At 42.1% G+C, this 104,882-nt stretch overlaps 4 protein-coding genes across 4 annotated transcripts in view; 1 reads left to right on the forward strand and 3 right to left on the reverse strand.

The window, feature by feature from the left end:
* The window catches only part of MAP2K5 (mitogen-activated protein kinase kinase 5), a 120,302-nt gene extending 118,003 nt beyond the window's left edge, over positions 1-2,299 (reverse strand). The window contains exon 1 of the mRNA XM_088533961.1: positions 2,034-2,299. Within this exon, the coding sequence (XP_088390087.1) occupies positions 2,034-2,168 (135 nt within the window). The 5' untranslated portion in view covers positions 2,169-2,299. The remainder of the gene's footprint in view (positions 1-2,033) is intronic.
* Positions 2,300-11,863: 9,564 nt separating this feature from the next.
* CUNH15orf61 (chromosome unknown C15orf61 homolog) lies at positions 11,864-14,288 on the reverse strand. Its single transcript, XM_010217845.2, has 2 exons — positions 13,964-14,288; positions 11,864-12,396 (listed from the first exon to the last, which is right to left on the reverse strand). The coding sequence occupies exons 1-2, from the start codon at positions 14,286-14,288 to the stop codon at positions 12,269-12,271; spliced, it is 453 nt and encodes a 150-aa protein (XP_010216147.2). The 3' UTR covers positions 11,864-12,268.
* Positions 14,289-18,170: 3,882 nt separating this feature from the next.
* On the reverse strand, positions 18,171-79,833 carry IQCH (IQ motif containing H). Its single transcript, XM_088520802.1, has 21 exons — positions 79,768-79,833; positions 78,962-79,084; positions 78,530-78,624; positions 78,079-78,193; positions 74,165-74,284; positions 67,431-67,542; positions 66,629-66,757; positions 65,476-65,666; positions 63,607-64,158; positions 62,907-62,973; positions 57,766-57,849; positions 55,278-55,453; positions 51,234-51,506; positions 49,275-49,466; positions 38,587-38,707; positions 36,757-37,043; positions 26,895-27,062; positions 23,750-23,875; positions 22,833-22,894; positions 19,657-19,765; positions 18,171-18,381 (listed from the first exon to the last, which is right to left on the reverse strand). Exons 1-21 carry the CDS (start codon positions 79,831-79,833, stop codon positions 18,280-18,282), a joined length of 3,270 nt encoding a protein of 1,089 aa, XP_088376928.1. The 3' UTR covers positions 18,171-18,279.
* Positions 79,834-80,103: 270 nt separating this feature from the next.
* AAGAB (alpha and gamma adaptin binding protein) lies at positions 80,104-98,358 on the forward strand. The gene is made up of 10 exons (XM_088534063.1): positions 80,104-80,204; positions 86,466-86,656; positions 87,574-87,670; positions 88,390-88,479; positions 90,885-90,968; positions 95,490-95,572; positions 96,250-96,343; positions 97,108-97,212; positions 97,679-97,728; positions 98,258-98,358. Exons 1-10 carry the CDS (start codon positions 80,132-80,134, stop codon positions 98,333-98,335), a joined length of 945 nt encoding a protein of 314 aa, XP_088390189.1. The 5' UTR covers positions 80,104-80,131; the 3' UTR covers positions 98,336-98,358.
* The last annotated feature ends 6,524 nt before the right edge of the window (positions 98,359-104,882 follow it).

The following is a 104,882-nucleotide window of genomic DNA, read 5'->3' on the forward strand; positions in this document are numbered from 1 at the left end:
TTCCAGCAATGAAGCACAGGTGGAAATATTTCAGGCCAGACACAAAGCTCTATCTGGAGAGGAGCTGGGTGAAGAGAATGACCAGGGATCTCCAGCACCTGTATCTTCTCAGGACACTGATAGCCCAGCAAGCTCAAAGTGTATCACATAGAACAGCAAACAGCTTATGGGGCCACCAACCTGATAAAACTCCCAGGAGCTGTTTGAGGTGCTGTGCTAAAGAAACACGTAAAAAAAAAACAATTCTGGTAAGGGTGCTGCTCCCCAGCTCATCAGGTGCGTGGGGCCATTGCCTGGAATTGGCTATGGGAAGGCAGTGGACATCAGCGCGTGTTTCATGGCTGCCCAAGGTACAGAGCCATAGTAGTTTGGGAAGAACACTAGTGAACACAGAATGGTACAGATAGCTACAGTAACTGTGACCGTGCAAGGAAACCTGTGTCACATGTGCTCTTGTCACATTTGGTCACCATCTGCTGACTGCCAGGAAGTTATCACAGGGAACATCAGTAAAGAAGAGTCTTCAGCAACCTGAGAGGTACCAGGCTGAAGACTCTCCTCACCTGTCCTCCCTTCCCCATTCACTTCTCTCACATTAGAGGAGCTACAGCTCCCAAAAAACGTCACTTCATGTGCCTAGAGGTCACTGCACCTGCTCACGGCTTCACGTGCTCCTCAGGGTCCTGTGTTGCTCATTGATCACAAGCTTCCTTAGAAGCACACTTCAAATGTCAAGGACTCCGTCATGATCTTCTCCATGCGATGGAGGCAAGAAGTCAAACTCCTCACGGAAGGAAGACGGTGGTGTCACACTAGACCCTAGTTCAGTACTTTGCAGAGCACTGCAGACTCATGGCACAGAGTCTCACATGCTCAGACCAGTCTGAGCACCCAGGCACAGCTGGGCTGCGTGAGCATCCCTAGCTCAGACACGGACCTGCAGACCTTGGGCCCAGTTCAGGTTTAAAGGCCCACATTACCTCCAGCTGCTTCTCCACTGTAGCAACAAGAATGATGACCAAGAACATGATTTTGCAAAATGCTGACCCCAGAATGTTCCTCCATTTGCTTGTAAATGCTACAACCAAGCCTGCTTTTCAGTAATTTTAAAACACCAAGGCATAATCAAAGCAGCAGCAAGTATCCTCCGCTTCATTTGGGGAAAGAGGAAAACACGCAGAACGTGGAGGAGATGCCTTGCATTCGTGCTACCTGTCTTGATACATGTTACTGGCTTGCTTTGAAGCCAGTGGGAACCCTCAATCTCCAGAGGGTAATTGAGCCCTGGAAAAAAACCCACACTTACCCTTGAAAGCTCTGTTCCCTCTCCTCCACCTGTAGAAAGCTTGGGATAACGCTAAAACCAAGGCGGGGAACACTCAGCAGTTCTGCTGCCTGTCTCAGCTACCCCGGCAATCTCCTGCGGGCCCAACATGGAAAGTTTTAATGATGCTGACACTTGGCATGTCCTCCCTGTCCAGTACAGCATGCTGACAGGGATGTCCTGTCTCCACGATGAATAATAACAGAGGAAACTAAACAAGGTCACAATATCTGGCAGGGCTTTCTTAGGGGAAAGGCGGGCACGCAGCACCTCTAGCAAAGAGGGACAACGACTGGGACACCTCAACTTTGTAAGTGCCCCCAAAGCGATGGCTGACAATCTGCTGGCCGGAGCTGAGGCAGCTCCATTTCCGCCACTTTTTCACCACTTCTGCACACACAGAGAAACCAACCCACGGCGGGGAGAATGGGGCCTTTTCTTGGTTCCTGCTGTGCGATGCGCCTTTTCCCAATTGTGGCCAGCAGCTTCTCCCTATGGGAAAGCCACACGTCCTGACACTGTCACACGGTGCCACCTGCTCCACGGGGTGGACACGAACACAGCAAAGCGAAGGGGCTTTAAAAAGGCCGCCTCTTCCAGGCGTTTAAGAGCATCGAGCGAGACGTGCCCCAGCCCCGGGGGCCCGCAGGCAGCCACGGCGGAGGGAAACGCCGCGTTTTCAGGAGCCGCCCCCGGTCTCGACACTCACCAGCACGTCCCTGAAGAGCAGCTGCGGCGCGGAGTGCACAGTCCAGTCCACGGCGCCGCCGTCGGGGATCTTGATGCGGATCACGAGAACCTGGCTCTCCATGGCGCGGGAGGGGCCGCAGAGCAGCCAGAGCATCCCCGCCCCGCCGGCCTCACATGCTGCCGCGGCGGCCCCGAGGGCGGCGGGAGGGCTCCCGAGCAGGGCCGAGGCTGCGCCGCGCCGAGCCGCTCCCGCCCGCCGGCCCCTCCCCGCCCGCGGCAGCAGGAAGGACTCGCGGCGGCCCCGGAATCAAAACGAAGGAGCCCCGGGGAGGAGGGAGCGGAGGCGGCTCCATGTTGGGGGCGGCCGCGGGGAGGAGGCGCCATTTTGTGGGGCGGGAAGGGAGGCGGAGCCATTTTGTGGGCGGGGAGGGGGCGGCGCCATTTTGTGGGCGGCCACCGCCCTCGCCTGGCGGGAAGGCGCCGGGGTGGGGGCTGCCGCCTCCGCCGTCTGTGAGGAGCCGCCGCCCGCGGGAGCGACGCCCGTTTCTTCCCTGTCCCGACGATCGTCCGACAGTTTCTAGAGGAAAAACAGCTGTTCGGAGAGCAGATCGGAAAGAGACAGGTCATGGCCCGACACCCTTCATGTCATTAATTAAGAATATGGAGAAAACATAATCTCCAGTGCTGCTGGTTGTCAAAGACGGCGAATGGGAGCCCCTCGGATTTTTTTTTTTTACAAGGACCCGTGATTTTCTTCATTCTTATTTTTTTAGGGTAAATTTCCTCTCCCTAATATCCATACAGCTGGAGCTATACACATGGTTATGTGTAAGACAATTGTAAAGTTGCCAAGTTGCCAATGTATAAGTCATTTAAGCATTTTTTTTTTAAATAGGTCTTGTCCTTACTTTACCAATATGTCCCTATCTTAAAAAATTACGGTCATACTGCAAAGCATACTAGGAAAATTGGGGAGCCAGGAACAGAACTATTCTGCAATTTTTGCACAAATACCATATTCAAACATCTCTTAGCATACTTTAAGCAGACTTACCACAAGCTGTCGCATATTTATTTTTCCCTTTCTCTAAAGCACAGAATACTCTGCTAAGTCACACGCTGCTGAGGTAAAGTTCTTTCTCAAACGTTGTTTGAGCTTTAGGAAAAAAAAATCTTCGATTGCCGTTAGCAGAGAGAAATTCTCTCTCTGTTCAATAACTTTATAATTTAGTTCTTGCACTAGAAATTAATAGAGCCCCAACTCTGAAGTATCTAAGGAATTAGCGCTGCCTGTATGGACTTATCTCTGTTCAAATGAACCTTTTACCTGTGGTCCCTGTATACCTTTCAATGATGATTCATTTTCTATTACATTTTAAAGAATAGGATACAAAATCACAGAATATCTATAGAACCAAGATTTATCTAAAATGCCTTTTCCATCTACAAGACTACGGGGAAAACGAACTCAATTTGCCAGATTTGCATAAATATTGTGGAGCATACCCAGGGCTAATAATAACCTTAATGCCCCATTCTGATTTGTGATGATGCAGCTGTAATCAAACTTAAGGGTTCTTTATATCTTAAGAAGTAAAGCACATCAAGCATCGCTTTCTTGATAAAAGTTTAGTTTTGCCACATATTTTTTTAAAACCCACTTTTCATGAGCAATTTTCATGCTAACTACAACAACATTTGCCACAAGTAGTTAAAATTTATCAACTCTGCAGAATTCCTGCTATGAGAATGGAACTTTATACTGCCATCTAAACTTAAATGTTTCCCCAGCGGGGTGGGGGGGGAATTTTTTGTAACAAAAATACATATATTTGTTAATATGTATTATAAGGCATTCTTAAAGTTCAGGATTTGACTGTCACAGAAATTTTCTCTTAAAAAGTTTCTGACAGAGGGTTAGAAAATTCAGAAAGTCACAGGAAAAATAATCAAGCAGTCAGATTTTCTCCACTCAGTCTAGATGACATTGTCAGCAAGAAATATGCATGATATACTATTTATAATTACGTAACTAAAGTTGTCCACAGTGAAATAGCACTTCAGAATTTGTAAAATTCCTTAATTACAGAAGAATCCTGAAAGCCCATGACTTTTGTAAGTGTAAAAATGTTTTTTTATCTGTGTGGGGAAAACATCCTTCAACAGTGCCTTAGACTCCCAGCCTGGTTTTACGCTATAAAGCATGAGAACAGTTAGTTGTCTCAGTGCAGTCTGCTGCTGCTCTCTGCTGCTTTCCACCGCTGCTGGAAAGGACAAAGGAGATCTTGAGATGGCCACAGAAAGAAAATAACTGTTTGTTTCCAAGCAAAATGCTGACACAGCTGAATGCTGAAATTGTTAGATTCGCCATCCTGTGGAATCTCACAGGAATATCAGTGAGTGGTATGGAAGAATGTTGTGCCCCCCCGTCCCGATTCCCTGGAATAAATGATAACATGCAGGGTCCTCAAAAAGTAAGGAAGTTATTACTTGATTCCTTCTCTAATTCCCACTGCAAAGGAAGGTGTCTAACACAGTCATTTGCCATCTTCCCGCTACCATAGTCATCGTATAACAAAGTTCCAAGTCCAGCTGCTGAACCTCCATAAAAAGAAGGGGGAACCTGGACCTAGCAGGTTTCTCCACCTGTTTTGCATGTTAGTGGTGGAGGGATGCGTGAGGTGAATCTCAGGAGCGAGTCAGGCCCCTGCAAATGAAAAATGCCAAGCCTAGGACTCACCCTCCTCTTTAAAAAGCATTTCTTCACATATGTGCACATGTGTTTTGATTTTTGCTTTGTTTGGTTTTCCCAGTCCTTGCAATACTGCAACTGTAAGTATTCAATGACAGTGAAAGCCAGTAACTTGTGCTAGTTGTACTAGCCCACATGGGGAGGTGAAGTGCATTAGAACCAGGATTTGGATCCCAAACTAAGTTTGTCTTGTTCTATGCTCAGACCATTGGGTAGAAGGAAATGGGGCGTAGGAAGGAAAGTCAGGATAAAGCTGAGTCAGAAAGCCCTGCAGTTTTCATTATAGCTCCTACTGAGCATCTTTGGAAAATTCGCCTCCCTACTCCTCTGCTCTCTCCCGCTCTGACATAGTATGCTTTTACTAGAGAACAGGCTCAGTAGTTAACAGTTGTGAACTACATGTGCCAAAATATATTTAACACTTCTCAATTCTAAAATATATTAAACTACTGAAACTGTTTTCTGTACTATACAATATGCAAATTTTATATATTATATAAAACAGACCCAGAGGAAGCAAAATCTAGTCGTCAGTCTTTGGTTTACTAAAGCCAATTTATCATCTCTGTTTCCTCACAGAACCAGCTTCTAGATAGATATTACATATGAAAAAGAATAAACTTGTCATTTTGTAGGAAAAAACAGCACTTGGCTCGTTACTTTAGTAGCAGATACTTTCTTGTCTCTCTTTGTTGTTATTGCCGTTGAGAGATTAATACATACATTTCTAAATGAATAAAATTACATACTATGATGAAATTCACCTTTGTTTCCTTCCCACATCTTCAGATTACCGTTGAGTGCAGCAAGCTGAATTCCCTCAGGCTTATGATAAAAATTAGGTCAGCAGTGTCTGGTCTTTCTAAACATGCTCCAAAAAGGCATCTCCCAGGAGAGAATCACCCAAATGTACTACATTGGGCAATACGAGTGTAGAAAAAGATCCCTTAAAAACGCATTTAAGACTTGCAGGGAACCAGGTACCTTCCTTCCACACCTTCTCAATCTCATGACCTTAGAGGCAATGGACTGTTCATCAAGCGAAATCATGAAATAAATTGGTATTATTTCCTCTTCAAAGGGAGCAGAATATGGTCACCTGGATCTCTCAAAGCTCTTTCTCATTTATCTCACTGTTAAAAAAAAAGAAAAAAAAAAAGGCTTGATTTCAGCTGAATTATGTTTATCTCCTGCATTAAGATATGAATGTATTTTAAAATACAGGAAAACGCAAGCATGTTTTATGCTTAACATAAATAATATTGTTTAAAGGCTGGACATGATGCACAATTACAATGCAAACTCTAGCAGTTGGATTGAGCAAAATGACTGTGTCTCGTTCGTGATCTTGCTGTGCCCCACCAGATCAGCTTCAGGGGCTGCGTAATTGTTTCTGCCAACTTATACATTCCTGAGTAACAACAAAATTATTGTGATTTTTCTTACTAAATAATTCATACATCACAAGCATGTACATAACCAGGCCCATGAATCACTAAGCATGTAGCAATCATATCTAATGACATTTCTTCTTTGAGAACTCAAACAGATATTGACCTTACAATATTTAGAATTTTGTCCAAAATTTTCAAGAGTCCTTTAGAAATGTTATATTTTGAAATCTGTTTTAAAATTGAAAGTTTCCTTGATCAGACCTTTTGTCTGAAGGACTGCTTTGACTCATGTTTTACAGTTTTACTCTATTAGGGTTATTAATATTGCCGAAAGTAATAAATTGGCTTTATAGTGAACTAATACAGGGCTCATAAACTGTGCTTAAAGTGATGCAGTTGCTATTAAGATCACACTTTTGCTCTACCAAGCAAATAGCAACTATTAATGCATCCAAACTGACTACAGTATTTACAATGTAATGTATCACATCATTTTGAATGCAGCTTCATTTTTAATGACGAATAGATACTTTATATATATATATAAGATATACTTTTTGCAATTAACCTCCTCTTCGAAAATATTAAGAATTGTGATGGTTTATAACTTGAACTCACACAAAATCATGATCTCTTATAGCCTACTGCAGAAAAGTCTCACACTACTAAAGACTTCCTTACTTTCTAAAAACATATCACAGTGTATCTACTAGGACATAATTAGCATAAATAATTAGGGTTAAATTACGCTTGTCTTTGAGTAACATATATTTTGTGATATGTTAACCTTCTTTATTTCAGCTGCATTTATTCACTTACATACTCGCAAAGGGCAATAATATCCATTGACTACCCTAATGCAAATTTTGATATTCTACTGCATATGCTGTATTTGCTTAATTGCTAACATAACAACCGTAACATCTTACTCTTTTCTAGAAATGAAAAATATCTTTTAAATAAGCTTGGAATACAGTAGTATCTTTCCAAATTCCCTTGCTCGTTCTCCAAAGCTATCCCTCTTCCTTGACACATTTGAACTGAATGACACAGCCTAGGAATGCACAAATTGACATACACTTCCATGTGTATTTTTGGGGAATAAAATCAAGGCACTTCCCAGAACTATTACTTACTTTTTCTGTAGCGAATATGAAGGGACATTAAGGAAGGTTACAGCAATAGCCAATTTAATTTAAAGGCCAAAGTAAATAATATATGAAGGCATATCTCCTTTGTTTGAGACAAAGTTGGTCCTAATCAGAGGCCTAAGGGCATTCAACTATTATGAAATACTTAAATTTCCTTCAATAAAACATGAATCAGGGAAATCTACCATTAGGACTCACCAAGAGATCTAGACATTGAGGAGTTTTTCTTTTATTAACTATTCAGCTAGTCGATGTTTTTCCTCATTTTTTTCTGTTTACCTACAGAATGACTCCCATCAATGATATTTCACTAAGAATCATATTAATTACCCATCACAACGTGCAGTAACACTTTTCTGAATGGAGGAAAGCTGAACTCTAGATTCCCGTTCTCTTCTTCCAGACTGCGTTAGCAACGTGAGGAGTATCGATGGGTTTCAGAATACTTTGAGCTCAAGACATCAAGCTCAGGCAACTAATTTCCTTCAATTCCTTTTGTTAGTTTTCAGTCACAGTGTAGTCATCCTCACCACCAAATCCAGCCTTTCCCATCCTTTTCCTTTATTCTACTGAAACTGTTTATGTTAAACCCTCTCATTTGCTCAGTGCAAAAGAGAACAAGTATTTCCTCCAGTTCATGTTCCTATAGGGGTTTCCCATCTTCAGTCTCCTTCCTTCCTCCATCTTCTTTAAACGCAGCAGTTAAAAAAAAAAAAAAAAAAAAAAAAAAAAAAAAATGGTATCCTTTCTGGCTGTTGATGGCTAATTAACCTGCCTTCCTGTTCCACAGCTGTGGAGTTGCAACTGCTTTAAGTGAGTAAATTAGCTGACTAGGATGCCCTTCCCTGGAAGGGCTCAGGATTGACAATTTCTCTCAAAATATAGTTACACAAACCACAGTTATGCCCTACTCACTGTGCACAAGTGAGCTCAGCAAGGCCACATGCTCGGGGGCTCCAACTCAGATACAAACTCAGGTTCACTACTTTGTCAGAGACTTCTCTGCTCTTAAAAGAGGGTGCTGCTTTACTTCACAGGAATACTGAGAAACTACAATCCGTTAGTGACTGGCAACATGTGCATAGGTGATAAAAAACAAACAAAGCAAAACAGATTTTACCAAATGCTGCTACATAATCACAGTTACGGTATTTCCAACAACACAAAGTAAGTTAAGGATAGATCTAATGTGCTGAAGGGCCACTTGGCTCCAGGTTCATCTAGAGACTGGAGAGAAGCACTGGGTATGGCTTGGGTGACAGGGGATTAAGAGGAAGGGACACAGCAACGTTTCTGTGAGAAAATGTCAAAGTATTAAATTGTAAACAATGGAGAATATGAATCCTTACTCCAGTGCAGAGGTGGTGTCACAGTGCAGTGTTAACTTACGCTGACAAGTCAGGTGCAGTGGTGCCCTGCTGAAGGTCAGCCAGCAGTACCTCTGCTCTGCTAGTCCCTAGAGGAGGGCTTCCACACGGAAAACTGATCTTTACGTGAAATAAACTGCCCAGGTCAGATTTCTGCATCAGTAGTCATTAAAACAAGCACAGAAACATCTGAGTGTTATCAGAATTTGGGCAAGTATAGAGGAACAGAAAATGGTAGTTCTTGGGGCAATATCATTAGTTCTACAAAGTCTCCAGCGAAAAAATTTGTCAAACATACAAAAAGGTATAAAAGTGAAATATAGTAATTAAGACCTGGGCTTTATCGATTGTGTGGCTTAAGTAATTTTTCACTACAAACATAAGATTTAATAAGTATAAGTACTTAAAGATCTTGACTTGGCTGTAGTCATTAGCATGTAATTGAACTGGTAAAAAAAGATCAGTTAAACCTATGTTGATTACCACCTTATCTTTGAAAGGCAATTAAGGACCTCAATCATTGCAACAAGACTTGATTGTGCAGCCTTTATTGGACATTGATCTTTCAGCAAAGCGCAGTTACATTTTCCATTAATTTACAGTAACACAGTTTAACTCAGATACCTGAGACCATTGACCTGGGTACGATGTAACGCCAAGCTCTCGTTTAGGTTAAGATCCCCCCCGTAGTCATTACTGTTTAAAAAGGGACTGCTACAAGAAGTAGCTACCTGATCCTCTGGGTTTAGAATAAGGTTTCATCTACTACTTTATCAGAAGTAGTTGTTAAGTGAGGGGAAACAAAGCTCTTTGCCTTTCCATGTCATCCCTCACTCACGTAAACATCATCCTTGAGTACAGTAGAGAGATAATTAGGACAAGAGTTACAAGAGAAACTACATTTTGTTTCAAATGAAAATGGAGCAAATCCGCAAAAAGTTAGAGAGGTCACTTTATAGTTCAATTATCTTTCACAAAATGTAAACATAATTGTGTGCATAGCATATATGGCATAATACATACAAAAAGGAACTTGCCAATTAAAACAATTACAGGTAAATGATTGTGGAATAATCAAGTTCGCCTTTTGAAGCACCAGGGTTACAAGACAACCCAAAAAGATCCTTACAGGCAAGACACAACTGCTTGGTGTTATGTATGCAAATACATAATGCACCTTTAAACAATAATAAGTTAGAAGTTCTTATTAAAAGTCATCTTTTATTTCCTTTGGTTCAAATGCTTGGATCTCTCTACAAGGGAAGACCCTGTTCTCCTCATCCAGGATTGTGTTTAGGACTCAACAGCTACCAGGAGGGAGAGTTGAGGGTGCTGGGAAGCGCCGGCTCCCGGAGCAGCGTTCCCCGCGTGCCGGGGTAGCGCGGCGCCGCACGCCCCGTCCTGCTCGCCGCTCCCGCATCCCCCAGAGCCGTACAGACATTCTGCTTTAGACCAGGTGGGATGAATCTTCCTGGCCCTTTTGTCCCTCAGCATTCCGTCCGTCATGCATTCAGACTGATGCTCAAGAGCAAGTGAGCAAAACAAGAGAGAGAGATACAAAGAAGCAACATTTTGTAGCAAAAAGCAAATTAAAGCCAGATGAAGTATTCTACCTTTGGCTGAAGACAACCAAGTAGGTTTATATTCATACTTGAAAGCGATTTTGTAATGATTTATTAACTCAAGCAGCAGCCATTATAAATATCTTATTTTCCTTTTGAGTACTCTAACAGGCTTTCTACAAGTGTTAATGATACCAGTGAATGATACTATATTTGCACTCTGCCCTCAGACATCTTCTGGTTCATCCTTTAGCGTGATCAACTTCATAAGAGCAAGAGGTCTATTGATTTTCATGTAATACAAGAAAATATTACATTTGCTTAATTGTTACACAGTGAGATCATTGAACAAGAAATCAAGGCTCTATTTAATGCTGCAAGCAGCACAGAATTGCAGCAATCAATAGGGTAGTTTGTCAAAGATGTTCTCCAAGGAGACTTGCCCATCACCGTATGGACAAGGAGTCACGCTGCCTGCATTTATCGAAAAACAGGTAAGCAAAGTCAGCAGTACACATTATCAGAAATCAAACAACTGCAGTGAGTGGAGGTGCAACTCCAATGAAGAGCTGTATTTATAGTCTGGTAATTAAAAAACATTTTATCAACCTAGCGTTGAGACTAAACCTTTACAGCAAGGTATTGACAAGATCCGTGACAATGAATGAGCAGTATTTGACTTTAAACTTATGAGCTGCAGTTATTTAACTTCAGCCAATACAGTGAAAATCAGTTCTAGAAAAATGCCAACAGTCAGTTTTATTATTAATGATGCTTCTTGTAATACTATCTCTTCATCTCTGAGACCATTTAACTTGTGTCAAGAGTACTATCCAAAATTAAATACAGTAGTGTAACTGCTTCTTTGATTAAAGTGTCATTTACTGTTGCTTTTTTTAAAAAAAAAAAAAAAAAACACATGTATTGCTTCATTAAGTGGGAAACAGTTCCATTATCTGGAATTAAGTAAAAAGTATTTAAATTACATTACACTGTAGTCATGGCTTGAGAGTCATTTATTTGGGAACAGTGATTCCCTACCCCCAAAATAATCCCTACTCATTTTTCATTTATATTCCATCTTATGGAGATTGGAATACATAACTTATGTCACCAGAACTGGAATTCAGAATGAACAGGATTTATTTGCTGGCATTAAACTCAGCACCAACAATATCATGTACAGGTGTTTGCTGTGTTTGAACTCATTATCCAGCTATTGTTACTTTCTACTACCCAAATAACTCCCTAAAAGCCTTCTATTTTTCTAGGTTCCTGGATGAATTTAAGTCTTTTCTCCATCATGTCTGCTGTTTTGTAACACAACTGAGCGCAGTATTCTTCTCATTCTCCTGCATTATTTAAAAACAACTTGTAAATTTGTGCACGAAATTCAATCGTCTAGATTAGCTGGGTTTCATTAGTTACCTGTAAAGCAATGAAAAAAAATACAGATACCTGGAGTATAAGAATGGCAAAAAATATAACTGTAAAACATATCTTAGATATTTTATTTAAATATTTTTTGAAGACATAATGTTCTGAGGGCCCAAAAGTGTTCTGGGCAGTTGCAAGGAAACATGGACTCATTTAAACAATCTGGCAACTATGACAGTTAATGTATTACAAAACATCTAGTCACAGTGTGTATTTTAGCAGCTTATAATTACATTCCATACTTTGAGAAAGTTTTCTTTGCTATAGTTCACTTCCGTAGCTTGATAGATAAATCTTTTTTACATATTCAAGTTTTTGTTCAACAGTTCTTATCTCTGACTTTAGCAAATTCAAACACCCTTAAAAATATTAACTCTTCTCCCTAGGCTTCAACCTTTTCAGCTTTACTAACCTTGGCAAAAATAAACTTCTTTTCATCAAAAAAGGTCTCTTGAAGACTCCTCCATAAATTAAGATAGACACCGAAAAAAATGAAAATTGTCTTCACTTTTTTGTATTCGGAGGCAGTAGATATTTGCAGTAGCTATAGCATGGAAATCCACCAAATGACAGGTACTCGAGGGTGTGATTTCAGTACATTGCACCTTCATCTTCTTTATTTAGGAAATAAATAGTAACTGGGCCACAACTTGTATGAACAGTCTCTGTGACACTGGCAAAGAACCAGGAGCCAATTCCATATAGTAAAGTTGGGATGCCTAAGAGAAAATAAAAACATGTTACATACAGAGATAGCAAGCCAGGAAAATGAAACCTGACTGTTAACTGTAATGAGGGCTTCGAAGTGAGAGGAAAGGCATTCCTGCAAACGCAGCCTTACTAAGACGTGGCCCGCGCTGAAACACTCACGGGCAGAGCGGCTGGTGCACCTTTCCTGCACACAGGAAGCATTAAAAATCAGCAGATAGTTTAACAAGAGCAGGATTAGGCTGGAATTAACAGAAGAAGAAAATGGGAGGATATCAGTGCAGAAGTAAAGCACGGTCATACATACAGCTTAATGCTTATTGATAAAACCCCCCCGAAACTGAACTGTGAAGTCTCTAGCCACCCACTCAGTTACCTGTTCAGTTTCACTATCTATCAGAGCAGAAAAGGGACGGAAAACAGGCAGAGCCTCATAAAGCACCACAAAGTTGTTTGTGGGAAAATTAGCTAGTAGTGAAGTAGGTAGCAGCGAAGTAGACAGTAGTGAAGAGCACCAACCCCAGCACAACTAGCCTGGGTGTAAAGGTGTGCGTACAAAGTGCTAACGTTTGCAGTTATTCGCAATCACCAGGAACACTGCACCTGACGTGGGAGGAAAAATGGAGCTAGATTTACGCCCTGAATTCAGTGAGCTACTAAAAAACTGAATTTACTGTGATAATAGTTACTTAGGTGCTTAAGCTAGAGCTTAGGTGTCAAAGGAAGGAGATGAGTTGACATTTTAACGGCGTTTGCAGATCACTGAAATGTAAAACACACAAAACATGCAAGAAAGGTGGGTTAGGTCAGACTGTGCAGTGAAAAATAACGTAGGATTTAAAATGATTACAGAAAAATTAATCTCGGTGATTACATTTTTGTTCCACTATGTCAGTCCAGAAAGATCACAAAATGAGGAATGGCTGGCACATTATGGAAGAAAAAAACCACAAAAGCTTGCAAGTCAGCATCTTTGAGGTTTTTTTTTTTTCCCCAAAGACATAGGGAAACGACCTGATAAAATCTGAAAGCCCACTGCAACTGACGGAACTTAAATACGCCACACTTGAACACTGAAAATTACTTTTGGTTAACGTATTTCCAAACATACCTATCCTTATTTTTTCTTAATGGAAAGAAAGCACTGCATTTTTGCTTTTAACTATTTACACCGGAGCAATACCTCATTACTATTCATACTGTAGCAACACTTTATTTATACCGCAGTGGCACCTAGGAGCAAAACGGGCCCCAGCCCGCCACTACCTTCGCCACTGCCTGCTGCAAAGACGCGAAAATTCCCCTAAACGCTAAGAAGCGAATTAGTGTCCTGTAACTCCTGCCAGCGCCCGGGTTGCTCGCTTGGAGGGCCGAGGGCTGCGGGACGCGAGGTTCCCAGGTGGAAAAAGACACCCCCGCGCGGGCGGCGATCCCGCGAGCTAGCAGCGCTTCCGCGCGCGCCCTGAGGCAGTTCTACGCAATTTTAACTTTCTTTAACAGCCGAAGAGACCCGGCGAGGCGCCCACCCCCAGCCGCCCCCTCCTCGGGCGGCGGCGGCCCCGCTCCGCCCGCCCTCACCGGCGTTGAGGAGCTTGAGGGCGCTGAAGGCCGCGTTCTGCAGCGCCAGGTCGCGCGGCGCGGCTCGCGAGCAGTGGTACTTGACGAAGGGGAAGCAGCCGGTGCGCAGGACGTGGTAGTTGGCGCCGTCCACGCGCCAGTTGAAGTGCGACAGCCCGAACTGGTCGTTGCGCACCGCGCTGTACTTGACGCAGTACGAGGTCCAGTGGGGCAGGCCGCGCTGGCGCAGGTGCTGGCTCAGCACCTCCGAGGCGGCCGGGCGGCCCCGCCGCGGCCGCAGCAGCAGCAGCAGCGCCGCCTCGTGCAGCCGCCGCAGCGCCAGCATCCCGCGCCGGGGCCGCCGCGGGGACAGCGGGGGACGCCGCCGCCGCCGCCACCACAGCGCGCCCGCGCTGCGCGTGCGCGCACCCCCCCCCCCGCAACGCGCATGCGCGCGCCGCAACGGTCACGCGAAGGGCGGGAAAGGGCGGGCGCGCGAGGGCCGTTAACGGTCGCGCTGAGGCGACGCTGAAGAAGAGGACGGGAGCGAAGCGGTCGGAGGCTTAAAAATAGTCCTGGTCGGAGCAGGCACCCCGCACTGGCGCATCCCGCAGCTACAGCTTGAGGCAGAGTAACACGAGGGAGGGGAAAACTGTATTAGCCCACGTTGCTGTACTTTTCTGGAGTTGAATTTGACAGTGATTGAGGTTTAAGTAGTTCCCTGTATTCCACCACTCTGAAGAGGCATATTTAAAAATCATAACTAAGGCTCTGTGATTTATCTAAATAAAAGCTAAGGTTTTTGACCATTAAACATTCTAAGAAAAAAAAAAACACTGTACAGACCAGAAGCTGAGAAATGGAAACTGTCTTTCTTCTAATAATTACAGGCAATATCTCAAACTTGGCAATCTTCAACCATTCAGCTATGTAGTATGAATGTCCTAATTAATCAATTACTACCCAATAAGGAACCCTGTTCAATGTACTATGTGCGTGTAGAACCAGTAATTATTAATCATTGCCAGTGACAAATCTGACTCGAGTTCATCGTCCTATAATTAATAGAGCACATAGTTAGCTTTAATATCTTTATTAGTGATGACAACGACAGAGGATAAGAAAGAAAGTGGAATCTGATATTGAGGTTCACTCAGGTGAAGCCCTGACCTGGTCTGTTATACTCTTAAGGGTGATGTTGTGCTATTATGTCTCATGGGCAAAATTACTTCCAAAAAATACATGTTGCCTATAAGGCCATGGAACATAAATAAACACAATTACTTTGGTTTTAAAAAGCATTAATTTCAGAATATTTACCGTTAAATTTATGTTGTTCTTTCTATCTAAAGTGCATGAAAAAGGAAAAATAATAAATGCTACAGCCTCTGGCAGTGAAGTTTTCCCTAGCCAAGCGCATATAGATGTGTGTCTTCTTGCAGAACATGGACCACAACTGCAGTGTGGTGGCATCTGTACTTCCCAACGAGGAGCAAAACACGGCAGACTGCAGGGCTTCTCCACAACCACGGTCAAGCGAGATGACACTGAAAGCTTTTCGGAGATCATTCCACATATACTCCATTTAATGGTGTTTGCCTGCACAGCTAAGGTCTCAGATGCATTCTAGTATAAGCTTACATTATTTTTTATATGAAAACAGTCTCCTGAAATGCCCATCTTTGTGATGAAGGTGCAGTACAGCCTAACCAGCATGTATGCTACAGATAACATGTACATTATTGCAAAAACGTGTTTTATGCTGCTGTATTTTGAAATAATCTTTTATGATTCTTGAAGTGTTGGCAATTGAATGCACATCTTCATTTGCAGCCCTTACCCATGAAAAGCATGAAACTTTATTTTAATTGCCTTCTGCCATCACTGCCAAAGCCCATTTCCCTCCATCCCATCCCACAAACATTCCTGCACACCTTGCAGCTGTGCAACCAGCCTGGGTATTTGCTCTGTCATTAGCTGCAGATTTTCTTTGGCAATTTCTGATGAGCAACCATGCCTGCGCCGCCTTTTATCTTCTCAGTCCTACATTTCCTAGCTACTCCTTTTTCTTTACAGCCTGGATCGTGTTCTGAATAGTGCTAAAATTCAAGCTACAATTCACAAAGTCTATCATTCCTTCAGTGAGTAGGAATAAATAATCTAGTAGTCTGAGTTCAAGAACCATGACTGTGTTTGTGACATATATCTTTTTCTTGCGAGATGAGATTTTCACTTCATAGCTGCTGTTTTGCTGAAAAAACCCCACAATTTTGGCACCTGCAGCATGGGAGTTGAATGTGAGAAACTGCAGAGCAGTTTCAATCCTTCCATCGGCGCACGGCTCAGAAGTGTTAATAGTAATTAAAAACTTATTTTCCTCAAAATACATTTCACACTTTGCACATTCTGAGAAATCTCTCTCACCATGGGAACTTTCAGATCACTTGTTCTGTGCACAAACAGGTACAGTTTTCTTTTGTCGGAGCAGAACAAAGCCATAAGGAAGTGCAGGTTTCATTTACTCCTAGGACACTGCAGTCTATTAAGTGCCAGTGAACTAATGAGCCTCTCAGACCTTATGTTGTTCTGGCTTGGACTGAGGCTTAATTTTTCTTAACCCTTAAGGCACTAGTCAACTCCAAGGTCTCTCATGCCTGCTGCCCCTTCCACGATCCTGCTTTTATTGATCAAATTGGGGCATTATACAGTGTGGATGTGAAGCTACCTGAGAAATCTAGAGAGTTTTCTTGGCAATAAAATAGCAAAGTAAATTACAAACGTGTTGGTGAAAAAGTCAGAAAAACATCCTGGTCTGCAGGCCCTCAAAGCAGAATGAAAAACCTCATGTCCTGTCTGACCTGAACTGTGTCTGAAGAATTACTAAGAGTTGGGCTATGCTTTTTGGCATATTATTTCTTGCAAGTGTGATGCATGTTGTACCTACCGCAGCCATAAAAACATTGTTCCTTTCAGTTCTAATCATAGAGGAAAAAGATTTCTAGAAAGCAAGGTTATTGGCTAAATCTCACATTACAAAGTCTACATGGTCTCCAGTGTGTACAAAACCAAGACAATACTGAGATTACATGACAGAAAGGAACAAAAATTATAAACAAATCCTTAGATTTGTTTTTAAAGAATAGATTGACATTTATGTAAACATTCTCAGCTGTAATGAGCTATCTCTGCAACCAAAGTAAAAATATGTCTAACACAAAAGAGTATTTATGAAACTAATAGATGAAAGACTCGGCGAGGCATCAGAAAGGCAGGGCAGAGATCTGCAACATTCATGACTTGTTTTGAAAACTAATTTTGCTTGAGCTTTTGGGAAGGAAGCTTAAAGATACTGGCCATGCTCTGCACCGTTATGTACAGCCGATGGAGAAAGAAAAGCTCTTCTACGGTGCCGTTTAGATTGTGTTGTATTTTTGGAAGAGACAACAGATTTGATGGGTTAAGATAACAAATACGAGGTGTAGAAATATAACATATGTCAGTAAGACTTTACTGTAGCACCACAGAGTGTTATTCCTATAAAAGAAAGCTATATCTGAAATAGAGACTATATTTGATGGATGCATAGATCCCCTGAAGTGGTGGTATATTGGAACACAACATACAACAAATACGATTTTAATGCCCTTCTCAGCATCTCTTGGTGGAGCAAAGCTACGGGTGTTATTTTCAATAATGTGGACGTGAACATAAATAACTGCTGCCGCAGTCTATCGGCACCGAGAAACAACAAGCTAAGGTCAGCGCTTGTAGGGGCGCGTTAACGAACCCAGGGTGACGCAGGAGCCCAGGCACCGGGAGCAGGACGGTTCAGCCACGCGGAGCGGGGTCATTTCAAACAGTCCTCCCGGCTCCCAGACGGGGCCACGCCAAGAACCTGCTGCTGGAAGCTGAAGGCAAACAAATGTGGACTGTCTTTAAGGCACTGCTTTAACAGCAGGGATAATTAACCAGCAGGAAAATTAACTGGGATGGGGTGGTTTGTTCCTCACCCATCTTTAGGTAGCTCTGACGAGCTCAGTTTCATGTTATGGGTTTGTGGAGGAACCGCAGGTAAAATTAGGTGGTCTCTGCTTTGCAGGTCAAAGCAGATGGTCTCTTCTGTCTTAGAGGCCATATTTATTATGACCCTCTGCTTTTCACTAGATTCTTCTTGGGAACAAGGGTTGTTCTACTAAAAATTAAACTCAAATATCATTGATGTATCCTCTCTCGGTTCATATTAATTCACAGCACAAAGGAAAACCAAGCCTGTTCTTACAGATGAGAGTTTGTTTCCAGCAGCATAAAGAATATGGCACTTAAATGTTTTCTGTTAACTATTCTTTCAGAGCATCTGCTTCAGAAGGTTGCTCTTCTTCCAATTTCAGTTTGTTTTCTGCTGTAATCCCTAGAATTGCTTCAATATCTCGAATTGCCATCTGCAACAGATTCAAGGAATGCAGGTTATTTAATGGGCATTATAACGAAATCGAGCAGCCAGAACGCACAGCTGCCCGCTCCCTTCTCCCAGGGTAAACCAGGATTCAGCAGCCAGGATGCACCAGCTAAACCCACTAGTACTGCAGGACGGACGGGGCAATTACTGAGTACACACAAACCTCAGGTACCTAAAATATACAACCTGGTGCAGTTTGTATTGCTAATTAACTAGCAGGTGCTGTATTTCACGTATGTAATTGTTAACTCACTATGAAGAAGATATCTCGTACAGAGTTTTCTTCAGTGGTTGCTTTTCACTCTCTCAAATCAAATAATACAAAAAAATTGCATATCTATCCTATAATATCTTGAATTTTTGTTTTCTAAAACTGCCATTTCACACTCTGCTTAGCAGAGGAAATTACAGTCGTAGCTAACACTGAAAAGAACCAGATTTAAATTGTGTTATGTCACTGAAGATACAAATCTGCAGCAGTGTTTCCCTTCACTTGCAACAAAATACTGAGGGTCAAGATGGCAGAAACTTTTTCTAAGGGGCTAACAATATTGCAACCCCCTCCCTGGGGAAGTTGAGCCGTTCTCTGCGATCAAACAGAACCGTTACAGCGCGGGCCTGTTCCAGGGCCCGCGTTGGGCTCATCACTGCTTTACGAGCTCTTCTTTTTGCCAGTGTCGCAAAAGGGCTCGAGTAAAGGGACGTGTTCCGGGGGGACAGTCCCAGAGCGGCACCGCGGACGGGAGTGCGGGCAGATTCGAGAGCAAAAGGGAACAAAATCGACTCGTGAAACGGACAGCGGCTTGAGGAGGTGACACCAGCACCCCGAGTACTCAGCGGCTGCCTGCCTGAAAGAAATCAGGGGTGCTCACCTGCGGAGTTATTACAAAACAAGATGTGTGTTTCTAATTTAACATTTCCGTCTTGATCATGTCCCTTTACAAACAAAACAGGATAGAATTTTCTAAGGCAGCGCCAAGAGCTCCTTTGCTACTTGCAAGGGAAAATCAGAAGCTTTGGAGACTTCGTTTACAAGTAATTTCAAGCTGAAGTATATCTATTTTCAAAGAAAAAGTTTCAAACTATTAAATTTAACTAACGGGTTCACGGGAGACTTACTATATTGACCTAGACACTGTAAAATACATACTGCTAACAACAAAAAGGGATGGTTTAGCACTTGTTTATGATACAGCATGAGGTATTTTCAGCCCTTGTACAGAAATTAACCAGGATCGTTAGTTAATTAACACCTCACCTTAAAATTGGTCTCGCCTTGCATATTAGGTGCTGATATTTCTTGATGAATGATGAAGAGATTGCGAGCAAAGGTCATGAGGACCCCCTGGAGATCCTCTCCGATTGTTCTGTTAATGATATCCAAACAAATGAGTTTACCAACGATTCCCTTCACATGCTTAAAAACAATCGCCCTCTCATTTGTGCCTGTCTGCTGATGGAATTTAATGAGGATTTTCAATCTCACAAGGTGGCAATCTTCCGGGAGATATGAAAGATGAGGCTCCATTTTAAGTTGTCAACAGAAAGGATTTGTGTAATAAATAATTTTTATTAATCAACTTAGCCGAAGCAAGCAGTAGGCTCCAGGTTACCACTGAATCAGGACAGCGACATTAGAACACTTCAAACGTCTAAATTAGTTTAGAAAAACTGTTGCCTCTGCCTGCATGCCCTGAAAAAACAGATCCAATGCAGAGCAATTGCAGCAGCATCCGCGTTTCTTAGGTTGTTGTGGCTTCCTGAAAAGGATCAACTTGGCCTGTTGAGGCTTTAGTTCTCACTGGTGCAGACGGACAACACAGATTGTCTCAGGGAATCGAATACTGCACTGAGGAAGCACGGACCTCATTCACCGACTAGAACTGGCAACGAGTCCATCTGCAATGTAGTAAAACGCATGCTAATCCATAGAGATGTTTTAGCTGTTTCCGTGACTTTAGATGTTTTAGCTATTTCCGTGATTTTATAACCTCGATCAAATTGTTATATCCTTGAAAACGTTTTCAAATTGAAATAATGAAATTGCATAGAATGTGAGAGAGGACAAACCTGGGATCAGAATGTGTGAACGACAGATAATAATTTCTCTCTGGCAGGTATATTACAATGCTGCAGGACTGTATTATTATGCACCCGCCCGCTCCACAACCAGAGCTGGTGAGAGCAGGCGCAGCCCGGAGCCAGGGTGCTAGTTACGAGGGAGCAGCTCCTCACGTGCCCTTCCAAAAAGAAACGGGCAAGGTGGGATATCTCGGAAGACTCCCCGTCTCCAGGATCCTTGGCTGGCAGCTGGAGTGCACCCCAAGGCAGGGCTGGGGCGGTGCCGCAGATCCCCGGCGCTGGGCACGGATCCTCCTCTCCCCAGGCTCCCCGTCCATCCGCCCCTTCCCCGGGCACTTCTCGTGCTCCCTCCGCACCCTCTGCGAGCTGACTCTGCTCTGACCTTGCAGAAAACTAACCCGATAAAGGGAAACCTCCCTGCGGAGCTGTGGCGTGAGCAGGGTGTGAGCGGAGCGGAGCCTGCAGGAGGGACGGGCTGAGGAGGGAAGGGGCTCTGCTTCCAGCTCCGGTGCAAATGAAGGGGCTCTGCTTCCAGCCCCGGTGCAAATGCCAACGTTTAACTCTCCGTTAGGAAGCTCGGCTGCTCGTGGAACACTTCCAGAAACTTAAATCATTTCTAAAATGGCCACTCTAGGTATTTCCCTTCTTTTCAGTGATTTTATCCATGTGAGCTGCCTCCACTGTGACTGCAGGCGGGCGTATAGGGACAGCACAGGGACACGGGAGCTGCACAGCAACCCGGGGCACTGGGATAGCGCCCGGCACGGACGGGGCCCGGAGCTGCAGACGGCCTGCAGGGTCATTCAGCTCCTTCCCCGCGCTGGGGCAGGATCAATGCTACTTGCATCCGTCTTGACTGATGTTTAATCTGTTACTAAACACTGTCAATGACAACCTCACCAAACAATCTATTTAACGTGTCACTTTCTGTCAGAAAATTTTCCTATGTTAAGCCTGATTCTTTTCTTGGTGCAAGTGAAGTCCATTTCTTCTACCACCAAAACACGGAGAACATATTTTTCCTCTCCTTCCTGAAGGATCTTTTAACGTGTTTAAGACTCTTAGCAGATCTCCCCCTCTGTCTCCTTTTTCTCATTAAGTCTTTCTATGTAAGCCCCGTTTTCTAGATCTGTAAATATTCTTATTTCCTCCCTTGGACCTTCTCAATTGGTTTGTAGCTTTTCTGTGCCCCAAACAACAGTTCTTCAACCAAGGCCCCAGAGCAGAACGTAGGGATCCCTTCCAGAGCCTGGCGTGCTGCGTGTTTTCACCCACAGGACAGTCCTTACACTTTCCACAGGACCATGACCCTGCTGACGCCTGCTCAGCTCATGAAGCGCTGTGACTCACGGACACTTTTTCTGCAGTCTTGACCATTGTTTTTCATCTTCGCTCCTACTACCCAAGTGTCATTCCTCGCATCTTGTGGCAGTTGAGCATGACTGTGTTTTCCAGATTATTCCTCCTATTTGACAGGATCAATTTTCAATTCTATTCCTGCTCTCCAAAATACCTGCAGTCACACCCAGCAAACTAGCCAGCTGTTTCCTTGTGAAACAGCATCTCCAAGGGAACAGCTGCAGCCTGCGAGCGGACAATTTCAGACCCTCTCTCAATACACCCTCTTTTGGCAGCAAACTCTGTGAATTTTCTGAGGGGAGGTTTTCAGCCAGTGTTTAGTAGGTTTGTGCAGATTAGGCTTTCTCAGTCTTCTTAGGAGAGATTAATTTGTCTAAACTACCACTGAAGTATCAAATCTGCTGCTCCTTCTGACCTTGGTCACCTTGTGGAGAATAATATAAAGGGGTATTAAATGCTCCCTTTCGAGCACCATCTCTGCTTCTGATTTTCATACAATTGAGTAGCAGACAAACAATTCCCTTTCCTTAGTTTCCCTCTTACTAACAGGACAGCTGGAAATATTTGCAGCTGTTCCTCTGTATCGATCATTTTCTGTCTTGGCTCTTCTGATTTGGTGCTCTACTTAGCCCTTAATTTATCCCCCCAAGAAGCAGAGAAAAGCAGCCCACGCTAATCTTTGTGCTCGCTCAGCTAGATTGCTATTGACACTGAATCTCGCTCCTCTGCAGCTAATTGCAGGATGTCGTTAGTCCTCAGTGCAGACAGACTTTAATCTAAGTGGATTCCTGTACCTTTTTTGTTGTTTTTTTAACCAAAGTGCTCAAAAGCCTCCTGAAAGTTTTTCAAAAGACTAAATCTCAGGAGAGGTCCCCAGGGTCTTTGGGTCGCGGGTGGCTGGACCTGACCCCCTGTTTGCTCTCTGCAAGGCCCTGGTGGGACCCCGGTGCCGTCCCTGCCCGCCCAACCCCGCACCCCGCGGTGCAAACTCACATCATGCCCAGCTTGTGGCGCTTCTCATCTTCATACAGGATCAAAACTGTTCCCTGTTTCTCCTGTTAAATTGAAAAACAGAGTTATTTTATTTTTTTACTGATAATTGTAATAGTGAATACTAATACATTTTACAGGGACAGTAAGTACAGAATCATATATAAGTAAGGCTAGTTTTGAATTGTATGCAATAGATTATTGCTCACTGTAAGTAGATTATTGCTCTAATTAATTTATTGTAGAGAATACAATACATTGATTTTATGTAAATACATGCATGTCAGAGTCTATTCAGTACCAAATACCATGTTCCAGCATAGTAAGAGGTGGTCTCATATATATATATATATATATATATATATATATATTTAACAGTTCTGTTCATAAGCCTCAAACACTCCCTGTTTGAGCAAGAACTGCTTTCTCATTTCTTTGTTCCTCTTTCCGTTCCCCGACTCCAGGATCTCTCCAGGTGTATCCACACTGTGCCTAGAGAGACGGCTGCGCTGGCCACGTTATGGTCACGGACACCCCGTGCTGGCCTGGCTCTGAGCTCAAGCTCAGCCCCGGCTGGCACCCACAATCCTTTTTAATAATCCATAATAATCCATAATCCTATATTTATGGAATTAATTGAAGACCTCTATGCAATTTAGAGTTCGTGAATTAGCAAAATAAAATAAAACTATTTCTGATTTGCAGCACTTATTTTCCTTCCAAGTCCTCTTCAATACAGCTCCAGAGCAAACACCTTGCCGTGTTCTTCAGCCAATACAGCAGAACACTAAAACATTATACTATGCTAAACAGAACACTTAAACTTTACTCTGTGCTAAATGGTTTCACCACGTTAGAATTTACATACAGAAATTATGCGGAGTGAGTATCACATTTTCTAATCTTCCCCTTTTTTTTACCTGGAGGTCAAATCCAACACCATGAGCTTTGCACATCTGCAGGAGGACGTTGTAGTAGATCATGGAGAGGTTGGAGTGCCTCAGCTGGCTGCTCGCCACCGCGCAGCGCCTGCGTCCCGCAGAAAGCTGCACAGAACAGCACAGGAGGCTGCGTTTCCACACCACCTTACACCCATCATTTGCTATTTACACAAACAGCTTTTGTTTTTTTTTACTCTGTTTTCTATTTCGCCAAGCCTCCGGATGCATCTCCTGCATTAGTGTGCATAGTTTTCCAGGAGGACTTCAAGGACCCCCAGCCCAGCGATTCCAGGGAGTTTCTAATCCACGATTCTCGCAGTTTTGCTCCACCTGAAGCCTGATTGTGGTCCGAATCCCCAGGGGATCCCTGCTGCTCACCCTGGGAGAGCAGCCCCAAGGGTACAACCGCTCCCAGACCAGTCACACGTGACAAGGGCTGCACAATTAACGCCAAGGAAATATTAATTCTAACTTCTTCATTATTACAATGTCAGAATTGTCGAAAAGTAATTAACACTAACTGTCAAAAACCTTAAATATTGCTCTTAATTAACTTAAAGTGACTACGGGTTGTGTTTATAGGAGAGCAGGCAGCGGGGACGCGAGCGGCAGCGACACCGGCCACAGGAGCAAACGGGTCACATGGAGCAGCCCCGGGAAACCTGCCCTTGGGAGAGGGGCCTGGTGACACCTGGGACGAAGCCACCGCCACATCCGAGATTAAACTCTACCTGCCTGGGACAAAAACCAAACTGTTGAGCTGGGTAGGGCTGAAAAGAGCCGCTCTCCTCCAGCAAGGCTTTCCTGGGATACTGCGTGAGCCCGGGCTGTTTGTTCAGGAATGGGGATAGTGCACGTTGAAGCATGTAATTTACAGTATTTTTTTTTTCTAAAATAATATTTGTTTTGACATTGACTCATTTAAGTTGACATAGCTGAAATCCTTATATAATACATCTCTGCCTGAAAATTAATCATGTTTATAATATTCTGAGAATTAATAACACCCATTGCTCAAGTCATTAACTTAAAAAAGGAGCTTCCAAAATCTGTTCTCTGCAGTAGGGGACCACAAATAAATGAATGCTTGATAAAATAATCCAAGTAGCAGTTTAACAAGCGTAAACTTGAATGTGGCTGCAATAACACAGAACTATTGTTTAAGGGTTGGCATCAGGTTGATGAGGTGCTTATTTCAGCTACAAAGCATGCATACACATGCATAATGAACTGCACGATGAATTATTAATGTGCTGCTTATTTAGCCTCATCTGTCTAGAAGATAATGTATCCTAACTATAATGAGTGATTGGTTTTGTACATAATTACAGTAGCAGCACTATCTAGGAAATTTGTTCTTTCAAAGAAGGATTTCTAAAAATAAAATCATCTTACAAACTCAGTTGCTGCTGCATTTTATCAAAATCAAGCCTACTAGGACTGAGAATATATAATAAATTAAAAGGGACAGAATCATTATTAACATCATAATTTTACACAAAGTGTTTTACTTAATCATTCATTACAGATCATGTGCTGTAAAAACATTTGTCTCTCATTTTGTTTGTTTTTTTTCAGGGATATTTTCAGCAAGAATACTTTTTGTAGTTAACTCTTAAGGAGATATGAGCCTCAGAAATACCCAAAGAAGAAAAATAGAGTGACAATTTGTGTTAATTCTGACAGAATTTTAATTAAAAAAAGTTGCTACTTGATTACTTTTCATTTCTAAAACTTGTACTACTGGGACCAATCATATCTAATTTACTTCTCTCCAACCAAAAGTGGTTGCTTGACAAGAACAATAGATCAGGAGCTCATTAACCTCTAAATTACAGCGCTCTGACATTTTTGGAATGGTCTAACATTCCTCCTCTGCTTAGGAACAAAAGGGGGTTGTGAATCTGCTGTCAAAATGTGTAAAATAGCATCTGTATTTTATATATATATTTGTATATGCACATTATATATGTATTTTTTTTCATGTTCTCTGACTTTTCTAGAGGACTGCAGACTTTCCTCCTTTTTAGAGGAAAATCTCAAGATGGATAAGCCCTACTAAGTCATGCATTAAGATTGATCTAGTATAATAAATCAGCATAATAAGCAATAATCACTACAAGCTCACCATGCTTCTGGGATGGGGCTTTTACAGAGAGATTCCAAAACAATATACAAATAGCATCTTACTTAAATCACAGCAGCCCGTGCGGCACTATCACAAACCCCACTTTAGAGTTCCCAGGGGGAGAACAAATGGGTGTCCTACAACAGCCACAGAGCTCCCAAATTCACCAGGAGGCACCACAAGGCAGATAAATCCAAGGTGGCAACAGAAAATAATGAGATGGGGAAGGGTCGGGGCTGGTTTGAGCTCGTCTCCTCTCCAGGGCTTTGCTACCCGGCTCTGCACTGCATTCCTGCTGGAATCCCAACTCTGGAGCCGAGACAGCAAGAGGGAGCCTGACTTTATGTCCCCGTTAGCAAACTCACTGGCTGGGGAGCCTGGAGCCCTCCTTGCTCAGATGCCTGTGTCCATGGCCAGTACCGAGGAACTGGGCACCTCCGGGCTGCACAGAGCTGACTCTTCTGAGGAGGAAGATTTGGGTTTAACTCAATGAGACCTGTCACATACAGAGGTGTGCAGATCCTTTGGTGGAAATATCCCTGACTTTCTCCCTCTCAGTTTCGTGCATGAAATTATAGAGCTGGGTAGAACTTCAGTGTCCTGATTTCCAAGCCCAGAGCAGGGCTCGGGAGCTGGAGGCTCCGGTTTTGCTCGACGCCTTTTGGGTGCTCCTGTTGTCAGGGCAGTGCTCTGGCCTCCTGCCGTGGTCTTGCAGCACAGAAATCACCACGTCTCTTACAACAGGAAAGCTACTCAGAATGCTTATACATTATTTGCTACCATAAATCAATATTATTGAATAGAGAGGCTAAATAATCAGGTATCCACAAACACCTAAAATATTTAATTTCTAAGGTGATGGTGTCTCATTTAGTTTAACACGCTCCTAAAATCTAATAGTAGCAGCTCTGGTATGCAGGCCAAGACCAGTGATTAGATTTTAACTTTTGGATAATCTGCATTAATAATTTCATTTGTAAACAAATCGTTGCTTACAGTCTGCGTCTCTCCATGCTTAATACGACGGCTTTTTGTTTTCTGTGAACCAAGTGACACTTGAAAGAGGCCAGAGCGACAATCCAGGTTTCCATCTGTCACATACAACATGAGCTGCGTCAAGGCCAGCTGGTCACTATAGCAAAGGTCAAGGTCTGTTGCCCACACCTATTCAAAACACAAACAGGAACATTAAAAAAAAAAGAAAAAAAGAGAATGGTGAAATTAAAAGATCATTAAAGGACCATTTCATATATGTTGGTATATATGATTATGATTTTCTTGTACTGGAAGACCACCGGCAATGATAAACAATTTCTAGATTGTGACAATCAAAACTTAGGTAACGTTCCAAGATAATCTACCAAAGAAAACAAAGGCTAAGGAAAAAACAGTTACCTTTACTACACAGATTTTAGTAAGAATTAAAGAAAGTGGATAGATGAGATTGAAAAGCATAAAGCCCGGGTCACACTAGCTATATAAATACTAAATACCACCCCTGGATTTTCCAGCTGGAGAATAGTTAAATAAAGTCAACTTGAGTTACAAATCCATGGAAAAAGGAAGGTCCAGAAGGCAAATCTAAACCATGAGCGCTCAGTTGTGGAATCTCCATTTTGAAATGGTCGTGCCGGTGCTCCATGGTCGGCGCCGCGCTCCGCTCCCGCCACGCTGCGGCCCTGGGCGGCTCCTTCAGCTTTGGATGCGGGCAGTTCCCGGAGGGGCCGGGATTGCGGGATTGCGGCTGCTGGCAGAACGTGCCCCGTTCCTGCGCACGGAGCCGTCGCGCACGGAGCTGCTCGCGAGCACCAGGGCGCTGCAGGGGCCCGCGGGCCGTTCAGCCACATGGGGAAACCGCTTTTTATGCAGGGGCACGGGGTTATTTTACAGCTGGGCAACTCAGGCATGGGGTAGGGTCCTCCCACGTGCAAATGCTGTGTAGAGGCTGCATTTGAGCTAGATACTGTTGCCCGTCTACGTTACTTGCCCCTGGGAGCATCCTGCAGGCCGGCACGGAGCGACACAGCGAACCCTGGCTGGGGAAGAAGCAGCATTTGCTAATGCAAACCCAACAGCTCAGCCCCAGCACCGGGCTGCCCACTTCTCCCATCCCATCCGCACACATCCAGGGTGCAGCGGGAGGAGGTTCCATGGGTTGTCGCTGCCCCCTGAGCGCTATTTTACCCGTGAGTTTTTCCAATTTAAAAAATGCTTGTGTCGCTGGGAAACGTTAGCGCACAAACTATCTGCCCTACAGTGGACCCCTTTAAAACAAATCCAGCAGTGAATGACTTGAATAAGCCTTTGAATAGTAAATGGAGTCATTATAAGGATATTAAGAGGTCAGGCAGTCAAGGCCTCTCGGTAAACTGGAGTTAATTTCTGCATCATATTCACGTAGTAATGCCCTTTTTATAATGGGGAATAAATCACATCAGTAACAGTTGTTAATAACTAACTGCCAAGTATCTGTTGCTGTATTAAATATCCTATTTGTCAACTTAAACATTTCCTGCCGCACGGTATAAAATGCAAATCTGATGCTAATGGCTGCCTTTCCTTAGGAATAGGGGAACTTTCTCCAATTACAGTGCTTAATTTTCTTCAATAATTTATCCAACAGCATCACTTCTGCAAGACAGGAAGGAACTTCCACATGCACTTGTGCTTTTTCAGTCTGCACTAACCTTTCCAATGAGCTTCCCAGTAATGATAAACAATATATGCTGTAAAAGCATTACATTTGTTTCTGTAAATATTACTAAAACAGCAACACCCAGCGTGCCTGGAATCTTGAGCTGGACCCTGGAATCTCAGTTAGGGCTTTGCCCCCCACATAGACGAGCAGGTTACGTGACTGCTGAAAACTGAAGTTCACTGGGAAGATCCGACGCGTTGGATACCCAGGGACTGCTCGGGAGCTCAGACAACACGAAGGGGCAGCTCTCAGCCCGGACTCTGATGCTGCATCTGCTTTGCACTAACCCAAGTCCATCCTGGCCTTTCTGCGGGTTTTGCTGATGGGTGAACACAGGTAGAACCGTAAAGGGCCAGGTGGAAAAGGGCAGAGGGGCTCAGCAAAGGCATCGCTGTGACCCCAGAGCATCTAGGCTGCGCGTGAGCACGAGGCCCCTGTCCTGGCAGTGTGTGAGGAAGGAGCTGGACATTTAGCAGCAAAGCATGAAAAATGCAGCCTGGCAAAGCCAAAGAGCCATGAGCACAAGTCAAATTTCTTACACTGTGGCAGAGACTGAGAGGAGAGGTACAGAACATGGGACAAGTTATTCAACAAACCCTACTTTGTTGGGGACTACAACTGAACTACACACAAGGGCCCTTGTATTTACATTTCAGATGTGGGGACGAGAGCCACCAGGTACCCAGCACATTTTTAGGTATTTATTTTGATTCAGGGCTGGCTCCGCAGCAGGGAGCGCAGGGGAGGAAGGCGAGTGTGGCTGCAGGCCACCTCTCCACCTCCGTTAATGCGCGGCCTGAGGCTGAGCCACCCTGACCGCGAGGGGAGCAGCCAAATGGTCATTACCGCGTGCCAGCTGGGATCACCCCGAGGACTGTTCTGCTGGCGCGGCATCGGGACGGGATGTGACTCCGGAGCCACGTCCCTTTCCGCCCTCCTTCCAACCCAGAACATCCCCAACGTGGGGGAAAGGAGGAGGAGGTGGCCTCAAAGGGCAGCTCTGCATGGGCAGGGGATTCCCTTTTGCCCTGGGAATCCAGCACTGCTCTTGTAGAGAGCCAGGGGAGATGCAAGGCAGCCCGCGGGGCCAGCTTCATTTTCACGGGATTGAGAATACATTTGCCCCCTTTTTTACCAGTTCAAATTCAGGCCAGACCATTAGTAACTATCAGACTTCTTCAACAGACTTGGAAGTGCCACAGCAGTTCCTAAAGGCTCCAGGTGCCCTTTCAAAACCACAGCAGTTATGAAGAGGTGGCGTTTCTGGACGTCTCAAAGCAGGGCTGACAGCTGAGCGTGCCCAGGCCCCGCTGCCGGAGCGCTGGGAAGACCACGGCTGCTCCCGGGGTTCTGGAAGCAGGCAGGGGACATCTGTTTGCTACCTCTATCAGTCTGGCACCTTTCACCAATAATATATCAATATATATTCCCAAATGGAAAGGGGGAGCTCATTAAATTAGACTAAGCACATGTTGACCATATTGAAGTTAGCAGGTGTCCCTTGAGTGTAATGACCTAAAATTAATTGTAATAAACAACGAAAAAGCACCAGAATCCTTCGTATATGTGTCTGAAGAATTCTAATGAGGTGAACTCCAGCGCTGATAACTCCTCATTTTCTGTGAGGAAGCCACCAAGTTCATGCCAAGAACACAGGGTTTTCTACTGGTTTGAGAGTGCTCCTGTGCACGCAGAGCTAAACGAGTATGCAGAGCTAAACGAGTATGGCTAGGTATGGGAGAGGAACACGCACTGAGACACACATCTAAGAACAGAGCAAGAGTGTGGAGCAGGGCGCATCTGCACCCTGTGTTTTCAGGGTGGATCTACCCATCTCATGTCTCTAACCAACGCTGGGATGTGGTTTAGATCCACCTATTGCTGTCTCTTCCACTCCCTGCTGTGTGTGACGTGTCACTGAGCTCTGCTGCTCCTTCCAGTTCTGCAGGCAAATGCACCCCAAGGGCAGGGGCCACTTGGTGACTGCGTGGGCAGTGGGACAGTGTCAGTGAAACCAGCAGTGGCCTGATGAAAACTCTGCAAGCTGGTGGGCTTGTGAGGGTGAAGGAGACCTGCACGGAGCTGGTTCTCCCCTGGGTTCATTGGTTACCTCCACATTTTGAAGCATTAGATTGAATGTAGAATCACAGAATCATTGGAAAAGACCTTCCAGGTCATTGAGTCTAGGCATAATATGGCAAATAAAAGGGCACTCATCCTTCTTGCCATCATCGCATGCAACTAGGAGAAAGAGGCAGCGCAGGTTCCCCCTGTTAGTGCCTGGAAAGCAGGGAAATGCAGAAACAGTTGAAAGGAATACAAGAAAGGTCAAGGAGGGGGAAGTAAGACCAGAACTGCATGAGCTCTAAGGAAAAATACACAGCATCAGCCTGAAAAAATAGTGAAGAATAAATCTGGAGAAGTTTTCAGCAGTGCCTAGCGCAGAAGGCCAATCTACTGCAGTGGGTTAGAGGCTGTTGAGGTCGCCGCAGCACGCAGAGCTGTAGCTGTTCCTCCACTACAACACACGGAAACATTCCTCAGGTCCAGTGCAATCATGTTGAGTTACCTGACCAGGCCCAGGCCTGGGAGCTGAGACGTCCTCCTGCAGCATGCGAGGCCCATGGACCCGCCTGCGCTCCCTGCGCTGCTAAAGCGGCACCAGAACCTGCTCGTTAGCTTTGAAGTAACAGCAAAGGGGCGTCAAAGCTGCTAAATGCCTTGAAAACCTCAGCCGTGCGTGTGGGGGTGGTTTCTTGCATGAATATATTTCCATAGTTTACAAAGCAAAGTGTGCGGAGGTCGGGCGGTTGGTTAATAACCAGCTGAGTTGGTGTCTCCTGCAGTAGAGCAGGGGCTCGTGGAAGAAGGTCTGTGCAAAGGTCACCTTTAAATAAAGACAAAAGACCGAGACAGTCACACGAATTAACCAACACGGGCAAGTCCAGCCTCAGTTTCTTAGGATATACAATAAGGGCCCCTATGCGCTTAACGTCACGTCCCAACTGAATTGCATGGCAAATTAATGGGACACGAGCACATTTAACTTGGGATTTCAGGACTCTCACAATCTAAATATCACCAGAAATATTCTCCCCCATAAATCGAATTTCCACACATAGAAGCGGAGCATTTGTGTTCAGCAATGAAACGGGAGCAGAGCTCATTTGAAGTCTAGAACCAACACCGGATTTTCCAGACAAGGGAAAGTTCAAAGATAATCGGATATGGATTTTTAGACCACCTTATGGTTACAAACGAAGAGCCAGTTTTGAGTATTGGGCTGTCGTGACGAGTTCAGGCATTCGCAACTTCACGCACTTTAGATTAAGCTAAGAAAAGCACAGATTGGGATTTTCAGAATCCCTGCACTGGACAACAGCAGTCAGAAATACATCCCAGCAGACTTCCTGCCTCTTTGCCCAAGGAAATACAAAGGAGCCTGGAATTCTGACCCAGGCTGCCAAAGGCTGCCGGGAGAGTCTCCTCGGGCACCGCAGCTTAAGGGCCTGCGCCTCATGATAAGGACATCCCAAGTGAATAAAGCCACAATTATAGTGTAATTCTTTACAGCTACCATAAACATGCTTCGGCTTTAAAGCATAAACTTGAGAAGAGAAGGAAACATAAATTCTTAAACAGTTACTAAATTATAGCTTTTCTTGCTGCCGTTTAATTGTTTTATCTGCATCTAGTATTGATGTCTACATTATTGTAAAGAGCACACCTGCTATTTTTAAAGAAGCAGTTGAATGGCACTGTAAAAACGTCAATTAGTAAAATATTAATGCAACCCGGGTTTGGGAAGGGAGCTTCTTTTATTACTTTTCAAATTCGCAGAGGAATTGATCATTCCAGCATGGAGAGGCTCTTGCCCGGCTGCCACCTAGTGGCTCTGCACGAAAAAACCTCCTGATTTTCCTGAATTTCCTGATTCCTGCCCTGCAAAGGTGGAGTTTTTTCATACAATTTTGATAGGGCCACTTCTGCTTTGTCCTCCCTGTAATTCTTTTTTATTCTGCAAGGTATGTAAAGAGGTATTCAACTTTATCTAGGCTTTTCTCCCTGTTGCTGTGAAAGGTGAGGGGACGTGTAATCTATCAGGCCAATGAAAAAGGTGACTTAGGGCCCCGCTTCTCCAAATTATCTATCCACAAATCTATGGAAGTAAATAAGTTTATACATTCAAAGAGTCCTACTCAATTAAATGGCCTTATTTAAGTGCAACTACTTGACAAGCTGGGATCTGAGAAGCATCCAGTCAATAGGGTGCAAGGCTCTAGTCAGAAGGGTCAAGGCCTTGCTCGTAAAGACCAGGCTTGGAAAACCGAGTGGAAATCAGGAGTGATCTAAGTTGTGCACTTAATTTTTCCACTCCTCTTTTTTTTATTATTATTATTTTTAATAATATTGGAAATGGCAGGGCTCCATCTGCCTTTTCTGAGGCAGGAAATCGCAGAGCTTGGGCACTATTACACTGAGAGGAGCAGCAGAGCACGAGAGCTGGGAGAAAATACTTCATAGCAGTAACAACCTTATACATATAAGCAGTACATCCTTGTTAATATCAATTTTAATTTGATGTTTAAAGATTTTTAAAGATTTTCTGGGTAAAAAGCCCCATGCATATCTGCCCTCTGCTCCTCTTTGAATGAATACTCAGGGTAAGCACCTGTGATGACACATATTGCAGCACAGAACTGTTCAGTCTGCAAAAGCGGATTATTTCACTTATTTGACCCCTCACATTTTTTAAAAAGGTTGTATTTATGTAGCATGTAACTGCATGAAGGTTTCATGGTTTCTGAAGTATTTAAATACTCTTTCGCTGCACTGGTAACAGATGTTCAATGATATATTTAATTTTAGCTTTACTGAAAATATGGTATTTTTAGTTGATATTTTCTGCAAAATACAGCTTTGAAAGGATGCCTAAGTATACTCTACTTCCAGGAAACTTATCTCAGCCTTTCAGCTACTGCATTAAAATGGGCACTTCTGAAATCAGTGAGTGAATGTTTGGAGAACCTAATAGCATTTCTTGTTTGCCAAAAAATAGGCTTTCAGAAGCACAATCTTTTGTATAATCTCTCTCGCAAGACAGATGGCATCATTAATTGGCTCAATATCTAGTTAAATTCAAAAGAAAAAAAAAACACAGGGTTTAAATACTGTTAAAATTGTGGTACGCTAAAAAATGCAGGAAATATTAAGGTAGAATCAACTGAAAACAAGGAAATAAAACCAAGAGAGAATGGACAGAAGCAGTAAGAAACCACATGGCACCTTGACTGATTTACTATGTCCTTGTTTATGCCAGGAAATGTCCCAACCTTAATAACCAAGGAAGCATTTCTGTGTTTGAGTGAACTCCCAGCTCCACTGAACAACGGGCAAAATTCCCACTGACTTCTGGAGCTGAGGAGAATGTCAAATCTTAATCTTTTAAAGCAACTTTACATGGAAGTTATCCAGTACGGCTTATCCTCAGTTCTAACTGCAACTCCTGTGTAAACACATCGAGGGAGGGAGATGCAATTGCAATCCACGTTTTGGTGTTAATGAGTTCTCATTCTCCGGTTCGCCACGGTCACCGTAGCCTATCAGTCACCAAAAGCTTGGTTTAAGCTTTCCCTGTGCTTAAAATGGAATATAATTATCATAGCACTGCCAAAGAGCCTGGCTTTGCCAATAGATACCATATGCCAACTCCAAACACAAGCCCTGTACTCAAAGCCTTTTCTCACACCGTTCAAGCTGTGACTTTCAGAGATGCCTACGAGAAAGAGCCCTGGAAATGGCTTTGCGTGCGTAGATCCATACCAGCCCGGAAAACTCCAGCCATGCTGCTGAGCTTAGCTGAGCAAACAGATCTATTTCCATTTACAGCTGCACTTCTTAAACCCTGAGGGTTCTAACTGAAGAGTGTGGAAGACAACAGACTCACTCAGACACCCAAGTGACTGCAGAGTCAATGTCCGAAGAGCCAGAAGACAGAGGCACGCTGGAAAGTCAAGAACAACTGAAACTTGGTGCTGAGATTTTGAATTATCTGCATGCAAATGCTAATTCTGAATGCACGTGGTTGCACTCAGTAAGCTCACAAACAGCAGCCATCACCAACAGTAAGGATTTTACTTTGTTCAAAAATTATTTTATTTTCTTTAGTCTACAAACACAACGTCACTGTCCGAACACTGGAAGCTGAAATGAGATTTCCTTTCTCAGTCTGGCCTTACGCTTTAGGTTTGCATAACTATCATAATATTCAACCCCATTGGCCAATACCAACAAAATTTGGCAAGAAGGTAAAATGACAAACATATTAAATGCACACAAGATTCCTAAAATAAGGCAGTTGGAAAGAGGAAAGGGAGTCACCAGTGACTCTATGATGGAAGAGGCTGCAGGATGAGTTCAGCTGCAGAACACAGAGTAACTTAACTTCAAGACAAATCTATAGGAAACCTGGTTTAACCGATCGTACAGCTCATGAAAATGTTTTTTACACATAATATAGTATTCAGGGATACTCTGCATTTGCTTTCTGCTGCGTCTGACTCATGGAAAAATTTAGCAGATCACATTGTAACAAGGATATCTGATGTTATAAAACAAGTGCCATATTACTCAAGAAGAGAGGAATGCAAGATGAATATTTTGTTATAAGCTGCGATCCAGACTGATCATTAACATTCATGCCAGGAAGTAAAGGACAAAAACGTGGAGTAAGATTTAGCTGGAAAGCATGTTGCAGATTGCTAATGGAATGAGACCCATCTATTGTGACGCCTACGAGAGACACTAATGAACGGAATGAAATGAATGCTAGGATTTATTTTGGGCACATACACAGCAACTTTACCGCCTATTAATACAACTTCACCTCCAAGATAGACTTTAATGAGGGAATGAGGGTAACCCACCTGCAACTACAGCTCTCATTACACTGCTTCTTTCGATCCATCCTCTTCCCTGCTCGTTCTTTGGCACTGACAGGAGCGTGCATTACAGATCTGAAAACTCAGCTACTGGTGAGAAGGAGCAGTGGCCACAGCCCCTCTGCTTTCTTGCCATCGCTCACAGGCAGCAGCAGATCCTCAGTTGATGCCCTGCTGCTGTCCTGATTTATCACACCACCTCCGTTGTCAGAAGTCCTGATACAGCTGACTATGAGGTTTTGTTGATAGACTTGTAGGCAGGGAGGTCCAGGGTCACTTGAGTGGTTCTGATTTTACCTTTCAAAAAGGTCCCATTACTCATCTCTGCAAAAGCCTCTCCTGGGCAGGATGCCTGGGAAAGTGTTTATTTGGCTCCTGCTGTCCTGCTTAGTTATTCCTGCCTGATGGAGGTCACAGGGTGCTCCAGCACCCCAGACACTACATGGGCTTCCTAGTGGCATGTGCCCTTGCAGGTAATGCAAAGCCTTAACCTTGGAGAATCATAAATTAAAATGCTGTATCGTGCATTTTTGGATGCAGAGAGCTGCGGAGCTTCCCGAGATCCAACGGATGCCCAGGCAGCCCGGCTGGAGGGCTCACAGGAACAAGCTGCCACGGAGGGAATCCCACAGGAACACTTGTGTGAGAGGCAGTTTAAGCTGCACATGTTGGAGGAGCACATTTTAACTATCCATATCCTCTGTTCCTGGGCTTCAATCTCACACAATACCTGCATTCTTAGTGAGAAACTAGTTTCTAAAAATAGTACTATAATCCATACAATTATTTCTTGCAGAGCAAAATACAAGAGAGTCATAACTGTCAACATTTTGAAACTAAAATCCTCTCTGTGGTCTTAGCCATGAAACTATCCTCTGTAATTACCACATTATTGCAGAGTGCACTTATTTTAGGCAAAGGAAAGTCATTTGAAAATGAAAATATTTTTTTTCTTTTACTCAGCTTTGAAAGAAACCCTACAGGCACTGCTGAGTTCCTACTCTTCAGGCCAATGAGAAAGATTCCTCAGGTCTAAGTTTTATGATGCTGTTATAATAACAGTATGCCTACCACATGGACATCCCCACATGCTGCACTGCTTAGAAGTTTGTTCAGAAGGGCAAAATTTTTTCCCCATTATCTGTTGGTGTCACAGAAGAGCACAGAGGGTTCTTGATCTTAGGGGGACAATATGAAGTGACATACCTACCCCACTCACCTGCTGCTCCAGTGTTTGTGGATGGATGAAAGTCACAAAGTCAACCGAAAAGTAACCGAGCACCCCTTTGGATTTACAAGTCTCTCCAATTTTCAAGCACAGCGAACTAAGAACTGCTGGATCCACAGAACATTGTGGAATGGTAGTGCCAGATGAGCGCAGAGGACCATCAGCATGGAGCTGGTCTCCAGATGACACTATTTTTATGTTGCCTGTTGGCTCTATCAGCATATCCACTGTAAGGTTGGTGACATTTTCAGAGAGCGGGAAGGCTTCTATCACACCACCTAGTAAGAAATGAAGGAGTGGTTAAGTTAGCAATAAAATGCACCTGTGAAGCTCTTCAAAGTGAACCTCTCAGCTCCTCCTGTGCTCAGCCACTGCAGACACTGCTATGGAGATGCAGCAAGCAAATAAATGTAATGTGAGCAGCAAAGCTAGACCCTGTGAATCTCTTGGAAGAGGAAGGTGGTATCTCCACCACTGCAGCACTGCACAGTTCAGCTGGCGGCTTCTGAAAGCTGTTCTAAACTGGAGCTATTTCACATCCCTGTGAGGAAAATGGTATGCACATGGGAAGGTCAGAAAAGCTGACAACTGTTAGCATAGTTGCCCATAGGAAATCACAGAGAGGAGACTATTTGGCATTCTGGGACTGTCTTTCCACTGCATATAATGTTGTAATGCATTTAGTTAGGATGAGCTAGAAGATAATGAAAATTGGTATGATATATGTTAACTGGCATTGTTTTTTCCAAAAACACTTTCAATTTTTTGAATTGCCTTTGTCAGTTCAACAGATAGAAATCTATGAAATGCCTATATCTATTTTACATAATATGAAAGAATACAACTGCCAGGCAGATTACCAGAGAAATGTACTACCCAAGCACAAATACCGCATCTTTTTGGCCTAAAACTTGGCATCCTAATATAGGATTCTAACATTTCTATGCAAAGCCACTCACAGATACACTGATATGTAGCAATTAGACAACACTTATCTGTGCTGCCTTGTACGGCCAAACACGGACACGCTTCCGAGCAGAGCCGGTTGGACAGGGGCCAGCCCTGATCCAAAGGTGCCCTGAGTTACTGCTGGAAGCCCCGGTGAGGGCTCAGCACCGCGCGAGCAAAACCACCGAACTTGCAGGTTGCAACTTGCTCATATTCCTTTAGCTTGGAGGGCAAGAAACAGCCCCGCAATGGCCTAACTACAAGTTATATATATATATATATAATACCGTGCCCGGATTCTGTGCAGTACAATAAGGCATGGCTTTGCTGACCCAGGCTTGCCACACCACCTACCTGGGAGGCAAAACCCAAGCAGAAAGCTCAGCTTTCACCCAAGCTCGTTTGCTCAAGGGTTATGAGCACAGCTGACTCTATACAATGCACATATATAGCATGAAAAGTGCAGGGCTCACTACCACAGGAGGCAAACCAAGGTCTCATGGATGTTTCCTCACCAATCCTTAACAAAAATGGAAATATGTGCAAGCTCTATTAGCACCTTCCCTAATGAAGTCCTTCCTCAAATGTGACAACCTCCCACATAGCACCCTGCCACTAAGGAGTTAATGTTTATTGACTGACAATCATGTGGGAAAGGTAATCCAGGATTAATATGGGTTAAATGCTTGGGTAGGACACATGAATGATAGAAGAGTTGCCTATAATTCATTCTTAAATGAACATTTGAAGCATAAGGGGAGAAATAAAAGGAGATAAATATTTAAATGGGCCCAAGATTAACAAGAATATGGTATACAATATGGTATAATTACTCCTTTTAACATTTAACAGCGACTTTGCAGTCTTATTTACCTTGACTAAGAAATGTTTGGAGGAATTTTTCCCATGTAGGGAATCGTTTCTCATTGACTGGCTGTACGTGCTGTGCTAAAAGGCCCGGCAGCTCCTGGGAGATCTTCACCAAAGCTGGCTCCTGCAGAAACAAATTAAATAGAACCACAAGCAATTTTACTACAGAAATGAAAACTGCTTGTGGGGTGATTAAAAACCAGGCCTCCAACAGGCAAAAAAAAAAAAAAAAAAAAAAAAAAAAAGGAAAAAGGGAAAAAAAAAAGAGAGAATGTGGTTACTGTTTACCCACAGTCAGGAAGCCTTTTTTAAATTTTTCTACTTACTACTCTTCCTTCCTATTGAAAACTGTCTTTCTCTGAAAGATGATTTCCCACCTTTCAATACAGCATCTACTTTATCATAATTGATAACAGTAATTTGATGTGACAACTGAAAATGCTAAGCACTTGGCAGCTGCTCAGTGATCAATATCAGCAGTCAATAACTTGTTTTTATTTTGAAACTGAGCTTATTGGAGTAGGCATATATGCCAGAAACAGTTTTACTGACTCTCTTTATGTATAAGCTATTATATAAACCCAATCAAAATTCACCCTGTAGTTACAACAAATTTCAGGCCAGAAACTACCAAGGGGGCTTATCACATAGGGAATACCCTTATTACACTCCCCTGTCTTTATAATAAATTCCTACATGAATTTGCGTTGCTAATCTTTGGTAGAATTTGATTTATTGTATTACAGGATACGAACTAGCTTATCCCCGGTTTTAAATTCTTTACTATATTATCACACACACAAAACCACCCCATTAAATACAGCAACTAACTGCATTGCTTTTACTGTTGAAAACAGTCCCAGAAGCACAGGAGCATATAAAGTGCAAGGACCCTGACTCGATTGCTTCAGGCTCCTTTTCTTGCTGCTTCATAAGCATTCCCTGCCTTCCCCTGGGTCTCTTTGCTGCTGCTGTAGATCCTCCCTCTCCAGCTTCCCGTGCTTCGGAAGATGACCGGCCATCCTGGGATCCTGGCAATATCCTAAGCCACAATGGCATTATCTTTAGCTCTGGAGGAACAGGATAAAACCTTTTGGCTAACATCTATGAATAGAAAAGCAAACAGTTTTTTCCAGGGCGGTGAATTTGGAGAGGTTTTCTCATGATGTGATATACCCAAAAATATGAATTCAAAATCAACTTATTCTGTGATTTACCTACCAAAACGAGGAGAAGGAGGCAGAAGAATGATTAGGGAATCCAAGTGGCATATAGATGTATCTTATTCCTGGATGCTGCTTCCCAGGAAATTTTGGGAAGATGACTAGGTTCATGCCTCAAGCTATGAAGCCATGGAAGGGAGACAAGCACAGTGCACTACTACACATGGAATTGAGAGTAAACAGCATTAAAATATTGAGGCATTTAGATATGATGGTGATCCAAGTCATGTGGGTCCCAACATACCCTAAGAGTGTATTAACTTTAAATATTTATTTTTTATATATATATTTTTAATATTCTGAAAATCTATTTGTAGTCAGTATATCAATATACTAAGCAGCAGAGCCTTTTAGCAAAAAGAAAGGACCACATCAAAAGTGAGATCCAAGTTCAGAACCTCTCCAGATTCAAGTCTTACACTGCTAGTCTGCCTTTAGCAGAGACGGTAGCGGGGAATTTGGGAGAGTTCAGCTCGCTGAAACGACACAAGAGTGAGCAAATATCCCTTGGCCTTGTCTGCGTTTGCTTTGAAATATTAAGGCAAGAAGTCCCAGGATGAGGCAGGTGGCCGTGCAGTGAGGACAGGGGCAGCTTTGGGGAGAGGGGCTGCTCCTGAGCAGTGCTGGGGAGGCGCTGACCTGCAGCAGCAGGTTGCACCTCTCGGGCACACGGAGCCGGGGCCGGAGCGGCGCTCTGCGATTTGAAACAAAATAGGAAAACAGAGCAGAATGGGCACGGCTCCCTGAAAGCGCTTGATAAATTACTGGGGGAAAACACAATAATCCCAGATGGATGTGTGCAGGCATTTGAGAGGGCTTTGACCAAGCCTGTATAGTTAAAAATTAAGTTACAGGCATATGATCTGGGCCACTATTTTCCATTGCAATAATTCTGAGACACATGAGGGCAGCCAGGACAATTCCTTTTTTGTTTGCTTTCTTTGGAATACATGTTATCTCCCTGCAAATAAAGGAGGTGATTGGACCCTGTCTACAAGGTCCTGGTCAAACCCTGGGTGCCTGTTCGGGTCCTCCGCGCTCGCAGTGCCATCATTTGTCACCGGTGTCTGTCCCGATGAAGGGCATGAGACAGGCAAGACTTGGGGTAGTTCCTCAAGTGCCCAGTTCTGCTTCCTCAAATAAGGTCAAAAAGCAGCTGAAGGGGACTCGAATTCAGGAAAAACTCAGGTCACCTCTGAAGGCAACGTGGGTGCATGGAGCACAGGAGCATCTTGTGCTTTGAAGCCCTCCCAGTGCTCGCTGGCTGCGAAGGGGGCATGCACAAGACCCAGGACCTGCAGGAACATGACAGTGGCTTAAAAAAATAAGTTCAAGAAACTTGGGAAAATCTCCTTGTGAGATCAAACATGCTTTTACCAGCTAACACCTAGATAATCAAGTTGTTCATGGAAGGGAGTCAGGTAACCACTTTTTAAGGATCAGCACCTGGAATTCAAGTTGAAGGCTTTTTTTTTTTTTTTAATTGTAAGCTCTAAAAAGGCAATAATCCTGATTGTAAGGGAGTTTTAGTAGGCAAATTCAAGCCCAGATCTAACATTCACTGATGAAATCAAGCCTTTTAAAAAGGATGACTGCTCTGGAGGACTAATTCCATTTAAATTGGACAGTATCTCCAGCAGAGCTCATCCATGTTTCATCTCTTGATGTGGCCCAAAACAATTCAGAATCAGGCTCAACATGAGCAGAACTTTCAGGCCAAATATTATTGCTAAAGGATGCAGAGATGTGTAAATCTATCCAAACCTGTTTTTCACTTTTTTTTTTTTTAATAACATATGATGAACAAGCATGAGGAATATATTCCTTTCCATCCTTCGATATAAAATAATTTCGCACCCTGCTGCGAGCTGAATTTATGAAGGCTGTCTTAAAACAACAGCAGAAAAGGACTGACCGTGGAATATGTTGAAGGAATGGGGAGATGCACTTGAGAAAGACCAGTGCACAGAAAAGCCCGTTCAGAAGACAGGTATATGAAGAGAAAAAAGAATTACAAATCCACAGAAAGACCTGGGGACAGCAAGAGGCTGTAGAGCAGAATGCATGAGAGAGACCTGAAGCTTTTTAGCTAAAAAAAAAAAAAAAAAAAAAAAAAAAAAAAAAAAAAAAAAAAATAAGATTGAAAGGAAATTTAGACCTTGCAAGCAAATAGTGAAGAAAGTAACTCTAAATAAATAAAACTGAGTGGGTCAAAGAAAAAAAAATCAGCAGATGGATCCTCAGCAGTATAAACTGCTGCATTGCCTCTGAAGTCAGCGAAGCTACAGCAATTTATACCAGTTATGCAGTATATTACCCCTTACACGTACCAGTTATGCAGTATATTACCCCTTACACTGCCAGCAGTGCAGCTTTGATAACTCAGTCCAGCTGCCTGGACATGTCCTGGTCCAGCCCTCCTTGCTCTTCTGTCCTAGCACCACGAGCGAATGTGGCACCGCCAGGAAAGCCCAAGAACAGCATCATTTTCATTATCTCCTACTTGGCAAATTGAACTGTTGATATTTTTCCCAATTCAGACAGGTACACGCTAGTCAGAACCACAGTCTGCCCCACTGAAGGGCAGTCTGAAAGGTTTAAAACATGGAAATGCTTTTGAAAATGGGGCATTGAAAATGGGGCACTGACTGCCCTACCTACTTAAAGTTTGAAAACTCATTTAAAGACCAAGCATTTAATTGTGAGCTGCAGATTTTAAAATTAAAAAGTGCCAATTTTGTCCTCCCTGAAGCTGGAAAAGCATATCCTGATCGAAGGTAACATCATGTAAAACAGCCATCGTTACCAAGTAGCACAAATGCTTTTTGTATGTAAAATTGCTTCGTAAAATATTTGCTCCATCTGCTGAAAGTAGCAGAGACAATTTTCCCCGGTAGCTAATGGCCCATTTCAGCTGTACGGCAGGCGCTTCGCCGGGGCCGCGACGCGCGTGGAGTCGAACGGCGAGGACGGCGCGCAGAATTCCCCACTTAGGTGGTTATTATCCGCTCGCCGCTTCCCGAGAGCCGGCCCTCGCTCCCGATGCGCCCGGCTCCCGCTCGAGAGGCTTTTTGTCCAAGGGAGGCACATATGCTCTGCTTCGGCACCGCGGCACAAAGCGGCCCCTTTCCTTGCCGACCAGAACAAGGAGGTTAGTTCTCTTTCAACTTTCCAAGCACTTAAACTGCTGTTCCTTTTTTTCACACCACATGGGGCCACGGCTTTCTCTTCGGGCTCATGCTGTCACTGCGCACGCTGAGGATTGCAATATATAAAGATCAAGCACTCCTTCTAATTCTAAATCCAACTACATGCACACACACAAAAAAGTGGAGAACAGGGGCCTCCCCCGAAGCCCCCTCCCCAGTGCTCGAGCCTCATTGTGCGCCGCGCCGCTTACCAGAGCTCCATTGAAAAGCACATGTTTGCTTTGTGCCCCGAACTACTTCAACATCTGCTAACAGACCAATAAAAAATAAATAAACCAGGATTGTTTAGAAAGAAAGATCCTTTCATTCCCTCCGCGCACGCCTACGCCGGCAGCAGCAATATGGTGCTGAGATCCTGTTCTGTAGTTGGCATCCCGGGAAACGACCTAGGCAGGGAAAGCAGTGGAAAATCGCGATACCCTGTGTGAGCAAAAATCAGGCAGAAATAACATCTTAAAAGCAGTATGAGCCTGTCAGGTATTTCTACGTATTTACACGTAGCATGTTCACTTGAGATCTTCACGATTTTATTCACTCGTTTGCTTTCCTACTACCAATATAATCCATGTGGATTGATATTTTGTACATAAAAGCGTATTTTTTGAGAGATGGTGCCCTTCATTTCAAAGGGTCCCTCTTTAAATGTTAAGGAAGACATTACACAATTGTGCTATTCTTCTAAAAGCTCTTTTAAAATGTTGCGTTGTTTCAATGCAATATTTGTAAGATCATGACTTTGGAATTACGATACTCATCTCAGAAAATGCAATCACTAATATTTGAGTGCATCTTTTATAGGCTTTAATTAGATCTCTGCAAATGCACAGTGAATTCAGATTGGTGAGATTTTCCCGAGTAGTTTATTATTCTGTATTTCAAGCTCTCTAAATTTTGCTCACTTCCTTCTGCCCTCCTTTCTGTCTCGTCTCCCTAGGGAAAGGATTTTAATGAACTCCAAAAGTATGATTTAAACCAGAAAAAAAGACACCGTGTCGCTAATGCACAGTCCTACCCAGGGACCGTGTGTGAATCACAGGGCTGTAGCGCTAGGGAGTCGTCAGCCAAAACCCCCGGCGCGTTTTGCAAACAACACACAGTTAAACTTCTTTTATTCCTCCCCTTGCCTATGTGATACTTTTTGGATTTTAGCAAAACAAACATTTTTAAAATAATCCAAGCAGGCATTTTATTGCACGCGATAACATTAACAGATTTGAGATTTCTTTACTGCTCTTGCTTTATCCTCTTCTTCCACACTGTTATTGCTAAAAACTGGCAGTTAAATTCAATTGATTCAAAATATTCTGGATCCATATGGCCTAAAACCCTGGAGCTGAAGTTCTGATATTGCCTCACTGCTGTTTTCTAGCATTTGCCTCTACTCCAGTCCCCAGATGGTGGAAGTAACATTTAAACCTCCTTTCCTCTGCCTTGTACAATAGACCTTGGCACCATTTCAACTGTTTACTCCGGTAATTAACAGCACTGATACCACAACAATTACAACTCCTACAATCTTAACACAATAATGCTATGAATTAGTGAGAGCTAATGGCTGGAAGGTATAGTGGTTCCAGACTGCGAGATCTGTGCATTTTTAGAATAAAATAAAAGGTACAAACAGCACGCTTGCGGTAGACAATGATTACCTAGTAATTAGTTTACACAAAGCTTCCTATTTAATGGCAAAACGCTGTAATTAACGCGTGACAGAAAATCAAAGGGTACTTTGTAAGCATATGAAAAATTAACACTGCAGGCCTATAGTTTTATGTACTGATTAGAAGCATATTAAATCAATAGGACATACAAACCAACAGCTTGCATATCTGATTATTGTAAGCCTTCGGAATGGATATCATGGTTTTAATTTAACCGAGGGATACAATTATCATGCTTTATTTTCCTTAGGATTTGGAAATTACCTGAAACATCACCGTGGCAGCTCCATAAATGTAATAATAGACTGAATGAGAACGCCACAGATTGCTCACAGATACGGTGAATACGGGAATATTTAGGATATTTTGATGACAGAGCATTGCCCGTTCTTGTATAACTTCCAGCTTTTTTTTTGTTCTGTGGGCCATTAGGTTCTTCCTTAAGCCTTTGAGTTCTTTCTCTTTTCCTATGAAACACTACATCAAATAGGAAGAAAATTTAAAAGCCTATCAAAACGCTGTAAACGGATTTTTTTCCGTTGAATTTTCAGAGTTTCTGGCCCTCTTCAGGCAGAAAATATTATCACACCTGCAATTGTGTGTGCACAAAAGCAGCAGCAAAGGCCACTTGCAGAAGGACCCTCGCCGAGACCCCGTGGGGTTTCGCCGGCCTGCACTTTTTCCTGCGGTTTCTGCAGTATTTGCTGCATTGCTTTAGAGCAAAGCTGTTGATGTTGCAAAAGGGGATTAAAAAGGGGTTAAAATGATATCAGAAAGAGGGAAAAGCAAACAACTTTAGGAGCCTGTACTGTGTTCAAAGACAGTCTGAAATGGTAGTGTTCTGGCAAAACCATATTTTCAAATTAGTGGAATTCCAATTACTTTGAGAGTATGATGACTGGCTTTGTTTATTTGTTTATAAACATGAGCTCTTTTCTCTGAATTCCTTACTTCAGCAAAGAAACATAGTTAGGAAATGAAGCTCATTCAACTAGTTAAAAACCTCCTCCCCACTATGCCCAGATAATCATTGCTCATCTAATTACTTCTTATAGAACTTCCAAAAGTTTACCAATAACCCTTCAGTTTTAAGATACCGCCAGCATTTTACCTTGCCCTTTCAAATTGCAATTTTCCAATAGCAATCAATTGTTAATCCTACAACAGAGTTTAAGTATTGCTTTTTTGACACTGAAAAACATGGGGTTTCTGTTTGTTACCACCTTCTGAAAAAAGATTTTGGGCTTCTGTTACTCATTTTAATGAGCTAACCAGGATATGGTTTATGTGAAAACAACTGACCCAATATTGTGACACAGCCGGAGATGGTGAGATTCAAACACTGCAACATTTAAAACAGGAGGTTACCCATGCACATTAAATAACTATGAACATTAAACAGTTTTTCTTCAACAACAGATATCTAATGGAAAGGCTTTTTATTTATTGATTTTTTTTTTATTTTTTAACAGCTGTGTCACTATGGCCAGTTGTAACAGCTTAATCAGAGGAACACTTATGCCTGTTTGCTCATCTCCTTTTCCATTTTATTTTTTTCAGGTCTTTATTCCCACACCTACCCCGTCTCTGGCTCTTGGCTGAGTATCTTTACCTTTAGGATTGCTGCTTGCATCGTATAGGTGGTCCTTGTGGTAGATGAACAGCTAAGGTAATTCTTAGATTAACCTGACTATGGATATTGCCTAGTGATTTAGGTACTGTTTAGATGTGTATAGTTATACAAGCTGGTGGGATGCCTGTGATATATCTATTTATTTGATCTAAATCAAGCAACATAATTTGTAGACTACAGGAGTGAGATGCCCAGCTTTTTAGTGCATTTTGGAATAGCACATATTAAGAAATGCTAGTTTTCTCTAGATATTCTAAACAGACCCTCATGCACTTGTCCTAAATACAACCTATATTGTTTGCTCACTTAAGAATTACCTTTTCTGATATACATAGACTAACTGAAGCTTGAATAGATACAGTAAATAGATTGGAAAATCATGATATAACGGCACAAGAGCATTTCACACAGCACACGCTTTACATGCACGAGTTGAACAGGTAAAATCTGTGAAATAATGTGCTTCCTTCAACACAATCACACTGCAAAGTACAGTTAAACTGCTGAGGTGTTTCAGGCTTACTGATCTTGCCCTGCACATAACAGGGGACAGATTCTTAAATATTTTGCCCTGGAGAATGGTGCTCCCCACAAACAGCCCCCCTGCAGCATGAGCACTTGTGGAGGACGTGGTTCTCCTTCCTACTGATCACAACTAGGACTGGGCCTCAGGGTGAGGCTTTCTGCACATTGGCAGCCCCAGCAGTGCACAGCAGGATGAAGGCCTCAGAGCCATTCTGCAGTTTGTGAATTCGGCCCTTTATTTAGCCACAAAATAATTGTGCAGGTACCCCTGATGCTACGTTAAAGTAACATGCAAAATACATTGATAATCTTGTCCTGCATTTTTGTTTTCCCAAGGTTATGCTTGATATGAGGAATCTAAAATCTCATTTTTAGATAGAATAGATTCTCACACGATTCAAACTCACAAACTACCTTATTTTTAATCTGTTTCCTACAACATACCAATGAGAAAAATCTGGGTATCGTGTCTTAAACTGCTATGCAAATGATGCTATTTGTAAGTATTAACATAATTTAGTGCTCACAGTCATATTCTCATTTCTAATAATTCTACCAGAATGGAGAGTCTTTTCACTCTACTCTTAGCCTGCAGGATAGTCTTTCATCAAGAAGCTGAATTTTTTAATAACCTGCCAGCATACGTTTTGTATGTGGGAGCCTGTGCCAATGACACAATGTCTTCATTATCGAAAGAAACAGGTCTACACACTGTAATAGGACATTAAAGCATGCCTGTGCTCATAAACTAATGCTTTGATGTTTAAATGTGTGTCATTACAATGGTATTCTATAACAAAGGATGATTTTAATCCTCTGCTCTCAATGGTAACGCTCAGTGGAGACTGCAGTTCATTATATATAAAAAAGGTCTCCCCCTCTACAAAAGAGGGCTCAACTCAGAAGGCAGAGAAGTGTGAGCACTCATGTTCAAACAAGATGCTCAAAATGGCAGCAAGTTTTGCTCTTCTGGCTAAGCTAACTGTAATTCTGGTCTGGATTTATGGAAGCTCTGCTGCTGACTGTCAGAAATTAGCTTAAATATGTCATTCCATTTATATTTCCCAACATCCAACAAATGTTTAAGGGCTTCTGGAGGGTCGATTCCTGGCTGTGACAGAGCTCCACTTCAGCGCAGTGCAAAAACAAAACCAAGGAAAGCCAGTTGTCACCAGGCCCCTCATCCAGAGCCACTTAGCCATTGCAGAATTCAAACGGCAGAGAAATAGGAACACTAAAACTAACTTCAGGTAATACCACTTAAATATAGGGAATTTATACCAAAGTTCTGGACTTGATACAAACTCTATTTTATCCTGTCTTCTGCTCCTACCCTGCGCCTTCTACCATGGTAGGATCTGGGCATATCCTGCCAGCTCTGTGTACCCAGATCTACTCAGTATTGATTGGGCTTGCAAAATTATCTTGCATTATCTTTTAGCTGTCAAAAACCAAATAATCAGCACAATTTGAAATGTTAATATGCAATATAATTCAATCAAAACTGTAAACATTTTTGATCGAATTAAAAAATCAAAACCGCTATAATGACTTGTTTATGTAAATTTAACAATTCTTTCCAGATACATTCCTTCTGGCTTTAAAACAGTTACACTACAAATGAATTTGGCACAATACACAGAAATATCAAATGCTTATTGAAATTAACACATTTAAGCACCAATGAATATTTGAAATGCAAATAGTTTGCTCAATACCAGAACTAATGAAGTTAGCTGGATTTGTGACCTGCTTATTCAGAGCTCCAGGTGAAGCTTTTCCTGTATTTGAGATGTACCATGTTACAACCTCCTCCTGTGCTATGGATTCAAAGTTACATACTAGGGCATGAGTTCATATTTTTTTCCCCTCAGTTAGGTATTTATAGGATCTCACTCTTTACCTAAACATCCACTGTAGTGTAATTTATAGGACGATAATTCTCTCTGAGACCCCGGGGGTTTTGTCTTATAAGGCTGAAAATGGCCAACAGGTTTAAAAGTTATTAGTAAGGACAAATGCACAGAAACAAAAATCCTTAAGAAGCCAGATTAAAAAGTGATCAGTTTGTACCTGGCCTCAAACTGATCAGTATTGTTCAACTATATTAATCCAACACTTATACCAGTAAAGCCAAGTTTCTGTAAGGCTCTACCACCTATATAGTTTTAAATACACGCCCTCCCTTTGGGCAAAAAACACTAAGACTTTTGTGTTATTGCACATGAATTAAATGGCATGATATCCAGCTTATTCCATTGCCAGACATTCGCTTGTATTTTGGAGTATTTAGGCTGCCCTTGAAATTCTGATGACAAATTAGTGGGGTTGGACTAGATGATCTCTAGAGGTCCCTTCCAACCCTAAGCATTCTATGATTCTAAGAAGCCAGCCTGGGTTCTGGCATCCAGCCGGGACCCGCGGCTGCTCGGTCACTTACGTGGGCCCACTTGGTGCTCCAGGCGGCCGGGCCGTGCCGCTGGCGCTCCCGCTGAAGCCAGCGGTGGCATTCCAGGTGCGAGGTCACGTCGCAGAAGGCAGTGCCGTCCCCTCCGCGCTCGTCGTTGGCTTTGAACAGCCAGCGCCGCACCTCCACGTTGTCCACGATCAGCTGGCTGAGGCTGTGAATCATCTGTGGACCAAGGGGTTCAGACACACTGTTTTATGCTTTTATGCTTGTGTTATCTTGGAGTCCGAAGGAAAACAATTTTGACACCTCAGCAGAGGTGAATTGTGCAAAGAGGAACCTGCCTCTTCAGGCTTCTCTGCTAGATCAGGATCTTAGGATTTGGATAATCAGCACAGCTCAATGAACATTTTTGACAGGGAATAATATTGGGTGCACTAGAATTTGAATTTGCAAAATCTGAGAAACAGCTGTGCCAGATTCTAGCATCCGCAAAGCATCTGTGAAATCCTCCTACTGTAGGGTGCATTATACGGTTATAAATACACCAAGGCATTGTGAGGCTTTTTAAAAATGGTCCTGATTATTTATCTGTACATGTACACAGATTTACATGACTTTAAACTGCCTTTTGCCCAGCTGGTGTAGCATGCAATTAGCTCTTAGAAACTGTGAATGCCTTTGAACCCACTGAAAATATTATCAGATGTCGTTGCATTGCATGTCTTTTGAAATAGTGATCTTTGGGACTCCTTGTTTATTTTTTGGACTTTGACCCTAAACAGAATTTGTGAGTGTTCCTGATGTTATTATTTGTGGCTTTTGAGAACCCTTAAATGTGTTTCTCTTTATGACTCCCCTACAGTAATGGGAAGGATCAATAATATTGTAAGGACTGTACCAAACCAAGGAGTTATATCCTGTCTTTAAGTGAAAATTGAATTGTGCTTTAATATAGTGTCGCCTTTCTTTGATTATTTAACCAACAAAGTCAATATTTCATACAAGCAAACAACAGAAGTAGAACTTTTCTAACACTGATGTATGAATCAAAAGTATTAGATTCATATAAATTATTTAACAACAAATGGAAAGTTTGTTGTTTTTCAGATCATTGATCATGTATTTGTTTATTCCTACTACAGAGGTTGCAATACATTGGTATATTTGAGATTATTTTCAGTGCTAAAAGTGATTAATAAAAAGCAAAGCAATATAAAAAAAACCTCTCTCTAGGCACTAGGAATGCTTAGAAATAATTGCCCTGAGTATTTTCCTGTATTAGTTGCAGCACTGCTATAAAAAATACTTTAAAAAAATCCACCCTATAGATCATCCTAAGACATATCATTGCAAATTACAGTATTAGCTTACAGAATGACACATTAAGTCTCTGAACATAAAACAATCATATGTGTGAAATGAATACACTATAGAAGACTCTTGTGCCTTCTTACTGCTATTAAAAAACAGAATTCAGTAATATTTTTGTTCTTTTCCCTATGGCTCATGCTAACAATATAGGTGAATTTAGTAATGAAAAGGTAAACACAAGGTAGAATTTCAGTTGGAGATATGCTCAGTGAGCCTGCATTTGAACAAGCTGCTTTCCTGAACGTGTGAAATTTTCCTTTCATCAAACACTTTGCTTCCCAGAAATCCCTGTTGTATTTTCAGTGGTGAAACTCCATTTCATTGAGGCCGTGACTTCCTCTGTGGCTCTGCAACACAAGCTGCGTGAAGTAACTAGACCAAAAGGCCCTGTGTATCCTCAGGAAAGAATCTGAGGAACGCCAGAGCAACTGAATAACTTCTTGATTAGGATACGAATTACTTTTAATGGGTGAGATAAAACAGAATAAAAAAAGAGAGAAGCCTCATACATGATTTAAACAGCCTAATCAATCTAGTTTTACCATTCTACAGGTAACAGAGTGCAGTCTGCACCCTGGCTGGTGAAAACAAGCCCGCTTGCTGCCACGTCCTGCTCACCTGCTCCTTGCTGTAGATGTCGGATTCTCCCGGAGGGGTCGGCACGTGCGCGCTGGCAAAGATGCGTTTGCTTCCCGACTTGCTGCTATAGACGTGAGCAACTTCTGGCACTGGGCCTAGTATAGGCACGTTTAACATGTCAGCCACTGCCAGGTCATCTCTGTGGGGCACCCCTCCGATGATGTAGGCATCCCTGCTCCGGATGAGAATTTTTATTTTTTTGATCGTCTTGGGACTGTACATCAGCTGCGTGGAGAGACACATGTGATGGCTCTGTATAAAGACAACATTATTCTTATTAAAAGGTGTTCTTTTCTATTCCATAAACCTAATTTATAATGTTGCACACAATAAATACATTATTAATAGCAGGCTGGGTTATGACCTATCCTGTAGCTTAGCAGTTTAAATTGATAAAAGCTGTTGGGGTGAGGCTCCATAATCGTGCACATCTTTAGTGTGTTGGAAATGGGCTCACTGGGAATAGAACTAATTACTACACATCTGTATTTATTTGATCCATGCGGAATTATCCTTCTGTCAGTCGGCAAAGAAGCTGGTGGCCTTTGGATAACAGTGATTCATCTCAGCAACACTGCTGGCACGGTTTAACTCTAAAGCGTCTAAAAATCAATACGAAAAATGAAGAAAAACCCCTATAGCAGGGAACGTATTTCACCATATAGCTCAGCAGTATTTTAAGTGATTCCCTGAGAATAAAACACTTTGATTTACAAAACCTTTCACTGATCACGTTAAATTACTGGGGATATACATTTCCATTATACAGTAGGTCTGAATGCTACTGTAAACTCAGCTGCAGAACACTGAGGGAAAGAAGAGAAGCATTTTGTGGTCTAAAGTACAGGTGTTTCAACTTTTTAGAAGCTTTATTATTTTTTTTTCTTTAAAAAAATCTATTTCTGGACAAGTTGTTCAGAGAGACCATAACCTGTATATTAAAACTAAGGAGATGAGTCACAGTAGGTCAAATCTCAGCAATATTTGCTATAACACATGCTATGCATCATTTGCAGATGACCCAGATATGTTTTTGTGAGGGTATACAGGTGCACTGGATCCAACAGGGATGGATATTATGGATATTACAAGAGACGCCCTTTGGAAAAGATTGCCATAAACAAATCATAACAAAGTCTTCTTTACATTGAGATCGCATCTAAATCTAGACCCAAAAAACCCACATTAGTTCTCAGCATAGCTTAATGAATTTGTTAGGGATTTGCAGGATTGGGAAACAGAATAGTTTCCTTTAGAGTCCTGAGTGTTCTTCCACAACAACTGAAGTCCTGATCCCATTTCATGGATGGGGATGACTGTGAACCAGAGATGTAGGCGCCCCTTGAAGCAGATGAAAGGAATCTCTTTTGTCCCTTCCTCAGGGCCTTTTGCGCCAAAATGAGTGCCCAGGTCCCTCTGTGAAGGAGTCGAACACACTGCAGGGCCATCAGAGCTACACATCAGAGGAATGAGAACTTCAAACGTGAAAAGGGCGGCCCTGAAGTTGAGGAGAAAAGGCAGCAAAAGTGGCCTTGAGCCCTTTTTCCCGGGCTGGGTTATGCAGACACTGTCCGTGTTACGATCTGGTTGTTTCTTTCCTCTCGAGCGCTGAGGTAAAGGCGGGAGCTGGGCCGCGCCGCTGGCCTCGCCACAGAGCTCGGCCCAAGGAGAACGGGATCAATCCCAGCCCCGGTCACTTGCTCCCTGAGGGCATGAGCAGTGATGTAGGGAGATTTGCTTTGTGTCTCCCAATGAAGGATTTTACAGTTAATTAAGGAGTGTGGGAAGCAAGCTGTAAAATTCAGTTCATTCCTGCTTTGTGCGTGGTATGGCTGCCACGATAGATGTTTGGTCATGAAAGCATCATCAGTAGAAGCAGGTAGGAGCAGAAGATCCAAGGAAGGACAATTCGTAGCCAAAAAGGCAAGTTCTTGGCTCTCAAGCCTGTTGCTTTTTCAAAAAGCCCTTGAGATCAGAAAAGCTGAACACCAGTTTCACCAGGCAAAGCTGCTGTGACACATTTTGACTCGCTGCTGGCTCCAAATGAGCATCACTTAACCGTGTGTCTGCTCAACCTGGCTGCACAGAGCCACAGAGATCCCTGCAACAGGCATCGAGCACCTAAGGACAAAGTTTGAAGACACCAATATTCTCCCAGACCCTCTCCGCCTCCCCCTGCACACACAAGGACTGGCACAGGGCTGCCTAGGTCTGCATTCCTTTGCCAACCATTTTCCCCACCAAATTTCCCCAAAATAGTGGGGAAGTTGGTTAAGGCTGATTTGTACTTCTGGAATAGCTCACGGGAGCTTTCTAGAGATGGCCTTCATATTTTCACACTTTAGGAGTAACTTCAGACACATTTAGGTACAACAAAAGGTTTTACAAAATAATCCAGATAAAAGATACAAGGAGAAAAAAAAAAAAAAAAAACCACCACCTCTAATCATTACACAGACAAAAGGACAGCTAAATTCATGGTCACTGAAGCCAATGGGTGACTTGTATAGTTAAGAGAACAGATTCTTCCTCACACAAAAGATATCCTATATATATATTCACATGTCCGATAAGTTTCAACAGAAATTGGAATGTCTAAAAATGGTCTGCTTTTACATGAAAAATAATGCATCTAAACCACTGTGACCAAAAAACAGTCGCTAAGCGCATCTTCTATTCCTGGTTAGCATGTTTACATTGATCAGTCCATAAAACGAAGGTTTCACGATTTTTTGGGTGGGAGGGGGGAGGTATATTTTACTTAGAAGTCTCTTTATAACTTCTGACAAGTGATAGCTAGTACTGGAGAAATGAGCTAGTATCCAGAGGAAAAAAAGCAAAAATTATTGAGGTTCAATGGAGAAAAACAAAAACAAACAAAAAAAACGTATTCTTGGTGTTTAGCAAGATTTATCCACCAAGTAACATATTTTGTGATATAAAGAACCAAGTTTTGGCTCAGCACAGGTGCTTGCAATGTCAGCAAGTTTCTGATGTCCAGATAAAAGGCTTAAACTAAAGAAAAGCCAGCCCTTAAAATACACATAGTATCATTCTGATGATTTATCTCTAGCTTCGGAGTAAAAAACCTACATATGCAGAAAGTCACACAGTCTTAACTATGGCAAAACTAGCAGACAGCTCTGACTCAGTAGTTACATACACCTAAGTGCTTTGCTGAACAGCATGCTAATACAGAGCTACACTTCGGAAGCAACATATTTACTAAATAGCAAAAACTTCTTTTTTAACTTTCTGAAGCCATTAATTTCAATCAAAATACAGTACAAATCATGATACAAACACTTGTTTATCAAAATGCCTAGGAGAAGGATATATTTTGAAAACAGGAGTAGGGCCCTGCATATAGACACTAGAGATAAAATGTATCACAGAATTTCGTAAAGGTCAAATCTCAGCTAAGGTATTGTGGATTTAATAGTTACAATATCTAAGTCTTCACTGTATAGTACCTTCACTGCATTGCAGTATTTTCAGAAATACTGTAATATATACTGTATATAGTAGTTTAGGTCTTTTTTTAAGACTGTGTTCCAGCATGTGGATTAAAAAATGGCTTGATAGGTTGAGAACTAATATTTCAGAATTTTTGTAGTTTCAAATTCTGTTCTTTAAGAAGCTCTGAGTAGGATTTCCTTGCAACAAATACTCCAAACACATGAATGACTGGATGCTGGGCTGCCCAGAGATAAAGTTTGAGTATTAAGAATGGTTTATTGCTGTGATTTGCTTAGAGATATAAATCTATCAGGTTCACAGTCCCCAACATATACTACGAATGGACAGTGGTCTATAGGTAGCTAATATAGGACTCTCTCAACTAAGTCTATAAAGCTAAAGTGGGATATTTATTTCCAGTGCTCTAACTAGTAGTCTAATCAGTAAAGCTCTTAAACTTGCAATAATATTTCACTGATGTGTACCAGAGCGTTACAAGTTATAAAATTTCCAATTTAATTTTACTGCATCCCTCAAGCTGTAGTAATTAGAAGACAAACTCACAGGGAAGCTGTTTATAGCTTCAGGGGTGAGAATTCTGAACCTGTCCTGCAGGTCACCCATGTCCTCAGGGTTCCCAGATCTAACAGCTGCCTGCAGACCCAGGAGTTTATTGTAATACTGCAGTAACTCCTCACTCAGATGAAGGGGGCAGATGTAGATGACGTCCACGTTGGCATCTAAAACAAAGGGGCACAATGTTCATTACTGGGAGAAAGGTAGGCTCCATTCAGAACAGCGATCTGATCGTCCCTCAGCATGTGCTCACAAACAGCTTCCTTAGAAGAACACAGAAAACAAAAATGGGATCGGTAATTCCCAAATCTTCACGGTTTAACTGCTTTTTCTGTGCTTCAGCATTTCTCTGAAGACAGGTCAGCAACCCAAAGAAACAGCTAGTTTTCAGAATTCAATCTGCAGAACATACTGGGGGCAGATTTTTCAAAGTGTTGCAGGGGGATTTATCCACGCGACTCACATTAACATCAATGGGAATTGTGCACTGCTTTAAAAATATATCCCATTAACTTCAGTAAATTATAGAACTGAGCTATTAAGTTTAGAAAGCTGATGAAATTGCAATTTCATACTCTTGCCTTGATTTTGCATGGCCTGATCCTATTCTTGTCCTGTCCACATAAAAGCTCACGGTAGGATACCATTAATAATCATTGCTGAGCATGTGAGTGTGCAGATTAGCTAGTTAAATACCACAGTGTGAGAATCTGCTTTTTTGCATGTGAAACAACTTGGGCTGAAAGACAGCATATACACAAACCCTGAGAGGTGGGAATGTGAAAAGCATTAATATACGTCATTTTGGAAAGTTTAAACCACTAGGTTCTTCTAAAATAAGAAAGTTAATAGATGAGCTAATGAATTAATTGGCCTTGCAACATCAACAGAACTTGCTGCCAAAAAGCCCTCCTAGATTTTGATCCAGCTCCTGCCAAAATCAGTAGGAAATCTTTCATTGTCTTTATTGGGCATAGGAATAAGAGCTCTGAAAGTGCCAGGGACAAATGTTTTTAAATGGGAATGAATCAGAAGCAAAGCAAACACTGGGAAAAGGAAAATCTGATCCTGACAGTAAAAGGATTGGGATACCCTCCTGGCTCGCTTTGTTTTGCAGGAAAATAACCCAGACTTGAAATATCAGGCCAGAATTTTGACTAAAGCATTGCAGCCTTTGACAATCAACCCCATGCCCCAGCCTTGGTGCAGCCTTTATGTTACACAGATCAGTATGGAACAACTTTTAAAAACACTTGAAAAACACCCCACTAGATCTTTAGTCAATATTAAAGATCGCATTTCACTCAGACTTGCAGAATCAGCCTGGAAATTTACTAGTGAGGGGACTAAAAGCTTACTCAGTCCTGTTAGTTGCAATGCTGAAAGCACTGTCAAAAACTGGCAAACTCAAGTGAATTTGGTGAGTTAAATGCTGCAAAACAGTTTACTGCAGCAGCACTACCCTTTGAACAGACACAAAAGTCTCCTTTGGACACAGTGGGGCTCTAGAGACAGATTAAATAGTAGCAGGTTGCATCAAGCAAGGATATCCTTGCAAAGAAAAAGAAAACCTGTATGGTAAATGCTAATGTCCCTCGGCCAGGCACAGGTAAAACATTATATAGTTAATTCAGTTAATAATTGACTAGTTCGTACCTTACTTGTGATCAGGTTTATATTTTACAGTGGAACCAGTTTTCATGTTCAGAAATTTAAAGGTGAGAAAGAATGCCTGAATAATGTGTTTACTTTGCCCCTTTAAGCATCTAAATATCATTTTAGAGATTACAAAAAAACACTATGTTAAAAAATTGAAAAAATAAAACTGTGCAATGGAAAAACAACATTAGCACCCAGATAATATATAAAAGCAATTACATTATTATTTTAGGCAACCGTAAATTTCTACATCTAATACATTCTTGTTACAAACTTACCAAATGGCATTTATAAAATAATAATGATACTGAAATATATATGAATCACGCAAAGTATGTCATTCCAGGGAGCCAATGAAACTGGTCATTGACAAACAATATTCTTTGGTGCTTTGGTTAGAAGAGGACTGTCATTCTAGTAAAAAGTTTTTAATATATACTGCTTGCCTCATCTGCTAATTAAAAAAATGGTTTAAATAAGAGTTCACTGTTTTCTAGCACATCTTTCTCCCCATATGAGGCTGAATGTTCGTAGCAGAATTAGCTACCTAATTTTGTAGGACTCCAAGCACTTTGGCTCGCTCGTGGTGCTCAGCATGCCACGGGATCAGGCACAGAGTCAGAAAGAAGCAATAGGTTCTTCTTATGAACAATTTGGGCAGGGGCAAATGGTAGAATAGATAAATTACCTCTGAGCATGCATCTTCTCGATATTCAGTACTAGTACAGCAAGAAAGTCCCCATCAGACATTTGTTTTTACTCACAAATATGGGTAAATAACAATCAAAACACAGGCAGGCACCAGCTCATAACATACCCAGTATGTCGCACAGCCTTCCCATCTGCAAATTCTGCTGAAGAGCAAGATCAGGAATATGCTCACGGATGCACTGGGAATACCCTGGAAAACAAGCAAAGCTCACCTCAAATCTATTCAAAAACCTCGGCATATATTTGAAATATATATATATTTAAGGTAAAAAAGGTAACAAAAGTATTTTAAATGCCAAAGGTGCTATTGCATAAAGCACATATTTTTTATGAATTTTATTAATGAATTGATGTAACATCATTTTTGTGTGACAAAATTCTAAATAAAGACCAAAACATTACAGACTTAGAATAATTCAAAACTACAATCATTTGAGTATTTTAAGCTGTTTTTTAAAAAAAAAAAAAAAAAAAAAAAAAAAACAGAAGAAAAACATGTTATCATCATTAAGTGAGAAGCCTGGTAGAATGGTGGTATTTTTTGTCCTTCACACAGACAAGAGACAACAAAAAGATTTCATTAAAGAGAAGTCTCGGTGATAGCAGCTCACTGCTACAGAGGCAGAGTGAGTGGCAGCCTGCGTGAGCCAGGATTTTCTGCTTGCAGGTTACACTGATTGCAAACTTGCATTTTAACAGACTGCTGCAAATGATGTGACCATTGTAATCAGAATCTCTAATTCTGTAGATATTCAAGTGAGTTAATTCCAAGTTAATCAGTGGGTATATACAAGCACACAAACATCGTGCAAGCTGTGACTGAATCAATAGTAAGTTCAGCTGAACATTCAGTATCTGACAATTTTTTGACTGATCTGTTAAAAAAATCCATGTAACATTTCCATATATCTGCACATGACTAATCATCTGAAACTCAGGAAAACTTAGTCTGACTGAAAGTTGCTCAATATTTCAGTGCTTTCATTCTGGAAGATAACAACAGTAGCTCTGCCAGGCAAAACCACTCTTTTGCTGTAAGGACAATCCCTGCAAACCATCACAAAGATGATGAGGGGCCTGGAACATCTGCCCTATGAGGAGAGGCTGAGGGAGCTGGGCCTGTTCAGCCTGAAGAAGAGAAGGCTGAGAGGGGACCTGAGCAGTGTCTAGAAGTACCTCAAGGGAGGCAGTGAGGAGGATGGTGCTGGTCTCTTTTCACTGGTGGCCACCGACACAACTAGAGGAAACGGCCACAAACTTAAGTTCCACAGGAACTTAAGGAAAAATCTCATAACAGTGAGGGTGCCAGAGCACTGGAACAGGCTGCCCAGAGAGGTTGTGGAGTCTCCTTCTCTGGAGATCTTCAAACCCGCTTGGACGCAGCCCTGTGCCACGTGCTCTAGGTGACCCTGTGTGTGCAGGGGTTGGACTGAATGATCCCTAGAGGTCCCTTCCAACCTTCAGCATTCTGTGATTCTATCATCAGTTTGCACACTATGATGATGCGGCAGTGCCACTTCACACACAGGGAACAAAACATAATAAAAATGACTGGTAATTATGATAATTCATCTTAAAACTTGCTCACTGCATCTAGTGCAGCACAGCATGTACCTGCAGAATACACCTGGACAGAAGATACCGAGCTTTGTGTCACACAATGTTGGACTCCAGTATTTTGGAAAACCTTGTTCTGACTATTTCAAGACTCAGGGCTTCATCTTGTACTTTTTATCTACTGTAGAAACCAATTTTAAACCCCAACAATGCTGCTCAACACCACCAAAGGTTTCCAATTTCAAACATGGGAAGCAGCTGATTTCCCCGCACTCAACTGCTCAAGAAAACAGATTTGTTCTTCAGGAATTCACCTGAGCAGGAAAATGACATGCAAATAGCACTTGGAAAATGAGTAATTACTTGAAAAATATAGTATGAGTTATGGAATAAAAATTAAAACACTTGCACGTGGCTCTGCAGCTACACCACAGCATTATACCAACCACCATATGTCCTTTTCTAATATAAGTTAATAAAACACTAGTGACCAGTATATTCACTCCCACTGACAAGAGTGCATTTGATTTAGTGAGAGGAATATTCCCTCCCTGTGAATCGTTCACCTGGCAGGTGACATGAGGAGCCACATTAATCCCCAACCTGATGCATTTCCTGCCCTCGGTTCTTACCTGGCAGGTCACCACCGCTGCTCATTAAAGGCAGACGCTTCATACTCCATTTTTGAGCACTTTAAACAAAACCAACCAGAATAAGCGCCACCAACGGTGGTGATCCCATTCTAAACAACCACAAGCACAACCTGGGCCTTCGTTTCTGCTCTGCTGTGGACGCTGGTTTACAAATCACGAACATTTTGTGCTTCCGCGTTGGTCTAAAACGTGGACTAATGCCAAAGGGCCTGCTCTCACATCCTCTTTCAACCTCAGCGTGACCTAATGCCCCTTCACTGCCATTTTCTTCAGAAGTTTTGCCCGTCTCAAAGCATCTTCCCTCAGCAAAGAGTCCAGAACAACTTCCCAACTTGCCTTTGGAAACAGGTAGCAGGATGAAGCCAAGGTTTGAAGGAGGAAGACAACACACTGGCCAGGACACAGCCACCTTGGCCTCCTCAGTGCTCAGGATAGGTCTAATAAATAACACTTAACTTTTCCCACTATACTTGGTGTGCCTACAGTATAACTGAAACTGCTTTTATAAAAAAAAATGTAGTTTCTGATTTGGTGAAATAAATGGAAATGTTTGTTCCTCGCAGCAGTATAATTTGATCCTTCACTTTCCCTTCCACTAGATTATTTTCAGAAACTTGACATGAGGCTGAACTTGTTCTCAGAATGAAAAAATGCTGAAAAACCCAGTTACGAGCGTGGCTCAGTTTATTGGAATTCCTCTGTATGAGAGGAAAACCAGACTCGGACTTGCCCTTAGTGCAGAAGCCAAGGAAATGTGAGCAGAGTTTCAGGCTCTGCTTTGGGATAAGAACATATTGCCAAACTGCTGTCTCTTGATGCTCATCTATTCTGTCCCGGTTTGCTAAATTATACACATTTTCTATGATGACCCATAACTCAGGCTTAAAAAAAAAAAAAAAATCAAATCCCACTGAAATCGGCTGCCATTTTTGCATATTTAGACCTCTTGGACTGTGAAACACACAGTATTTGCTCAGGTTGTCTGGCCTACTACAAGTCTATTCAACTACACTTGGTTATTCTGGTGTTCCTTAAGGCTAAAGAAGGCAACATGTTTCAGTATCATAGCGAAGGATATCTAGCAGTTTTCTCCAAAAGAAATATCACAAGATACAACAAATCAAAAGCATAAATAGAAAACACCTGAAAACAAACTACTCAAGGCTGATAACTGGAAGTATAATTAACCCCAAATTTTACAAATGTTTTTTTTTTTTTAAAAAAAGATCAATGTGCAGGGGCAGAATAAAGAAAATATTTCTATTCTTATATTTAAAAGTTTTAGTTCCCAGACTTGTTTTCATATTTTCAATTTTTAAATATAAATTATTCTAAAAATTGTAAGAAAACAAATCTGGTTAACTTCTGATCATTTTATTTTATGCTGATGTTTCTCAGAACCATTTCCATTTTAATACTGCAAAAGAAAAATGCAATATATCCACATTTTTTTTTAAAAGAATAATTTTAGTTGATATTTATTATAAACAAGCATGAATATCTCAAATAGCACCATCAAATCCCTGTCATGGATGACATAATATATTTTCTCTATGCCTTACTAAATTGGGAAGTCTGTTTCCTGAGAGAACATCTGCATTCAAGTTATCTTCTGCCTTTTTTTCTCTCCATTAAGGGTAAAAGTTGCATTTAAGCAGTGCAGCCTCCAACACAGAGGTGCCGGCGTTTGCCGCAGAGCTGGCGCCAGGGGAAGGGCTGCACGAGGTGGGATTTTCCTGCCGCTTTAGAATTCACTTGAGAGGTCGAAAAGATTTCAAAACATTTATAAATTCTGCTGCATCTTACAAAGCCATCAGTGTACCAGGGACATCCTGATGTAAATTGCTTATGTTAGATCATTTTGATTGTGCTTTGAAAGCATCTGTTGTGCAACAGCACTGCTGAGTTTTGAATTCACAAACCTGCTTAATAACTGTGTTTTCTTCTATAAATGCTTTCCTTTAGGTTTTAATCTACTTCAGAGCATTGGAATGTACATATTTTTAAATAATTCTGCTTTAAAATTTATGTCATTCCTATGATTTAACGTAGCATATTCACATGAGACTTAGACAGAGGTGTAATTAAAAATAGGTGTTCATCAATGTATCTTCTGTTAAACAGTCAGTAGAATCACAAAATTAAAGGCTATTTGGGCTCCAAAAATGAGAGTTTAAAACTTAGTTTTCATTAATTTCAGTCTTAACTGGTTCATTGTACAAAATCCTAAATCTCTCGGATCAATTAAGTCGCTGTATAAGTGCACAGCATAAATCAACCTATGAGCTTTCTGACAGGATTTCATGTTTTAAGAGATTATCGGTGTATTTTAGAAATTCCCAAGAAATCATATTCTGTAATTTCTAAACACCTACATTTTGCCATTGCTTTGCAAAAAACAGCTTTTGAGCTCCCCAATTCATAAATGTAATTAAATAATTACATTAGTGCTAATTAACATGAAACTGCAGATTATTTAAGCGCAAAAAACACTATTCAACTTCTTAATTATTCTTGTTCACACAGCATTTCCTTTTGCTCAGGCGCCCTAGGTGCAAATAAAGCATCCCATCTGCTCGTAATTAGAACTAAATAATTTCAGAGAATGTAGCTTATCATTTTGACTGCACATTTGATTAAAAACAGTGTACAAGCAATATCCTGCCTTATTGCTGCAACAGCAACAACACACACAGGCCCATGTTTTCCTATCATTAAAGAAGACTGAAAACATTATCTGTTATTTCAGGGGGAAAAATACAACTTTTTAGTTCATTTCATACAGATGAAAGCAAATTACAGCAAATCACCTCTCCACTGAATAGCGGCCCCCACATAATGACTTTATTTGCTTAATCCCCAAATTAAACGCCGTTTCGAGCGAGGGCCCTGTGTTATTACTCTCATCATGTCGAGAACATTTTCCTGCCGAGACCAATTTGAATAAAACAAGGGGCCTTCCTTGAACTCAATCAAGGAGTCATAATGTGGTGGGTAATAGAGGTTGCTGATAGATTTGCAGGCAAAAGTGTTATACCTAATGATGGGATATGGATAATAGTCCTCCTGGAGGTCCTGATGCGATTCCAGTTGGCTGCCAGATGCTAAAAATCAAGAAGAGCATTGATCAGTGACAGGAAGCTGTAGTGGATTCATCTAGTCAAACTTCAGCTGTTTTTCCACTGTACAGTTAAGCCAGGCATAAATTATATTAATTGATTTAATTACATACTTAAAACATCTTCCCCAATTAATTTAATTAGGTGGCTACATGAAGCTACTGGCAGGGGAAGATTAGAGGCTGCTCACTTAATTAACAGAATATGAATGAAAAAAAGAAAGCAAACATAAATGAAATTGTGAGCACTAATTAAGAGGCTGTCTGCAAACTTAAATACTTTCTGACAAAGTGGTGACAGCAGTGTAGACGAGAGAGGGATTTTTTTTTTTCAGCAAATTAAGTGCCACAAGGTATATATAGGGACCTAAGGTAATGCAGTTAAAACATTGATTTTCTGACAGAACTACTGAAGTCAAAGTGAAGGGACATTTTCGGTAGAAACTCAGCAACAGATTTTGCAGCCACAAAGGCTGAATCGCTGATGAAGGATGAAATACGATCCTCGGACAAGTGTATGGTTAAAGGGGGAAAAAAATGGAAACAGCTTATTGCAATCACTGAAGCAAGAGATGTTTAGAGAAGAAGTGCTGCCGTAACAGCTGGTAGCACCGCACACCTTGGCCCTGATGTAAAAATTCTCCAGGTGTCTCTGACGTGATTCCTGCAGGGTCTTTTTCACACGTGCCATGTGACTGTGCAAGAGCCAAGAAATGGCAATCACACCTGATGCCCACTGCTGCCGCCTGAAACGCACATAGGCTTTTCGGGCCCGATAGCGGCGCCACGTTGCTTGGATCTTTGCAGCAGCCATTTCAGTACCACCTTGGCCTTTGTATCTTTGGCCAGGTTGATTTAAGATCTCTCTCACAACCGACTGATTCTTCATCACTGAGAGAATGTCGTTTTTGGTGGGATTCTCATTGAGCTCAAAGTCGGATGCAACTTCCGCCAACTTCTTGCAGTTGATTGTAGCCTTTGGCACAGCGTAGTCCTTGAGGAGCTTCTCTGCGTGTTCCAAGAAGAAGACAATGTTCCCCCAGGATAAACAATAACGTTGCTTGAACGCCAAAAAGTCTGGGTCTTTTTGATCTATGGTGCCGTTGCAAACAGCAATACTACACCCAACGCGTAGTTTCCTTAAGGGCTGGCACGGAGTCGTTCTTGGGACCTGTGGAAAAAGCATAACCACTGATTAAGGGTAATTGCTATCAATGGCAAACGAGTGGTCAAGACATATTGTTGCATTTTACCCTTTACCACATATTATTGCATTTTAGCCCTTACCACAACGGTGTGAATTTACATGTCTGAAACGTAGTAGTATTGATTTAACGTATATACACACATCATAACCACAAAGTCTAACCCCTACTTACCATAACACCCATTACCACACAAATACCTCAGAGGTTATGCAAGAGGCTATGAACATTTTGATGGAAATACACTAATTGCACAAAGGAGCCATGCTTGATTTTAATCAAATATAACAACTAAAATCCTATAGTGGTATCCTTACAGTCAGCAGACCCCTCATTCCACCTGTGATTTACCTGACTACAGGCAGACTAACTACAACAGCATTCCTACACTCAGATTGCCCCCATCTGCCCCAGTAGAAGCTTAACACCCTGCCCATTAGCCTACCCAAGGTAAAACTTGGAAACAGAAACGTTCTCAACCTTTTTCATTAGCCAACATAGCCAGGAACTTGTTAGCTCTGGTTTTCCATCCATGGGCACTGTTTTTAAACTGTTTTACAGAATTATTAAAAACTCATTGACCTTCCATCGCCATTTTTCAAGTTATCTTTATTTTCAATTCTCAGATTTCCTTCTCTGATCTCCTCAATAGTACAGAAGTCAGACAGCCTGGAAAGATCTGGTAGAACATTCAGGTGGTCTGCAATGTAACACTACAGCTAGACATAAAGGGAAAGAAAAGTCCCTTTTGCATGGGGATCAAGAGCAATCATCAAGCATTAAGTAGTCAAGGTCAAATCTCCCTATAATCTTCTGTAAAAGGAAAACACTACAGTTGCTTAACTGCAGTGAGGGAGATTTGAATGAGACATTAAAAAACTCTTTTTAACAGTAAAGACAGTTAGGTAGGCACTAGAACAGATGGCCTGTGGAGACTGTGGAGTCACTGTTGTTGGAAGTTTTCAGAACAGGTTAGAAAAACATCTGTTGGCAATATTATAGCACAGGTAATTCTGCCTGGAGGTCTAGATAACCTCGTAAGATCCTTTTCAGACCCATTTTCTAAGACTGTGAAAAAGGCAGCCAGTTTTTAGTGGCAGAAAGTAGAAACTAGCAATATGGAAAATGTTTCCTATTTACTGCAATATTTACTATTTACTGGCTTTAGTTTAAACTCTCCTGCACCAATTCAATGACGTACAATAATTTCCTAAGATGCACCCGGCAAATACAATATTAAAAACATGAATAAAAACCTCTCATTATCCTCCCTGTCTGAATACCTGAGGGTGACAGGGAGTCTGCGGTTCAGATTCCAGCTGCTGAGCTGGATGTCTCCACATGGCTGATGATTTCCTGGATGGAGCTGGTGCCGTGTGATCTTTGGTAGAGGAACATGTGTCTTCAAGGGCTTTTTTTGATTTTGGAAAGGTGAAAATAGCTGAATTCTTGAGGTCCTCTCTACTGATCTCTCCTGCACCAATGGAAAAAAATGCAGCACAGATTTCTTTGCTAAAAGAAACAAAGTAATAACATCAGAAAGATACTCCATCTCCTACCACCAGGTACTGGGATACTTCAGTTTATTCTCATATCCAATTTTCCATTGGACTTTGCAATTCGGCAATTTTCAGAAGCCATTGCTAAAACCACTGAGGAATGATATTGGGTGGCCATAAAGCTAGCCAGACTATAACAGGTTGCTATTATGAAGACTGAGATTAGGCTACAGGAAAACAAGTCACAATGTTAATATACAACATTCTAAAGTTCAGTCTGTGCCAGCCAACAGTATGCCCAGGACAACAATGTAAGAGTATCAACACTTTTACACTGTGCTATTCCAGATATAATTTTATTTTTCAACAACTCCTTTTCATTATAAGAGCTTTAAAATTTGTAGGCATTGCTTTTAGACCCTCCACTTGGCTGGTTCACCCTCCCATCCATACCAGAGATGAGTTTACCTTAAGTTTGCCTTAAGCAACCAAAACAGCAAACAGCTTCAAGCAGACTTTGCAGCAGACCAGACTTGTGTTACACAGAGCAGATTCACTTATTAGGAGTCTCATATAGCAACGTGGGCAGACAGATTCTTATCAGATGCTTTAAGTCATGTTTGCAGTGGCCCACGCTAACATTGGTTTTATCCTAATGGCCAAATCTTCAGATTCAGGTGCTTAAAGACGAGCAACGTTCATCTGGGAACTGATCAGGATTTTCAGAGCGAACAGACACCAAATCCTCCTAGGGATTTAGAAATTCATCTCCCATTCAAATGAAAGACACAGGAGCCTTATGTATATCTTGATGTATTTAGCACGATTTAGAGTTTGACCAAGTATTCATTAGCCAGCTGCCTTCTTGGGAGATAAAAGAGACTGAAAGGGAAGTTGTACATGCAAATAATGGTTGTTATGAACCCTTTGCACTCACCTACAACTGACTTCTTGTGTTGCTCGTGGAATTCATGGAGAGGAGCTGGTTTAGCCACAACAGGAGATGACTGCAGGATTATCTTTGCTGCTGGAGGGATCAGCCTCCTTTCCGTCAGGCTCAGGATGCCTAGAAGATGATGATGTTATTGAACAAATCATTTACACTCCAATTATGAAATAAAAAAAAGTAACTGCAAAGAAAAAATTAGTGTCAGACCCAAATTCTTCCAATTCCAATCAAAACTAATAAAAAAGCAGTGATTTTCTTTCAGTGCTGAAATTCAAGGGAGGTAAGTTTTGCCTATAAACGTTGACACATACATAAAATATACTGTAATAGTGCTGCTTTGAAGGAATAAGGACTTATAGAATAACAATTTAATATACAGAATGTATGAGAACTCACTCTTGTAAACTGTAACCTAGTAATGATTTTGGACTGGTTGGTAAAATAGTCCAAGTATAGATCTTAAGACTGAATGAGCAATAACCACATATTATGGCTGTTTAATTTGACCATTTTATTTAGTCAAGAATCCTCTCTCACACATAATTATTCCTCACAGGAGAAGCTGAGCTCTGCACAACACAAGGTAACTGGCTCAGGGAGGAGGGTGCTCCACGCACCATGTTGTGTCCTAATGATCTCTACTGCATGGCCTCTACCCCTGGGCAGCCTTGGAGATCATAATTGTTATATAGGTTTTGAGGTGTCGCAAAATTAATTACCAGATACATCCCTCAAACAGCAAGCAAAAACACTTCTGTAAAATACACCTGGTGTCTGACAACACACTCACCTTTCTTTACGTCATCTTCTAGAACAGGTAAAGGAGAATCCATATGGTGAAAGGCAGGCAAAACCCAAAGGTTGCTAACTGTACAACCCTTCACTATCTTCTGATTACACATCTAGGGAGAGACAAAATTGTCCTTTAGCAAACAACAGAAATCCTGAATTTGCAGAAGACAAACTTTTCTACTTAAGTAATACTAAATAATAAATACAATTTCTTCTATGAATAGTTTCATTACGGTTTAATAATGTAGCAGTACAAGCACTGATTTTACTACTTATGAACATGTCGCAGTATTGTCTACTGCCATTATTTTAGTAATTTAAAATGAAGTTAATTAAACCAAATCAATGTTTTGTGATTTCTGCTGCTCACAGGGACCACAAGAAGTTTGCTCAGTTTTAACAAGTGCAGTGTAAATACAGTATTTCTTGGCAGAGTAGCCCTTGAAATGCATGCACAAAAAGGCACCAGGAAGTAAGAATACACTTTCAAATATGTAAATAAATCTTCACTAGGAATAATATTAATAAAATTAAGATATACACAACTGCTCACAACAACTATCATAGACTTCTGAAATTTAAATGCTCTTTTAAATGCTCTTTAATTACAACAGTGACATAGCTTGTTAATGTGATGGGGAAACATGTGCCACACTAGCTGTGCTAATGTAGGGATTAAACTTCCTTACTCTCCCAAGCAACCCTCATGTGTGAAGTGCCAGGAACTTAAGCAGTGACAAATGTGACTTTGGATAGTAACATTATACATTATATTATTAAGAATATCATCCCATATAGAGAGAATATACAGCGAAAAGAACAGATCTCAGTTTGATAAGCACCCACGAAACAACAGGAAAATCTGGCATATTTCTGCAGGTGACCATAGGCTACCACCTATTCTGCTAGTCTAATAGGAGAAATTCCTACATTAGATGGAAAGCTTTGAGCCCCACTGCTGAGCTCTATAAAAGATACCTAATACCACGTGCTGACCAGCTCCTTCATTTGCCTTGTTGAAAGATATTTCTTTATGAATGACAAAATAGCTTAAAATAATCTTAAGCACATAAAATCTGAAAGCTAAAGAATACTGGTAGATCTGCAAAAGATGAATAATAATGCTTCTCTCCTTTATAAAGCAAATTGGGACTTTCTGGTTTAAAATACTAAGTTTTAATCATTATGCTTGGGTACAGCTTTTAGGAGAATGGATCCAGGCCATGATTTGGATCTTTGAGCACTATTATTTTGTAATTAGTAAATAACATTAGTCATCAACTTCATAAAAAGGGGGAAGCACTTCCAGAGAACTGTTTGCAATTGTAACAGGAAAACGGAATAGATCAACATAAACTATATTTTTTCCTCCAAATTTTTGTAATAACACTGTCCACAGAAAAGACATTAGGGATATAGAAAATATGCAGGCTTCATCATAACACAGAGTCTTTCAAAGAAATCACAGGTGCTCATTGTAGTTATGGCCATTACAGAGCATTGTGCTTTAAGGGATCTAGACGGATGAATCTTCATGTCCTTGTGTTGCCAGAAAACAGCAATAAGCACGAAACAAAGATTAACTTTACACCAGCCAGCACATACCGAAAAAAGGGAACAATAAACCAGTTTCCTACTCATTCTCAGGTCCAACAGTTTACTGAGGACACAGCAAAAACAAAAAGAATGAAATTTAATTAAATAGTGACTCCATTTACAGGCTATTGCTGTTGTATCAGTAAAGCAGCACTGATTTTACTATGGGCCCGTTTCACCCTACTTTACATCCCAGGAGGTTTGGGATGAAAAGCAGCACTACAAGAAGGATGTCTTACACTTGTGTTCCTACAAACAACACAGGCTGCAAAGGAAAGCCACTCAGGTCCGGTGCACTTGCTGCAACACCAAAGGGATTTTTCCATGAGTTCTTTATTTGTTTTCTTTTTACCTAGGCAGGAATATTTAGCTAGAACAACTTCTATTTATTTATAAATATGCTGCTCAACCAAAGGAAAATATAGCTTAGTATTAAATATGGAAAAAAGTAGTTTTATCACAAATAATTCTTTTAGTGTTGATAAACTGCAAAACAATAGATAGACAAGGCATATCAGAAAACCACAGAGCTTGATAGCAAGGGCGGAAAAGACATATAACCCAGCAATCTGACACTTCACAATAATCTCCAGTTGGTATTCTCAAAATATTGATTTTCTCAAAAGTCTGACCAAGATTTGTCATACAGAGTTGACAATCCCTAGAAAAGGAAGGAGAAAACATACCACAATGGAAAGACAAGAATGATTTTAGGGATGTTTCCAAGAAAGCTCGTTAAGCACAAGACAGTAGGATGTGGCCTGTTAAAAATCCAGCACGACGACAATAGGCGAAGGTGTTGGCAAGAACCTGAATGGCAACAGGATGTAAATCGAAGAAATTCAAATAACGATTTCTAAAAATGGCTGTCCTATGGGTGTTCTTATTCAAGAAGATTTTGAGTAGGAAAATAGATAGAAAATTCAACTTTGTCCTCCTTATTTCAATTTACACATTCCATAATTTTGTCTACCTAAAGATTAACATTCCATTAGATGCAACAGAAGTATTAATACACATTATTTTCCTCTTTAAAAAAACACTGAAAGAAATGAATTCTGATTTAAATGGAAAGTCCAACATATAACCTTAAATATGGAGCAACTAAGCATCTACCCATAGGTAATATATTATTTTTATGTACTTTAAAGCCTTCCGACTAATCAGGGATGACTCTGAAATAATTAACTTTGCATATATTTGAAAAAAAATAAAGCTTTACTCCTTTAAGCTGCCATGGAAGTTAGACATGATGGCTTACTGCTAGCTTTCCCAGGAATTTACCTCTATCAAAACCCTGCCATAGCAGGTGCAGAAGAGAATAGATGCAGAACTTCGGCGAACGCCACATCTGTTTTCTGAAAGAGGGAACAGAAGCAGCACAGAAGGAAGTAAGAAAGATAATTGCTGGCTTGAACTCCAATACATTTCACTTGTGGGCAGAGGGCCAGCGAAGACAAGGCAGAAAAGGCAGCCCATCTTATTGGGATTCGGGGCGGGCCGGCGTTCCCGCGCGGGGACAGCTGTAAGGCAGCAGCCCATGGCATCGCAAGCAGGCGCCGCGGCGGCGCCGGGAACGCTCATCCGGAGGGAAGCCGCGGCGGCTGCACCCCTACCTAGCAACGTGACAGCCCAGCGCCGACTCCAGATGACAAGAACTGGATAAAAACTTAAAACAAATGGTGACCTTTTCAAAAGATTAATTTGTTTACCAACAAAGTGTTCTACGTTTGTCATCTGAGATGGGGGTGACCTTCACATTCCCATTTCTAGGTTGAAAGGATGCTGACTATAGTCATCTGTTAACTCAACTCTATCTCACCAATTATTACCCTCTTTATTTTTAGTGACAAGTTTTATTAATTCACTGTGCTGCTTATTATGGTTGCATAGCATAACAGGAATGCAACAAGCTTGCTTTGAATTACGGCAGCGTAGCATCAATTTGTTTAAGTCTCTTTCTGTTATCAATGCCAAATTATGCTTTGACTGTAATTATAGCCATATGCATGGGCTTAAAACACAATCAGGTTTTCAGGATCAAAAAAACCCAACCTTTTTCGTCTACAACTTCTAAGCATATGAAATGAGATTACTCTGCTTTATAGTTTTGGAAATGAATAGACTTTTAGTGATAAGCATTAGCGATTAATGTGGTGAAAATGCTGAGTAAAGAATGAGTATGGAAGGATATGATTAGAATGGTGGCACTGGAATAAATAATAATAAAAAAAGGCAAACAAACCCACACAACCCAGAAACAGAATCACTGCCATCACTACAGCCACTCTATTTAAGATGCAGCTCATAATGGGTAGAAATCATCACCATATTAAATTCTACCTCATGAATAAATTAAAAGGTTCCTAAGTTTACATCATAATATATATTTATATGAAAACAGGGACCAAAAAGCGCCAGTAGAATTCTGTAAAAGAACAGCAGTCCTACAAAAATAAAAGGCAGAGTTGTGAATCTTTTCTCCGTTGCATCAGTCAGAATTATTTTTGCTGCAATTCAGATTACTGTTTGTTTTGCTTGATACTCCATGGGAAGTGCACATATTTAATAGTTACATACTTATTTTTCATTTTCTATGCAGATTATTGTCGACCAGAAAAAAAAAATTAAGCAACGCTCAGTTGGCTCATGTTGCTTCAAATGGAACTATATCCCTAATTTTAAGATAACTACAGATGCTACTGAAGATGAAGTATTACTGCAGACTAGAAAAACAAAAACAAAGAAGTTCAAAAGGGCAATAGCTACTGCATAATTAATTGTTCCTAGTTTCTGTTAGGAAATCCAGTATGAGCAACCTTTTCACACTGAAAGAACACAAAATACAGCAATTGTTAACAAACAAGCAAAGCCTTTATTAAGTTTTAAAATACTTTTTTGAACGACTCAAATGGCACATTGGCAAAAAATTGATATGGATGTTTTAGTTACCTAACAAAATAGCCTGTTTTTAATTGTCATGTTTTATATGCTCTTTAAGAGCTCAGATGCTGATGCTAGTGGGAAGAAGCTAGATCCTCTCAATCAAGTGATTAGTTTGTCATTTATTACAAAGAGATTTCTTGTGCCACTGACTTTTGGCAACCCAGCCATAGAGTTTTTGTTCTTATGGAGGGTACATATATGGGTATACATGTCTGCACATACGCATGTGTAGAAATATTGCCCTCTAATGGTTGATTAGAAAAAGCAGGGTAAATAGTAGATACCTTCTTGTACCAGATGTAGCTGCTATTTTCTTCCAGACCTAGAAACCATACACTTTCAGACTTGCAACTACCTTCTTTTTCTAGCTATTAATATTGATATATATCCATCATACCGCGGATTGCTGGTATAGGTCACCTTCACCAAAAACACCTTCATTCACAGTCTCAGGGGATTTTACAAATCTACTTTCAAGCTTTTAAATGAAATGAAGTTAGAATGTTTCAAATCAGATTGTTTCATCAGAGTCAAAAACTCCTGAAAAGCTTCTATTTAAATAAGGCTAGAGAAGAACAATAAAATAAAGATGTAAAATACCTACTTGGTTATTCTGGCCATCTCCTTATCATAAACAATTTCTTAACAACTGTAAATATGTATCAGAGAGCTTGACTAATTTACACTAAATGTTTGTAATTTAAGTCAACATTAAGAAGTTCTCTGATCAGGGTATGTTTGAGTGAGAGTGGTAAAACACATGGCTCTCCGCAGTGGTATAATCTTCCTCTCTGCGAGTGTTTTAGAGTGGTTCAAAAAGCTATTAGCCATGATGCTTTTTTCTAATTAACTCTATACCACAGGGTTAGACAAATCACCTCTTAGTCTGGGCAACAGCTTTCAAAAAATCATTTTTTATAAGTGGCAGCTCACAACTGTGCCATTCACAGATCCTGCTAATGTTGTTTAAAACCAAACACACCCTAGAATGCCTGTTATGGCCCTGTGCTTGCTGCATAATGCTTCTATTCCATAAATTCAGTTGTAGAAGAGTGCCATATACTCAGGCCACTGGGTATATTCTTTCATGTGCACTACAACACTGCACTGAAATTGTAAGCACAACTGATCTTTGGAGGGATGTCTGTGCCTACTATTTTTTTTTAAGCATACTTTGTAGAAAATGCCGTTTTCGTGTTAATTTTTCTTAAGAGAAAAAGCAGATGCACAGCAGAAATTTGGGAGACTCAAAATTTAACCTTACACAATCAAACATTCTCAGCCCAGAGAGAAGGGTGACTTGATGCCCACTTGTCAGGGCAATCTTCACCATGGCATTGCAGGAAATCCTCAGTCTAGGCTTCAAGAGATAATTGCTTTGTACTAAGGGCTACAGCTTGACAGAATACCTGGCAGGGGGACTCTGAGGACACTGCAGGACTTGCAAGACATGGAATTATCTCCCTGTGCAAAGGAGGCATCTGAATCAGTCCCTCGTACTCCAAAGAGAGCGCTCCAGGCAGTGAGCTAAGTACAATGGGGCAACAACCCTCCCCAAACCTTGTCAGGAAAACGAGAGGAAAATGTCACCTGAAATCACATAGTTACTCTAGCACTCTGATGCTTTGTGTAAGCCCTATTTTTCTGATTCAGTGACACCTATTTCCCATGTTAGGATTGCTTTTTAAATGCCAATCAAAAGCAGCATCAAAAGAAAGTACTAACATTTTTCACTAGTTCATAAGAATCCTATTGGCATTTGAAAATGGAATGCAGTCATTTCTTGTTAGAAAACTGCCATGTAATGAATGAACCAAAGACCACTGTTTCTCAGGGCCAACGGGGTTGAAAGCCCTTTTACTTCTTCCTTGATTTTGGAATTGCATCTTAAATTCCAAAAACTCCAGTTCACCTACCTTCACTCACTGATTTTACTGACATTGCTCATTATGCACATTCCCCATGTATACTTACTGGACTGAAGACTTGTTACTTAAACCTATTGGACTACAGGTTTGTCTTTCCTAGTATTGCCACTCAGGAGATTTTAATTGTTTAATTGAAGTTAAAAAACAGAAAATTGTAAGGTACTGTCATTTAAAATAACATTATTTAGCTCAGATATGCACAAGCTTAATAGTATATAGTTAATAAAGATTTAAAAAAGCAATCAGACAACAAGCTACTTACTGAAGCAGGTTTTTTCTTGGTTATAAGTGGCAGCTTGTTCTCACTGTCCTGCTTGAAAACAGCTTTAGTATCGATGTTTTCTTGGTCAAGCATAATTTTCACATTCATTTCCAGCCGCGGCTGGAAAACATAAATATGTAAAATATGTATTATACGTGTTCTTCAAATAACTGCATGAGAAAGTAGTGTTTATAAACAAGAATTCACTACCAAAAATATTGTTAATGAATTTGAAAACTATAACAAAATTATATTTGATCATCCACAGAGCTGGATAAACAATGAAAAAGTATCTTCTGATTAGATGCTTATCTGTGAATACTAGTTTTATAGCTTGCTAATATTCTACCAAACTTTCTTCAATCAACTCTGTTGCAAGTTCTGAAGTGTTAAATTTTCACATCTGTCTCAATTTAAATTTTGTTCAGAAAGAACAAACAGATTTTACTTGCTATGTTAATACGTCATTCGTCAGTTCTACTTATCCAGTTCCAGTGTTATAATAAATGTTTTATGGTACTTATTTATATGGAAACATGGACAAGCCATAGAACCTTCAGAGAACTCCAAGTCATTATTATGAATATTACTACTTGTCCAATTGGAAAAAGCTGAAAACTGTTTTACTGAAAACTATTTTATGAACTAGTCAAGGATATGCGAAGGATGTAAGCCTCAAACCATAAGCAAAGATAGACATGCAAGACAAGAATCTGTACTAAATATAAAGTAGATTGAGGTTAAATGATTAAATGAAGAGTAATAAAGCATAAGGGGAAAGACTAAAAGCAAATTGTGAGTTTCAGCCTGTAATCTTGTCTAACTAATGACAATCTTCCTTTTCATATCAGTAGATGCCAAGACAACTACAATGCAGACTGTAACATTTGCATGTTCCATTGAGAAGGCAGATCTTGCCTGAAAGCAAATCTGAAAGTAAAGTTCTGCAGTGAGAAAATAGAAAAATAGAGCTTTTATTGGAGTTGTATTTCAAAATGTTTTGCTGAACAGAGTGCCTGCCTCACAAACATATAGTCTGGCAAACACATACCCAGACCTTCAGGAGGGAGTTAAAGACGCATTCTTCCCCCAGCTGACAATAAGAGTTTTATCTATCTTGGCTATACTTATCAGAGACTAATTCAGGAATCATTGACCTGACGGACCAGAACACCTTCCTTGGTTAGTTGACTCAAGGTAGGTAGACACTTGCTTATATGTAAATGAAGGAATTAATAATCCTTAGAGTTACAAGAATTAAAATAGCTTCTTAATGTATGTGTTTTCTGCATGAAGGGATACAACTTGAATAAAATATGAAGTAAGCATTGTTGGACAGAAAACGAAGACCACATTTCTTCCTGTCAAAAAGTATCTAAAGCCCCTTTTTTGCAAAGGCAAGAATGGTGCCATATCCTTTTACTCTGAGTAAATGTATACTGAGCCAAAACATTTCAGTATGTAATGCATGTACTCTGGCTTTCACTTGCATCTGTATCAAGCATAGTAATCTCTCTCATTACTTTCACTGCAATAATGCTACTAACTAGCCTGCACCCAACAGGGTTTATTTACCAACCAACGCTGAACAGGGAAGAATCCTCAGATGGCAGGAACTAATGCAGCTCTAATGAGGTCAACGGAGCTAAGTTAATTTAGAGGAGCTGGGGACCTGACGCTGTATGTGCTGAATTCCCATTATATGGGCATGGGAATATGAAAAGTTCCCTTAGTATGCAAGATCCAACTGAACATATCTATAGATGAGAACTCTCTACAGATGCTTCTATTATGTATTTTATTACAATATTACTTTTTGACAAACAATACACCATATGAAAATGCAAGAATCATTAGAGGTACATTTGAACTACTAAACAACTGTATTACTTTGTGAAAGAACTACAAAAATGCTTGAATTTATCTGCAGAATCTATTTTCTTCTTGATACAATTACAAGCAGATGTATCAATGAGATGTTCATTTAGATTTGGTTTGTAAGAACAAAAGTTATTATACAAGCCAATTACTCTTTTACCCACATGGCTGCACAGAGATAGAAAGTTCAATTTTCACCTCATCAGTGATTTTGTGGTATTTATTTTATTACTATAATACACCACTGTACAGCAAGGAAACTGCTTGTGCTATTAAACAAGAATTGGAGGGAAATTGAGGGCTTTCTCAATTAAAATCGATGATTCACAGTACAGACTCCCCAGTCTGACAGTGAAATGAACAGCGCTGCAGTGGCAGATTCTGCTCAGGATAACAAGAATTGAAATGCTTAATAAAATAAAAGCTGATAAAAGTTACTCTGCCAGCTTAAATGCAAGGCAAATGACAATTCTACATTCGCAGGGGTTACAGCAGATGGTATCATGAGTCTCTTCCATCTATCTTTTCCAGGTCCTACATTTAAACTAGCTTTAACTGTCTTGATGTAGAACAAGAAAGAAGAGAAAAGCAGGGCAGATAGCTCATTATTCCTAACCTAGTGCCCTATGAGAAAGGGAATTAGCATGCTCAATTACTAGCATGGGGTATAATCCACAGAACAAGTTGACATGTTCATTATAGTTAAAAGTAGTTCAAATCCTGTTCTACTTCAACACAAAAGTCAATTCAGGGTGGAGGGGCAGCTGGCTGTGGAAAGCCAACAAGCCTTCTCCACGAGGAAATTCCATTTTGTGGATATGTGATGCCTTGTTTTGAGCACAGTGCAACTGGTTTATGAACAGGCTGCATTAATCTTTGAAGCTATCTACTCTCTGCAACTAAACCACTTTTCCTGCCTATTTATGATATTTGCATATTCTAGAGCCCTCTAGAAATATTAGTTTTTCATTTATATCTTTTATTCTGTTAATGACAGGAGAATATAGCCTAATATATGTTTGTGCAGACAACTTTAACCCTATGCTGACACATCTGCGGGCAAGCTGTTGGACATATGACAGTATTCTAGAAATGTGAATGCGTAAAATCTGCGCTCACCTGACTTCAGTGTTGCTATACATTAACTACTACAAGCAATTTAGGCCATGTGAAAGTAAAAATGGAGCACATTAGGGATCACAAATCACAGAAATAGTGCACAAAATAATTATTTATTTCAGAACTTGTAAATCTTCAGAAGTTGATTCCTCTAAACCTTTGTATTTGGAAATATTCTCTTCAAATGAAGAACTATTCAGTTCACAGACATTTCTTTAAAGTGGAAAGGAATTTTGGAAAACATATCTATGTATGCTTAAATAAAGTAAAACAAAACCAAATGTTTATAGTTGCAAGTGAGGAAAGACAAGAACTGAGGAATTGTAGGTGATAATTTCCCAGCTGGATTTCACAACTATTTAATAATAAGAGCTTTCTATGTTGGCATGCTGGGCATGTAGAACAGCTGGCAAAACAGTGCTGTTTGTCCATTTTCTTTATAAGGGGAATTTGGGGTTAGCTTGTGTGCCACTGAATGCGCATTGCTAAGCACATGCCATGGTTAGACACAAAAAACAATGGAAGAGGAAGTCAAGGCAAGACAGGGCATAGTATATACCCTTCTCTAAATTAGGCTCACTGATGCACACAGAATTGAAAGACCGTGGATAATATAGACATGATGGAGTAGCTGAACTCTGATGATTATTTTGCACAATAGGTATGTATTCATACAGGATAGGATTGGAATATTGTGTGGAAAACTTAAAACTCTTGCTTTCAAAACACTAAGCATCATTCTTTTCCACTCATCTTAAGGATGTCATGGGTACTTCATTCATATTCCAAAGCTCTCACTCTTTGAAAATTATAAATCAAGGTGTTTCCTAAGCAATAAAAATATTTTATACCTGCAAGACCCCAGTCTAGGCATTTAATAAAGGTTGTGTCAAAGCAAATACTATGTTACTTCATACCTGTGAATCTTGAGAGAGACGGGGTGCTGATTTGCTGCATTCCTGGATGGCCTGGGCTTCCACAGGTATTCGTGGCAAAATAACCCGTTTCTGAGAAGTGCCAAAAGGAAACTCCCTGATTTAGAAGAAAGCAGCAGTGAAGTTTAAAAGTTACTTTGATTTTATCCATTAAACCACTAGAGCTTCCATCTGGCTGAATTTAACTACTATATTATCACTGTAGTGTATAGCCAAAACTGCAAGAGTTAACAGAAAAGTTGCTACTGTAGCTACTTAAGACTGTATTTCCTTTTATATTACTTTTTAACTTAAAACAAAATCAAAACAGCAGATGACCAAAATAAACTCATTTGTTTATTGGCAGGTGCTCCTGTTTACTTCATGATTTTGGTATGTTTGATAAGTTTCCATCTTACATTAATCCCTTCAGTAAAACAGATGCTTCACTTACCATTTTGCAAGCAGTTTTGAATGTTCTCCTTTATCAGTAGAAGAAATAGTTAACACTTGGCTGTTTATAGCATTTAAATAATTTTCAGCATGTTTCTGTTAGAGAAAAAAAGTTTAGACTATTAAAAGAGTGCTGGGATTAAGTTTTTACTCACTTAGCTTATCAATTTAGAGCTTTTACTGGAGTGAAAGTTGATAGATCCTATGTTATTGTTAGACTGAAGCAAAGCTTCATTTATGATATGAGCTACAAGATTAATTCCGACCCTCCAAAAAAGAAAACCCTTGCTCTAAACCACTATATTTGATGAATTCCATCATTTGCTAAGCAGAAAGGGAATTTGCAGATGGCAAATACATGCCCTGTGCAGAGTGACTTACTGACAGAAATCTTGGACTAAAGCATCTTCCTGAGCCATTTCATTTTACTCACTCTCAGTCCAAATTCAGTTCTTTCAATCGCCGCTTCCAAGTTGCTAATATCCTCAGCTTCTATTTTTCCTTTCAAGTTGATTTTTCTCACATTATTTTTAAGCTTGTGAAGGTCTCTTTGGACCTAAAAAAATCAAGTTATTACAACAGTCAAAGCTATAACAAAACAAAAAAAAAAAAGCATGGGTTTATACAGAAGGGCTTAATTCAAATAAAATGCTTTCCAAATAGAGAAAACACATAACATTTCCTGTAGTTCTGTTCTTTTGCAAATGAGAGATGGGGGAACTCAAAGCCAGTGACTTTTAAAGCCAGTGATTAGTAAAAGACCTGAAAAAAGAAAAAAAAAAGTTTACCTAAAAGTTTACTAATAAAGCCTCCACTTTATTAACTCTAACGGAGTTATGAACTGCTGAAGCACCTGACAGGAAAGCACAGACCCATTTTGCTTAGAAAGCAAAGAGACAATTCAATTTAATCCTTTTCCCATGGAAGAGCATGAGCTTTTTTTTTTTTTTTTTTTCCTCTCATTCTTGAACACACACTTCAACTTGGTTTTTCTGCTCAAACTCCTCACACTGCTGTCAACTCAAGGGCTCGTCTGGAGACTGGGGCTCTCGCAGCTTCGCTGCAAACAGGGAACATCTTTAGGTGACTTTTCTTCGAGCAGGTTAAGTGGAGTCCTCGGTTTGAAAAGGGCCTTCCCGCCTCAGGGCGGGCGCGAGGCGCCGCCACGGCCGCCTCCTCCCGCCGGGCTCGGCCGCAGCCCCGGGGCAGGGGCGGCCGCTCGCTCGGGCCTCGACCCACCTGCACCAACGCGGCCGCCGCCGCCTCCGGCCCCGTCCCCGCCGCTGCCGCCCCCGCGGCGGCCATGGCGGCTGCGGCCTCCCCGCGGCCCTAGCAACGGCCCGTGCCCGCCGGGCCGTACCACCCGCCGGCCGCAGGGGGAGGCTGGAGAGGGAAGAAGTTTTAAACGAGAAGCCGAAGCCGCTCTGCTCCGCTCCTCTTCCCGCGCCACAAGCCACTTGCTTCTCCTTGCCCCCGCTGCGCCGCAAGTGCACCGGGGAGCCGCGTGGCGGCCGCCCCGCCGCGCTCCCACCGCCTCGTCCCCCCCGCGCGGGCGGCGTGGAGCAGGCGGGCGGGCGGAAGGGGCGAGGCGGCGGCGGGCGCCATGGCGGCGGCGGGGCCCTACGCGCTCGTGACCAGCTGCGCCGCCGGCTTCGCGGCCGAGGAGCTCGTCAAACGTGAGTGTCCCCGGGGCCGGCACCGCCGGGGAGGACGGGGGAGGTTCTGCCACAGGCGCCGCGCTCCAGCGCCTCCTTCCCGGGAGGGAGCGTTGGCCTCTTTCTGTCAAAAAAAAAAGGGGGTAAAAACGGTTTAGATTTGGAGGATTTGCGTGCGCCGAGACTGAGGGAACAGGAGGGAAAAAAAAAATGCAAAACCAACGACTGGGAAAATAAAGCCAATGAAGACAAAGAGGACAGTCGGGTGGCCTGCAGGGTGGGTTTACCTGCTGGCCAGTCACCACATCCCACCTAGAATACACATGAGCAGCAGCTGAACAACGTTTGTGCTATAGGAATAAATCATAGAAACAGACTAAATATTGTCCCTGAGATTTCATTTTGCCTCCTGTATTTATGATGTGATCAAAGATTTGGACCCTTAGGCCTAAAACAGCAAATTGCTAAAAGGCCTTAAGCCAGAGCTCATGCTTTCCTATGACATCTTTTGATAAATTTGACCACACAGGAATGGGAAAGATTAAAAAACACTCTCCTGGAGTTATCAACAAAACTTTAGATTGCACTTACTTGCTTGGGCATCTCAATCTAATGATTTTGGTGCTGCTGCAAGTGGGATATCTGATCTCCTTCCCATCTGTCCAGTTCCAGATATTTCTGCCATCTCTAGGAACACGCTGGTTGTATGCATCTAGAAAAGGTGTTAATTCACTAATGCAGCAGATAAGCTGTAGATAGTTATCTACAGCTGTCGTTTTTCTTTCTGGATTTGTGTTTTGCTCTTTCAGTGAGTTAGTTCTTATGCAAGAGCCTGGTAAAGTATGGAACTGACCCAAGGGTTTGACTCAGTCCATGTTATAAAACCACATTTTGTAGCAAGAATGACAGTACCCATCTCTCAAAGGTGAGCCTGCCAAAAGAGGCTGACCCTGAAGTTGTTCAGTAGCAAAGAATAGCAAGCTGCTGTAAGGATTTATTCTCTGTTGTTGCTTGCTGTTAAGGGTAAAGGAAACTGGAAGGAATTGTACACATCTCCAATAGATTACTTTTCTCACAGAAAATAATTAAAAATAAAAGTAAGCAAAAAGCCCAATAGAAATGGCATTTAATCTCGGCTTAAGTAGTATTCACTTGCAAATGGCCAAATTTCTGCTTTCTCCTGGGTTCTTGCAGGTTATCTTTGCATCCTCATGTCAGATTGCATGTTGGGGTGGTGCTTTTCTAAAGAATTTAACATCACCTACTGGAAATAAAATTCCTGCTTTGTGTAGCAAATGAAGCTGCATCTGATCTAGGAGCAAAAGCAGAACACACAGCTGATAAACCAGTATAGAAGGACGAGGTGGTTGTGGCTGACTACGCTTGACCAGCCTGAAGGACATTAGTGGGTTGAGGCAAGACATTGGTGGGATGTTTGAAGCTTTAACAGCGTGCAAATGTTGCAGAAGTTTAAAAACACTAATATTTTTTAGCTAAATGCAGTTTTCTCCCAACAATACCCTTGTATGAGCACCTCTGAGGCAGTACAGCATTTTATATGCAACATTTATGGTTGAAATATGCTGTAAAATGCTGTATTGCTCTAGATCTATATAATGAACAGAGCTTTGAGTCTAGCAAGCACAAAAGACCTCATCTCTGCCACGACTGCTTTTGTCAGTGTGCTACTCACTTTTTCCACTGATATGTGCCTTTTTCCCCCAGAAAACCTGTTCTATATGAGTAGAAGGAAGCTGCCAAGAGAGTTTACTGTAGCACATGTATGAAAACTTCTCTTGTGACCTCCCAAAAATTCCAGGATCATTAGAAGGCTTTTTCCACAATGTTTTCATCCTGTAGTATAGAGGAGAAAATAGATTCAGGATGGGTAGAATATTACGGTGCATTTGCTAAATGTTTTTATTCTTTCAAGATGCTGTGGGCTGCCCTGTTTTAGTGTATTAGATCCTGTAGCAAAATGAATTTAGTATAAAATGCACAACACAGAGTTGACCCCTTTCTCAGATTTCTTTTACCACAAATCAAGATCCAATAAAATACTCAATTTAGTCTTTTTTATAAATGCTGGCTGATAAAGATCCCAGTTATGAATTTGTGTATGTTCGTGAGCATTTCTGCTCTCCTCCTTCCCAACAAAACATGCCAGTTGAACCTGTGTTTTGGAAACCTTTGCTCCTTGATAATTGCTGGAGGATTTCTTACCTCGTGTTCCACCAGGTGGCTCTCAAGGCACGGAATGCAAGAGCTGCTCCCTGCACCTACCAGCTCGGAGGACACGGGATCTTCCAGGGCACAGGGGAGAACTGCACAGTGCTCTGAGTATTAAATCAGAAAAACAATACAAAAGTGTTCGGTACTTTAATCTCATTGGAAAGAGTTATCTGCAAATAGGATTTTGAAAAACATCACTAGTCTGGTGGTAGTAAACAGAAGTAATTCAAATATCAATGGGGTGTTAGGGAAAAGGAAATACTGCAGCCAGAAGCGGTGAGCAATCTGCCTCTGGTTCTTTGATTCTTTTTCAGCTCTCCAATGAAAAATTACATTTTTGGCCTCTAGTCCTGCCTTTGAAAGAACATACATTGCCTTGCACTTACAAAATACTAAGCTTCTGTACTACAAAAAGTAAAAATCAGTAAAATTGAATAAGTATATTTATGTGAATAAACAGTAGCTGAAATTCACTTCCCAAAGTGTGGATTCATCAGAGTTGTACGTTTTATTAAAACAAGGTGCTTGTAAACAAAAAAAAATAAAAAAAACAGATGATTAATTAGCTTGCTGGAAAACAATGTTGTGAATGACTGCCTGGAATAAAGTTGGTTTTGGAGGTGACATAGATGAATAGCACTGACGTATGCAGGAAGTAGCCATGGTAGGATGGCACTGGTGCCAGCTTGGGCAGCAGGTTTGTTTTGGTCCCCAGACTACAATGAAAAGCTGGGGAAACTTCTATTTCTGTGCAAAAGAGCTTCCATGTACAATGCAGGACCCTGAAGTGTGCTTAATCCTGATTCAGACATTTTAAATAAGACTAAAAGTTCAAGAGAAGTCTGAGAGAGGATCTTATCAGCATATACAAATGTCTTAAGGGAGGGTGTCAAGAGATTGAGGCCAGACTCACTTCAGTGGTGCCAGCAACAGGTTGAGAGGCAGCGTCCACAAACTGAAACACAGGACTAGATCTCCAGGGGTCCCTTCCACCCTCAACCATTCTGTAAAATAAAGGCTATTTCAGCATAATAAAAGCACTGTATTAGTTGCAGTATTTCTTAGAGAATCATGAACTCTTAGGTCATTATGTTTTAATGACACTAAGCAGTACTCTATGGCATGATCTTTTCCATGCATGTTTTCAGTACTCTTTAATCCTGACGCTTTGGAGACTGCCCGATTCCTGTTGTCCAAACAAGCCACTTCTGCACCATGAAAAGGCAAGTTAATGAAGTCAGCCCAGCAGGCCTGCCTGCTGTTGCGGTCAAAGAATGACTCAGTTTTCCAAGCTCTTTGGATGGCAAACCACTGACACTTTCAATGGCTGGGATGCTTGATTTTTTTTTTTTTTTTTAATAAGAGTAACACAGTAGAGAATTTAACAGGCCACCTTTCTGCCACATCAGTTTTCTGGAAACTTATTCTGTATCCAACAGAAACTTATTTTGATGAGTAGTCTCTAAAATTATGGAAGAAGCTTTCTGGCTGAATTTTTATTGCATTAGCATATAAGCCCTCTTGAAAAGAAGCTCCTGCCAAGGTGGCATATCCTTAAAACTAACGCAGTCCACAGGCTTTAGTAGCCTTTCCTTGTTTACTAAAAGAGACCAAAAACTAAGCAGCCTAGTAAGCAAGTTTTGCAGAGGAGAAGCAAAGTATTCACAAGATAGACAAATTGCATTTAATTCTCCTGCCATGAGTAGTAAGGTTGCTTTGCAGTAGTTCATTGCCAACACATATGCAGTTTAAGGCATACTGTGTTTGGGTCCTTTCAAAGAATTCCTGCAGTCCCTTGCATGCAACAGCATTTTCCCCTGGAAGAGAAATTTCACATGGAATTGGCAAAAATCTCATTGAGTGAAGAGTGATCTGAAGCAGAGAAGGTGACAGAGTGCTTAGAGCAGCGGGACTGGAGCATTTCATCAGGAATGGAACATGCACTAGTGCTTCTAACAGTGCAGGGCTTGGAGGTCTAAGACTGTTCATGACCTCTTTCAAAGCAGACACTTAGGCAGATGTGGCCTCAGATCAGCTTTTGAAAACCTTTGGTAGTAGCTTTTTTATATTCTTGCTATAGTGGCTAGCTTTACTCATGTGAATTTTGCAGAGTTCCTTTCCTCCTCCTGCTTTCATCCCTTGGGTTTTCTTCCTACATCTTTTTGCTGATTTTGTGACTTCAGACAATTAAATACCCTGAAGCATCAAACAGAGGGCAAATATGACACAAGTGAGAAATAAGACATTATTTGCCATTTAAGTAGCAAAAATGGAAACAAAAATAAGTCACTTTTGCTAAGAAGTTACACTAAAGTTGACATAAATATGAAAGGGTGCCTCTAAAGTTACAGCTTCTTCATTAGCTTGCGATTCTGTAACACAGAACTGATTCTTGTTTAATTCACTTTTAACTGTCCCAGCACTTGCTAAGGGGAATTTTCAGCATATCCTATGTGGTATTTAAAACCTCCAAACAAAACATCTGCTTTCTAGGGCAGAAAGCAGACGCTGTGCCTACATCTGAAGCCCTGGGCTCCAGATCCTCCCCAGACTAGTTCACAGAAGAGCTGGGGCTGGAAGGGACCTGTGGAGGCCCCCAATTTAGGGGAAAAATGGTATTGTTATGTTTTAAACACACACAAAAAACCTGTCTGTTGGTCTAACCAGTTACCTCATTTGATGGAATTTTGTGAATTATATTGTTTTTAAGCATAATGAAAGCTACCTCCATTGGCCATACTTTTTTTTTTTGATTTCTAGTCTACTAGCAATTGGTGCCTATTAAAAGCATCCTAATTGTTTACCAAAGATATCAAACTAAATTAAAACAGTTAATTGCTATGCCTGGAAAAATCAATCATTTTAAACTCCTGTTTTGCAGCAGGAAAAACAAGTAATTTGTCATCTGCCAAAATGCCTTTGTTAGAATTCTAATAGAATATTCGCATTAAAGCTGTAGATGAAAGAAGACATGTTATCCTTTGAACTGTTTTATCAGCTGCTCATATTTACTTTGAAAATGAGATTTCTGATAGATCTGTGTGAGGCAGACTGCAAAGCTCAGGTTTAACACAGGCAGGAAAGCAGCCTGGGCGGATGGAGGCAGCAGTGGTGCTGCTGCCCTCCTTGACCAGTCACATCTCACAGGTTTGCAAGTAGTTGTGAAAGTTATTGAGCCTTTTTGTGGCAATCATGGCAAATAAACATTCCTGCTTTTTATTTATAAGTTACAGAACACTTCAAATTAAAGTTCAGGTTATCTGGGGAACTGCCTATTCTGATGTCTCCAGAGTTGTCCCCCAAACCTTTAAAATCTGATCCCTTAAATCTCTGACAAGCCACATGTTTTATGTCCTTTTCTTTTAAACTGCTCTGATGCCCAAGGAAATTCTAGGGGTCTCCATCAATTCGATATGAAATTTACCTACTCTGTTGAAAAACATCCCCGAGTTTGCCAGGTTGGAAGATGTTCTGCCTGTATCACTTCGGGATGTGCAGGATGCTTTGCCATTAACTATAATCCAACTGCAGCAGGTGGCTGTCACACTATGGGAGTCAGTTCTGCTAAGCTGCTTCCAGGCACAATTGTTAAACGCTACGTGGAATTTAATGAGAATTACACCTAAGTTTCAGCACTTGGTCTGTTTTCTCATTAGTTGTCTTACGGTATTTTGGTCACAGTTTTTTTTACATCTGAATAAACATGCAAGTTCTGCTTCTGCTGTAATGAAGTCTAGACATTCTGTCTGTACATCCTGCTTACAGGTACAGGGTTTAAAACTACCACTCTAAAGGCACTTCCAAGAACAGCCTTGCCTTTTGAAAAGCTTTTGGGAGGTGTTTTATTTTGAAATACAGAAATCATCTAAATTTTTAACTGATTTGCTAGAGTTTATTATACTAGGCTTAAGTAACAAATTGGCTTTGAGCTTTTAAAGATCTTAAATACTTTATTTTACTAAAAGATGGCTCTACACTGGCAATATACCACACTTAAAATGAGTTATTTTCTTGCTGCTGGTTTTATCATCTATCTTTTCTTTTATGTAGGTATCACTGGAAAAGATGACCTTGCTGTGGATGCATCTGCAAGTGGCAGAGTGAATTTCTACCCCTGGACAATAGATAATAAATATTATTCTGCAGATATTCATCTCTGTGTGGTACCAAGCACAATTCTTGTTACAGGAGAGATTGCTGAATCTGTACAAGCATTTGTGGTTTACTTTGACAGCACAATAGTAAGACTCTTCTGCTTCTTGTATTGCTTTATTTGTACTATATAGTTGTCTTATCACAGTGATAACCCCAACTTATATTCTCTGCCCTGTGGCCCTTGTTCCTTCTAGGCTGATCTATTAATGGGTGTTAGAGGAAAGTTAAGTTATGCCCCCTGGCAGTGATAGCAGAGAAGTTTTTTCCTTCTTGCTATCTTACTCCAGGTAAAAGAGAGGCTTTTCAGGAGGTACACATGCCATGAACTTGGGCAAATCCTTCTCCAGCATGACTTCTAGCTGGTCTAGAATAGCCAAGAGTCAGAGATAAATGCAAGATTCAGTGCTATATGCATTTACCTGAGATTCTTCTCACTGCTGCCAGCTTAGAATTATTAAATGCTTTAGCAAAAGCCAGAAAGACTTTGAAACAACAAATTAGAAGACTATTCTGAATGATAAGGAACTGTGTATACTGCATATTCTGCAATAGTTCCTTCAGTTCCACCTCAGGAGTATCTCAGAATAAACCAAAGCAACCATAGTGGTTCACCAACCCCCATAACATTCGCTTTAGGGCAGAAAATGAAATAGCTGAACACTAAACCCAAGATTGGCTTAGAATGAAATGCAAGTGCTTACTGCTATGTCTTTCCTAATCTAAATTAGGATTGCATAATTAATATCCAATATGAAGGGAAGGTCCAAGGGAGTAGAATTAACTCATCTGAAAGGCAAATAAGTTGTACACAAGTCAGCTTCTCTGGTTAGAACAGGCATCTTAAACATGCTTAATATGCAGCCTAGCCAACTTAAAGTAGCAACTAGATCTGTAACCTTTTCTTTTTACTTTCTTCATTGCTTTTATTTTAACACCATGAATGATTTTAAAGTTTGCGAAGTATTTGAGGATGTACTCAGAAAAACTTTTTTGCCTCCTTTAGAGATCTGGACTTGATAGTGTCTCTGAATGGCTTCCCCTAACAGAGGAGTGGTTACCTGAAGTCATGATCCTGGTCTGTGACAGAGTCTCTGAAAATGGTATGATACCCAAGGGAGTCCCAACCTGGCCTGAAGTTATTCACCTTTTATTTTTTTAGTTACGCTAGCACAACCATTTCTTAAATTATCCAAGTGAAAAGGAGCTCAGGATTTAATAGAGAAAAGCCAGGTTACTCAGATGACTGGGAACAGGAATCCTAAGCTAGTTGTGGTTAAAACTGAAGCAGGATTTTCCATGCTTGCTTAAAATGAGCTCTGTCCATCCTATTCCTGGCACAGGAACATGCACTGCAAGGTAACTGTCAATGTGATCATGTTACTGAATGTGCATGAACTTCTACAGCAAATAGAGAGGATGGCTATTGTTTGAATACAGTGGAAGGTAGGTGTCTTTTTTGATCATTTGGCATAAATCTGCCCACCTGCCTTGATGCTATATCAGCATTATACAATATTCTAGCATATTTCATGTTCAAGGCCAGAATGATAGAAAACTTCACTTATTTCCATCAGAGCTTTCACTGCAAAGTCAGTCTATTTAAAAACACTGGTGCAAAGGATGAGATTAATTCAGGGGCTTTCAGAATCAATTTCAAAGTGAATAGGGGACCCAAGACAACCAGTGTATGCTTTAAACCTGCTAAATTCCAGAAGAAACCTGCAACTTCAGGGGAATAAAACATAGCTAAAGATTTGGCTGCTGGTACTAGTTTCAAATGTGCATGGTTAGAAGGAATTTTTTTGTTTCTCAACTGTAGGTGTCAATAGGCAGCAAGCTCAAGAATGGTGCATCAAACATGGCTTTGAACTGGTAGAACTTAGCCCTGAGGAGCTGCCTGATGAAGATGGTAAGATCAGTGCTTCTGTTTTAATTTTTAGAATGAAAAAAACACCAAAATATCTTCAACAATTGCAAGGGGCATAACTTTATTTCTGGGCTGCATGACAGCTGCATGGAATGCTCCCAGTTGGTGAGGCTTAGTGTGAGCTGTAAAAGGTCGGAAGGAGGAGGTTATTTCCTCCAAGACATTCCATGTGTCTCCTCCCAAATACAGCTGCTATTTATGTAGTACCTACATAAAAATAATCTCTCTTCTGGCATTAATCCTAGAGCTGTATTGATGCATAAAAAGCATTTTTAGGTTGATTTCAAAATTGAATGTAAACAAGAACCAGATAAGCACACAAGGATGGGAAAAATTCTTCCTGGCTTTTTAAAATAGAGTTTTGAAGGCTGTTGCACATACCAAAAAAAAAAAAAAAAAGTAATGTTAACTCAAATAGTGCCTTGATAGGCAGAAAAGCAAAGTTAGTTAAAAACATTTTAGAAGAGCCTGCACTGTTCCACAGGAAATAAGCCAGTTTCAAAATCACTTGCCTGACCATATGTTTACAATTTGAAAAACCCATAAAGCAAAGTCAGTTGTATGCTGGGTGATGTTCCACTCTTAAAAAGTGACTATGCATTTCCTGAAAGCCTTATCAGCCTCAGTTTTATCTCCTTATTTCAAGTGATACAGACAAAGTCTTTATATCCTACCCCTACAGGACCAAAAGTAGATAAGCAGCTCCATGTCCAGGCTTGAGCAGAATTATTCACTAACATTTGAGTGGAATTATTCATTAGTATTTACCATATTATAAATTCACTACACAGCTGTCACTAAAAATAATTTAGTCTAAAGGACTTCTAAGCTGTGACTAAGCTTCTCCCCGCTCCATTAAAGAGCCTTGATTAAAATTGTGTCTTTAGGAGGTAGGTACCCTCTTCCATGTCTTTTGGATGCATTTCATTTTGGCACGTTGTTAGGTGCACAGGGAGCATTACATGCACTTACAGAAACTAGAGAAGTAGGAAATTAATACCACTTAGACTGAAGCTTTAATTTTGAAGCAGTTTTAAAGGAAACATAAGTAACATTAAAGTCAACTTATCTTTCTATTGAATAACTAAGAAGGAAAAGCTGTTTACCATGCAAATAATGTAAGCAGTGGGAATATTAATAATCACTCCGGATGTTGGTCTTTGGAGTAGTAATATATGTTTTCCTCTGCACTTTTAACATAATTGATTCGCTATGACTCACACAGAGGATACACATTTCAGTGAGTAACATGTTTACCCTGTAAATGTGTTCTGCAATTTGCTCACAAAAGCTGATGTAACAGATGCAGTAAATACATTGGACCAAAGTGTTTGAAAATGACACTGCTTCTGGCAGCTCATCACAAATGAGCTAGAGCTCTTCCTGTGACTACATTATTGGTCAGTTTTTTCATATGCTACAGATTGAGTTCTTAAGTGAACACTCCTCACAGTGACTCCGATGCTTCATCCTTCATGCTGCTACTGCTTGGTTTTGTATTTGATGTAAGGAGTCATAGGTAATTTTAAATTCATTTTTAAGGTCAGTTTCAAATATTACACCTGTCTGAGTCATCCTACAAGTGTGTGATTCTTTTAAGCAATCACATTTTCCTTTCCAAAGGGTTTTTCTTCCCTATTGCTTTGAGACCTGCACAAACATGGGAAGCTGACTAAGCTGAGGAAATGGGAAAACTGACTTTGTATCCACGAAGGGTTGTCAGATCTATTCAGTAAATAAGTTCAACTAGGAATAATGCTTCCTCTAGTCTTTCAAATTATTTTACTTTATAGGATTGCTGGAACAGCTGAAGTTAGATTTTGTGGAGATAGCTTTAGAGCGATCATTTTCAAGTATTATTCATTTTTAACACACCTGAGAGCTTCTAGTAGTGCAGCAGGAATAGGAAATGGTCAGTAGCCATACATCTATGCACTATCCTTTACTTGACCAAGTAAGGAAATATTACCATCTATTTGTATAATGTACAGAGTTCTGGAAGATTGAGAATGAAAGGTAGCTTGCTTTTAACAGTGACTTAACTTGTCTGTTACTCTGTAAATCACTTGCATGTTATTTACCAACATAGCAGTTCTGAACACTTTTAATGATAAATATTGAACAAAACCTTACTCAGAATTCAGATCTCTGTACAGTCAAAGCCAAGCACTTCCAGTTCATAATACCTGGAAGCCTATTCCTAAGTGATGTGCTGATATATATATTTGCTTAGCCCATTGTAAAAGAAAGGCAAGAATTAAGTCTTCCCTTGCAGGAAAAGCCTTTTAAAACCATTGCTATAAAATAGGACAGCCACATGCCTTGCTTTCAAAATGCATTATGGTTTTGTTTCTTAGGAGTGAAATGGTTTTCATCTTTTTGTTCAGATGATTTTCCAGAATCCACAGGAGTGAAACGAATTGTACAAGCCTTGAATGCCAACGTGTGGTCCAATGTAGTCATGAAGAGCGGTACGTAATGCAGGTTTCTTGTGTAAGAAACAGGAATTCTGGAGAACGCTTACAGGGCTTAATAGTTTTAGCAAAAGTTTAAATTGAGCAAGCACAACGCTACTGCCAGTTCAGTAACAGACAGAATTAGAGCACCCTTCACTTGGGAGCATCCTTTTACATGGGCTGGGAGGCTTTCCAGGCACTACTTTTATTATCCCTTGATACAGAGAAACTTAGAGGTAATGTGTGAAGTTTAATCCCATTTCAGTGTCTGTTCATGTACTTTGACTTGCTTTCTACAAGTAACCTCAATTAAGTATTCCTCTATCTCTCTTCAGATTTCACTGAGAAACAAAAGCTCATTCATCAAAGACTCAAACAGCAAATAGTGTGTCATTATCAGCCTGATCTAAAAGCTGTAACAATCCTCTTTTTACAATGTACTTTAAATTGTGCATATTTTAAAGTTTGTTAAGGATTTTTGAAAGTCTTAATACAGAAATGAGAATTGCAAATGCAAGGACAAAACTCAGATAATATTAAACTCTTCAAGAGAAATTTGGCTGCATTGCAAGGACTGTCTTCTCTACAGAAAGTCTCACTTGAATAAACAGAAACCATTCTTTTTGTTGCTTTTTAATAGTAAAGAATTAAGAAGCCCAGTTTCCTGCAGGTACATTATTATCAGGTAGACTTAAGAGTTTTTCGGGGAAAAAAATAAATTGTTTTAAGATTCAACTCTCTAGAAAAGGAAGTGCTATGGCTAGCCCAGAATTCTGCTAAGTGTAGGTTGCTTATTTGCTTTCAGACCTTTAATTGCTTTTCTAATTAGACAAGCTTTTGCAGGAAATGTAGGAAAACAAAGCTCTTGTGGAAATTTTGGTCTCCCATTCCTTATTGGGAAGTCTTATCCCACTAGCAACCTGCTAATGCCCATCTGCTCCCTGATGCACTTCTTTAATGTGGTGACTTCTCCTTTGGGAATCCTTTAACTGTGCAGTGTTCTCAGGTGCTGCAAGGTTTTGCTAGTTCCTGCCAGATGGTTCTTGGGATCCAGCAGAACTAAGATGGGGACTACTAAACTGATAGTCTATTTTTTAAATCAGCCTTTTGAGTATTTCTCCTATTGCATCAGAGTGAGATTAAGGAAGGTTCCAATTTCGTGCAACCATGTAGGGAAATAGGTGACCATTTGAGCTGGTGTGAAGTTATCTCACCAGTGCAAGAGCAGTTTTCTTGACAGCCCATTTCCTGCGTTTGACAGATGCCACATTACAGAAGAGCAGAAGTTAGTCACATGTTCAGTTCTTCACAGGGGGAAATTCCTGTGCATCATTAGTGTGTTCTGTAAAGGTCAGACTCCTTGAGAATCCAGATTTCACATCTCTGCAGTGCAGAAACCACATAGCATTGGTCTGGGTTGCTACAGCCCCTCCGGATGTGAGCTATATTTGGATGTCATTGCAACTTGACTCTGCTTTCAAAGGGAAATAGCTGAGCTCATTTTAACTAGAGTAAAACCTACTACAACCTGGAACACATCTTTTGTGTTTAACTCCCTCTTGATCCTGAAAATTGGCTGCCATATCAGTAAAATTGTAGCTTTTTCACCGAGTTACCCATAACAACTGTCAATTTAGAGACCCTGCAGTCCTGCTTTATGTGAAGCTCTTCAATACAAAGTACAAGATATTTGCCTAACACTAGAGGCTTGCAGCACTCAGGGGCAGCCATGCAGAAAGCCAGTCCTACAGCATTGCCTTAGTTCAGCTCTCCATGTCGAGGGCTTAAGTTAATGAACAGAGTAGGAATGGTTTTTAAATATGAACATTAAATCCATATCATGTTACACTAGGTCATCTTAAAGTCAGAAGTTGTGAAACAGGTTTTCCATACACCCACCAAGAAAATTCCCAGCCTTTTAGTTCTTTTAACAGATACATTTATTCTTATGCTGAGGCATGGAAAATAAAGATTAAGCAGCTGATTGTAACCATTTTTACATCATCTAATACCACATGATTTGTGAATGGGTAAATATAGCAGTTTTATCTGCATGAATACAGGAAAAAGCCTGTAACAAAATAAAACAAACCGTCTTACCTGAGAGTCTCCAAAGAGCAATTCCTTTTAGTAGCTGGGATAAATCTGGTGGTTGTCCAGGTCTCAGAGCTCTCTGCACGCTGAGAATTAGGTGCTTTTTGAGCTTTCCTTGAGCACAGGAGCATAAGTAGTTGTTCTGTTAACCACCCTGCCATGCACACATGCATAAAGCCAGTGCAATGCTGTTATCCCCAGCCATCCTGCTGAGAGCAGAGCTAGGTGGCAAGAGCAGAACCAAGTTGTTGTTCTCTGGAAGAGGCTTCTTGGCCCCTTTCCTGCTTAAATACCTGCTCCAGGGCCCGCAGCTGAGGCTGGTTGTGGCGGGTGGGGGCAGCCACTAACGCAACTCCCTTCCCAAAGAATTAGCCTGGTTTGGAGACACTTTAAACCTCAATGTTTAAACAAACTGGGAGTTTCAAACCTCTTAATCCCCACTTCATTTAAAAGTTGGGATCAGCACATGTCAGCTGCAGATGGAATAGTGAAGAATAATACGTAAAGACAATTTAAAACATTTTGCTCTGAAATAAACATATATAAAAATATATCTCCAAGCCGTGAGCTGAGCCCAGTTTAGTAAAACTGCTGTTGTTAAGAGGCACTTGTGAAAACACATTGGCTCCATCATAATGGAGCCGTCAACTCTTACAGTCATTGGAGTGAGCTAATTTTTGGCTTTGCTTCCACAGGAACACTGTGTAAGGCATCACCCACTTCCTGAATTGCACCCAGAAGTTGAAATATTTTTTACATCTAATAAAACGAGTTTATAGGAAGGCTTTTTCAAGGGTGTGACTGCAAGCAAGCGCCGTGCCTGCCACCTCCGTAAACACATCCCGAAGCAAAACGCTGCTTTGCAGCGATTCCAGCCCTTCCAAACCAGGACGTGGTTTTCCAGTGGCCCTGGGGTGGGAGGCAGGGAGCCCCCGGGATGTTGCTGTACAGCCCCAGCTCGAAGGAAAAGCAATAGGAAAGTGGTGCAATGAGGTCACTTCATCCCTCTGCCATGTAGCAATGTTCTCTCTCAAGCACGTCCTGCACCGCAGTGTCCAGCTGAACTTCAGATGACTCCGAAATTGGCTAAATGTTGGTCTTTACTGTGGTCCTAAAGAGAGCCCTTTGCTCAGGCAGCCGCCAGGGCTGCGGGTCCCGGCACTTTGTCCCTAAATTCCCTGGTAATTCAGGTAGCTTCGCGTTTTTGGCCACCAAATGTTTTCAAGGAGCTTCAGTTGACTGGTCTGATTCCCTCCCTCTCAAGCCTTTGGCTTGTGAGCTGTTAAAGGAGCAAAATTCTGCAGAAAAGAGCTAATTGCAGCAAATTTAAGAGATGGAGGTCACTGGAGTGGGGGCACAAGGAGTGGGTAGAGGCCTGGGCAGGACACGCACGGAAAGGGAGGATGAGGAGGGTGAGGACGAACCCAGGGAAGATTCTGGTGCAGGAAATGAGCTCTTTGCAATTCTCTAACTGGGCTGTGTTTACATATGTTCGAGTCCCTGATGGTTTTAGTTACACATTCGACTCTCCAAAATGCAGTTTTGTATAAACTGCAAGTAGATTTGGACAGTGTATTAAAATTACATCATCTCTGTGCTTAAGTCTAGAGCTTAGTCATTATTGTAATATTAATTTAGAACAGATTAAAAAAAAAAAAAAGAAAAAAAGTAAAATTAATCTTCCCTCTGGCTCAAGTCATTGTTCCTTGGCTATTTGTAATTTAGCAACATTGCTTCTTTCTAGAATAGTAGTATTTTGGGAAAAATATCCTGAGTCCCTTGTGTAACTGTGAGACCAGCAGAAAATACAGCTTAGCAGAAAAGCCCGTAATACAGCTTGTTCGTAATACAGCTTGTTACACATATTTTTAGTTTAACGTTTTAAAAATGTAGTTAAGAATTTTAAAATACTGTGCTACATCTGTCATCATAAAGGAAATTTTTAGTCCTGTATTCAATTTGTTTAGGTTGGATTTTGAAATACTGTTAAAATGCACAGTAGCTTAAGGAGTGTGGAAAGCCCAAAGAACCTTGTAGTTTGAAGAAACTTTGAATTTGATGGCTGGCTACTGTATTAGACAATTAAATTTCGCTTTTGGCTTTAATATATTGCTAACCTGTTTAGAAGATACGGGTACAGCAAAGGCACTTGTTGCATTTCCTGTGTTTAACCACAGGCAAATACCCAGATCTCTTGTGACTCACATGTCTACTCCCTGTTGGTTGAGGAATTTAGCAGTAAATATTGTTAATATACCTTTAAAAACAGGGAATATGAAAAGTTTCTGCTGACAATGTGTTTTCAAGGGCACGGATAGGGTTTTATAGGGTGGTATTTGTATTTATCATCCCTAAAATCCTCTCTGTCCCATGCAGTCCGTTGTAACCGTGTCCAACAATACGTTGCATCGTCCGTGGCGCTAACGGCTGCTTTGTCTCCAGACAGGACCCAGGGCTTCGGCCTCCTCAGCACGTTGGCAGGTGCAAACTGCGGCGTCGCCTCGGAAGAGAGCCAGAAGAGAGAAGTGAGCAGTAATTCCTACTCCTTGTTCCCTGTCGTCGCGCTGCTTCCCTCCTGTCACACCTGGCAGGTGGCTGCGGTGTCCAAGGGCCCTGCGGCTTTTGCTTCTTCCTCAGGGGACTCTTCACAGCCTGGCAGAGTGTTTGGGGAAGGAAATGGGAAAACTTTTCCCTGCGTTTTCTTTGAAAACCCTCCTGAGGCTGTTGGTCCCAGGGCTGTCGTGTCATGCCTGGGAGCTCTCTCCTGCTCTCTCCTTGCCTCATTGCTCCATCATTTCCATCCCGCTCCATCGTTTCACCTGCTGGCACTGGGTTGTGTCCTCAGTGGGGAAAACTCTTGGCCGTTGGTTGCACACACCCCAGCAGTGTGAAAACCCACTGGAGTCTAAGGTACCCCGTTAAGATACTGTTTTCCAGCACTGTCCAACAGCTAAAGAGAAACTTATCCTGTCTGTGCAAAAGAGAAACTGGCATTTTAAAAGTTTGTTTAAAAATAACTACAAACCCCCTCCCAGAGAAAACCCCTTCCCACAGTGGCTATGCAGTGGGTTCTCAATGATGCCTTTGGCAGAGGTTTTGCAGTAAGAAACTTTCAATTTAAGCTAAAGAATAGGGCTTTAATGTTAAAACATTTGCTGATAAAGCCTTCTTGATACAGTAATATCTGTTTGCTTCTTGGCAGTCCAATCCGCCGTCAGCAGACAGAGAAGAATCCCCCTTGGACAGCAGGGAAGATGCAGCCAGCACAAACGACCTGCAGATTGACAGCCTTGTAGGTAAGCTCGGTCCCTGCACGGTGGGAGCATCTGCAGGAGGTAACAATTCCCAGGATGGGGCTTAGGGAAAGGAGCCTTAGGACTCTTCATACCTTTCGGTCCTTGGGCCACAAAGTAAAAAATACCAGGCAGCCTCTAGAGCAGCACTTCTCCCTGGAGTCAGGGTAGTTTTGGTCTTGCAGAACTGCCAGTGAGGAGCATCCGATTTGATTTTGTGGAATCTGATCCATGGGTTGTTTATACCGAGAAACATCAGGATAAGAGTAAAACTCTCCTGGTTGCAGATACAAATCATTACAATGTGCTGCCTACGAGCTATTCAGCAGGAGGCAAATGGACATTCTGCATGGGTCACTCCAAAGAGACCCAGGGCTTTTAACCTAGTAGAGATCCTTAAGTAACTGTACAGTTCCAGGAGATACAATTTGTATGTGGAAATCTTAAAGGTTAGGGGCTGGCAGAGTCTCGTCACTCTTCAATTTTTATAGTCTGTGGCTGTTCCTAGACAGATCATTTGATGATGGACAAGAAACCTTTTAAATATTGGATGAATCCAAAACCAGTCTGGCAATGTAACCTGTCAAAATTAGGTAACACTACACTGCTGCACTGAGTTGTCTCTCTGAACAAGTGGTAAATTTTCTTTCCCTCATATTATGTGTGGGATCTTATTAAAGTCCTGGCTGTTTTTACCAGGACCTGTTTTCAAACCTGCTGGCAAACCAGAACAGTGCCTCAAATCAGTCTAACCACCTTCATTTCAGATCCCATGTTAGATATGGATATTCAAGAACTAGCCAGCCTGACCACAGGAGAAGGCGACCTGGAGAACTTTGAGAGGCTGTTCTCAAAGCTGAAAGAAATGAAAGGTACTGTACCTGGGAGTGTATCCCCCATTTTAATCATTTTAATCAGCATGAAAGCAAGTGTGTCAGCTGGGGGGCTGTACAAACTCCTATTGTGCTGCCTGAGCTTTTGCAGAATAGCTGATCTTTTCATTAACTTCTTCTTTATCTAGAAGAAGCTCTTGGGAGGAATAGGTATTGCTCTGCTGACTGCTGTCCCACTGAGTTAGTCTGTTCTATAAACAACCTGTAACAGGGCTTGTTTTAGCTCTGCTCGCCAGTCTTGCAGTTCAGGGGGCAGTTACAGATGTGTGAGATGGAATCCAGAGTGCTCAGAAGCATTCACTCCTTTTTTCTGGGAATTGCCCCAGGCCTCACTAAATAACTTTCCTTTTTTACAATCTTACACCAGTGCCTTGGTGGTCCCCAGAACCCAACATTTCTCTCTCCGCTCACTCTTGAGAGCCTAAAGCCATGTTCTCTTCCACAGATAAAGCAGCAACGTTGCCTCATGAGCAGAGGAAACTACATGCAGAAAAGGTGAGCTCGGAAACTGGCATTGAAATTATTAAAACGGACACCAGTTTTATGGGGTTTTCCTCTGAGTAGCAGTTACCTCTCTCTGTAGTGGAGCTCATATACTGAGTAGTAAGAACAACTCCCACAGTCCAGGAAGGCTGCACGGTGTCTCCCGAGAACTGAATAGCCAAGCTGGAATTCTGAAGGCCGGATGAGCTTTCCCTGTTCAGTGTTTCGGAGATGAAGGCTCTGTGATCCCTGAGGGGGTAACCCAGCTCCCACTTAAAGCAATGGAAAACCTTAATTTGGGGTAAAATTCAGGCAGGCCTTAGATAGCACAAAATTTCTATCACATATCCACCCCACATATTGATGATTTATGAAGCCTTCTGAATGATTGCCTCTGTTGTTTAAATTTCTTAGCTTGGAGGGAGCACTTCAGCTAGAGACGTGGTTGCTAGAAACTGCTGCTCAACTTCTGTTTTTCAGGTGGTAAATGCAAAATCTTCTGCCATTTGAGAGGATGTTTTTTTCTTTCACTGGTTCTTAGGTGGCCAAAGCCTTCTGGATGGCCATCGGAGGAGACAGAGATGAGATCGAGGGCCTCTCTTCCGATGAGGAAAACTGAGTTGTTCCGTAAGCAGCAGCGCATCCTGCTCTCTTCCCGCAGCGAGCGCCTATTGCTCAAAGCCCCATTTAGCTTTAGTTGCTTCTTTGGTTGAAGGATTCTCTACGTTATTGCAGTAAGTAGCACATTCCACAACACCTCCTGGTTAGCGAGGTTTTGTTGCCCGTTCACTCCTTCAGTCCCGGAGGATTTGGAGGGCCGTGCATGCCCTCCAAGTGTGTGTGGTTAGAGGAAACAAGAGGTTAGTTTACATTTTTCAAATTATCGCTTTTATCGTTTCCTGATTTCAGTTAAAAAAATCAAAACCCACCAGTTATCTTTCTACAAATGGCCAGCGGTTGTTAAATGACTACTTAATTCTGAGCTCCAGATCTTAGATGTAGGCCTGTTTGATGTTTTTATGTAGCTTTATATCTGGCCCACTAGTTAAAACACAAACCAGATTTACACAAGCCGTGAAGAGAAGGCTGCTGGACTGTCCTGTGTTATGGACTGTGCAGTTCCGTACTGCAAGGTTCATCCTGCCGAGTGCCAAAGCCATTAAAATGTCCCCCGGGCTTTGAATTCTCTGCCTGTGCGGATGTGGCCTTCCCTGGGGGGACAGGAGTTGTGCCACACGCACTGGGTTTCCACGGGGGGTTAAACAAGGGAGATTTTTGCTGCTTTTTGAGGGGTGACGGTCCTTGCACAAACCCTCTGCAGTACTTGGCCTTCGGGGAGACCCCGCAGAGCTCCGGCTGGAGAACTAAACCCCGCAATACCCGCACAGCCGGGGTTCCGCACGCCCCGCGCTGTCACTGCTGCACGGCACACGGTCATGTCCCCGTTTCCTAATGAGGAGGTACCAGTTTGAGCCTCAGGTGCTGCTTCCTGGCACCCAGGGCCAGAAAAAGAGCCCTTCATCCCCAGAGTGAGGCGGGAGCCGCCCCAAATGGACCTGCTCCCCGACACCCTCAGCAGAAGCTGCTGCCGGGGCAGCGCCCGGCTCCTTCTCCAGTGCTGCCGCATGAAACCCCATGGGCTTTTTCCCAAGGACATTTCCCTGTTCATCAGAAAATAGCCAGGGTTAAGCGAGCTCATTGTGGAATTAACTTTTCCAGGATCTGTTTTCTCATGTTAATAAATACAGCGGATCCTGAAGCGGTGAGTTCCCATAAACGAATTATCAGCTTTGAATTTTAAGGCACTTTTCACAGTGGTTTTCACGCACATTCAAGCAGCCACCTAGCAAGGCCACCCCTTCAAACTGAGCGATGTAAAACAACTTGCCAAGCTCTTTCCTTCTCTTCTTCCCTTTCTCTTCTCACTGCCTACCTGTTTTTCCCCTAGCAAAGGATTGAAGGGGATTTCTTCAAGTAGGGAACAGTTTTCCATGGTTGCTTCTTTCTTCCTCTCTAAATATTATTTGCTGTGCAATAGAGACAGATGGCAAAAGTGCAGAGTAAATTAACTGAACACAGTGAAAAACATAATGCATTTGAATACTTTATAAAACCGATTCTTTGTACATGTGGTTTCTTTACATATGTGATATTTTATTTAAATTTAATAAAATTGTACAAATTCAATTTAAGCTCTTTGCTGCCCTTTTCTAAGATACCAGCAGGTGAAGGCACCCGAACGGCCTCCACCTCTCACTGGCCAAACATCTGTGCGAATATTTTGGTGCAGATCTCTCTTAGGTACCAAGAACTCCTGGAAACCTGTTGTTTTAAGTTTGTATCTTGCTAGTCGACGCATTTTAGGCTTCAGAAAAGTGTTATTCATCAAAAGGGGAACGGTGGCTAGAATCCGGTGGGAGGTGGTTTCAGCGTTCCTAAATCCAGCAGTTTGCTCTGCTGGTGGCTTGCCGTTTTCGGAGGAGAGGCTTTGTTTTGTCTATAGAATTTCTTAGCAAAAACGGCTGTTACAGAAATGATTGAAGGGGCCTGGAATCGCGTGGGTCTGCCCATTAGCAGCCCCGTCCCGGCTTGGCGCCTCCAGGGGCCGCGGAGCCGTCGCTCTGCCCTGTCCGCGCTGCCGAGCCCGGCCCCAGGGCTGCTCTGCGGGCAGAGCTGGGCACCACGGCTCCCTGTGGCAGCTTTTCCAAAGCAAAGAGGGCAACCAGAAAGCCCGTACGGAAAAATCACTGTCAGACTTGATTCTGAAGGAAAGCAACCAGGGCTTCAGTGCGAACAGGAGGCGTTTGCTTCTGGCTCCTGCTTTTGCAAGAATGTGGAGAGGTGACTGCGTTGGTGAAGAGCCTCCGAGAAGGGCTGCAGCGGCGCCTGCAAGGAGGGTGCTGAAGGCAACGCGACCGTCCGCGGAGCAGCGGGTGCCGCAGCGGAGCCCAAGGGCTCATCCGGAGCCCGGAGCAGCGCGGGGAGCAGCATCAACCTCCCGGCAGAGACTCCCGCCCCAGGCCCTCATTTCGGGATAACTGATCTGTGAGCGGCTCCTTCCCAGGTACAGCCTGTTGTTAGGTGTCACCAGGACGTTCCTGCCGGGACAGAGCCACCTTCCTGACCCGGCCTTTGCCCCAGCTGAATCCCCCGAGGAAGGTTGATTCATGGTTCCTTGGACGGGGCTTCTACTTTTTTCATTTATTATCAAACTTGTCTTTTGCTTCAGCTTCTCATTTCCACAGAGAAGCCGTGACCCCAGAATCCACGAAACGGCAGTGACGGATCCAGGTGACAGGAGGCAGCACTCGCAGCGCCGCCCTCGACGGCTCCGCGCTCATTCCCTGCCTCGCGCTCTGGCAGCCTCACGGAAACCCTGGACGAAGCCCTTTCATGACCGCATTGTTGGAAAACAAAGTGGAAAAAGTTCTCTCGTAAATCCTCCGGCAGGAAAAACACCGCCAAGAAATCATTTTCCCTCCGAGTCCCAGAGAAAGCTGAGGAGGGACAGGGGGAGTTCATGGAATCGGCGGCCTTGGCTCCCCCGGCCCAGCCCTCCGGAGCCTCCTCCTATGGCCGGGCGGGAGCAAAGGGGGCCCCTGCCCTGGAGGCGCCGCCGATCCCGCTTGGCTGGCGTTAGATCCTGGGGATCCTTCCCCACGGAGCCCTGGGTCAGGTTCTCTGGGGAGGAAAGGGGGGGAATCGCTCTCGTTTTGCAAGATTTGGCTGGACAAAAGTCACAGGGACCTGTCCCTGTATCAAGCAAGAGGCTGGACTGAGAGCAGCCTCTTCCAGGTGCCTCGTTCTTCCATCATTTCTCCAATTCCATGGAAGAACGAGGCACCTGCAGCTATAAATCGTGAGGTCCCGCTGGATTAGCTGGATGCCACCGAGCTGGAGCAAAACGTCCCCTCCCGCAGGAGCTTCCGCAAAACCCAGCGAACTCGGGAGCCTTTGGAGCTGCAACGGGCACCGCTGGCACCGTCCGGCTGGGGAAAATCCTGCAAATCCTTCAAGCCACGGGGCTCCTCTTGTACTCACCTCTGAATCCCTGTAGTTAAAAGAACCTGTTCAAGTTTTGTTTCGTTTTTGATCTTTTTTCTTTAAATTCGAACTACAAGAACAATGATCTTACCTGGAACCGAGCACAGCATCTTCAGTTACCTAAGGACACAGCTGGCGCCGCGTTATCCCTGCTTTCCAAAGCTCCAACCGCTCTGCATTTGCATCCTCGGGTCTATTTTTACAATATCCTAATTTGCTCACGAGCCTCAGTTTTCCAATCAAAGTTTATTAAAATGTCAAAAATAGAACTTACAGTTTCACAAGGATAAGAGGGCATACATCGTACAGGCCTTTATAACAAAATAGGTGGCTAATGCGTAACAAGCAAGCTAAAGCCGGCGGGCGGCCGTCCCGGCGTTGGGATACAGGCTGGGAGGCTCCGAGCGCTACGCGGACACGCTCGGACGTGGAGCAGTTCGACGGAGCCGAGGGGACGGCGCTGCCTCCTCGGGACGGGCACAGGCTCCTCCGGCACCCGCAGGACACAGAACATCCACCTCCATGGCGCAGGGATCCTCTCCTCTTCTTCTTGGCTGTGGAGGAATCCGAACGGGGACTCGGGAGCCATCCGGGAAGCCGGCTGCTCGCCGGGACACAGGGCAGCGGCTCCGGCAGAGGCTGCCCCAATGTCCCAGTTCTGCTCCATGGGCCGAGGCTCTCACACCGGCACCTTCCTGGTTTCCAGCAGTCACCAGGAAGGGACATAGGAAAGATTTAAGACTCTGAATCCTTTCCCGTGAAAAATTAAATATTTGATTCATCTGAGCATTCAGAAAGACAACATAAATATAAAAGCATGTACATAATAATAAAAAAAAAGTATATGGAATTTCTTAACCATACCGCTCAATCGACTACTATATAGAGCCTAATTATTTCTCCTTCTAGCTTGACCAGCTCATTAGCGATCCTCCGTTCTCCTACCCATCCAGTACCTTGGGGAGCCCCGGGGCCAAGTCCGTCACCGAGCGGCTCCTGCTCCCGGCCTCTTCCCATTCCGCAGGGAGCAGCAGGCGCCGCTGCTGGGATGGGGCTGCGGATGCTGCTCGTGCTCCGGCCATCCCTGCCCATCCCACGAGGGATTGGGCAGCGCTCCGCTCCGCTCTCCGTCGAGGCGCGGGCTGGGCAGCCGGAGCGCTGCGCACGGCGGACGCGATCCCGTTTCTCCGCCTCGGGACACCGGCGTGCGGAGTGCCGGCATCGCCCCCGGGACAGCACTGGATTACTGCTAAGACTTAACACAAAATACACGCTGCAATTCAGTTCAATACATTAATAATAAAACTTAAAAAAATCACCACAGTCATTAAAAACCACGAGGCCGTCAGTGTCCTCTGCCAGCAGCCAGGCCCTTGCGAGTGGCTACAGCGGGTGCAAAGAGTCCAAGTTCCTGCTGGTGACTCTGCGTGTAACAAAAATGTGTGGAATCCCGCTGGAACCAGCCCAGGCTCCTGAAGGGGCAGATATTCCAGCCTGGAAACGCGATCGGAGCCGGGGGAGGCGATCCCATTTCAGAGCTACCTGGATAAGGGTTTAGCAAAGGAAGCAGCAGCCGCCGGCAACGGGCGAAGGGGAGGAGAGGAAATGGGCACTGCGGAGGGGACGACCTCCTCTCCGGCTTATCCAACTGCTGGACGGGCTCCGTGTTCCATGGGAGCCCTTTTCCTTAGGGATGGCGAGGGGAGGTTTGCCCCAGCCTGCAGGGAGCAGCGCGGGCTGGAAAAGGGGGCTCAAAAAGCCCAGATCCGCCCTGGGCCGAGGTGGCAGCTCCAGGTTCCAACTCCGGGTTAGAGCGGGGCCCATTCCAGCTCCGGGAACTCGGGTACCGAACGCTCGCACGCGGGATTGAGGATGTCACCGGGCACCGCAGAGTCCGACTTCTTCCCAGATTATGGAGATAACGAAAAGAGCCCAGTGAAATAAGCAAATACCGTCGGGGGGCCACAAAGGGCTGCTGCTTTACGCTTGTCCTGGCCGAGCCGGTGCCATCGGAGATGCACTTGAAACCAGATGCTTTGCCAAACCGAAGCCAATCCCAGGAAACCTCCCGTGCTGCGATACCAGCCTCGCTGCCCCGCGGAGCTCCAAGGACGATCCCGCGGGAAGGATCCGGAAGCGCCGGCCGCCCGGGAGCGCGATGGCCAGAGTCCTCCTGGGCACGGGGGTTCCTCGGACAAAGCGTCATCCACAAAACATTCCGGCGTCTCCGTGTGCGCCGGGCTCCTGCCGCAGGGAGCGGAGCGCCGGGAAGGCCTCGCCGGGCCCCGCTCGGGTGCCTGTCCTTTGCGTTAAAAACAAGGCAGATTTCCATAGGAAATTCTGATCAGCATTTTCTCCCCTTCCCCTTCTCCTGTTTTGGCACAAACGCACACGACGTTTAACACATATAAAGAAGCAGATAATCGGATAGCACTGACAAAGCTAGGAGACTTATTTGGCAAATTTGAACCATAAAAACAAGTGCTCGGGTGTTTTCTTTTCTTTTTTTCTTTTTTTTTCCAGTTGTGGAGGTTGTTTGTCATGACAGTTGCTGCAGGGAAAAAAAATTAACAGTCTGGAGCATGTATATTTAAAATGAACATTTTATAATACATGTAAATACACTCTCCCAATTTCTCCAGGCAAAAACACATCTCGGAGTATTTTAATCAGCTCAGATAAGTTTTCCAAGAGGTTTCGTCTCCGAGATGTCCTGGTTCATGACAGTCGTGTGTGACCGCGTGGGACCATCTGCCCGGCGGCGCTTCCCGGGACGCCGCGCGGGCCGGGTCAGCGGAGCAGACGCTGCATCCACGGAGCCCCCGGGATGTAGAAATGGGAAAAACCGTTCGGCACATTGAGAAAACCAGGCTGCAAAACGCTGTGGTTACAGCAGCGGGCTGCAAGGAACGGAGGGTCGATGCTGCAGCTCGAGCTCCCCGCGGCACCGCGTCCAAGACCAGGAGCAGCCTCCGCTGTGGCCGTGCTCCGATGGGAGCCCGGCTGCATCCCGGATCTCTGCCACCTCCCTGCTGTCCGGCCTGGGAGGCCGGTTCCTCCTGGGAACGTCGCTGGTGGGAAGGGGGTTTTGTGGGTGCTTTAAACGCTTCCTTTCTCCCCCG

This window comes from Tinamus guttatus, unplaced genomic scaffold (assembly GCF_059628265.1).
Source record: "Tinamus guttatus ecotype Peru unplaced genomic scaffold, ASM5962826v1 Tinamus_guttatus_pri_ptg000004l, whole genome shotgun sequence".
Lineage (NCBI taxonomy): Eukaryota > Metazoa > Chordata > Aves > Tinamiformes > Tinamidae > Tinamus > Tinamus guttatus.

Excerpts from the sequence above, each read along its gene's own strand:
- IQCH (XM_088520802.1), bottom strand. The coding sequence starts at position 79,833 with ATGGCCGCCGCGGGGGCGGCAGCGGCGGGGACGGGGCCGGAGGCGGCG. Across the intron at positions 74,285-78,078 it reads GTCTCTCTCAAGATTCACAG|CCGCGGCTGGAAATGAATGT; the intron begins GTATGAAGTAAC and ends TATGTTTTCCAG. Across the intron at positions 64,159-65,475 it reads AGACTCCCTGTCACCCTCAG|GTCCCAAGAACGACTCCGTG; the intron begins GTATTCAGACAG and ends CTTTTTCCACAG.
- AAGAB (XM_088534063.1), top strand. The coding sequence starts at position 80,132 with ATGGCGGCGGCGGGGCCCTACGCGCTCGTGACCAGCTGCGCCGCCGGC. Across the intron at positions 95,573-96,249 it reads AAGAGAGCCAGAAGAGAGAA|TCCAATCCGCCGTCAGCAGA; the intron begins GTGAGCAGTAAT and ends GCTTCTTGGCAG. Across the intron at positions 97,729-98,257 it reads GGAAACTACATGCAGAAAAG|GTGGCCAAAGCCTTCTGGAT; the intron begins GTGAGCTCGGAA and ends ACTGGTTCTTAG.
- CUNH15orf61 (XM_010217845.2), bottom strand. The coding sequence starts at position 14,288 with ATGCTGGCGCTGCGGCGGCTGCACGAGGCGGCGCTGCTGCTGCTGCTG. Across the intron at positions 12,397-13,963 it reads CCTCAAGCTCCTCAACGCCG|GCATCCCAACTTTACTATAT; the intron begins GTGAGGGCGGGC and ends ATTTTCTCTTAG.